This window comes from Choloepus didactylus, chromosome 1, assembly GCF_015220235.1.
Source record: "Choloepus didactylus isolate mChoDid1 chromosome 1, mChoDid1.pri, whole genome shotgun sequence".
Taxonomy (NCBI): Eukaryota; Metazoa; Chordata; class Mammalia; order Pilosa; family Megalonychidae; genus Choloepus; species Choloepus didactylus.
This window is the reverse complement of record NC_051307.1, coordinates 227234683-227378861: the sequence shown is the minus strand read 5'-3', so window position 1 is coordinate 227378861 and position 144179 is coordinate 227234683. Positions and strand designations below refer to the sequence as shown.

At 38.0% G+C, this 144179-nt stretch overlaps 1 protein-coding gene and 1 pseudogene across 1 annotated transcript; one reads left to right on the top strand and one right to left on the bottom strand.

The window, feature by feature from the left end:
• Nucleotides 1-58648: 58648 nt before the first annotated feature.
• PPP4R2 (protein phosphatase 4 regulatory subunit 2) lies at nt 58649-143053 on the bottom strand. Its single transcript, XM_037800385.1, has 9 exons — nt 142808-143053; nt 141742-141823; nt 77306-77476; nt 66978-67071; nt 65368-65405; nt 64192-64266; nt 63752-63895; nt 62757-63046; nt 58649-62501 (listed from the first exon to the last, which is right to left on the bottom strand). Exons 1-9 carry the CDS (start codon nt 142839-142841, stop codon nt 62182-62184), a joined length of 1248 nt encoding a protein of 415 aa, XP_037656313.1. The 5' UTR covers nt 142842-143053; the 3' UTR covers nt 58649-62181.
• LOC119510310 lies at nt 71500-72630 on the top strand (annotated as a pseudogene).
• Nucleotides 143054-144179: the final 1126 nt, after the last annotated feature.

Below are 144179 nucleotides of genomic sequence, written 5' to 3'. Positions count from 1 at the left end.
CATGTGCAAATTTTTTAGTTGGCCCATTAAAGTGGTTTCATTTTAATGGCATCAAGGTTTAAAAATCTGGATTTTTCAGCATCTCTGGAACTACTTGAAGAAATGGCCATATGAAGCCATAGTTCTCCTGCTTTGTCAGGAACCAAGCAGAGGCTGCTCCTTTAGGTGGGACAGTCATTGCCCTAGTTATCACATTAATCTAATACTGTCTCCATGGGGTCCCTCCACACATTTGAGAATGAGCCACGGCCATGTCAAAGACCCCACAAATCACTATGAGCCCCATTTTTACAGATGAGACCACTGAGGCTCCGAGACAAAGTAACTAGCCTGGAGCTACATAACACTGTATGGTTAAGTGGTAGAACTGTGACTTGAACTCAGTTCTGCCTCATTTCAGGTGCCTGGTCTTCACCACCATGCCACACTGCCTTTATGTTGTCTGAGAGGCTATGCCCTGTCCTCACTTCTGCCCTTAACAACAGTAAATGTTCAATAAATTCATGAATATGTACTGAGCCGGATTCCAGGACCTGGAGATATAGCAGAAAGCAAAGCCAAGTCCCTGCTTCTGTGCAGCTTCAGTTCTAGTGGGAGGTAGACAGGCAAGAAACAAATAGGTACATGATACACCATGTAACACAACTAGGCTCTATGAAGAAAAATGAAGCAGGATGAGGGGACAGAGACGATGGAGGGGTGTGGTTTGGACAGGAGAGTCATGGGAGACCTTTAACAAAAAGCAGGGGTGCCATGGGCCCTAGGAGAGGGGCAAACCCAATGCAAAGCAAACTGGAATGTGACACTCAGGATTCAGAAAAAGGAAATGTCCATGCAAGCTGCAGTGCTCAAGAAAACCCCATGGAAGAAGCTGGATTTGAGCTGAACCATGAATGTAAAATGTGCTAGAAATTTCAGTTATTGTCTGTCACACTCGCAGACTTTCCTAAGACTATCCCACTCATCCACTGGTGTGAGCAGCCATGCTTTAAACCATAGGGCCTGTCTGTCCTGCCCACCCTTCTTGGGGCCAACCTGATCAGGTAAGGAAGGAGTGCTACATCCAAGGAAAACTGATCAACCCAAGAGCTTTCCAGTGACCAGTGACATGGGCCTAGCCCATAAAATTGAGTACAGCAAATTAGATTCTCACTTGTACATATTGAGTTGGGAAAGTGAAACTGAGGCAGTGAGCAGTAAAAGCTGAAAGTGAGAATGGCAAGTCAAAGCCTTGTACAACTTGAGGTTACACAAGAGCAGAAACCACAAGCATGGGGAGCTGCTCCAAAAGGAGTATCTAGAGAATGTGCTGTACAGCCTGAGTTGGTGCTTGGTACCCATTTCACCCTCTTACTAGGATGCCTTCCTCCTGGAGAGCTAAAACTACACTTCCCGGAGTGCCCTGCAGCTAGAGTTGTATATATAAACGAGATGACTCTGCTCCTGCTATGTTGTTGGCAGGCATGGCTGTGGAATGAAGAGGGTGGAATTTTTCTGTGGCCTGAAGTTTTGTGAGCCCCTATTTTTTCTAGTGCCACATGGCATGGGAGCCAATACTTAACATCAGCACCATGCTCATGCTGTCTGACTCGTAGCCTCTCTGGTGGAATGTTTCCAGAGTCAACATTCGGCTGGCAGCCTCCCGATCCCCCACAACCCCGGCTGAGTGGAGCTAGCAGCTCCCTCGTGGGTCAACATTCCAGAATCTTAAGGGAGACACTCCCAGAATCCAAGCCTACAGCCTGCTCCCCCAGCCCTTCCAATGATTTTGTAAGCACCTAATTCCCTTTATTAAATCCCTGTCTGCTTCAGATGCCTAGAGAGATTCCTGTTTCCTGCCACTGAACCCTGACTGATACTGAGGAGGAATGGAGCAGAGATGCAGAGAGGAGCAAAGATGCTGTCAAAAGACAAATCAGAGTCAAGTTTGCAGTTTATGGCATTTTGTTTGGGACACCAACGTTTTGCTGCAGCAAGGAACCCGCTCACTTGCAAAAATGGAAGCAGCTTCAAGCTTCTAGGGATGGCAAGCCATCTTTATAGACATAAAAGGAAGTTAGCTTGACTCCTATTGATTGGACAGGGATTCATCTGTCTCATAAGGGATGTTTAGGCAGGTGGGCTTTTTTTGTACTGGGTCAAACATAAAATGAACTAGGGACTTGATCCTATCTGGTCAGCCACCTTGGTGGGGATTTCAAATTTCAAAAGCTATCAAGAGAAACCTTAAGAGGGAGTTCAAAGAGAAATTAAGACACAGGTTTTTTGTTATTTTGTTTGTTTATTCTGCTCTGAGGGGTCTCCAGGGCTTTCTCTATATAATTTTATCAATACCATGAGCAAAACTCTAGGACCTGCAGGCAAGATGGAGAGAAAAGCCATTTTAAAAAAGGGTCCCTTACAAGCTGTGTATCCTTGGACAAGTTACTCAACTTTTCTGGGCCTCCATTTCTTTATTTGTAAAATGGGGATGATAGCTGTTACAAAGATTGCATTATATAATCCATGCAAAGTGCTGGGCACCATGTCTGGTACACAGTAAACCCTAAATAAGAAGGAGGTATCTCAGTATTCCTAGTAGCTGCCTTGGTTTTCTAAAATCATCAGAGCTCTGGTTCCTATCTCTGCATATCTTGATAATAAATCCCCTTTCTGTGGTAAACTGAATTTTTTTGCTTATAATGTACAAGTTCCCAGTGAAACACATCAGGATGATTTCACTTCGTAAGTCATCCCTTGAACAGAATATAAGCTGAGAGGAAGACAAGACAGTCTCTGAGGCCTCTTCCTCCTCATTCCTCACCTTGTCAATGGGGCAGGGCCATCCACAGCTCTCTCCCAGCCTGCCCCGGACTGGTGCAGGGGTGGCTCCCAGAGCGGGCAGAAGCAGCAGGCAGGGGCAGTGACTTCAAGACCAACCCTCAGCTCAGCTCTGCCTTGACAATTTCATTAAACCTGGGAGGGGCGTCTTATTTTGAAAATGCAAATACCAGGTGCCTAGCTCCTCTATCAGTCAGCATTCTCTTGGTTACAAATGACAAAAACCCTGACCCAAAGGAGCTCAGGCCAAAGGAGGGATATACAGGCTCACACTCCCAAACCATGAGGCCAGTGGGGGTGAGCAGGGACCCAAGAATGGCTAAAGGCAGTCACGGTCATGCCTCCCCCACTCCCGTCTCTAGGTCTCTCTGCACATCTGTGTAGTCTCTCCTCCCACACACCTGCCAGTGTCACATCCCAGGGGACCCAGAGATATGACGCATGACAGTTTCCAGACTCACATCCCTACATCCGTGGCCAAAGAGAACAGGGGCGTCTCCTTCCCGGGAAAGGACTCTGGACCACCTTGGGTGGCATATCCATTCCCAGACCAATCATAGCAGGCAGAGAACAGAATATGGTAATTGGCATATCAGTGACTCTGGATAGAGTGAGCTAAAGCAGGGCCAGGAGAAGTGGACCAGCATAAACTGGCTGCTGTGATCTGGGTATGTATCTCTGTCCTGCAAAGTAATGTAGTATCTAAGAAATGTAGTAGGTAGGGATGAAAACAAGATGGTTAAGGAAATATGGAACTAATGTTTGTCTCACACTCACATTGTTTCAAAAAGTGTATGTGAGCTGGTTTGTATCTGTTATGTACCCCATAAAAAACCATGTTCTTTAATGCAATCTTGTATTGTGGATGGGACCTTTTGATTCGATTATTTCCATGGAGGTGTGACCCTGCCCATTCACGGTTGGTCTTGATTAGTTTTCTGCAGTCCTTTAGAAGCTAAGAGAGACAGAACACCTCAGAACAGACACAGATCCAGATGCTTGGAGATGCAGACAGAAAGACATTTGGAGATGCTAAGCTAAGAGATGAAGCCCAGAGTCTGCCCTGGGGAAGCTAACAAAGGACTCGCAGATGCTTAGAGAGAAACACCCTGGGAGAACAAGCAGGATGCACAGGAGCTGAGAGAAAGAAGCTAAGAGGGACAGAAGCTCAGAGACATTTTGGAGGAAGCCATTTTGAAACCAGAACCCGGGAGCAAAGGACCAGGAGATGCCAGCCACGTGCCTTCCCAGCTGGCAGAGGTGTTCTGGACACCATTGGCCTTTCTTCAGTGAAGTTATCCTCTTGTTAATGCCTTAGTTTGGATACTTTTATGGCCTTAGAACTGTAAATTTGTAAACTAATAAATCCTCTTTATAAAAGCCTGGTATTTTGCATAATGGCAGCTTTAGCAAACTGGAACAGTGTGCCATCCACTTTTTAATGTTTCTTGTGGTCTTCAGGGGCAGATATTTTTTTCCCTACTTTTCTTTTCCTTATCTCATTTTCCAAATATGGAAATGAAGTCCAAGATCAATGAGGTAATTTACCCAAGGTCCCCATCCATTCTGGATGATGCCAAAGTCCTTACTCCTTCCACCATTCCATGCTTTTTTTTTTCTGGGATGACAAAGATTTGGAAGCAGCAGGAGAGTCTAGCAAAGGTATTGCTAAGTCCCACCATAGAGCAGGTCTCTACAGACCTGGAATGGCAGGCAGATTTAATCTTGCCTGTCAGTTCTGACTCGAGTGAATTGGCCCAAGACAACATAGAGAGAAACTTGTGAAACTGCCTTGTGATTCAAGGGAAAAGGGTGCATGATCAACTGGCAATGTCCATCATGAGCAAAGGACAGGAAATTTACAATTAAAGTTGTATATGCTTGTTAGTTTTACCCTAAAATATGAGGCAAGAGAGTGTCAACCCTGATTCTTTTGATTTTCAGCCTGTTTTGTTTTTAGCTCTATCCCACCTTCCTTACAACATACTTTGGAATAACAATACTTTCCTACCATCCTTCCTGCTACTCCTCCAAGTTCCTGGCTTTTGCCTTGATCAAAACATCATTTATTAACATTGCCTGTTACCATACTTTCGTCTTCGGTGCCCACTGTTTCTCTTATCAAAGCAGGGGTCTTATATTATTCTTTGCACATCTAGCTCCTGCATAGCTCAAAGCATGAATCTTTCTTATTTATCAAGGCTTTCCAGGAAGAACTAGGACTTCACCATCTTCATCAGCCCAGGTTTCTTATAACCCATGCAATATATATGATTGTCAGTAAGTAATTCATATACAAAGAGATTCTGTGGCCATTGAAAACTCCCATAGCTATAAAAATCCTGCATGCAGGTCTGCACACATGCACACACACACAGATACAACTTATTTCCCTCTTCCTTAACCCTACAATGAAGTACTATAAATTCCAACTTTTTAGATCATGTGTGTGGAGAGAGAGGGAAAAAGAGAGAGAAGAGGAGAAAGAGAGCACATTTCCAAATTTATACAGTCTAGTTCACTCCATCAGTGAGGAATAGGTGAAAATAAATGGTAATACATTCATAAAGAAGAATACCAAACAGCCACAGACATTAAACAAAAAAGGCATTAGATCTATAAGTTCCAATACAGAAAAATCTTCATGACAGATTATTAAGCAAGCAAAACAAATTGGGATGTAGAAAATTGTCTAAATATAATAAGGGTGTTCATAGATACTGGGCAGCCATAGATATAAATACCCATCACCAGCGAGCAAAACAAAGATGATGAATGGTCTTATTTTCGTTAATGCAATACTATATGTTAGCTTGTACATTAAAAATACATTTGAAGAAGACACACCAAACCATAAAGTCAGTTACTCTGGGAAATTGAATCACAAGGGATGTTTACTTTTGAGGTCATGTTTCTACAATGATAGACATTTTGTTAAAAGGATTATATTAAGACTTTTTAAAATCCACTTCATAAAATTTTAACTGTCATTTAGATTTACGAATTCCACCTACATGCCCTCTAAGAAAAAGAAAGGACAAGAAACTAAAAGAAACTCAGCTCTCACCTTAATGCAAAATCTTATCCATGTTGAGCCCTAGAAGTCCAACGACCAGCATAAAGTGGAACTATTAAAGACTAACTTTTTAAAGTTGGAAATGAAACACAGAAACACGCCAAAACATCAACAGCCCTAACACCAGACGTGGCATCTCTCTCCCTAAATGCCTATGGGGATTTCATTCTTTGCACAGCCTTTCATTTCTAAACCATGAGGCTCATTAACTTCACCTCCACTATATTGCAATACATTTTTCAGCAACACCTCTCAGCCCCACAGCCCAGTCAAGCTCCAACCTCTCTAGTACATCAATTCCCTGGGGATGACAGAGAATCCTCTCACTGCAACCCAGACACTTCTAGCTGCTTGGTCTTGAATGTGGCAGGAAGGCTATTTGGCACAAACATTATCGCTCACATGGAAATGTGCTTCTTGACGTCTTTTTTTTCCTCCAAATTATTTCTTCTTTAATTGCTCCTTAAGCCATTGAATCCCACCAGCCCTTTGATGACAATTGGGCCTCACCTTGAGCTGCTACAGGAGACATTCAATTGCAATCTCTCGGTGGCCATTTGTCGCATTTTCAGACAGGGCATGAAGTTGTTATTTCATCGCATACTACTCATTCCCCTCCACAAATTAACTCCCCGCTCCTTTCATCCAGGTTCCTGCTGTGTTATTGCTGTGACATGCTCACATCCTTCCAGTTGAGGTGGTGTTCCACGGTTTTCTTAGAAATCTTGGTTTGCTACAATTTATGCCTTGATTAAAAATGTGCTGTCGAGTGAAACATGCCATTGAGGGGAGGGTTATTTGTTAATTAGTAAAACAAATCAGGTCAAATGTTTCTCATAAAGATTTTGCACATCTGCAATTCTGAAATGGCTTAAATTTGGTTTCTTAAGTGATTTTGTTTTATTAAAACTAAAGACATAGGGAATCTACATTTTTAATGTGAGTTCTAGAAGTAGTGGCAAGAGATTGCTTTTCTCTGTATTACCTTATTTATTTATTTATTTATTTTACAAAATCACACATAAAAAAATAATTATTTTTAAATGACAATTTCAATGCCACTTTCTTTTGTTTGAATTTAAAAGCAGAAGCTATGCATGTGAAAGCAACCACTTCACCCATTCCATTCTTTATGAAAACTTTTCTTCTGAGCCATCCATCCACTATGTCATGAAATTTAGATACTTGTCTGGAAAAGCAGCCTTCAAACACAGGTTTGACTCTATTTATATAATACCTCTTTACCTGCTCCCCAAATTGTATGGCCAAGTTGTTGATTTCTTGTTACCTGTCTGTGACAACATGGGCTTCCCTGTCTTTATTCACTGCTGCTCTCCCAGCACAGAGCCTGGAATGCAATAAATGCTCAATAAATCCATGTTGAATTAATGAACTTACCCATGTTATTTCAGGTATGTTCTACTTGTGTTTTTCCATCGCCCTTCAATCAGGCAATGTCTCCCACCAGCCTTGAACGATTTGAGGGTACACTCTCTCATGATCATTTTTAATTCCGAGAAACCAGCACGGAGACCCTTAATGCTTTTTAAAAATCTCCAACCTCCAAGTATAAGCCAGCCATTGTGGAAGATATAAAAAAATAAATAAGATATAATTGCTGGCTGTGATAATCTTGTTGTTTATTAGCAGTAACTAATAAAAAGACCTAAATTTGAGTGTTTAGTATGGAACCATGTTAATGCCTTACATGCATTACATCATTCCATTCTCCCAACAACTCTTTGGGGCAGGGTCCTTATTCCGTGTTACAAACAAGGAAACTGAGGAGCTGAGAAGGTAAGGAATTTGCCCTGGTTATAGCTTGTTCTTAGTTAGCAGGGGAAGAGCAAGGATGGTAACCCAGGTTGCTAGTGAGGACTATGGGGCAAGATGAGGCAGTGCATGGTTTCACATAAGCAGCCGTGGCACTAAACACTAAGGACCCTGGAGGGCAGAGGAGAGGGAAAGAACTGTAAACCCAAAGAGCAGAAACGGCTACCATTCCCACAAAACTCCTACGGTTGCAAGTGACAGAAATCAATTCAATGTGCCTTTTAAAAAAAGAGGAAAAGGAAATTCATTGGCTCTTTTAGATGAAAAGTCCAGGGGTCTGAACAGGGCTGGATCCCAGTAGCTCAAACCATGTCAGGAGAGTGCATTGCTGGGTCTCAGTTCTGCTTTCCTCTGGGTTGACTGCCAGGTAGACAGAAGCTACAGGTATCACCAGCTCTAGGCAGATCTCTATCAGCTTAGCATCCCCAGTCAAAAGAGAGGGCATCATTCTCAGGAACTCCAGCAAAGTCCTGAGCCTCACTCATCTCTAAACTAATTGCAGCAAGACTGACTGACATAGGTCATTTGTCTGCCCTTAGATAGTGAGAGTGAAGGGGTGGAGGACAGCATCTTAAAGCAAACTACATGGACCTCAAGTAAGAAATGAGTAATTCCCAGGGGACTGACTGCTGATAGGCAAACACGGCACAATTCAACTTGGCCACCATATCTGTTTATCTGTTCTCCCATCACAGTACAATAAAATAATAAAATTTAATATAAAAGATAAAATTAAAGAAGTAAAACATAATTAAGTTTAAAATTGTGTAAGTGATAGAAACCAATATATTATTTAAATTTGAAATAAGGAGAGAATACAGTATAAATTTAAAAGTTAAATAAATACACAAATAAAATATATTTTTAAAAACCATGAACAGTTCTCTGGTATGGTGCTCATGAAAGGTAAACTACAAAGGAAGAGAAATTCATTTGTAAAACCTTTCTTTGTCCATGTCAACAAGATGAGAAGCATGAAGCGAGCATTCACCAAGTGCAGTAGAAGCCCTCACATCTTACCTAAATGGCTGGTTGTTGGTGAGTTACTCAAAGTCTGTCCAAGAGAAAAATGATAAATAAACTTTTTATTTTTGAAGGATTTTAAATATACAGAAAAGTTTCAAAGACAGGACATAGTGGTCCCATAAACTCCTCACCTATTTTCCCCTTCACTAACATCTTATGTTACCATTTTAAACTCGTCAAAACTAAACTGATATTGGTACATTACTATTAAATAAACTCTAGGCTTTATTTGGATATCACCAGTTTTTTTAAATTAATGTCCTCTTTCTGTTCCAGCATCCAATCCCGGGTACCACAATGAACTTAATTATCAAATCTTCCCCTGATCTGTAGCAGTTTCTAGTCTTTCCATATTTTTCACAACTTGATATTTTGAGATGCACTGGCCAGCTACATTGTAAAAAGTCACCCAATCTGAATTCTGAAAGAGACTTCTGGGGAAGATAGAAGAGGAGGGAGCTCCAGGACTCAGTCCTTCCAGGAAAACAGCTTTGAACAGGCAGCAATTATCTAAGACAACTGTTCTGGGGTCCTGGAGGCCATAAGATTTCTGTACAGCATCCAGGGAAGAGCAGGAGGAAGAAACAGATAAACTATGATGGAGAACAGTGAGTTGCTTTGCTCTCTCCACCTGGTGGCTGCTGTGCCCATCCCCCACTCTTGCAGTGGGTCACCTTGGGGTCCAGTCCCAGGTTAGCTCACTGGAGTCAGAAAGTGACATAAAATTCCTCTTCCCAAAGAACAGGGGTGGGCATGGCAGATGGCTGAACACAGCTTTTGATTTGTGGAGTTGGATTGCTGACTCCCATCTCTGAGCTACTGTTCCAAGCCGCCTGAGAAAAGGGAGGCAACTACTGTTTCAACCCAACCTTAGACAGGGATGCAGTGTGGAGATTTAAAGGCACAGTGCCTCCCACAGGGCTGTAGAGAACAGTTAGATGAAGGGCTGCATTTGTTGGGCAGGCCAGGAAAGCACAGCTTTGGGAAGCCCATAAAGAGGCTTTTAGTGTTCTTCCTGATCCCCTCCCCAGGACACTTTGGAACACCCCCTGCATTGGACCCTGGTCCAGTTTGAGTTGGGAAATACTGATTTGGGAAAGCCCTTTCTGGGGTGACCCTCCTCTAAGAATTTCCCCTCCAGGCAAAAGCAGCTAGAGAGAATGAAAGGAGCATAAAAAAAAACTATAGAGGCAAAACAAAAACAAACAGAACAGATCAACATTCCTGGGGAAGGAACAGAGGAAAGGAAGCTTTCTCCTAGAGGTGAATCAATTGCACAAAAAGTGCAATCTTAAAAACGGTACCACATATCCAGGGCAAGAAGCAAATGAAGAAGAGCAGTGAGCAAAGCAACTCACTGTTCTCCATATGATCAGTTAAACATGGGCTATTTTAAAAGTCTAGAATAGGATGAACCAAGCATCAAAGAAGAGCCTTAACACAAAGCCAGTCAAAAATAAAACCCTGAGCAGGAGAGAGAAATTGACCTCAGAGTTAACTTATCAAGATAATCAGATGCTAAGATATCAGTAAAAAATGACAAGCCATACTAAGAAAGAGGAAGATATGGCCCATTCAAAGGAACAACTTAAAACTTCAGAAGAGACAAAGAATTTGGAACAACTAATCAAATATATTCAAACAAATCTCCTAATTCAATTCAAAGAGAAGAACGAAAATATGAAAAAAAAAACATAAAGGATATTATAAAGACAATCTGCAAGCATAAAGAAAAAATTCAAAGTATAAAAAGAAACAGCAGAAATTATGGGGATGGAAGTCAAATAGAGATTAAGAATACACTAGAGGCATAAAACAGCAGATTTGAACAGGCACAAGAATCAGTGAACTAGAAGAAAGAACAATCGAAATTTTACAGACAGAAAAACAGAAATAATAACAGAAAAAAAAATGGAGCAAGGTCTCAGAGGTTAGTATAACAGCATGAAGTGTATGAACATACATGTTATGGGTGTTCCAGAAGGGGAAGGGAAAAGGGGGCAGAAAGAATACTTGAGGAAATAATGGCTGAATATTTTCCTAACTTACATGAAAGACATAAATACACATGTACAAGAAGCTCAATGTACTCCAAACAGAATAAATCCTAATAGGCCAAGATACATACTAATCAGAATGTCAAATGCCAAAATGAAGAGAGAATTCCAAAAGCAGCAAGAAAAAAGTGATTCATCAAATATAAGGATTCCACAAAGAGACCAAATGGCAATTTGTCATCAGAAACCATGGAGGCAAGAAGTCAGTGGTATGACATATTTAAGCATCGAAAGAGAAAAGCTGTCCTTCAAAAATGAGGGAGAGTTTAAGCTATTCACAGATAAGCAGAAACTGAGAGAGTCCATTAACAAGAGACTTGCCCTGCAAAAAATTACTAAAGGGAGTTCTGCAGACTGAAAAGATAAGACAGGAAAGAGTAGTTTGGAATATTGTGAAGAATTGAGGATTAGCAGTAATGGTAACTAAGAGTAAAAAGAGAGAGGGGAAAAAAAAAGAAGATATGACATATAAAAACAAAAGGATAAAATGGCTGAAGTAAGTATTACATTTACAGTAATAACATTGGATGTTAATGGATTAAACTCCCTAATCAAAAGACACAGATTGGCAGGATGATTAAAAAAGCATGACCCGAGGAGGCGGGGCAAGATGGCAGAGTGGTGAGGAGCAGAATTTCGTCTCTCCCCTAGAGCAGCTGGCAATTACCCAAGAACTATATGAAACAGTGTTTTCGGGGTCTCCAGTAACCAGTCACACATTGGACACAAGTTTGGAATTGGAGAAAAAGCTGAGATTGCAGCTTTCCCCGGACCAGGGGTCTGGCGCCCCTCCCCACCCAGACCTCACAGACTGTCTTGCTGCCGGATCCCTGAAAGGGGCGGGGGGGGGGGGACCAAAAAACAGCAATCTGCTGAGGGCAGGAAGGGAGGCTCAACCCAGCCTCAACTGAAGAATTAATTAACAAATTAATTAACTAACTTTGGGAGCTGGGGTGCTAAAGAAGGGCTGGGCTCCAAGAAGTGGGGGCACATAAAAGCAGGCACCCATTCCCAGACTCGAAAAAAGCCATTTTTTTTCCCTTACATTTTGTCCCTTCTGGCTTCTCACTGATCCCTTATCTTTTTGCATTTCAATAGCCCCAGGCAGGGGTGGAACTGAAGCGGTTGGAGAGTAATTATCAGACAATAGCCCAAAGCATATCTTTAAATGCTCTATTCTGACACTGACAAAACTTCCAGGCTGGGGAAAGACTTTTAAAAGAGATTCTTTTTTTTTTTTTTTTCCTTTTTTCTTTTTCTTGATTTCTTTTCTACTTTTTTTTTTTTTTTTTAAATCTAAAAGTAATATATGTGGTTATTTTCTATCGGAAAGCCCAGGTTGAGGGACTAGGCTGGGCTTGAGGGGAGACAGAGTACCCACAGCGTCTTTGAATTCCGTATTCACTACTGAAGGCCTCCAGCCCCGTCTTTAATTGGCAACTCAGGCTGACCAAGGAATCTACCTGGAGAGGCCCCAAAAAGGAGAGAGGAGAAGGGAATAGTGCCCCTGAGAGACAACTGGAGTTCTGAGGATTGGGAGAGTGGAGGGAGGCCCAGCTCAACTGGCAGTCCTCCTCCTGGGAATTCAGACCCCAGGGGCTGGAATTCAGATTCCGGCTTCAGTCAGCTACGCCCCTGACAAGATCAGAGTCACCAGGAGAACTAAAGTCTCCATACCTCCTTACACTGGTGGGGGAGCTGTGGGATGGCCAGCGCCACCTGCTGGACAGGAGAGGAAAAGCACCAATTCTAAAGGCCTCATAGGACGGTCTCATTCTCAGGAAAACTCCATACCCTCCCAATGAGACCTGGGCCTCACTAGACTGGGAAAATCTGACTAGGATTGACAACATCTGAGGAGACCCACTCACAAAAAGGTTACATAGAGGCAGAGCAAGAAACAGAAAAAACAAGAGGGCAAAAATTCTGATCAACTAAATAAAACCTAAGTTAGAGGTCTAGAATAAGTTGAACTGAATAACAGAGGCCAGAGAACAAAGCCAACCAACAAGAAAACCACTAGGTAAAAGACAGAAAACAAGCTCCAAAATAAACTAATCAAGAGAATCAGATTCCTAGACAACTTAAGATAACGAGCCATACCAGGAAACACGAAAACATGGACCACCCAAAGGAACAAACTAATAGCTCAGCTGAGACACAGGAGTGGAGGCAACTAATGCTAAATAAATTTGATGAAATGAAGGAAGATATAGCAAAAGAGCTGAAGGATATTAAGAAGACACTGGCTGACCATAAAGAAGAATTCATAAACTTAAAAAAACAAATGGCAGAACTCATGGGAATGAAGGCCACAATGGAGGAGATGAAAAACACAATGGAGGGACACAACAGTAGATTTGAACAGGCAGAAGAAAGGATCAGTGAACTGGAAGACAGGTCATTCGAATTCATACACACAAAAGAACAGATGGTGAAAAAAATGGAAAAATATGAGCAGGGTCTTAGGGAGCTGAGTGACAACATGAAACGCACAAATATATGTGTTATGGGTATCCCAGAAGGAGAAGAGAGGGGAAAAGGGGCAGAAAGAGTAATAGAAGACATAGTCACTGAAAATTTCCCAACTCTTATAAAAGACAGAAAATTAGAGATTCAAGAAGTACAACGTACCCCAAATAGAATAGATCCCAATAGACCTACCCCAAGACACTTACTGGTCAGATTGTCCAATGTCAAAGACAAAGAGAGGATTCTGAAAGCAGCAAGAGAAAAGCGATCCATCACGTACAAGGGAAAGTGAATAAGACTATGTACAGATTTCTCTGCAGAAACCATGGAGGCAAGAAGACAGTGGCATGATATATTTAAGATACTGAAAGAGAAAAACTGCCAACCAAGAATTCTATATCCAGCAAAACTTTCCTTCAAAAATGAGGGAGAGATTAAAACATTTTCAGACAAACAGACACTGAGAGAGTTTGTGAATAAGAGACCGGCACTACAAGAAATACTAAAGCGAGTGCTACAGGCTGATAGGAAAAGACAGGAGAGAGAGAGTTGGAGAAGAGTGCAGAAATGAAGATTATCAGGAAAGGTAAAAGGAGAGGAAAAAATAAGATATGACATATAAATTCCAAAAAACAAAATGGTAGTAGAAAGTACGGCCCTTACAGTAATAACACTAAATGTAAATGGATTAAACTCCCCAATAAAAAGACACAGACTGGCAAAATGGATTAAAAAACAGGACCCATCTATATGCTGTCTACAAGAAATTCACTTTAGACACAAGGACAAACACGGACTGAAAGTGAAAGGTTGGAAAAAGATATTTCATGCAAACAACAACCAGAAAAAAGCGGGAGTAGCTACATTAATATCAGACAAGTTAGACTTCAAAAGCAAAACAATTAAAAGAGACAAAGAAGGACACTATATATTAATAAAAGGGTCAATTCATCAAGAAAACATAACAGCCATAAATATTTATGCACCAAACCAGAATGCCCCAAAATTCATGAGGCAAACACTGCGATCACTGAAAGGAGAAATAGATACCTCTACAATAATAGTTGGAGACTTCAATACACCACTCTCATCAATGGATAGAACATCTAGACAGAGGATCACTAAAGAAACAGAGATGTTGAATTGTATGATAAATGAACTAGACTTGACAGACATTTATACAACACTACATCCAACAACAGCAGGATACACTTTTTTCTCAAGTGCTCATGGAACATTCTCTAGGATAGACCACATGTTGGGTCACAAAGCAAGTCTCAACAAATTTAAAAATATTGATATTATACAAAACACTTTCTCAGACCACAATGGAATGAAGTTGGAAATAAATAAAAGGCAGAAGGTCATAAAATTCACAAACATATGGAGGCTAAACAACACCCTCTTAGAAAACCAGTGGGTAAAGGAAGAAATTACAAGAGAAATTAGTAAATACCTCGAGGCAAATGACAATGAAAACACAACTTATCAAAACTTATGGGATGCAGCAAAGGTGGTGCTGAGAGGGAAATTTATTGCCCTAAATGCCTATATTAAAAGAGAAGAGAGAGCAAAAATTGAAGAGTTAACTGCTCACCTGGAGGAATTAGAGAAAGAACAGCAAACTAACCCCAAAGCAAGCAGAAGGGAAGAAATAACAAAGATTAGAGCAGAAATAAATGCAATTGAGAACAGGAAAACAATAGAGAGAATCAACAAAACCAGAAGTTGGTTCTTTGAGAAAATCAATAAAATCGAAGGACCACTGGCTAGGCTAACAAAAAAAAAGAGAGAGCAGATGCAAATAAATGCCATCAGAAATGGGAAAGGAAATATAACTACCGACCCTGCAGAAATTAAGGAGATAATGAGAAGATACTATGAGCAACTATATGCTAATAAACTAGACAACTTAGATGAAATGGACAACTTTCTAGAAAAGCATAAACAACCAACATTAACTCAAGAAGAAATAGATGACCTCAACAAACCAATCACAAGTAAAGAGATTGAGTCAGTAATCAAAAAGCTCCCAAAAAGGAAAAGCCCAGGACCAGATGGTTTCACATGTGAATTCTACCAAGCATTCAAGAACGAATTAGTACCAATCCTGCTCAATCTCTTCAAAAACATTGAAGAAGAGGGAAAGCTACCTAACTCTTTCTATGAAGCCACCATCACCCTAATACCAAAACCAGGCAAAGATACTACAAAAAAAGAAAATTATAGACCAATTTCTTTAATGAATATAGACGCAAAAATCCTCAACAAAATACTCGCAAATCGAATCCAGCAGCACATTAAAAGAATTATACACCATGACCAGGTGGGATTTATTCTAGGTATGCAAGGCTGGTTCAACACAAGAAAATCAATTAATGTAATACACCACATCAATAAATCAAAGCAGAAGAACCACATGATCATCTCGATTGATGCAGAAAAGGCATTTGACAAAATTCAACAGCCTTTCCTGATGAAAACACTTCAAAGGATAGGAATAGAAGGGAACTTTTTCAATATGATAAAGGCAATATATGAAAAACCCACAGCTAACATCACACTCAATGGGGAGAGACTGAAAGCTTTTCCTCTAAGATCAGGAACAAGACAGGGATGCCCACCATCACCATTGCTATTCAACATTGTGCTGGAAGTTCTAGCTAGAGCAATTAGGCAAGAAAAAGAAATAAAAGGCATCCAAATTGGAGAGGAAGAAGTAAAACTTTCACTATTTGCAGATGACATGATTCTATATGTAGGAAATCCAGAAAAATCTACAGCAAAGCTACTAGAACTAGTCAATGAATACAGCAAAGTAGCAGGCTACAAGATCAACAAGCAAAAATCTGTAGTGTTCCTATACACAAGTAACATGCAACAAGAGGAGGAAATCAAGAAAAAAATCCCATTTACAATAGCAACCAAAAGAATCAAGTATTTAGGAATAAACTTAACCAAGGACACAAAAGACCTTTAGATAGAAAACTATAAGAAACTGCTAAAAGAAATTGAACAAGACCTGAAAAAATGGAAGAACATACCATGTTCATGGATTGGAAGACTAAATATAGTTAAGATGGCAATTTTACCTAAACTGATTTACAGATTCAATGCAATACCAATTCAAATCCCAACAACTTACTTTACAGAAATAGAAAAACCAATAACTAAATTTATTTGGAAGGGTAAGGTGCCCCAAATAGCCAAAAATGTCTTGAGAAAGAGGAGTGAAGTGGGAGGTCTCACACTACCTGACTTTGAAGCATATTACAAAGCTACAGCGCTCAAAACAGCATGGTACTGACATAAGGACAGATATACTGATCAATGGAATCGAATTGAGTGTTCAGAAGTAGACCCTCACATCTATGGACAACTGATCTTTGATAAGGAAGTGAAGCCGAAGCAACTGGGAAAGAGTAGCCTGTTCAATAAATGGTTTTTGGAGAACTGGATATTCATTTCCAAAAAAATGAAAGAGGATGTCCATCTCACACCTTATACCAAAATTAACTCAAAGTGGATCAAAGACCTAAACATTAGCACCAAGACCATAAAACTCTTCAAAGAAAATGTAGGGCAATATCTTAAAGACCTTGTGAAAGGAGGTGGTTTCTTAGACCTCACACCCAAGGCACGAGCAACCAAAGAACAAATAGACAAATGGGATCTCCTCAAAATTAAACACTTTTGTACATCAAAGGACTCTGTCAGAAAAGTCAAAAGGCAACCTACACAATGGGAGATGATATTTGGAAACCACATATCAGATAAGGGTTTAATATCCCGAATATATAAAGGAATCCTGCATCTCAATAACAGAAAGACAAACAATCCAATTAAAAAATGGGCAAAAGACATGAACAGACATTTTTCTGAAGAGGAGGTACAAATGGCTCAAAAGCATATGAAAAAATGCTCAACTTCACTGGCTATTAAGGAAATGCAAATCAAAACCACAATGAGATATCATCTGACACCTACCAGAATGGCCATTATCCAAAAAACAGAAAATGACAAGTGCTGGAGAGGATGTGGAGAAAGAGGCACACTTATTCATTGTTGGTGGGAATGTAGAATGGTGCAACTACTCTGGAAGACAGTATGGAGGTTCCTCAGGAAGCTAAATATAGATTTGCCATATGACCCAGCTATTCCATTGCTGGGCATATACTCAGAGGAACTGAAACTTAAGACACAAACAGACATTTGTAAACCAATGTTTATTGCAGCATTATTCACAATTGCCAAGAGATGGAAACAGCCCAAATGTCCATCAAAGGATGAGTGGATAAACAAACTGTGGTATATACACATGATGGAATATTATGCAGCTGTAAGACAGAACAAAGACATGGATCATGTAATAATGTGGATGAACCTTGAAGACATTATGTTGAGTGAAGTTAGCCAGAAACAAAAGGACAGATTCTGTATGGTCTCACTAATATGAACAGACATTAATGAACAAACTTTGGGAGTTAAAAGCTGACAACAAAGGCGACCAGGAGATAGAAAGAGGGCAGAGATCAGCCATTTGATGCTGAAGGACTACAGAATGTTTAGGATTGATTGCAAAGATCCAGAAATAGATAGCATAATACTGTGTGATGGTAGCATGGTATTGTAAGTACACTGAACAAAGATGTCTGTGAGTAAAGCTGAAAGAGGTGGGATAGGAGAATGTATGACACCAGAGGTAAAGATAGATGATAAAGACTGGGACTGTATAACGTGGCAAAAACTGGAGTGGCCAATAACTGTTACTAAATATACAAATATAAAAATGTTTTTGCATGTGGGAAAGCAAATGAATGTCAACCATGTAGAAATTTGAAAAAGGGATGGTATTCAGAAAAAAATATAATCAAAGCAAACTGGAGTCTATGGTCAACAGTAACATTGTAATATACCTCCATTAAATGTAACAAAGGCAATATGCCAATGCTAAATGTATATGAGAGGGGGATATAGGGGAGTAATATGGGATTCTTGGTAGTGGTGTTATTTGCTGTCCTTAGTAGTATATTGTATTGTATGACATGTTATTTTTCTTTTTATCATTTTTTCTTATTGCTAACAAAACAAAAAACAATTTTTCTTGTAGTAATCAGTATGTTCAAGTGCTGATTGTGGTGATAAATGTACAACTTTATGATGATACCATGAACAACTGATTGTACACTGTGGATAAATGTATGGTATGTGAACATAACTCTATAAAATTGTAGGAAAATATATATACAGGAGTAAAAGTGTTGGAGAAAAAATGGTGAGAGGGATGATGCCTCACCAATATGGACTAACTACAATGTGTAAACTCAGAATTGAATCTTAGAACATAGCCTAACGTGGACACAATAATTGTAATAGTCCCTAGACTGTAAGCTCTTACAGCAGTTAACTCTATCCCTGAATTATAAGGCCTATCTCTAAACTTTGAGATGCTGATCCCCTAGCGTATAACCTGATTGGTCTCTGGAACAATGCATATCTCTGAGATACCTGAAACTCAGAGCTAGAGCTCAGCAGATATGAATGCCAGTATTAGTGCATACAGCTACTGTTAAAAAAAAAAAAAAAAAAAAAGCTGAAAAAGAGCCCAGACTTCAATTAGTGATATGAATGAAGCAGGTCTGGTTAAGACCAGGGCAAGCCAGGCCAAAGGATAAAGGTTGAAACTGACTGTGTTTTAAAACTTCAACTTCCATGTAAGACCAAGGGAAGAGATGTTTATTTGGTACAGGATCTATATTTTCTAAACAATTTAACTTGTACAGTGTGTTTAAATACCATAATTACATAGAAATTTGACTAGGAAGTGAGACCTGGTAGGTTTGTATAGGTTAATGTGAAACAGTGACACATCCCAGAGTAATTTGGGCAGATAATAAAAAATATATTTATAGCCTCCCCCTCCCCAGCCCCGAGGATCTGGGGGAAGATGCAGATGTGTTGGACATCCTCACCTGGACTGGTGTTGATGTTGTCACAAACATTGGGACTGGTGGTTTGATGTGCTGAGCCCTCGAGCATGGGACTTGCCCTTATGAAGCTCATTACCACAAAGGAGAGTCTAAAGTTGTATGTAATGGTGCCTAAGAGTCTCCCCCTGAGTACCTCTTTGTTGCTCAGATGTGGCCCTCTCTCTCTCTAACTGAGCCATCTCGACAGGTGAACTTGCTGCCCTCCCCCCTACGTGGGACCCCACTCCCAGGGGTGTAAATCTCCCTGGCAACGCAGAGTATGACTCCCGGGGATGAATGTGGACCCGGCATCGTGGGACTGAGAGTATCTTCTTGACCAAAAGGAGGATGCAAAATCAGACGAAATAGTTTCAGTGGCTGAGAGATTCCAAATGGAGTCGAGAGGTCACTCTGGTGGACATTCTTATGCACTATATAGATAACACCTCTTAGGCTTTAATGTATTGGAATAGCTAGAAGTAAATACCTGAAACTACCAAACTCCAACCCAGCAGTCTGGACTCTTGAAGACAATTATAAAATAATGTAGATTACAAGGGGTGACAGTGTGATTGTGAAGACCTTGTGGATCACACCCCCTTTATCTAGTGTATGGATGAGTGGAGGAATGGGGATAAAAACTAAAGGACAAATGGGGTGGGATGGGGGGATGATTTGGGTGTTCTTTTTTCACTTTTATTTTTTATTCTTGTTCTGGTTCTTTCTGATGTAAGGAAAATGTTCAGAGATAGATTGTGGTGATGAACGCATAACTATGTTATCATACTGTGGACAGTGGATTGTATATCATGGATGATTGTATGGTGTGTGAATGTATTTCAATAAAACTGAATTTAATTAAAAAAAAAAAAAGCATGACCCAAATATATGCTTTTTAGAAGAGGATCACCTTAGATCCCATGACACAAATAGGTTGAAAGTGAAAGGTTGAAAAAAATATATACCAACCAAACAGTAACTTAGAGAGAGCTGGGGAAAAAAATTAAAACTAAAAAAAAGCTGGAATAGTTACACTAATTGTGCTGGTTTGAATCTAATGTTCTTTAATGCAATCTTGTGGGGGCAGACTTACTAGTCTTTTGATTAGGGGTGAACCATCTGATTAGGTTGTTTCCATGGAGATGTAGGTGAGACATTTTGATATTTCCAAGGAGGTATGGCCCTGCCCATTCAGCATAGGATCTTAATTAGATTTGGAGTCCTTTAAAGAGAGCTCACACAGAGTGCTGAGAGAGACATTTTGGAGAGAAGCTAAGAGCTGACACAGACTCAGACACTTGAAGACTCTAGGAGATGCAGACAGAAGGATGTTTGGAGATGCTAAGCTAAGAGATGAAGCCCAGAGTTTGCTCCAGAGAAGCTAAGAGGGCTCGCACATGCTTACAGAGAAATGTCCCAGAAGAACCAAGCAGAGAGCTGAGAGAAGCTAAGACAGACAGAAGCCCAGAGACATTTTGGAGAAGGCCATTTTGAAATGCAACCCAGGAGCAGAGGATCAGCAGATGCCAGCCAAGTGCCTTCCCAAATGACAGAGGTGTTCTGGACGCCATTGGCCTTCCTTCAGTGAAGGTATCCTCTTGTTGATACCTTAGTTTGGACACTTTTACGGCCTTAGAACTGTAAATTTTTAACCTAAAAAATCCCCTTTATAAATGCCAGTCTATTTCTGGTACATTGCATAATGGCAGCATTAGCACACCAGAACACTAATATTGGACAAAATAGACTTTAAATGCAAAACTTTTAAAAAGGCAAAAAAATGACACTATATGTTAATAACAGGGCAATCCACCAAGAGGAAATAATAATCATAAATATTTATGCAACCTAACCATGGTGCACCAAAATATATGAGGCAAAAAGGGGCAAAACTGAAGGGAAAAAAAATAGATTTCAGTACAATAATTGTTGGAGATTTCAATATACCATTCTCATCAATAGACAGAACATCTACACAGAGGATCATTAAGAAAACAGAGAACTTAAATAATATGATAAATGAACAAGGACTAACAGACATATACAGAACACTGTACCCCAAAACAGCAAGATACACATTCTTTTCAAGTGTGCATGGATCATTCTCCAGGATAGACACATGTTGGGTCACAAAACAAGTCTCAATAAATTTTAAATGATTGGAATTATACAAAGTACTTTCTCTGACCATAATGGAATGAGGCTGGAAATCAATAATAGTTGGAGAACTGGAAAATTCACAAAGATATGGAAGTTAAACAACACACTTTTAAACAATCAGTGGGTCAAAAAAGAAATTGCAAGGGAAATCAGTAAATATCTCAAGATGAATGAAAAGAAGACCACAACATATCAAAACTTTCATGTGATGCAGTGAATGCAGTACTGAGAGGGAAATTTACAGCCCTAGATGCTTACATTAAAAAAGAAGAAAGAGCTAAAATCCAAGACCTAACTGCACTCCTGGAGAAACTATAAAAAGAACAGCAAACCATTCCGAAAGCAAGCAGAAGGAAAGAAATAACAAAGATTAGAGCAGAAATAAAAGAAATTGAAAAGAAAAAATAGAGAATTAGCAAAACCAAAAGTTGGTTCTTTGAAAAGATCAATAAAATGGACAAACCCTTAGCTAGACTGACAAAGGAAAAAAAAAGAGAAGATGCAAATAAACAAAATCAGAAGTGAGAGGGGGGATATTACTGCAGATCCTACAGAAATAAAAAGGATCATAAGAGGATACTAAGAACAACTGCATGCCAATAAATTAGACAACCTAGATGAAATGCATAAATTCCTAGAAATACATGAACAATCTATACTGACTCTACAAGAAAATAGAAGACCTCAAAAGACCAATTACAAGGAAAGAGACTCAGTCATTCATCAAAAATCTCCCAACAAAGAAAATCCCAGAATCAGATGCATTCACAGGTGAATTCTACCAATCATTCCAAAAAGAATTAATACTAACCCTGCTAGAACTCTTCCAAAAAATTGAAGAGGGGGGAATACTATCTAACTCATTCTATGAGGCCAATATTGCCCTAATACCAAAGTCAATAAAAGAAAGTTATAGGGCAATTTCTCTTAGGAATACAGACACAAAATTCCTCAACAAAACACTGACAAATTGAAACAAACAACACATAAAAATAATTATACATCATGATCAAGTTTTATTCCAGGTATGCAAGGGTGGTTCAACACAAGAAAATCAATTAATGTAACACACCACATTAAAAAATCAAAGGGGGAAAGCCACATGATCATCTCGGTTGATGCAGAAAAGACATTTGACAAAATCCAGCATTCTTTCTTGATAAAACACTTCAAGCAATATGAATAGAAGGAAACTTCCTCGACATGATAAAGGGTATATATGAAAAACCCACAGCTAACATCATACTCAATGGGGAAAGAATAAAAGCTTTCCCTCTATGATGTGGAACAAGACAAGAATACCCACTGTCACCACTGTATTCAACATTGTACTGTAAGTTGTACCAGAACAATTAGGCAAGAAAAAGAAATAAAAGACATCCAAATTGGAAAGGAAGAAGTCAAACTTTCAGTATTTGCAGATGACATGATCCTATATGCAGGAAGGCCTGGAAAATCTACAACAAAGTTACTAAAGCTAATTAATGAATTCAGCAAAGTGGCAAGATACAAGATCAAAATGCAAAAATCAGTAGCGTTTCCATGCACTAGTAATGAGCAACATGAGGAGCCAATTAAGACAAAAATTTTATTAACAACCGCCACTAATAGAATCGAATAACTAAGAATAAATCTAACCAAGAAGTGAAGGACTTGTACACAGAAAACTACAAAACATTGCTAAAAGAAATCAAAGAAGACCTAAATAAATGGAAGGACATTCTGTGTTTATGGACTGGAAGACTAAATATCATTAAGATGTCAATTCTACCCAAATTGACTTACAGATTCAATGCAATCCCAATCAAAATTCCAGTAACCTACTTTGCAGAACTGGTATCACATTTATTTGGAAGGGTAAGGGGCCCCATATAACCAAAGCCATCTTGAAAAAGAAGAGCCAAGTTGAACGACTCAAAGTTCCTGATCTTAAAACTTATTACAAAGCCACAGTAATCAAAACAGCATGGTACTGGCACAAGGACAGACATAGAGACCAATGGAATTGAATTGAGAGCTCAGAAATAAAGCCTCACATTTATGTCCAACTTATCTGACAAAGGGGCAAAGACCATTCAAGTGGGAAAGAATAGTCTCTTCAACAAATGGTGCTGGAAAAATTGAATGTCCAAATGGAAAAGAATGATGGTGTACCCCCATTCCATGCCATATATGAAAATTAACTCAAAATGGATCAAAGACCTAAATATAAGAAATGAGAACTAGACTCCTAGAAGAAAACATCAGGAAGCATCTTCAGGACCTTGTGTTAGGCAACAGTTTGACTTTATACCCAAAGCACCAGCAACAAAAGAGAAAATAAACAAATAGGAGTTCATCAAAATTAAAACTTTTGTCCTCAAATGACTTCACTGTGAAAGTAAAACAACAACCTACACAAAATATTTGGAAACCACATTTCAGATAAGGTTTAAATATCTAGACCATAGAAAGAAATCCTACAACTTAACCACCAAAAGGCAACCCCATTAAAAAATAGGCAAAAGCCTCCCCACTACGTGGGACCCGACTCCCAGGGGTGTAAATCTTCCTGGCAACACAGGATATGACTCCCGGGGATGAATGTGAACCCGGCATCGTGGGACTGAGAATGTCTTCTTGACCAAAAGGGGGATGCAAAATTGAGACGAAATACTTTCAGTGGCTGAGAGATTTCAAGTGGAATCAAGAGGTCACTCTGGTGGACATTCTTATGCACTATATAGACAACAACTCTTAGGTTTTAATGTATTGGAATAGCTAGAAGTAAATACCTGAAACTACCAAACTCCAACCCAACAGTCTGAACTCCTGAAGATGATTATATAATAATGTAGATTACACGGGGTGACAGTGTGATTGTGAAAACCTTGTGGATCACACCCCCTTTATCTAGTGTATGGATGGATGTGTAGAAAAATGGGGATAAAAACTAAATGACAAATAGGGTGGGATGGGGGGATGGTTTGGGGGTTCTTTTTTCCCTTTTATTTTTTATTCGTATTCTGATTCTTTCTGATGTAAGGAAAATGTTCAGAAATAGATTGTGGTGATGAATGCATAACTATATGATCGTACTGTAAACAGTTGATTGCATACAATGGATGACTGTATGGTATGTGAATATATTTCAATAAAACTGAATTTAAAAAAAAAATGGGCAAAAGACTTAATAGACATCTCTCCAAAGAAGATATGTCATGACAGAAAGCACTTTAAAAGATTTTCAATGTATTAGCCATTAGGGAAATGCAAATCTAAATCACAATTACATATCATTTCATACCCATTAGAATGGCTACAATTTTTTAAAAATGGAAAATTATATGTGTTGCAGAGGAATATGGAGAAATAGGAACACTCATTCATTGTTGGTGGGAATATAAAATGGTGCAGCCACTGTAGAAGATTGTTTAGCAGTTCATCAGAAAGTTTGGTATCAAATTAGTATATTACCTGCCAATCCCAATTCTAGGAATTTATAAAAGAATTGAAAACAGGGACTTGAACACATATGCACGCTGATGTTCATGGTGGTATTACTCACAATAGCCAAAAGGTGGAAGAAGCTCCAGTATCTATCAACAGATGAATGGATTAAAAAAATATGGTATATACGTACAATGAAATATTATTCAATTGTACGAAGAAATGAAGTTCTGACACCTGCAACAACGCAGATGAACCTTGAACACATCATGTTGAGAGAAATAAGCCAGACATGAAAGAACAGATATTGTATGATTTCCCTGATATCAAATAGCAAAATCATATGTCAGAAACTAGATTACAAGTTACCAGGGGCCAGAGTGGAAGCAGGGAATGGGGAGTTAATGCTTGATTGGTACAGGGTTTCTATTTGGGGTAATGAAAAAATTTGGGTAATGGATCATGATGATGGTAGTGCAACACTGTAAACATAATTAACAACACTGAATTGTGTATTTGAATGTGGCTGAAAGGGGAAATTTGAAGTTGTGTATATATTACTAGAATGAAATTATTTGAAAACAAAAACAGTAAACCCTAATGTAAGCTATGGACAGTGGTTAATGGTATAATTATAGTGATGTTCTCTCAGTTGTAACAGGAGAGCCACACTGGTGCAAAGTATTGGTGATAGGGAGGACTGTGTGTGCAAGGGGGGTTATTATTTCTGTATGATTTTTCTATAAACCTGCAGCTTTAAATAAATAGATAGATAAATAAATAAATGGCTTCTACTGAATGAAGTACCACACTAGGTAAGAAATACAGAAAAAAGTAAGATTTAGGCCCTTAGACATCTATCTGATGAGGGAGCTAGAGCAAATATACATCGGCGTGATTAAGGAAGATGCGAGAGAAGTGCTGAGTGCTGGATCTAAATGGAACTGTCCAGGTAAAAGAGTATAGCCAACGCCACCAGCACTCAGCCCACATGCTCTCTGTCAAACCATCTCAGTAAACACAGGTCTGACTTCCCAGGCCCAGCACCTGCATCTCTTTGCCTAAGGGCGTCCTTTGGTTACCACAGCTTGCTCTGGCCCTGGGTGCCAGAGAATTCATGCCCCCCACCCTGCTGGATCAATTTTTCACTGATGACTGGCAGGGGCACGTATATAAACACCCCAACACCCTTGCACCTTGAGAGGGATGACTCTCGAGTATATGTTCGACACTGTTTCCCAAAGCTCCCCAGCAGGATAAAACTCCAGGTGCCCACAGCGGTAGCTACCCTGGTCACACAATCTAGATCAGCTCTTTTCCTTCCCTGTCTCACTTCCTAAATGTATGTTTCCTGGGATCACATCCTAAATAAACAACTTGCATTCAAACCTTTGTCACGGGATCTACTTCTGAGGAATATGAAATTAGTACAAAGAATATTAACAATAATGATAGCTTCCATTTATTGAGGCCTTTGTATGTGCCTGGGCAGCTTATGTATGTTATCTCACTCCTCTTTATAACAATTCCACAAGGTGTAGGAACTATTATGATGATAATCAGATGAAGAAACTGAGGCTCAGATAGGTTAAGTAACTTGTTCAAGAACACACAGCTAGAAAATGGCAGAGCTGGGAGTTAACTGGCAACACTGGAACATGATCACTGGACCAACAGCAACACCTAAGAACTTCGTAGAAATTCAAATTCTCAGTCTCACCCCAGATCAGATGAATCAGAAACTCTGGAAGTGGGGCCCAGCAATGTGTTTTTTTTTTTTTTTAAATCTTCATTTTATTGAGATATATTCACATACCACGCAGTCATACAAAACAAATCGTACATTAGATTGTTCACAGTACCATTACATAGTTGTACATACATCACCTAAATCAATCCCTGACACCTTCATTAGCACACACACGAAAATAATAAGAATAATAATTAAAGTGAAAAAGAGCAATTGAAATAAAAAAGAACACTGGGTACCTTTGTCTGTTTGTTTGTTTCCTTCCCCTATTTTTCTACTCATCCATCCATAAACTAGACAAAGGGGAGTGTGGTCCTTATGGCTTTCCCAATCCCATTGTCACCCCTCATAAGCTACATTTTTATACAATTGTCTTCGAGATTCATGGGTTCTGGGTTGTAGTTTGATAGTTTCAGGTATCCACCACCAGCTACCCCAATTCTTTAGAACCTAAAAAGGGTTGTCTAAAGTGTGCGTAAGAGTACCCACCAGAGTGACCTCTCAGCTCGTTTTGGAATCTCTCTGCCACTGAAGCTTATTTCATTTCCTTTCACATCCCCCTTTTGGTCAAGAAGATGTTCTCCGTCCCACGATGCCAGGTCTACATTCCTCCCTGGGAGTCATATTCCACATTGCCAGGGAGATTCACTCCCCTGGGTGTCTGATCCCACGTAGCGGGGAGGGCAGTGATTTCACCTTTCAAGTTGGCTTAGCTAGAGAGAGAGGGACACATCTGAGCAACAAAGAGGCCCAGCAATGTGTTTTAGCAACGCTTCAGGTGATTCAGATCTGGTGATGTTTGAAGACCACTGCCTTACACACTGCTGTGCCCAGAAACTGAAACAAGTCTGACTCCCAGTAATACTCAGCCAATCTCAATGCAAACATTTTGCATGAAAATAAAATATTTTTGAAGTCACTGAAATTAGGAATGAAAGGGCTTGTGTGTATTTACATAATCACCCACACCTGGTGATCACCAGCCTGGTTGGGGTCAGGGTGCTGTTCTTTCAAGGGGGTGTGCAGAAGCTCCCCAGAGAGCAAACCAGAGAGCCAGGCATCACTGTCCTGGCAGGAGAGGCAGCTTGGCAAGCCCAGGGCCTTCCATCTTCATCTGATGGGCAGGAGGCTTGGGGTGGGGTGGGGCACACGTTCACCAGACCAGCTGAAACCAAACCAGCAAATGTTTCCCCAAGACAAAACAGGAGGAAAATTCGAGGGCTGTGCCAGAAATAAATCTTTTAACATCCCCAGTCTCCTATAAGTTCCAAATCTGTCCCTTTTTCAGTACCAGGAAAGCAAACCTGGTAAATCGACTAACAAAAGCAATTATGCATAGAATCAAAACTATGTTCATCTATATACTGGGTTTTAGGGTTTTAGCTCAATGCCAGGGATAAAATTCTTGAAAGATGTAGTTAATTCTAAAATTGAGTTCCTAACGAAATAGCCAAAAAATTCTAACACAACACCTAGGGTTCCCTTCTCAGTATTCCATGGAACATGAGTTACTGAAGATGTTAATAGGAATGTCTGAAAAAGGGATGTTGTGATCAAGTGAACTTGAGAAACGGTATGCCCTCTATCTACCTCATGTTAGCATATTCCAGGCTTTAAGAAATCCTGCAGCACAAAACCCTGCTTAAATAGGTGCTGCTGAGACTGTCACAAGCCCCAAATTTATTCCAGAAGTGGCAGAGCACAGCTATTAGATGCAAGCTCTGAAGCTCATGTATGATTCATACCCTGACTCTACCACTTATTAGCTGTGTGACTTCAGGGAAGTTAGTCACACTCTCTGTGCTTCAGTTTCTTCACTGACAGATGAAGATGAAAATGGGCATAGCTGAGTTAATGCAAGTAAAGCAAATGCAACAGTGCCTTCCAGTGCTTAGCACATGTGGTAGATTGAATTGTATGCTCCAGTTTGAACGTGTTCTGTGGGTAAGAACCCATTGTAACTAAGATCTCTTCCAGATGTTGCCCAGTTAAGGTGTGGCCCCACTGAACCATGTTGGGCTTTAATCTGAATTCCTGCAGTCCTTTATAAGTAAAATGAAAGTCAGATGGAGAGAGAAACCATGGGAGCAGCCAGAAGCTGGAAGTCACCTAACCCTGAAAGAGAAGATGCCACCATGTGCGTTGCCATGTGACACAAAAGCCAAGGAACCCCAGACATTGCCAGCCAGCAAGAAGACAACAACCTCAGGAAGAAACAAGCTTTCTAGCCTATGACACCCAGAGCCAAAACATTTCTGTTGTTAAGCCAACCCATTTTTGGTATTTTTTTAACAGCTAGGAAACTAAAACAGTACTTATTCAATAAATGTTAGGTGTTCTTTAATTATTTAATTGTTTTTTGCCTATTAACCTTCAGAACCCTAGTTCTTCTGGGCACAATTTAGAAATTTGGGGAGATACAACCTTGCCTTTATCCAAAAAGCAAAGGAAACGACAATGGGCTTTTCCTGTGCAACACACAAAAGCTTTGAACCAATTGTCACTTTAAAAACAAATTGGGTGCTAAATGTATATGAGAGGGGGATATAGGGGAGTAATATGGGATTCTTGGTAGTGGTGTTATTTGCTGTCCTTAGTAGTATATTGTATTGTATGACATGTTATTTTTCTTTTTATCATTTTTTCTTATTGCTAAAAAAAAAAAAAAAAACAGTTTTTCTTGTAGTAATCAGTATGTTCAAGTGCTGATTGTGGTGATAAATGTACAACTTTATGATGATACCATGAACAACTGATTGTACACTGTGGATAAATTATGGTATGTGAACATAACTCTATAAAATTGTAGGAAAATATATATACAGGAGTAAAAGTGTTGGAGAAAAAATGGTGAGAGGGATGATGCCTCACCAATATGGACTAACTACAATGTGTAAACTCAGAATTGAATCTTAGAACATAGCCTAACGTGGACACAATAATTGTAATAGTCCCTAGATTGTAAGCTCTTACAGCAGTTAACTCTATCCCTGAATTGTAAGGCCTATCTCTAAACTTTGAGATGCTGATCCCCTAGCGTATAACCTGATTGGTCTCTGGAACAATGCATATCTCTGAGACACCTGAAACTCAGAGCTAGAGCTCAGCAGATATGAATGTCAGTATTAGTGCATACAGCCACTGTCAAAAAAAAAAAAAAAAAAAAAAAAAAAAAAGCTGAAAAAGAGCCCAGACTTCAATCAGTGATATGAATGAAGCAGGTCTGGTTAAGACCAGGGCAAGCCAGGTCAAAGGGTAAAGGTTGAAACTGATTGTGTTTTAAAACTTCAACTTTCATATGAGACCAAGGGAACAGATATCTATTTGGTACAGGATCTAAATGTTCTAAACGGTACAACTCTACAGTCGATTTGTTCAAACACCACAATTGCATGGAACTTTGAATAGGAAGTGAGATACGATAGGTTAGTATAGGCTGGAGTGAAATAGTGACACATCCTAGAGTAATCTGGGCAGATAATAAAAAATATATTTACAGCCTCCCCCTCCCCAGCCCCAAGGATCTGGGGGAAGGTGCGGATGTGTTGGACTTCCTCACCTGGACTGGTGTTGATGTTGTCACAAACATTGGGACTGGCGGTTTGATGTGCTGAGCCCTCGAGCAAGGGACTTGCCCTTATGAAGCTCATTACCACAAAGGAGAGTCTAAACTTGTATGCAATGGTGCCTAAGAGTCTCCCCCTGAGTACCTCTTTGTTGCTCAGATGTGGCCCTCTCTCTCTCTAACTGAGCCATCTCGACAGGTGAACTCGCTGCCCTCCCCCTACATGGGACCCGACTCCCAGGGGTGTAAATCTCCCTGGCAACGCAGGATATGACTCCCGGGGATGAATGTGGACCCGGCATCGTGGGACTGAGAGTATCTTCTTGACCAAAAGGGGGATGCAAAATGAGACGAAATAGTTTCAGTGGCTGAGAGATTCCAAATGGAGTTGAGAGGTCACTCTGGTGGACATTCTTATGCACTATATAGATAACACCTCTTAGGCTTTAATGTATTGGAATAGCTAGAAGTAAATACCTGAAACTACCAAACTCCAACCCAGCAGTCTGGACTCTTGAAGACAATTATATAATAATGTAGATTACAAGGGGTGACAGTGTGATTGTGAAGACCTTGTGGATCACACCCCCTTTATCTAGTGTATGGATGAGTGGAGGAATGGGGATAAAAACTAAAGGACAAATGGGGTGGGATGGGGGGATGATTTGGGTGTTCTTTTTTCACTTTTATTTTTTATTCTTGTTCTGGTTCTTTCTGATGTAAGGAAAATGTTCAGAGATAGATTGTGGTGATGAACGCATAACTGTTATACTGTGGACAGTGGATTCTATACCATGGATGATTGTATGGTGTGTGAATGTATTTCAATAAAACTGTACTTAATAAAAAAAAACAAACAAAAAACAAAACAAACAAACAAAAAAAAACAAATCGGGTACCAACCGCGAGTATGAAGTTGTAATTCTGGTTGGAGCCCTGTTCCTGTGTACCTGTTCCTCCTGTTTTCCATAGAAGGTTTCTCTGGATAGACACAGATGTCCTTAGGAATGGTCCCCAAATGTGTAAAGAAAGGCAAAAGCAAGGAAATAAAGGAGGAATAATTTCAACAAAGATTTTCAATCTTACTTATTGGTTCAAAGAGAATGAGTTTGCCGATGGTCAATGAGATTGGAGAAACTCCAGAGATCTGGTACTGACACAGCGGTCAGATGTGGTTTATTGGCCTTCAGCAGCAAAAGACCAGGGGCAGAAGATGAGCCAAGTCCAAGCTCCGGTGAAATGAGGCTCCCATCTCAAAGGTCCTGCTACTCAGCAGTCAAGCGGACCCCAGCATTTCAGGTAACTGATCTGGTGCAACTCAGATTCTCTTATTACTGGGGAGTCCCTGCTCATCAAACCTGAAGCCCAAAATCTGTTTCTTATTTTCACAAGATTTTACCTCTCAAGACTGCTGCTTCTAAAATAAGCAGGGAAAAAGAAACAGTAGTGCTTTTTTTCCCAATTGTGCAGCATAGGAAAATTGATCATGCTGATAAGCATCTTATGAGGCTCACCTACTTCTTCAAATTTATTCAAGAAATGTTTATTGAGCCTTTCTAATGTGCTAGGTATCCTCCCAGGACTGAGATTATGGCAGTAAGCAGAACAGATGACACCCCTGCTTTCATGGAGCTGTCAAATGATGAGCTTTGGGCTTTGTGTTATGATGGCTATTGGGCCAGAGAGAGATGGGTGAGCGGTTGGGTGACAAGGGGACTGTTCGTTACTGAATGCTCACCTGCGCTGGCCCTGTGCTAAGCACTATACATGCATTGCCTTATTTGGTCTTCACAGCAACCTATGCAGGCATTTCTCCTCTCTCCATTAAATAGATGTGCACTGAGACTAAGAAAGGTAAAACAACATGCCCAAAGGCACCTAGCTGGCCGAGAATGGTGCTAGGCAAGGATGGACCCCAGAGCCTACATTCAATCCCACCAGAGTTCAGGAAAGAAAAAGACATGGAAATTTTTTGTCCTCACTGCTTTCTTTACTTCCCCCAAAGGAGAACAGCTTTGGTGTTCTGATCCCAAAACTAATGCAACTGGGGTAATTTAACTTTCTCTGAATTATTTTACATTCTTGCAATGATCATGTATTGTCAGAACAAAATATTCTATTATTTATCTTTTTTCTCAGAGGGATAAGAACTGGTCTTAAAAACGCAGACAGTTTAGAAAGGTATTTGTGCCATTCATTCAACAGAGCTCTGAGAGGCTGCTACATGTTACGCACAGCAGATCCAGTGGAACGAACCTGACACCATCCCTACCTTCTTGGAACTTATACTCTGGCACAGGGGGTGACTGGGCATTTCAGCTCAGCTGGGGTGGGGACTCCAGCAGAGAAGTTCAGGGAGCTGTCATTTGTGTAGCCAGGGAACCTGGCCTGAGGGAGTCCTGCTGGGAAGTGATGCTACAGCTGATTAAGGATGGAAGGACAGGAAAGGCAGGGCAAGTGGGGCGGGCTGTAAGGAAAGAGATTCCAGCAGAGACAGAGGCTGTGCAGAGGCCCTGACACCAGAAGGAACAAGGCTGGTTTGAGGGAAGGAGAGTAGGATATGGGGCTTTAGGAGAGAGAGCACTTCAAAATCCAGTTGGCAAGGTGGGGATGGGGTCGGACAGGGGATGGCCCTTATAAGCCCTTATGAGCATGTTCTGTGAGATCTGGGAGACTTCATAATTAAAACAGTAGGCACCCCTCAAGGTTTTTTTTCTGTTTTTTTTTTTAAGGTTTTTTTGTATTATTGAGGTGAAATTCACATATGTAAAATTAACCATTTTACAGTTAAAGTGGACAATTCGGGAGCATTTAGTATATTCACAATGTTGTGTAACTACAGCCTCTATCTAGCTCCAAAACATTTCCATCACCCCAAAACAAAAGTCCATATCCATTATGCAGTGAACTCCCATTCTCCCCTCCCTCCAGGCCCTGGCAACCATGAATCTGCTTTCTGTCTCTATGGGTTTGCCTACTCTGGACACTTCATATAAATGAAATCACTCAATACATGAACTTTTGTTTCTGGCTTATTTCACTCAGCATGTTTTCAAAATTCATCCATGTTGAAGTGTGTTCAGAACTTCCTTCCTTTCATGGCTGAATAATATTCCTCTGTGTATTTTTTTTAATCAAATTTGTTTTTTAAGGCACCCACTGATGGACATTTGCTTGTTTTCACACTACTGAAGGGTTTTAAGCAAGAGAACAAAAGTATAAAATTGCCAGAATCCCACCACCCAGAGATGACCACTGTTTATATTTTGCCATGGCTCCTTTCAAAACTTTTTTCTCAGGCCACACATTCACAAGCATAGAGCCATAAACCTTTTCAAATGCAGAATCATACTAAACATTTCATGTCAATGAATATGGATCTAAGTCATTAATTTAATGGCTACTTGGTATTCCACTATACTAAGGGGATCAAAATTTAGTTAACCGGCTTCTGATGATGGACGTCGAGGTTGTTCCCAATTTTTTCTCTATTTGTGGACAATATCACAATGAACATCCTTGCATGTGCACTGCCCTTGAGTTTTCCTTTAGACTCAACATGGCCCATGTCTCTCTTCCTCAGCTCTTTCATCATCCCAAAGGCCTGGCCTGCCCTTGATCTGAATGAAGGTTTGGTGTCTGGGTGCCAGTCAGGTTAAAAAAGATGTTGGGCTTCATTTGGCAACAATGAAGATGGCAGTTTCTACCCTGATCCAAAGCAGATGGAGGAACCCAGAGAGAGATTAGAATAAAGAACAAATTGGCAGCTGGGTCTTCCTTTGGGAATCAGAGAGGCCAGCAAGGATGAATTAAATGTTTAAAAAAAATAGGAAAAGGGTGAAATGAGCTGGAATTCCGCCATGGGCTCATCTTGCATCTGACAGCAGCACATATGTCTGGGGAAGCTGAAAGCTAACATTTAGCCTTTCCAGGTAAGCAGGACGGCATAGTGGCAAAGAACCAAAGGTCTGGAAGGCCCAGCCCATGTTGCCCCCGACATCGCCTACCACTCTTGCCTTGGCTCCATGTGCTCCAGCCACAGTGACCTCCTGCTTCCTCTGCCTGCCAAGCTCATGCCCATTGCAGACCTTTATGTGCTACACCCTCTTCCTAGAATGCCCTCTCCCTTATCTTTCCATGATGAAACCTCCTCATTCCTCAGGTCCCATTCAAATGCCCCCTTTCTAGTAAGAACATCCTGTCTAAAGCAACACTTCTTCCCAGCCTACCATCACTGTCCATTAAATCCCTCTTTTTATTTTCTTTAGCATACCCAACAAAAGTATCTTGATTTTGGTTTTGTTACTTGTTACTCTTAACAAGCTGTCTTCCTTTACTACAGTTTAAGCTCTCTGAGGGCAGAGATCTGCCTTATTTCTTTTTGTATCTCCATCACCTCACACACTGCCTGGAAAAAGGGCACACCATATATGAATGAATGAATGAGTGAATTAATAAATGAATGGAGTCATACAGACCTGGGTTCAACTTCCATCCCTGCCACTTAGATAAATATAACCTTGAATAAATGTTTATCTCTTCTAAGCCAGTTTCTTATTTTTAAATGGGGATGATAAAAGCTCCCACCTCACAATATGGTCAAGAAAGGGAGTGAAATGATACCTGTAAAGGAAACCCAGTGATCTCAGGCACCAGGGCCACCTTCAGTTCTTCTCTGGGCTTCCAAAGCCATCATTTTACCAAAACAGGTGCAACACAGGTCTCTTTACGGCTGCCGTAGACAGTGAAGATAATTATCAAACAAGTTCTGGGGACCCAAGTGTTATTAACTGTCACTTGTTTACAACCCTGCACAAAGCTCGGTTTTTAACAGTTAACAGGGCCTCGGAGGCAGGCTCTGACTTAACTCACTAAGGCAGGAAGCAAGCCTCTATCCACTCCACTATCCTTGTATAGCTTTAAATTCAAGTGATTATAGCCAACAGGGTCCACAACCATTAGCTGACCAGTGGTATCAATTATTTACAGAACTTAAAGCTTACATTATTGGACATGTCTATCCCTGAATTCTCAAAATCCCAGCAGAAACCTCTCGCTTTATCTCATTAGCTGCTCCGCATGGGGAAGGGAAATAACTTCTATATCATACAGGTGTTCCCAGCAAACAAGCCTCCCTTTTCCAGAACACCACGGAGGAAGCAGCCAGTTTTCAAAGCAGGGTGCTCTCTCTGGTGGCCACTACTCAAACTGCAAGACCAACAGACGACCCCCTCCCCCACTGCCGGCTCCCGTGGGGCAGTGGAAATTGGCTTTGAAGACACACCAACGAATTTTTACTACAGCAGAATAAAGGATCGGCCCATCTCACACAAGATTTTCATTAAGTTATACAGGGAGTGAGGAGCGTAATGCAAACAGGCTTTTAAGATAATGGGAATAAAGGTTTTGCCAAAACCAGGCCACACCTCAAAATCCTTGCTGTGGATTTCAAAACCAGCTTGAACCTTGAGGGGAAGGGGGCTCGGGGGAGGAGGGGATGTTCAGATTTGTTTATGCTGAGCAAGAAAGGGCTTCCTGTTGCTAAAAAGACCGGATTTGAAGCGCTTAGAACCTCCTCGGGCTGCCAACATTTCTTAAACAAACCACTTTGATGACTGTGGTACAAACTAATCAAAACAGTGTGGAGATGATTTCCCTGGAAATCTACCAGGGCTGACAATGAAGGAAAAGCAAGGTCTGGAGCAGAAAGATGGGGCTGGGGTCTTGCCAAGCCTGAAACAAATGGTGGCAGTAGGGGTGTTTGCCTGGGCCCCGAAAGTCCAAGTGGGTCCAAGATCACTAGCCAAGTGAATCCTTGAATATGATCGGGGTGCAGGCGGATTGATGGAAAAACTCCATCAAGTTCACTCCTCTCAACCATTTTTTTTTAATTGCGGGTGTTTCCTAGTCTAGGCTGAAGTCCTTCAGTAGGGGGAATCATTTAACAGATGGATGGTATTCTTTATTAGAAAGAATGAGTGGAAGCTACATCCGCTGACCTGGAGGGATGGCCACATATATTGTTGAATGAAAAAAACAAAAACACTGTAGAGTTTTATGTGCAGGAAACCCTTTAAGTGGGCTTCTATGTTTGCTAATATAGTTGCAAGAAAAAGAGGATCCATTCCAAATAGTTAACCCTGGCTACTTCAAGGGGTCAGGATGGGAAGGGAAGGCCACACTGATTTTGTATTTCTCTACCTGGATATCAGTCCGACTAAGAGAAGGATCTAGACCTTTTTCAATCACCTACCATGAGTCAGTTTCACACTAACTGTCCCTCGGTGGAGCCTTTCCCTGCCATCAGAACAATTACCTACCAGGCCCTTCCGGAACTCTCTGGAATTCTCTAGAATTATCTGATGACTCTTCTGGTAAAATCCTTTCCAGTGCCCCTCTCCAATGGAGCTGCACACCCCCCAGAAAGGTTTTAGAGTAAAAGGGCCCTTCAACAACCTACTTCCATTTACTTTGCCTCCATACTTCCAAAAGAACTGTTGGTGTCCCTGAGACACCGGGAGGAGAGAGAGAAAAACAACAATAATCATAATAGCATCAGTAACAGCTTCTTTAGCAAGTTCCTGCTGTCAGGAATAGAACCAAACAATCAGGCTTAGGTGTGTTCTCATTGAATGACTATGAGGAAGTAGTTTTTCAAATGAGAAAACTGAGAAAGGTTTAAATTACGGCAGAGGCAAAAGGCAGTTCGGGGCTCTCAAAATCTTCATTAGCATCCCACTGCACCGCCACTCTTTAATAATGGCATTTTCTCAGTCTTCTGCGAAGTGCAATGCAAACAGCAAACACCCAGCCTCCCCTTTCCCCGAGAGCACACTGCTACCTCTAAGACTTTCAAGTCACTGCTAAATAAAACCAGAAATGACACTGTGTATTGGACCCCTCCGGCTGCTGGGCACTGTGTGACGCACACACTGTTTCTCACTTAATACTCATAATAAATCAACAGGGGAGGAAACTGAAGTTAAAGAACTTAGGCAACTTACCTGAGGTCACAGTGAGTGGGGTTTGGGTTTGGGGAGTTTTTTTTTTCCCCTTGGCAAAGTTCCTGGCTGCGTTTTTTGTTTATTTGTTTTCCAAAACAAAGGGAAGGATGTCTGGCCCCAGTGAATAGTTCCAGATCTGGAGTCCTGCCCTCTCCACGACGCCGCAGGTGAACCCCGGAGCTGTCCCCACACCCTGGACTCAAAGCGTGGTCCTGGCGTACGGGGGGCTCCGGTGGGAGCAGCAACGAGCTCAGGAAGCTCCGGAGGAGGCCCCAGGGCTCTGGGCAGGAGGCTGAGCCCCGCGGCGCCCGATCCTGACTCCCGAGAAGAGGGCGGCGTCCCTCTGCTGCCCAGGCGCCGTGCACGGGGCAAGGCTGACTAAGGGGAAGCAGGAGGGAAAGGCCCCTGCAGAAACAGCCCACTCTCCGCAGATTTCTCCCACCTGTGGCGTGTCCTGCTAGGGCGGCCAGATTTTTTTAAATGCATACACGTGCGCACACGTACACACACACACACACACACACACACACACACACACACACACACGGGGGGGGCGAGAATAACCGGTTAAATTTAAATTTCAGGTAAGCAACAATTTATTTTTTAGCATAAGTATCTCCCAAATATTTCACAGACCATACTTATAATAAAAAGTTATTCGTTGTTTACCTGATATCCAAATTTCGCTGGGCATCCTGTATTTTTTCTGGCCTCCCTATCTAGTTGCCTCCCAGGCCTTAAAGGGCAGATGACTGAGCTCTTGGGAGACTGACTGGGGGCTCCCTCCAAATACCCTCCCCCTCCAACCCCTTCCCAGGCATCCCTTCAGCTTGTAAGCAGATTTGCTCTGGGCTCAGCCAAAAACTGTGCTAAACACTTAAGTTTTCATTATGATTTCTTCTTTGATCCCTGAGTTGTCTAGAAGTAGTTTTACATTTCCAAACACATGAGGGCATTTAGGTTTTGTAATTACTACTTTCTAACTCGATTGCATGGTGGCAAGAGAATTTGATCGGTTCCTCCTCTCTGCAGTGTTTGCTCGGCTCCGGCCACACCTGCCTCCTGGATCTTTCCCACCTAACACACGCTCCACCTCATGGCCTTTGCACTTGCTGGGCCCTCCACCTGAGATATCTTCCAGGCTCGCTCCCTCACTTCCTTCAGGCTTTCCCGGACCCTCTTATATACGATTACAGTCCCAGGTCTGCACTGCCTATCTTCTTTACCCTACTTTATTTTCTATATGCATATTATGCACTCCTGATGCATTAGCTATTTACCTATTTTTTGCTTATTGTCTTTCTCTTCTCTAGAATGAAGAAAATATTGATCTGCTGCTGAATTTGCTTGCCTTGAATGGTGCCTGGACCATAACGAGTATTCAAAAACTGTTTGTTGAATGACTGAGTGAACTATGAGATCAGTAATGTAGATTTGTTGAGATCTGCTCTATGACTTTGTAGTGGTCAATTTTCCTGTTTCCTGAGTATTGATAAGTGTCTTCTCTAGTTGTTGAGTGCCATATTTCAAAGATGCCCCTTAAAACAAACTTGTTCATGATATTGTTGAAATCTTTCACATCCTCATTATGTTTTTTTCTGCTTGGCTGTGCCCAAATCTCCCACTATGATGTTAGATGTGACACTTCAGCACCTTACATATATTATCTTATTTTATTCTTATAACAACCGTTCTAGTTACTATTGCCATGTAGTAAACCACCACCACCACCACCACCCAAAATTTATGACAAAAACCAAACATTTTATTATGCTTACAGATTCTGTGGGTTGGGAATTCCTGTCAGGCAGAATAGAGTTGGCTTGTCTCTGTTTTATAATATCTGGGGCAACCAGGAAGTCTTGAAGCCCAAGAGAAGTATAAGGCTAGAGACTGAGCTCAGCTGGAGTTTTGATGGTTGCTGCCGGCTGTCAGCTGGGGCCTCAGCTGGGTCATTGACTAGAATATTTCCAGGTGTCAGCTCTGTGTAGTCTCTCTGCATATGCTGGTTTGAACTTCCTCAGAACATGGCAGCTGGCTTCCTAGAGTGAGTGTTCCAAGAGAGCAAGACAGACACGTGTGGCATTTTTATGATCTGGCCTTAGAAGTCACGCAGCATCACTTCTGACATAACACAATCTATCCAGATTCAAAGAGAGGTGATGTGGACTCCATTCCTGGATGGGAAGACTATCAGTCACTGTCAAGATTTATAAGAAGAGCTCATGAGATGGGACTTTGCTGTGGCCCACTTTGGAAAATACAATCTGCCACAGCAACCCTCTGAAGGAGATTTTATTTTTCTCAGTTCTTAAATTATGAGAAGTTAGACACAGGAAACCCAAGTAACTTGCCCAAAGTCACTCAGTTAATGGCAAAATGAAGGCTAAGTTCTGGGTCTGTCTGACCCTACAATACATGCTTAACATATATATGTGTGTGTGTGAATATGTATTCATTTATTCATTTATGCTGAAGCTTATTTTAAAAAAATAATTTGCAGTGACAAAATTATAATGTTTCATGTTCAGAAAATAATTGCCATAACTCATTCATCCACGGCTAGTATTTTGGGATGTTTAATGAGGGAAACCTGTTGAGCCCCATTTCCCAGGTGGAAGACTGGTTTTTATCTTTGCTTAAGAAAGTCATTAGAAGGAAAGTAAACCAACAATTAAATAAGAATTAATCAAGTTTCCAGGGCTCTCTTTGGTTCCTCCCATATTGTCATGAATAGTCTTAGGGTGGGCAAGGAGCCAAGCTCTCCCTTCTGCTGCCCTCCCCAGCTGTAGGGGGTGGGTAGTTTGCCTCCCACCCAGGTTTTCCATGCAGAGACTGCCCCAGAGATGATGGGAGTCGGATCCTAGAGAGGTCACGGGATCCCACTTTTCTCCTCCCCATCCCCACCTTGCAGGATTGCACCAAGCACATGGGAGCCAAGTCACAAAAGTCCTTTTGGAGTCTTTGTGCAATACATTTCCCAAGACTTCCCTGTTACAGATAGAGGGGACCCTAGAGACAGCCTGAACCACTGGTTCTCGGGCTGTCGTGGGCAGCAGAATCCTCTGGGGCCCCTTACTTAAAACTCAGATTCCCAGGACCCCAGCCAGCTTCAGAATTCCAGGCTGGTACTGGCACAGGTATTAAGGCTCCCCAAGTGAGTGTGATACCCACCCATAGTTTAAGCTGCTCTAGCCTAACCTCCTCATCATTCAGCTGGTAAACTGAGCCACAAAGTGTGCAAGTTATCCTCACGAAGTGACCCAACAGGTTAGTGGCCAGGTTGGGACTGGAATTCAATGGTGGGACCCCCTTGCCAATGGCCTCCCTAAGATTTCCTTAAAATACCTCTTCTCTGCTTCAACACTGCGTCCTGTGAGATTGAGATTGTCAGTTCATCAGACTAATCTAAGTAAAATATGCGCCTTTTGAAACAAATGAACAGCAATGACAAACTGCCAAGATGGGCTCATGAATGCCACCAGACTTTGCACAGGCCAGGCTGCCTCAAATATATATGCTGACTCCTTTAATCCTCCCAACAAAGGCAAGAGGCAAAATCACAATCATGCCCATTACACAGATTGGGAAACAAAGGCTGTGAGTGGACCCCCAATTTGGCTGGACTCAAAGTCTGGTTACCCCATCGCTGCTGCCTCTGATTCCCTAACAGGTAAGCCCACCTGCCAGACAATGGTCTGGGCCCTTCACATTTAGGAACACATGCATTTAAGCATTATATCAACCCTGAACACTAGGTACTATTATTTTTCCTATTTGATGATTCAGTGACAATAACATTTGTTGTCAGGAGATGCTTTGCCAGGTGCTAGTACATGCGTCTTAGCATTTAATCCTTTCAATAGTAGGCCCTGTTATTCTAGCTATTTTAGAGATCAGGAACTGACAGCTGCTAAGTGGCCTTGCAGACATATGAATAGGGCTATGCTTTTATGCTTACTGCTGTGACATTGTCCATCTCCGGAATGTAAGCTCCCTGAGAGCAGGTTCTGGCTTTGCACACCATTCTTCCTGAGTACCTAGCACAATAGCTGGCACATGATAGGATTCCCATTAACCCAGTTCACTGCAATTAAATCCAACCCAATTCAACAAAGAATGAAATTTTAAAGCCTCTCCTTGGAGTCAAATCAAACTAGTCAACCACATCTCATCCCTCCAGGGCCTGGCTCCCAGTCGATGCTCAGAAGACAGCCAGTGAATGGTGAATACTTCCAAGGGAAGGTGATTTTTCCTCCTGCTTTTCCTTGGATAGGATCTACAGAAAGGCATCTTTGTTAGAAGCTAAGCAGCAAGCCCAAGCAGGTGGGTGGCCCTTTGGGGAAAGCAGAGCAGAAACCAGCACATTATTCTGAAATGGCAGAGGAGGGACTTGCCCAGCTCCTGGGTCACCTTCTACAGAGCCAGCTACCCCGGGGCTTCCAGCAGCCCCCTCCTGCCAAGCAGGACAGGAAGCTTGCCCCTGGGTTACAGGTTCTTCACAATCAGAGTTCCATCCCCTGAAGGGACCCCACCTACAAATGTGGGTGGTTTCCATGGAGCTTTTCAATCAGCTATTGTATGTCCTGCCACCTTCTCTGGAGACCAAGGCCTTCTCAAGTCTCACGTTTCACCGTTTGACTGTAAGGATTTAAGTTTTGAATGGTTTGTTTCCTTCACTAGGGGAAATCCAACATCAAGTCTCCAGGGAGTATAGTAGTATCTCCAAGCAAGTCTGAGAGCTGCAGGTTCGAGCCTCTGCTCCTCCACTTAGAGGTGGGTGAGCGTGGCAAGGCTGGATTCCTTTCTAGTTGTAGTTTTCCTTGTTGGTAAAATGAAGAGAGTGACAGCACTGGCCTTGGGGGATAAACACTGAAGGACAAAGTAGGTAGAACAGCATGGGCATGCAGGAAGGCCCAGCCAGGGGTCGCCATCATCACCATCAGCCCTAGGTGACAACTGTGGTTGACTGTGACCATGTGGACATCAATGGCCTTGATCCCAGGAGGTGACAAGTGTCTGTTGGTGTCTACTAGATTGGGTGTCCTCAGAACCCAGAGGCTGACACTTTTTCACTCATTTGAAATGACATTTTGCCAAGGGCCCTACTATGTGCCAATAAGGAGCAAAATATACTCCTGGCCTTCTAGAATTGCTCAGACTAGTATGGAGAGCAAAATGTTGTAATAAATACTAAAGACAATTTATATATTAATTTATTTATACCCCCTCTTGGTTAAAAGAAAGAACAGAAAAGAAAAAAAAAAAAGATGGAATTCATTGGTTAAAATTTTTTTTTTAAATGTGAGGCACAGGGAAAATGAGGCTCAGAAAAGAAGATGGAGCCAGAAATGAGCTTGGTACCCCCCAGGGCACACCTGGAAATCCTCATGCCAGGAACGGCAGATACCAGCCTGCATGAAGCAGACATCACTGTTCAGTCACAGTGCTCTCTTCTGCAGAGCCTGTACACAACCTCTGAATCCTTCGCAACACACCGTTCCAGTGTTCAGTCCAAGACATTAGCCATCCCTGCTCCCTACAGTTATTAGTTGAGTTTCCCAGATTTAACTCTTATTTTCTAGCATCCTGCTCAAAAAAAAAAAAAGTCTGTTGGTGGCTGGAAGCACAAGACATGCCAGGCTGTGGACATCAGGGAGAGAACGGGGGTTCCTGGGCAGGTCTTTTAGGGAGGGGAGGAGGTGACCAAGAGGAGAACCAGGAGAACATTCCAGGCAGCAGGAGCATTACAGAGGGGAATGTGGTTTCTCTTGGAAGTAGAAAATGCCTGGGTCCTTGTTAGTTGAAATACCTCGATTCCTGAACAGAGAGAAACCAAAGGGCGCCTAAATGACTCGCTGTGTGAGGCTGTGGTCCCGTCTGACAGTACAATAACAGGTGTGATAGCAATCCGCACTCCCACTTGATTTTCCAACTTCCCCTTAGAAAGTCCATTCATCATAAATCCAAATGTATAAACCTTTGCTATAGTTTCTCTCTCATCCAAGCTTGATGTCAAAAAATATAGGAGCAAAAATAGTATTGAAAATTCATCATGGAATTAATAAATAACTAGAATACAGAACCCTTTCAGACCAGCAAATTATATTTTCTTGACCAAAAAGATAAAGAAAAGGCTAAGAAAATTTTGATTAAGCCACATTAAATACTTTTTGAATTCCAGGAATTCTTATACAATTATAAGACTGTAGGCATAAGAGCATTTATTTATTTTAATTTTTTTTTTTTTACAATTTTTAAGACTGTTCCTTTAATATTTTAAAGAATAGAATTGGAAAATCAACCCTAATAGCAAGGAAAACTTATACCAGAGTTAACTCATTTTCCTGCTTTTGTTTTCCTCATGAACAGTTCCATGGGCACTGAAAACCTCAATCATATAAGCTATTTTTGTTTTATGATGACATTCCTAATGGGTCCAATTCATTCAGAGATTGATTCACCAAGATAGCTGTTTATGTAATCATGTTTTGCCTGTTCTCTGGAGAAAGAGTGGCTAAAAAATGTTCCTGATATAAACCTTGGGAAAGTAACTTTCAGGAACTCACAAACCTTTGTGTTACAATCCTTGTGTCCTAGGCTTGTCTTCTCCAAAAGCAGATGGGAAGACTGCCACACTTGAATCACAAATGGACAAAAGAACCGAAATCTTAAATATTCTCCTTATTCTCACCCCCCACTGCCCTCCAGAGCCCTAGCCCAGGACCTCAGCACATGCTCCATGAAGGGAGGGAGGGAGGAGGAAGGTAGATGGGAAGAAGGGAAGATGGGACAGAGAAAGTAGGACAGAAAATTGTCTAGGTTATTTAAAAAGCAATTAGCACACACTCTTTGAACCATCAATCCTACTTCTAGAAATTTTTCTTACAGGTATACTTGTTCATTTGTGAAATGATGTGTATACAAGATTACTAATTGAAGGACTCTTTGTATTAGCAAAACAAAAAGGCAAGAACCTAAAAGTCCATCAAAAGGAGTGAATTCAATATATTATGGATTATGAGTTAAGCCCATACAGTTGTAAAAAAAGAAGCTCTTTATGAATTGCTGTGGAATACTCTGCAAGACACACTGCTATGTGTCAAAAAATCACAGCCCAGAACTATTCTATTGATTACTTCCATTTGTATACAGAGGACTGAAATAAAAAGATATGTATACTTATTTGATTGTAGTTGCATAAAATATATCTAAAAGTATATAGAAGATGCTGGTTAACACAGATTACCCTCAGAGAGCTTCAGGGACAGGATCATTTTTGTCCTTAAAATTTTGAATTATATGATTATATTAGCCTTTCAATATAAAGATTAAGTTAAATATTTAAAACTGTAAAGGCAAATGAAATCCAGGATCCCTGGATTTCAGAGATCCCTGCATCATCATGAAACACTATTCTTCTGTTATTGAATTTTCAACACAAAAACCGTTCTTAAAAATGCGGACAAAAACTAAATGAAAAATAGGGTGGGATGGGGGAATGATTTGGGTGTTCTTTTTTACTTTTATTTTTTATTCTTATTCTGATTCTGGTGTAAGGAAAATGTTCAAAAACGGATTGTGGTGATGAATACACAACTCTACGGTGGTACTGTGAACAGTTGACTGTACACCATGATGATTGTATGGTATGTGAATATATCTCAATAAAACCGAATTTTAAAAAAAAACCATTCTTAGTGTACGGATCCTACAGAATTGGGCAGCGGACTGGATTTGCCTGGTGAGCTGTATGATTTGCTGCACCTGCTCTACAGAGTACTTTAGATTCCTAGGGCTGCCGTAAGGAAGTGCCACAAATCAGGTGGCTTAAAAGAACAGAATGCATTCACTCACCGTTCCGCGGCTAAACGCCCACAGTCAAGCTGTCGCCAGGACCACGCTGCCTCCAAAGTCTCCAGGTGAGCGTCCTCCCCGGCCGCTGCGGCTTCTGCGGCTGCAGCCGCTGCCTCTGGAGCTATAGGGTGTTCTGTGTTTCTCTAGGCCTTTCTGTCCAAATTTTCCTCTTCGAAGGGCGCCCGTCATTGGGTCAGGGCCTACCGTAATTGATTACATCAGCAAAGACCCTGTTACCAAATAATGCCACATTCACAGGTCCTATGGGTTAGGACTTCAACGTATCTTTTTTGGGGGACAGAAGTCGTCTCACAACAGGGAGGAAAACTGGTGCTGGTCTCTTCATTCGTGATCTAACTATACCTGGTGTATTAGTCAGGGTGTTCTAGGGGAAAAGACTCAACAGGGCATATCTGTAGATATTATAAGAGTTTTATACGAATTGTCTCATGCGACTGTGGGGATGCTAACTCTGATAGAGGTTTTTGACAAATTCCCCAGAAAAAGCTGGCTGGCTGTAGTAGAGATGGACATTCTCTCTTCTGACTGCTGAATTCATCATTTCTCCTTTTAAAGCCTTCAGCTGATTGTATGAGACGCCTCTCATGGTTGAAGGCACTCTCCTCAGTTGATTGTCAATGTAATCAGCCATAGATGCAATCGGCTTACTGATGATTAAGTCCTTGAAACGTCTTAATTGTAACAATCAGGCCAGTGCTTGCTTGACCAAACAACTGGGCACCATTACCTGGCCAAGTTGATGCTTGAACCTAACCATCACATCTGGGGGTTGTGTCCAGTTTGGGGCACCCCATCTTAGCAGGAATATTAACCGGCTCACTGGAGTGTGCCAGAGGAAACTCATTAGTATAGGATAGGAGGAGCATTGAAAAAATTGGGGCAATTCATCTTGAGAAAAGAAAATTTAGCGGGGGTTGAACGCTGCCTTCAAATAAGTGATATTTGGTGGAAGAGGGATCCAGGTCTCAGAGGGAGAATTAGAGGTTATGGGAAGGTAGATTTGGAGCATCACCCAAAGGAGAAATGAACCATTACACAGTTGCTGAGGACTGATATGAACTTCCAGAAGGAAGCATTAGTGTCTCAGATGCCCTCGGTGCCCCCAGGCCTGCCCTTACCCTGCAGGCACCCACACAGCCTCCAGGCTCTGCACCTGCATTTCTTTACCTGTAGGCTCTCTCCACCTGCCCTGTCCCCCGTGGCCAGAACGCAGGCCAGGGCCCAGGGAATTAACCTCCCTCAGGGCAGCTGCCCCCTTGTGGGGGCTACATCATCTCCCAGAGCTCCCAGCAGGACCCCAATTTCGGTCAGGCAAAAGAGGCACTCACTCTCAGGACCGCACAAGCGTTTAAAGCTTAAAGATTTTACAGGGACACAATCAGGCTTGTCAAATTTAACTTAAAAAAAAAAAACCAAAAAACACAAAAAACACTTCTTGAATGGAAATTCATATCCTGACTCTGAGTACTCCTCCCACCTGAGAGAAGGCAACTGTGTCAAGTAAAGCTCTTCTTGATTTCAGGGTATTGCTCTGTCTCTTTGGATTAAAGACCCAGTCCTTCCAATGGTTCCCCCTTTGCCCCTTCTCCTCCCTGGGGTTAGCGGATGCCACGGGTGCCTCTGCTCAGGGGCCCCGCAGCCCAGGGTGTACCCACTTCTGTGCTGTTTCAAATCTCCCCTTCGAAGCCCTGAAACTTAGAGCTTTGTAATTTTGCTCTCTGTTCTATCTTGTCGCCAGGGGCTCCCAAAGCAAGGAGCGCACATCGGGAGCAGGTAGCAGGTAAGAGAAGCCGGAAAGCACCTCAATGGACCCCTCCTAGAGCCAGCTGACTACTCAACATCTGCTTGGTTGTCCAGCAGGCACTGCAGACATAACGTTTCCAAGACATGCCTGCTAAAGCTGGTGGAAAAACCTGGAGTCATCTCGGTGCATTGTTCTCTAACAGTCCACATCCAATCTGTCAACAAACTTCAAAATGCATCCAAATTTAACCACTGCTTTCATTGAGACCTCCCTTCTCCTCCCTCCCTCCCCCCCATGTCTCTGACTCTCTGTCTCTATCTGTATCTCATCATGCTCTTTCATTTTCTCCATAGCATTCATCATTTCTAAAATTATCTTGTTTATTCATTTGCTCATTGGTTTATTTTCTGTCTCCCTCCTCTAAAATGCAAGCTCTGAGAGGACAGTGACACTGTTTTGTTCAAGCCCGGCACAGAGAAAGTGCTCACTAAATATCTGCTAGATGAATAAATGACTGGCTTACAGAACTTGCACTTAAAAAAAAAAAAAGGGCAGCAAACACAGCTTCCAGCACCAAAAACATTGGAAATAAAAATTCCGTTCTGCGTTTTCTTTAGTGCTCGGCCTCCACAGCAGGTTTTCTTTGCAGGCTCTGCCCTAATTCTTTCACACCTGAGTGTGACTTACCTCACTTCCCTTTCGGATTTTACTGTTTGTCCTTCAGAATGCTTTTTGGCACTTTTCACTGCATGGCTCTGTGGATAGCACTCCAAAATGCTGCATACATGTCTTCTGTTGTGGTTGCTTTGAAGTTTGTAGAATTATATTGTTTTGACAGGACTGTCACATCTGAAAACTTGTTGCTGACTAAAAACATATGCAGGACTTTTCAAAAAAAAAAAAAGAAAAGAAAAGAAAAACACCACCATCATCTTGCAACTAAACAGATGGTCACAAGAGGGCACCATGAGGCCGTGCTTCTGCCCCATGCAAAGCGGTGGAAACTTAAGACCTGGCGGGGACTCTGCAAACTGCTGCGATGTGTATACTTCATCTCTTTCTTCATTCCAGGATCTGAATCTCTAAGTGATAAAACATCCTTCTGGATGCAGGCTGGAAAAACCAAATGCTGGTGCAACATTAATAATAATGACAATAGGCTGCAGAACTTCTTCCAGATAGTAGCAAGTTTACAAAAGTACATTTACTTTTTTTTTTTTTTTAAGATATTTTATCAGGGTTGGGTGAAAATGTATAGATCAACAGCCACAAACATTAATTGAAGAAATCTGAGACTCCTGTAAATTGCAGCCTTCAGAAAACTTTCCCCTATAATAAACCTCCAAAACAGGCTGATAGAGTAGTTGAGAGGGATGTGAAGAGGACCTGAGAGCTCTCACAATGAGGGCCACTCACCAACCTCTTAGTGACACCGTCACAATAATACTGTGAATGGGATGGTCTGATGGATTTGGAAGAAGTGGTGACAGGGATGGAATAAGAAAAAGTTTTAAATATGCAAGTAAATGTTATAAATTGCCCTTACCTAGAGTTGAGGCAAAAGGTGAAACTGAGACTTTGAAGTCTGAGAATCCATTCAACCACTAACTAGCTATATGTCTGAAAGATTAATTGACTTCTCTGAACTGGAATCTTTTTTACCTGTATGGTGGGGAAAATAACAGGATCTACTTCAGGTTTGTGAGGATTAGCAGTTGTGAGATTTAGTTATCTAAATTTCTGGTGCATAACAGATGCCAAAATACCTTTGAAAATGACCAGCTAATGCACACACCAGGTTGTATGACTGGAGAAATGCCACTTACTGCTGTCAATTTAAAAAGAAATGTTTCTATGTTGCTACGGATTATGAAGTGGGTCCTCTCTGACATTCCTCAAGTGATGCCAGGAAAGATTTCAATAAAGTCATATAAATTCATGAAAATGATTATACACTTTGATAATTGTTATTTGGTTCAGATGTTCCTACCACAGGGAATGAGGATATATTTAAGCACCTATGCTTAGACTTTGTTGCTATCAAAGTCAGGCCAATGGCTGAAATAGGGCATCTTCAAAATACTTTATAACTCATCTCAGTAACATGGGTTTGACAGAACATCCAAAGCCTGTTTAGTGCAATGTTTATCCAAAAAAAAAAAAAAAAAGGAAAGAAAGGAGAAGGGACTCAAAAAGCCCACCTCCTATTTCAAAGGAATCTCTCTTCACAAAAAAAGCAAAAGTTTAAAACAACAGCAACAAACAAATACCTCAAGAATTCACTGGAAGATCATGACAGCAAATTTTAATTTCAAGTTTCTATTAACCACAAGATTTTGTGGCCAAGATACATAAAATGTCACATGGAAAATCTATCACATGATACACCAAGGGTTGGTTTGCACTATATCACATGACTGTTCCCAGCAGGCTGGAGTGGCCAATATTTCCTCTTTTCAGCCATTATAATCAAGTAGGCAAGGGGAAAGAGAATTACAGTGGCTTTAGTGAGCCATTCAAAAGTGTGCCAAGGAGCCCAGCCAACGGTTTCAAATGTTTTTTTTTTTTTTTACCTACTAAATTTTCTTTTTATTTTCTTTTACATTTCCTTTAAACTACATACAACACCACCTACTCTCACCTACTACCCCATCAATTCACAAAAGAAAGGGCATTTGTAACATTCCAAAAGGAAGAAAGACAATCTCAAAGTAATGGTCTGCTGTACATATTGAATCAGTTTAGTGATAGGAAAAATTACCCACATCATTCTTAGTTTCTGCATTCTTCAAAACCCAGTGAAAACTTCCACCCAGACTGACACCAGTTCTGGAAATGGTGATGCAGAACCACTGCACTGAAGGAGGATGTTGGCAGTGTAAACCACAACACAAGAGTCGATGGCTTTTGGAGACATGAAAAAAACATTTTTTCTGATTTGTTCATATAAATGATCATGGAATACATTTTAGTGGAATTAAGTCCTATTATGAACCTTCAAGAGCTGTCATAGAGATGTAAGTCATTTGGCCAAACGCACCGGTTTTTGTTCCAGACCATGATTAATCCTATAAATAGAAACCTGGTTGGGACCCGAGATTCCCAACTCCTGAATGACAACCAGGAGATAAAGTGGGAGGGGTAGAGACCTGTCCTCAAGAAGCTGTTGGTCCTCCAAAGGCCTTCGCAGAGAGATAGCACGCGTGCAAAATCTTGGCAGAAAGGCGAGGCGCAGAGTCCACCTTTCAGGCTGGTCTGAGCTCGGACGGCCATCCCTCTACCAGGTCACAACTGACGATGAAACCTGGTGGCATGGTGGCTCCAAGGGGATGTGTTGTCCTTTCAATTCTGTGAGTAGATCTCATGGCGAGGGAGTTTGAATCTTTCCCTTCTTTCCCCAAAGAAGATTCTACATCTCTCACAAATGATACCCCATTCAAAGGAAGAAATCCAATTTCACCTGAAAGAGAAAACAATTTGAATCTTTTGACAATAATATTATAGACTATTTCTCTGCTGGATACATTCTAGGTATTTCTTTGATTGGTAGCTCCCCTTTCTTGTTGTTGTTCAGCTAATTTTCCCTCAACCTTGGTTATAGGCTTAGAATACTCGTGTCAAAAGCAGGACCAAGCCAGTTATGAGTAACTACAAGCTTGGAGGACTAAACCATGCATTGAAACAACTAGTTAGAAAAAGGGTTGGCAAACTGTTTCTGTAAAAAGCTGGATAATAAATATTTTAGATTTTGTGAGCCATACAGTCTGTTCCAACTACTCTGTTGTAGCATGAAAGTCATCATAGACAATAGAGAAAGGAATGAGCTGGCTGTGTTCCAAAAAACTTTATTTATGAACACTGAAATTTCAATTTCATATCATTTTTTCATGTCACAAAATATTCTTTGCACACTTCCTTTCCCCTTCCTCCCATCACTGCTAACCTTTAATCTACTTTCTGTCTCTGTGGATTTGCTAATTCTAAACATCAAAGTGACATCATACAATATTTATTCTTACATGCCTTGCTTATTTCACTAAGCATAAAATCTTCAAGCTTTTTCCATATTGTAGCGTGTCTCAGGACTTCATTCTTTCTTATGGACAAATAGTATTCCATGGCATGCATGTTCCATATTTTGTGTATCCATTCATCTGTTGATGGATACTTGGGTGGTTTCACTTATGGGCTATTTTGAATAATGCTGTTATGAACGTTGGTATGCAAGCATCTGTTTGAGACCCTATTTTCAATTACTTTGCGGATATACCTATAAGTGGAATTGCCAGGTCATATGGTAATTCTACATTTATCTTTGTGAGGCCCCGCCATATTGTTTTCCACAGGAAGTGTATCATTTTACATTCCCACCAACAATATACAAGGGTTCCAATTTCTCCACATCCTCTCCAACTCTTGTTATTTTCTGTTTTTTATTTTGTGGGTTTTTTTTTTTTTAATAATAGTTATACTTGTGGGTGTGAAGTGGTATCTCATTGGGGTTTTTGTGTTTCCCTAATGGCGAATGTTGTTGAGCATCTTTTCACCTGCTTGTTGGCCATTTGTGTATCTTCTTTGGAGAAATGTCTGCTCAAGTCCTTAGCCTATTCTTTAATTGGGTTCTTTGTCTTTTTGTTATTGCATTGTAAAAGTTCTTTATATATTCTGGATATGAAGCTCTTATCCTATATATGGTTTGCAACTATTTTCTCCCATTCTGTAAGTGGTCTTCTCACTTTCTTGATAATGTCCTGAGGTTCAAAAGCTTTTAATTTTAATGAAGTCAAATTTATCCATTTTTCCTTTTGTGTTTTGGTGTCACATCTAAGAATCTATAATCAAATCGCAAGTCATGAAGATTTGCCCCTATGTCATCTTTAAAGAGTTATATAGTCTTAGCTCTTGTATTTAGGTCCTTGATCCATTTTGAGTTAATTTTTGTATATAGTGTAAGGTAGGATCTAACTTCATTCTTTTGGATATCCATATGTGGATATCCAGTTTTCCCAACGTCATTTGTTAAAGAGACTATTCTTTCCCCATTGCATGTAACTTAGCACTCTTGTTAAAAATCGATTGGTCTTCAATTGTGTGGGTCTATTTCTGGACTGGAATTTCAATTCTATTCCATTGGTCTATATGTGTATCCACACTGTTTGATTATTGTAGCTTTGTATTACAATTTGATATTGAGAAGTAAAGTCCTCCAGTTTTTGTTTTTTTTTTTTAATTGTCAAAATTGTTTTGGCTATTTGGGGACCTTTGCAGTCCCAAATGAATTTGAGGACTGGCTTTTCCAATTCAGCCTAAATAAATAAATAAATAAATAAATAAATAAGGCTTCTGGAATTTTGATAGGAATAGCATAGAATTTGTAAATGGCCTTGGGTAATATTAACATCTTAACAATATTGTTTTCCAATCCATGAACATGGGATATCTTGCCATTTATTTAGGTTTTCTTTTATTTATTTCAGCAGTGTTTTTCAGTTTTCGGTGTACAAGTTTTTCACCTCCTTGGTTAAAGTTATTCCTAGATTTTTTTTTTTAGATGCTATTATAAATGGAATTGTTTTCTTTCGTTCCTCTTCAGATTGTTCTTTGCCAGGGTATAGAAACACAATTGATTGTGTTGATCTTGTACCCTGTCACTTTGCTGAAATCATGTTAGCTTTAGTATTTTTCTTTTGGATTCCTTTGGATGTTCTGTATATAATGAAATAGAGATAGTTTACTTCTTTGTTTTGAATTTGAATACCTTTTATTTCTTTCTCTGCCTAATTGCTCTGGCTAGAAATTCTAGTACAATATTGGATAACAGTGGTGCAAATAGGCATCTTTGTTTTGTTCTTGATCTTAAAGGAAAGGTTTTAAGTCTTTTACTATTGTGTATGACACTACAGGTGGATTTTTCATAAATAGCCTTTCTCATGTTGAGAAAACGTCCCTTCTATTCCTAGTTTAGTAAGTGTTTTTATCAGGAAAGAGTGCTGGATTTTGTAAATTCTTTGTCTATGTTTATTCAGATAATCATGTTTTTTTTTTTTTTCCTTCATTCTATTTATGTGATGTATTACATTGATTGATTTTCTTATGTTGAACTGTCCTTCCACTCCTGGGATAAATCCTGCTTGGTCATAGTGAATAATCATTTTAATATGCTGTTGGATTTTGTTTGTTAGTATTTTGTTAAGGATTTTTTGCATCTATATTCATAAAGGAAACTGGTCTGTAATTTTCTTTTCTTGTCTTTATCAGGCTTTGGTATCAGGGTAATGCTGGCCTCACAAAATATTATTTGTCCTTGGATTTTTTTCAACCATTAAAAATGTAAAAAACCATTTTTACCTCCTGGGCCAGGCCATATAAACACAAAAGGCAGACCCATGGACTATAATTTGTTGACTCTTGGGTTATGAGAATAAAATAAATAAAGCACCCAGGAACAAGCTTAATAAGAAATATGGAAAACCTACTGTGCTGGTTTGGATGTATTATGTACCCCAAAGAGCCATATTATTTAATGCAATCTTGTGGGGCAGATTTATCGGTCTGTTGATTCGGATGTGACTTCTTGATTAAATGTTTCCATGGAGATTTGAACCCACCCGTTTAGGGCAGATCTTGATTAGTTTACTGGAGTCCTTTAAAAGGAGCTCACACAGAGAATAGAGAGACAAAAACGTCCCGAGATATGCTAAGCCAAGACCAATATGCTTAGCTAAGAAATGCTGGCCAGAGTTTGCTTCAGAGAAGCTAAGAGAGGACAAAACATCCCAAGAGGAGCTGAGAGAAACATTTTGGACACAGCTGTTGGAAGCAGATGCTTGGAGACGTTTGGAGATGCTAAGCTAAGGACACACAGGAGCTGAGAGAGGAACTGAAACACAACCTGGTACCAGCAGACACCAGCCACATGCCTTCCCAGTTAACAGAGGTTTTCCAGACGCCATTGGCCATCTTTCAGTAAAGTTACCCTATTATTGATGCCTTAGTTTGGACACTTCTATGGCCTTAGGACTGTTACTTTGTAACCAAATAAACCCTTTATAAAAGCCAATCCATTTCTGGTTTGCATAATGGCAGCATTAGCAAACCAGAACACCTACATAAGGGAATTTGAAAGTCACAATAGCAAATTTGAACAGAAAGATTTACAATGTTCTTACTTAGAAATATTCATCATTGGATGTCAGTTCTTCCATAGTTAATTTACAAACCTATTGCAATTCAAGTTAAAGTACCAACAGATCATTTTTCTGGAATCACACAAGCTGATTCTAAAGTTTACATGAAAACATAAACAAGCAAGATTAGGTCTGGAAAACTCAGAAAAAAGAGGAGCAACAGGGAGGAACAAGCTGCACCTCTCAGTAAAACACACTATAAACATCAACAATTAAATCAATGTGATATTAGCACATGAATGGAGACAGAACCATGGAGCAAAGTAGAAAGTCTGGAAATACACCCAGGAATTTACTATGTGATAAAGGCAGCATATCAAATCAGTGAGAAAACAATGTGCTTTCTAATAAATGGCGTTGGGCCACAAAAATATATTTAGATCCAAACCTTACAGTATACACCAGGAAAAATGCCAAGTGGACCAAATATTAAATGTAAGAAATTAAACCATATAACTTAAAACTGTGGAAACCTTCCTAAAAATAATTTAAAATCTGGAACCCAAAAAAGAAAAACCTCATAAATTCAACTACATATTTTTTTCTTATGATGTTTTCTGTCATGCAAAGTCCAAAAGAAAAAGACAAACTAGAAAAAATATATATTTGTAACTCATAACAGAGTAAGGGTTAAATTCCATAATATATTAAGAGTTGCTAGAAATTCTAAAGAGAAAGACCAACAACGCCACAGGAAAACAGGCAAAAACACATGAACTGAGAGTTCACAGAAAAGGAAATACCAATGGCTCTTTAACCCATGAAAACATCCACATGGTTAGGGAGGCTGTGGGAAACAGGCACTCAGTTACAGAACCCCTCATGGGGCACAACTGCCACCCCCAAGGTGAAACATCATTTAAGACACACTATTTAGAATAGGATGACCCTTTCTGCACTCCCTGCTTTATTTAGCTCCATAGCACTTCCAACCATCTAACATGGACTTTTACTTATCTTGTTTGGCTGTCTTAATTGTTGTATCCCCAGGGCCAGGCTTATAAGTAGTCCCTTAATAGATATTTATGAGCAAATGAGATTACGTATTGGATTGATTGATGTCTCTTTCTGCAATATTTGATTCTGAAACAGTTTTTTTCCTCCACATTTTAATCTCTCTAAAATCTGGATATGTCTCATAACTGATGGTGTCCAGTGGCAGTCATGGAAGTTGCCATTGTGAGAGCATATGTAAAGCTGGTCATTGCTGCTCATACTGCTGTCACTCCAATTTAGTTATGTGCAATGATGTGTTGATTATAATTACCGAAATGTCTTTTAAAGGGTTGTACCATAATTCCACATTAAATAAAAAAATTATCATGTCCCTCCAAAAACAAAAAAAGCTATCATATACCAAAAGTCACAGAAACAGAGTACCAAGGAGTAAATTTGACATTAGTTAAGCAAATCTCTGTCATTGTGGGATGATTGAAATACCTTATTTTCTCTGAGAGTTTTTGCTAAGAAAGGAAAATATCCACAAAGAGTTGAAGCTGTCTTTTGTTTTATTGCAGAATTATCTATCGCAAACCAAAGCAATGCTAATAATGGAGAAATTGCCAAATTCCTCAGAATAGACGAAAATATCAAAGTGAGTTTTGACATTCATGCATTGTGCAGGAATAACACTAAGGCATTGTATCCTATTTCAATTGGCTGCTTATTTTCTTATTTCCCATAAAATAATGGTGTATCTTACCATCTTAGATGACTGGAAATATAGTATGTGGTTTCCCTGCCAGATAGAGCCCCATCCACCCTCCCCCTTATCCCCAGGGACAAGGGTACCTATTTCACACATTCCTTATAATTCTTTAAAGAATACGGAAAGTTTAATGGCTTCTTTTTTGGAGGGACCAGGAAAGGGCTGATTCTAAATGTCCCAACATCACACTGTTTCAACTGAGCCAACAATAGCCATGAGTCAAAATATTATGAGGTCACTTAAATTTATCAAAGGGGAGTGGTTAAATAAATTATGGTTCAACTATACAGTGAAATACACAGCTGTCCCCCTATGTGGGACCTAGCTGGGACCTAGCGAATGCAGGATATGCCTCCCCGTGGGTGAGTCTGGTCCCAGCATTGGCATCATGGAATGAGAACATCTTCTTGACCAAAAGGGGGATGTGAAATGAAATGAAATGAAGTTTCCATGGCTGAGAGATTTCAAATGGAGTCAAGAGGTCACGCTGGTGGGCACTCTTATGCACCTATATATGGAACCCTTTTTAGGCTTTAATGCATTGGAATAGCTAGAAGTAAATACCCAAAACCATCAAACTGCAACCCAGTAGCCTTGACTCTTGAAGATGATTGTATAACAATGCAGCTTACAAGGAATGACCGTGTGATTGTGAAAACCTTATGGATCATATTCCCTTTATCCAGTGTATGGATGGTTGAGTAGAAAAATGGGAAAAAAAACAAATTAAAAATAGGGTGGGATGGGAGGCATGATTTCAATGTTCTTTTTTACTTTTATTTTTTATTCTTATTTTTATTCCTTCTGGTGTAAGGAAAATGCTCAAAAATAGATTGGGGTGATGAAAGTGTAACTATATGATGGTAGTATGAACAGTTGATTGTACATCATGGATGACTGTATGATATGTGAATATATCTCAAAACTGAATTTAATTAAAAAATAAATAAGATAGAAAAAAAATTTTTAAAAAAAGAGTAGACAAAGCACTTCAACATAATGGATAAAACCACTGGGCTCTGGAGCAGAGGCATCTCACTGGGTCAATGGGAAGAGTTGGTAACCATAAACGCATCACATGGAATTCAAACTGAACAAACACCTAGAATTCTTTCTGTGCTCTTATTTTTTTAAAGAGAACTGATGAGTTATATTGGAAATTTACCCCCATCTCCTAAACTTGGAATACACTCTCAATATTCATTAACAAAAATAAAAGGTCACAATGACCAGACACTGCAAATTCAACTGCATTCTGAATCACCAAATACTAGAATATACTTAGTAGTTCATGCTAAATCCATAACCCCTGAGTTTAAAATAACTAATATGCTGGTGAACTGCTGGATCTTCCCAGACACATCTCTACCTGTGAAGGAGTCCACACTTGCATTGTTTGGAAAATGGCCCCCATTTTCCAGTAGAAATATTATAAATGCTATACTTAACTACTATGATATACTCGCATTAAGGACTAAACAGCTTCTTGTCTAATGGTCTGAAAGTCTAGTCACATTTCAAGTGATTTATATGGAAAACTGTGTTCTCAATTCTGACCGAGTAACTTAATTTTAGGGACCTGGCCAGGTTCAAAGGGGGAGATTGTGTGCATTCCTAAATGCATATGAGAATTCTGTCAGTCACCACCAAGATTACCTTTCCATTCCGTAACATCACAAACAATGCAAAGATTAATGATATTATCCAAAATGAATTCAGAATACTAGCCACATATTTATCCCTGAAATTCTCAGCACAAATAAGCAGCATTAAGTTACTCAGCCTCCTCAACTATGGAAATTTCTCAACTCAAGCATTTGACTCGGTATCATGTCCTATTATACCCTGTCTAAAGCAGGGTGGTTCAATGACACAACCTCCCCACTTGTAGAAACACCTATCCCCTAACTACTAGGTGGTTACTGTGCCTTTCTACAGGTCAGGGCAGCTCATCTAACTAGTCACACCAGTCTACTGTTGTAGGGATACATATCTCTTGGTAGTGTGGCGAAAATGCCCACTGATCTCATGTTAGAAATGTCCAACAATGTGTATTGCCCCCAATGCCAAAAACCTAGCAACAAAACAAAGGTCCCACTGGTGAAGTAAGCATCCTTGAAGTGGGTGGAAAGTAGACACAGGAAAACTTAGAAACTTGAAGCAGATTGTATTGTATAGCCAGAACCAACACAGCCCACTTGACTTCAGCTTTGTTACCCACTTGCCAAGCACAGGGCTAGCTTTTGAGGCTATAAAGATATGAGTAACACAGAGTCTGCAGACTTCACATACAATATATTCATTTCAGATAGGCCAGTAGTTAAGAGATCACACAACTTATTCCTAGCCAGTGGAAGAATCAGTCTTCTGCTGTATCACTTCTTAAATAATAAAATTAAAGTGGGGATAAGTTACAGAGATCAAATGTGAGAAGTGAAAACCCAAAAATATTTAGTTTAGAAATATGCTGACTAGTATTCTTATCAAGCACTAATTTCAAGTAAATGTTCAAGCCACAACATTGCTATCTACTGTCACCTACTGCACAATAATATGCATAAAGAAATGAATATTGGAGTTGAAAACATATTTATCCTTTCCATTTACGGCAATTCTCCACATCTTACCTTGTGGTTGTCTGAAATGGGAGATTTAACTCAAATATTGTATATCTGTCCATGCAAACTAGTGCCAATGCCAACAAAGAAATGTAAAATGGTAAATCCAGATTTTGTCAGAAACCAGGTTTGGGTTGCCTAGCACAGAGCCACAGCTGTCCATTTAACTCAGATGCATGCTCTCTGTTGAATCATCCTGTTATCACCTAAGGAACAGAGATGTGATAGTCAAGCATTAAGATTTCCTCCCCATAGATATGGAACGTTGCCTATGGTTCCTGAACTATCTGAGGTGAAGGGTAGGGGCTGAATTATTATGGCAAAAAAGAAAATAATTCCACACTTGAAGAGATTATTCTAATTTATATTTTATTGCATTATGAAAATAATACATTTGGCAAAGTAATCTAGGCTCCAGGTTGAAATAAAGTCTAAAGAAAGTGTACTGATTATTTTTTTTTAATGTGAACTATTAGATGTATTCTAACCAATACAAAGTAGCATTCTTTTTAGGCCAATAATCCAGTAAACCTAACTTTAATAATTCCATATGAAATCACAAGGTGTTTTTGCATTCATCCATTTTATGATTAGCACAAATCTCGAGAATTAAGCTTCATTTTATCAATACCAGTGTATTTAAGAAACTCCTGTTCAGAAGACAATTTGAAACACTATCCCAAATTTTTTCAATTCCTTTGGTTCTACAAGTTGCAAAATTCATGTTACATTTTTCATAACATTTTAGCAGCTTTAGATTCTGCCCAAATACCTTTATAAGTAAACTAGTATATTACATTTACATTATTTGAAAAATTGGTGTCTGATTTTACAAATGCAAAACTGCATAAATACATGCCTATCTACACCGGCAAAACAAAACACTGAACCTCAATGCTTTATCAGGCTAAACTTTCTAGCCCAGAACTTCTGGGTTGCCTTTCTAAAAAGGGCTATGGTTCCTGGACTGGCAATCCAACTGCTCAGTACACACTTTTGAAAGGTACAGTTAAGATAAATGCTAAGTGAATTAATTAAATTAATCTAATAATCAATATTTAAAATGACATTTTCACCACTTATTCTGTTCTGCTATGTTTTCAGAACTGAAAAAGATGTATTTTCAAAAATGTACTAGGATATTTTTCCACATTAAAGGAATAAGTACCAAAAACAAATATGTACTCTCACTTCCCTCATCAGCATCTTCAAATTATTTTTACATTTTGGGTTCAGAGTCTAGAGGCTAACAGGTAAACAATCTGCTCCAGGCCAAAAAGGAAAATTATTTTTAATCACTGAGTTCTTGATTCTTCATTCAGCTCTTTTAATATGACTTTGCTTGATGTGTATTAAGAAAATGTGCCTAAAATTAACCTTTACACAAACGAATCAGTTACCATTAGAACAGACAATTTCATTAAGCAAAGTCTATGTAAGTGCACCTATGCATACTTGAGGAATTTTACTTCCAAATAGCCATCAATGCCTTAAACCAGCTGAACAAGGTTCCCCAATTTAACCTTAGAAATATTCCACCTACCCTAAAGAATATATTTCATGAGCATTCTACAATTATCTGTATAAACAGCAACAAATTTGATCTATGATCAATATTTGAATATCTAATAAATAGTAAACTATAGATTAAAATGCAGATCTCTCATAGAGTTAAGTGATAGCATTTTGGTACATTCACCATCATTATACTTTATTTAATAAAGAAATACATTTGTCCTTGCAAAAATAGCAATTGCAAGTTTACAAATAAAACCACAGACCTCAAAGTCATGATACTAAATCTTCAACTTATAACCAATGAAAGTAAAGTGATTTGTTTACAAATGGTCCATGGCACTACAATTAAAAATATCAGCTCTTTAATAGCAGGATCTTAAAGAATAGGTTTATTGACAATTTCATAAACATTCTAAAGAAAATTCAAAATTTCTAAACTCAAAATGTTTAAAATCTATTCTCACTGGCAAAATATTCCTGAACAAAATAAAGTAATAGGTCTCTACAAATAAATGTCATTTAAAATTTGCTTCATCTTAACAGTTTTGCAAAATTAAAAAAAAATTACAATGTTTTTCTCCCCTCTTGGGTACAGTAAATCAATATTCAATTTTTGTTTCAACTATTAGACATATTCATAAATATATCATCTAGCTGCTGTGAACCTGACAGTCAAGTCAGTCAGTAGTATATTACCCTACATATAAATGGAGCCAAATCTTTTTGGTAATTTTAGTCATAGGAATTTAAGTAGTCAAAACGCAAAACTTGTGTTTAACCCCCAAATCACCCCAAAGTATATGATACAGTGTCAGAAAAGTCTGCATCAGTTTTATAAGTTCATATGTGTACTTCAGGTACTGAAAACTAAAAAAGGGATTCTTTTATATTTTGATAAAAATGTACTCGAATATTTCATAACATTAATATTTATTGCTTTATATGAATACTGTATTGAAAGCCCAAGCATTCAGTTTACACACAGAAATTATACAATTATATACCGCTTCACAAAGGCAGTGAACACATTACATTCTACAAAATCTACTTTACAGAAATTTAAAAATTCTAAATATCAAAAGGTACAGCTGGAGAAACAGGTATAAATTTGGCAGCCAGTAATTTTGACAGGGAAGTTGCAGCTTGCATGACTTTAAATATGTGAATTTGAAAATATTGAGTTTAGAGTAATCATTGTGCTTTGTGTTGATCTGAAAAATATAACACTGGCTGTCGAAGAAGCATGTTCAAAAATATTTAATTCACTTCAAAATGTCATACAAATTATGTTGGTTTCTATGTATCCCTAAAGCTTCAGTCATTTAGCTCAGGTACATTACTAAAGTAATATATTAATTCTTCCAGTACAGTGGTGTTTCATACCATTGACATTTGCATACTCTAGAATAATTTAGAAAGAAATGTGTAATATTCACAATGTTTAGAAAAGCAAGCAAAAGGTCAAGGAACCTGCCCGGTTCTTCTGAGATGGTCTTATGTCAGCTTCATAAGCATTCATTCTACAAAATAGTAAGCTAACGTTTGAACACAATTTCCAAGATAAAGCACATTTTCTCATAAATAATGAAGTCTTTTTCTCAGGCACCTCAGAAGTATACAAAAGAATTTTAATTTGTACAGATCACTTGGAATGTGTTTAACCTGGTATTTCAATAGACTTAAGATTTCCAGGGTTTCACAAGGGCCAAATTTTATTTAAATTACTCAGAAGAGGAAGTAACTCTTCTGAAAGAGGTGAACTTAATCATTACCAATAAAAAAGTATCCACCTTATTTATCTCTTATAGAAACAGAAAAATATAACATTTCCCCCCTTAGAATAATATATATATATGTATATATGACTTAAAGTTCCATTGTACATAGTCAAACAATAAAATCTGGAAACCAGCATGAAACCCTATAATTCCCATGTTAAAATGCTGAAACTATGACCAAAATATGAAAACTGCTAGTTGTCAGAAAGAGACAAGACAAAAAGCTCTCTTGCATATGTATAAACTAAATGTGATAATTTCCAAAAGGTTTTCAAAATTATAATTATTACCTTCCAGTTTAAAAACTTTAATTCTAAATTAAAAAAAAAAAAAAAAAAAAAAAAAATCTATACACAAACCACTGATTTGACCAGACCAAAAAAAGTCAGCGGTAAGCAGGACCCAGAGGAGCTGATAGTCACAGTTCTCACATGTACAACTCTTTCAGGATTTATCCCATAAAGTACTTTATTTTACAACCTGCTTCTCTTGCAAAACTTTATAAAGGTCCACTTTATTACATAAAAGTTTTATACAGTGTAAAACCAGAACTGTAGGTAAAATACTGCATCTAAATGTTTCTAAATAGTTAGTCTTGTTCCATCGGTTCATCTGTAACTTCTGTGGACTCGTCGTCATTTTCCATGAATGATTCTGAGAGAATCTCTCCCTTTTTACTGGAACTGGATCCTACTAATTCTTCTGTTTCGTGACAGTCAGAACCACTACTTACAGAGCCTGTATTTTCACTACCTTCAGAATGTAAATCTTTCTCAGCTTGAGACAGACCAGATTCCTCCATTTGATTATTTTCCTCAGAAGTGTCTTCATTCACAGTTAAGGCATCACCAGATTCTTTTTCTTGATTTTTTCTTTCTGGGACCATTTCTCTTGATGTCATAAAAGACTCTAAAAATAAGCAAACGTTGTTGTAGTTAAATTTTATTTTCAAAATACTTCCACAGTTAAGTTTCATGAACTCTGATATTCTACAGTTCAAAGCATATCCCCTGAAACTCAGCAGCAACTATATACAGGTAGGAGAAAAGCCCAACATCAGCATTAAAAGGAGTTCCATTACGTTACATTCTTTCACGCAAAAAATGAAGTACAAGAATTTGAGGATCTCCTTACTCCACCCTTTTACAGATGGTCTCTAAATACCTTCTTCTTCCTCTTCATCCTCTTCTTCATCCTCTTCTGTACAGTGCTGCCTGGAACAACTACTTTCTTTGTCTTTATCCTGAGATGAAGCTGATGCTTCTGTTTCTTCTACCGTAACTGAAGAAATTTCACTGGAAGTTGTTTGACTGGCGGTCTCTCTGACTTCACCTTCTTTGTCAAATCGGAGTCTTTTTACCTCATGCCCTTCAGCTTCCACAGCATCTTCATCTGGATGTTTGTTTTTTATAGGGCTCACTGAGGAACTTTCTGATCCAGATGTCAGGGAGTCACTGTAAATGTTTTTTAAAAGCGTCATTAATAAGATTATTTTCCTCATCTTTTACATTCTCATTTTTTTTTAAGCTCAAATTTTCACTCAATGTCAATGTTAAATTATAAAATCTGGGAAATGAAAAACACAAGAGAGTAATTTCAAGGGAACCAATGCATTGCATAAATATTTCTCCATTAGGAACTAGTCAACAATTTAGAAGATCTTTCTGTTCAATTCTCCAGTAAGTTAACTGTCCTCCTATAATAAAACTACAAGTCTTCGTATGGACATACTTTCTAAATCCCCTTGGTTCACTGGGTCTTCTTTCCTTTAATGTGATATAGAAAATTTGGGACCAGATATAGATAAAAGGATTTCTTTTATGATCTACCATGAGATCACTATTCACAAATTTTCAATTCATTAACAGAGATCCTTTATCTCTTTTCAATTAATTTTCAAAAACACTAAGAAATAAAATGTATCATGACTACTCTAAATTCTTAAGACCCTACATACTACACAGGATCTCCCAATTAGCAGTTGTAAGTCGTCTATGCTCAAACTCAAGCATGTGCTGAAGCTGCAAAGGGAAAACCTTGTTCTGTCCCCCAGAGAAATAGTAAACTGTAAACAGTAAATAACGAGTGCTGAAAACCATTAAAAATTTTAACTTTTAAAGAAAACTTATGTTGCTTTTAAATATAAAACACATACAAACCTGTGATTTTTGTCCTCATTTTGCTGTAAGTTTGACTCTTTGCTATCTGTGCTCTCCGGTAAGCCATTTGTTGTCATTGGAGCTGACAAAGAAACCTTTGGTCGATTAAGTGGCCTGGGTGTCCCAGGCCCATTAATATTAGACCTATGATAAGAAAAACGAACATCTGTTTTAGTAAAAAGTCCACCCCACCAAGGTATGCTTACATGAACCTGCCACAGAAATATATGCCATAATTTTGATTTTTTCAGTTTTATGGGCACCAAATTAACTAATTCTGTTCAGCAGATCCTATATAAAACACATTCTAATTCCCCATACCCCCCCCACCACCATTGGGAGGACAGGGGGCTAGGAGATATATTTATATAGAGAGAGAACTTGCTAACCAAAATTAAGAAAATATGAACTCTTTAGATATTAAAAATCAATAATCTTACCTCTCAGTATAACTTGGTGAATTTCCAGGAAACATAACACCATTCATTCGATTCAAACTGCTAGAATTGTTTTTCCTGTTTCAAAAAAAGGGCACATATATGTTTTGAATTCTCTAACATTGTTAAGAATCATGGGTCTAAAAGTATCTTTTTTAAGATCACATTTTCACAGAACAATTGGATTTCTGTGAGAAATAACTCAGACATACACTATGAGCATTAAAAAAAAAATCTGTTACAAGTCAGTATAATTTGTTTTGCACTTCATAAATTTTTTCCACAATACGTCATGTTCTTTACCAAAATAAAAAACATTTCACTAAAGGTAAATGGAAGATGACTCTTGATAACTTTCATAAACAAAAACATTTCCTTTTTGTCATATACACATTTTTAATAGTTTCTCTGCTAAAAAAACACATCATATTATGGGATTATCTCACTTCACTCTCTTATTTAACAATACATGTGTATTTTGGGAAGAGTACTAAAATCAAACTTAACTGTTGTTACTCTTTTACTCTGTGAAATCTGAAGTCTAACCTTAAACCAGTAGTTCTCAATAGGGGCAACCTCCCCACCTGCCCTCAGGGAAATCTGGCAATACCAGAAGACATTTTTCGTTGTCACAAATTGGGGGTGGGGATGGGAGGTGTGCTGACTTCTAGAGGCCAGGGATGCTGCTAAACATCCTACAATGCACAGGTCAGTTCCCTCAATAAAGAATTATCGGGTTCATAATGTTAATAAGAGCCAAGGTTGAGGAACCCTACCCTAAACTGAATTCTTAATTTGTTACATTAATGTTGACTAATGGAAGTGCTTTTCCATCAAGAAGAGGAACGCCATCAAGAAGCTATTCCAAAGCTAGGAGTCATGTGCCCAAGAGATGCCCTGGAAAGGTATCCAGGATGGGATTCCAGGGCTCTGAGTGCCATGACAGTAAGTACATAAACCCAACAACATGAGAATTACAGTAAATTGCCAATCTCTTTAATCCAAATTTCTTTATTAGAGAAACTTACAGGTAATGTTACTGGTAATAGTGTACTTTGAAGAATGGGTGTTAGAATCATTAGTACTTATAAATGTTATTATGCTTAATTACATATAAAATAAATGTAATCTATGTTTTAAATAATTTATTAGAAACAGAAAAATCTCTGTAATACTTACTCTGAAGAAGGATAAACACAGCTAACAACCATCACATTCTGGAATTTAAAAAATTGGGGATTTAATATGAGGAAAAACACTTTAACATAAAGTGTTAAATTGTTTTTAATTTCTCAAAATCACTCTGCTAAGTTTCCATTTATTTGAATTTTACTAATTAAAGAAAACAAACAGTTAAAAATGGAAATTTCTTGACCAAACAACAAAATAACTAAAACAATTAACAAAAGACCAAAATATAGTATCTTATGAAACCACTTTTTTTGTCACTATTCTTTTTTTTTAAGCCTAATCTAGTTACTCTGGAGCCCAGGCATTAGGTACTACATATAATATAGTGGAACCATCCTCTCTTATTTTATATAGAATCATCTAAAGATGGTTAGAGATTGAAGTACTTATGCCAAGAAAACCTAATTACAATGATTTTCCTTATAAAGCAGTACCCAATCCAGAACTTGAAGTGTAGCATCAGAAACCTGAAGGAAAGCAATGCAAACCTTTATGTAGCAAAACACTGGCAAAAAATGACTTTAATAATAGTCAAATAATGTTGAAATTTTACTATGAGCCAGAGTAAGTGGTTTACACATTTAATCCTCCCCTCAGCCCTATAATTATCTACTTTTTACAGATGAGGAAACTGAGACTTAGGTTAAATAACCTACCCAATGTCACACAACTATGAAGCCCTGTAGTGTTGGTTTCAATGCAGAGCCTGGGTATGAGTACAATGACACACTTGTTTTCCCATTCAAAGATTGTCAAAATGTGGGAATCATTACTAAAAATTTCCTGACCTTTGGGAACCTATTCAACTGAGAGCATGATGTTCAACAAAACATATTAATCCAATGAAAATATATTAATCCAATGAAGACCTTAAGATATATACTGCATATTCCTAAGTAACAGTTTTGGATCCCTACTCCAAGGATAAAAAACACTGAATGTGAAGCAGAACCTTAAAATGAACACTGGACTATGTTTTAGAATCAATCATCAGCGGAGGGAATTAACAACCTACTGGCCCGATCTTGGTTCCCACAGGGCTCCTTCATTCGTTCTTCATTCCTGACAAGTCAACTGTTTACTTTTCATTCCCTCAAACACTTCAATGACTTTGTCAGGTTGTTTCTTTTGTCCAAAAGCCCTTCTCTTATTACTGACATATTCTCCCCTTTAGCTACTCACCTTTGACCACAAAAAACCTACTGTTACCCGTCTTAAATATGATCTAAATCCGCCCACTTAATACCTAATTTAAATACTTTGTACCAGTGATTTTCCAAAGTTACATATATCTGAGCTTCAGAACTAAGAAAATGAATTTCATAGGCAAATAACTACGAAGTCTATGTAGAACTTCTTTAACATGTTGATGGTGTACTGTGAATTTCCAAGAGACAATAATATGTTGCTTTCCTCAAATTTAATTGATGCAAGTCCTCCTCTGCCCCTTCTATTAAGTCTCTCTGAAGGATAGAACACAACTTGGAAAACTTCAGGTAGGCTTGGGAAACCTATCTGAAGAAAAGAACTCCGAAACACATCTTACACAAACTCTATTAGACGCTAATGTAATATAATTCCAATAATAAAATAAATACCTTTTCGACTCCTCTGAGAAATTTGTCTGTTCCTGTATAGTTTCTCCTTGGATCTGTTAGCAATTCACACAGTCGCTGAATAGTAAAAGGGATACTGCAAAAGAGTTTAATTTTACAGTTTGAGGTCATAAATAATCAAGAGAATTAGAAATATTATTCTTGCTATTTAAAGCTTTATCTAGTCACAGTGTATTGATCCACAGAAGAAAATGCTACAACAGGAAAACGGATGACATAGAAAAAGCAAAGGTGAGACAGTGAAGCACACCTGGCTTCTTTAAAAGTATGTAGGAGAGACAATGCAAAAATTATCAAGTTAGAGTTTATTTAAATATAGAAACTCTTCCTCAAGTGTTCTGGCTATAAAGGTTTCTTTAGTGTTTTGAATAAAACTACAAATGATATGATGATTTTGTTATTGGATAGAATAAGACAAATGATTCCATGAAAAGTATTTCAAATAAAGTTCTGTTTTATAATTACTATTCTATATACAACCTAAATGTTTCATCAAACTTTAAATACATATAAGGACACTCAGTATTTAGTAAGTACCTTATTTTTGTTATCAAACACTTCCACCACAACCAAATTTTCACTTGATCATAGCAAATACAAAACTGCATAAATATTCATATGAAAACAAATGCTTTATTATTTCAGAGGCCAAGCATCTATCTTTTCTCAATTAGCATCTGAACCTTCAACTGAGAAAATACTGTACTGTCAAAAGATTAGCATGAACTATATAAGATAAAATGTTTGACATCACAAATATTCTGAAGAAGCTAGAAATACAGAACCTCTCTGATGTTCATTCATCAACTGTTACAGGAAATTCCTTCAAGTTTCTGAGAAAAAACACTTTTCCTTGTTTTTGAAAATCTAGTCAGAGTGAAGTATACTGTTCAAAACCAAGAACTTTAAAATGGAAAAGAGAAAAACAAAGCACATCACCACCAACATTAACTAATAATGAAAACACTAAGTTTAAGTTTATACAACTGTGTGATTCACTGTTATAAAAACAACATATAATTGAAAATCTATGGCTAATACCCAAAACTATAGCTGCATTTAAAAATGTTTTAGAAGCATTTCCTCAAGCTTCATATACAATAAACAACATCAGTTTCTTAAAACTGTCTTTTCTTATAACTGACTGAAACCTTCATAAGGGCCCAGGTATCATGCATCTGAAATGTAATGCCATCATGAATTTTAGAATATCTGTGGTGTGCCTACACCTCGGCCTCTCTTCTAGTTCACTCTTCTCCAAACTTGAAACAAACACCAACCTATGATATTCCTTCATTAGGTATCTATAATTAAAACACAGAACTTATACATTATTCAAACATAAATGAAATAGCACCAAGTGTTCAGGTATTTAATCAGTACAAACATTTAAACAGATATTGTCTAGTTAGGCGTTTTCCTCCAACTGAAATTCTTTCAATATTTTTTCTTAAATTAAAATTAGCTTTAACAGATCAGTATGGTTGAACACCCCATTTTATGATGTTTATACTAAATGTTTTGCCTAATTTTCTTTACAAAGGTTAGTAAGTAAATGCTGGCCAATTATTACTGTCTATGTTGGTGAATATTAAGACCGCTTTAAGGGGGTAAAAGCATCTGTTTATACAGCAATACCAACAATAATAGCCTGTGATAAAATGAGTCTGCATTCTTAGAGACTTTTAAAGTTATTTTACCAGGTGTCCAACAGATGGCACTACAATGTCATATAATACTTCCCCTTTCCTCACATAGACAAGATAAAATAAAATCAAACATTACTTGCAAATACAAGTATCCACTGAAAACATTAATATGATCATTTTCTTGACAACCCCATCAAAGGATCTTTTTACAAAGTTTGTAGTTTTTAATCTTTTCCCTAAATGAGAGCTAACTGTAAGCTAGAAATACCCATACTTGCTCAAGAACAGATAGATATGTAATTACAATTATAATAAAAGCTTGTAATATTATGTGCATGGTTCATGGAGACAGAATAAAGTGTTCTGGGGGAAACAAACATAAATCTGAGACACAACATGAGCTGGCTCTTTAAAAGGATACATAATAATAAACCAGATAAATCGATTCCAAATGACTGCAAGTAAAAGAAAAGCTTGCTTTCTGTTACTATGCCACTAAACATCACACACAAAATAGTTCATTCTACCTCCTAAAGTAATAATTCCTATAAATAATCCCAACAAAAAACACTAGATAAATTAAGAGAGACATAATGAGGAGGAAGGTACCTAGAAGAATGAAGAGCAAATATGAATGTATGGTGGGGTGGGAGAGGACTTAAACATATCACACAGATAATCTGAGGGTGTGAAGAAAAGATGTTAATTAGCAAAGATGTATAGTAAACTTAAATCATTTTGTAGAATATTATGCATTCAGTTTTCTCTGCAATATGAGGTATTACCTTACTTGCCCATATCAAAAAGAAAAATTTAGATTATAATAAAAGGAAACAAAAAAATTTAAAAGGACATGACTATCTAGCATTTTAAATTTATATACTGCCTACAAATTCAATAAAAAACTAAAAAACAAAACACATACATTAAGTAAAAGACCCAAAAGAAATGCTACCAAAAGCTGTCAACTGTTCTACTTCTAATGTACAAGTCATGAAGTAATGTGGCTTAAAAAAAAAATCCCTGGAAAACAGAAAGTGCATTCCTCATGGTTACCATGAGGACTAAATGTGACATAATGTATATAAATCACTGATCAGTATCTATGGTATTTTAAAAAGTGTTTGATAACTCTTAACTCCTATCATTACCATCCTGATCCCACCAACTGTTTAAATGGACATAGTGGAAAGGAGCAAACACTCCAAAGACCAACTAGAGAAGAGTAACACCGTTAAGTTTATCTGTCTTCAAAAATATTTCTTTTAATTCCAAGGAAAGTAACAGACCCTAATTAAATAGGAACACACGTTCGCTTTAGTTATATATCTGAATTTGACTGCAATCTGCCTCTATTTACTGATTTTTTTTAAAAAAGCTCAGGTCTTGGATACCTCAAAAAGCTAAAAGGAATTCAACTACAACTTGTTTTATTGTGCTTTGCAGATAAATGCATTTATTTTTAACAAATTGAAGGTTTGTGGCAAGTCTGCATCAAGCAAGTCTATTGGCATCATTTTTCCAACAAGTGCTCACTTCATGTCTGTCACATTCTGTTAATTCTCACAATATTTCAACCTTTTTCATTATTAATATTATATCTGTTATGGTGACCTGTGATTTTATTTTACTTGTGATTTTATTTCTTTTTATATTTTGTTTTAATTATTGTGTACAAAATGTATTAATACGGTAATACTTTTTTAAATTTGCTTTTTAAATTCAGTTTTACTGAGATGTATTCACATATCACACAATCATCCGTGGTATACAATCAACTGTTAACAGTACCATTATATAGTTGTGCATTTCATTACCCCAATCTATTTTTTGAACATTTTCCTTATACCAGAAAAAGTAAAAATAAGAATAAAAAAAAAAAGTAAAAAAGAACACCCAAATCATCTCTCCCCTCCCATCCTATTTTTCATTTAGTTTTTGTTCCCATTTTTCTACTTATCCATCCATGCACAATCGGTAGTCCTTGATAGTAGTACTGTAATTGTTTTGGGGCACTGAGAACTGCACCCACATAAGATGGCAAACTTAATTCATAAATGTTGCATGGATTCTGACTGCTCCACCAACCTGCCATTCCCCCATCTCTCTCCCATCCTCTCCTAGGGCCTCCCTATTCCCTGAGACACAATAATACTGAAATTAGGCCTATTATTAACCCTACAATGGCCTCTAATTGTTCAAGTGAAAGGAAGAGTCCCATGTCTCTCACTTTAAATCAAAAGCTAGAAATGATTAAGCTTAGAAAGCAAGGCACATTGAAAGCGGAGACAGGCCGAGAGCTAGGCCTCTTGCTCCAAACAGTTAACCAAGCTGTGAATGCAAAGGAAAAGTTCTTAAAGGAATTAAAAGTGCTTCCAGTGAACACACAAATGGTAAAAAAGTGAAACAGCCTTACTGCTGATAAGGACAAAGTTTGAGCAGACTGGACAGAAGACCAAACCAGCAACAACACTGCCTTTAGCCAAAGCCTAATTCAGAGTAAGGCCCTAACTCTCTCCATTCTAGGACGGTATTATCTTAAAGAAAGACAATTAGGTGAGGAAGTACAGAAGAAAAGTTTGAAGGCAGTAAAGGCTGGCTCATGAGGTTTAAGGAAAGAATGCATTTCTATAACTTAAAAGTGCAAGGTGAAGCAGCAAATGCTGATGTAGAAGCTACAGCAGGTTGTCCAGAAGATAACTGATGAAGGTGGCTACACTAAACAGATTTTCAATGTAAACAAAACAGCCTACACTAGAATGAGAAGTGGAGCCTGAAGATGTGAATGTATTGCTGTGATCTCATGATAAAACTTAAGCAGATGAGGTATTACTTCAAAAAAATGACTTCTTGAGATGGAGTTTTCTCCTAGTGAAGATGTTATAAACATTGTTGAGATGACAACAAAGAATTTAGAATACTACTACATAAATTTAGCTGGTAACACAGTGGCAGGTTTTGAGAGGATAGATTCCAATTTTGAAAGATGTTCTACTGTGGGTAAAATGCTATCAAACAGCATCTCATGCTAGAGAGATACTTTCATTAAAGCAAGAGTCAACTGTTGCAGCAAACTTAATTGTCTTTCTTTAACATATTGCCATAACCACTCCAACCTTACAACCACCACCCTGATCAGTCAGCAGTCATCAACATCCAGGCAGTCATCAACATCTAACAGCAGAAAGATAATGACTCACTCAGATGATGGTTACCATTTTTTTTTTAGCAATAAAGTAAATTAAGGTATTGTATTTTAGACATAATATTATTGCACACATTACAGACTACAGTATAATGTAAACATAACTGTTACATATACTGGGAAACCAAAAAATTTGTGTGACTTGCTCTATTGCAGTGGTCTGGAAGCAAGCCTCCTATAACTCCAAGGTATGCCTGTATCAAGAAATTTGCTGAGACTTGGAGGGTGAAGAAATCGACACTGTGACAGTGGAGAAGAGACAGTCTCTGGGTGTCCTAAGTAGTCACCCACAGGGTGCAAGCAGACCCTTTGGACCTACAGCAAAACTATGTTGCCTACTTCCCTCCAGAAAGCTGCTCCCCAGAAGGGGCTCCAGAGGGAAGTCCCCAAGAAGCAGCTCTGGTGAGATATGCTCCAAGGAAAAGGAAGATGAGGAGGAAGCAGAGCTTGTGAGACCATGCCTATAGAAAGCAAGGTGTCCCAGTCCTGCCACCACAAACCTATCAGTTCAGATACTGAGGACATGACCAACAGGAAGAATTAGAACTTCTTAGAAGGCAAAAGGCAGAATGACCTCTGTTCTCCGTTCTTGTCCATGAAGGAGCAGGTACCCACACTGGTCAGCTGCTCCAAGGCCCCCAAATTAGTGATCCTAAGCAAGACCCTGAAATACTTGGAAGCCCTGGTGGGTACAGAGAAGAGGATGGCTACGGAGAAAAGGCAGCTCTAAGGCTGGCAACAGCAACTGCAGAAAAGAACTGCGTACCTCAGTGGCTACTAACTGACCAAAAAGTCTGGCTGCTCTGTCTTAGAAAAACACAATATCCCTCCCCATTACCCTTAGTAATTTGCACAATTTGGTTACAGTGGAACAGTCTGGATATTAGATCTCAGAATGCACGCAGCTGGTGCACATGCAAGGGCTTACATTCTTGAAAACTTTGAAACCTGCTCTCCCTCTTCCCTGACCCAGTGGACTTCTCAGGCAGGCAGCTGACTGAGGGGCCTTGGGGTCTGCCTAGTCCACTAGCTCAGAAGAAAAGCTTGACAGGTGCTAGGCAACAGGTGGCAGATGGTGGGGGAAGCAGGGGAGTTGGGAGGAAGAAGGGAGCCTCCAGTTTGCAAGAAAATCCAACTCTTAAAGAGAAAATTAATTAGCTTTTTACTAGTTACTATCATTTACTTTTAAAAGTTTTATTGGTGTATCACATCAAACCATTGGGCAAGGCAAGACAGGTGATAAAGTAAGGAGGGAGGGCTACTAAATAATGCAAATTCTCCAGTACTTATGCTAAAACAAATAAGGGGAGCAACAATAAATGAAATACATTTTAACTAACAGATTGAATATGCTCAGCAAATACTGACATAAATGATTAACAGAAGCCAACTGAGGAGCAGAAAGTCCAGAAAGCAATAAAATGAGTCACGGGAATAAGAGAAGAAGTAGCAAAAGGCTAAAGAACCATTCCTTTGTCCCTACATAATCTAGAGCTAACTGTAAATCAAATAATACAAAATTTTAAAAAGAGGTATGTGTTCTGTGTCTATAATTCAGATTTTCAGAGTATAAAAATCTCATACATAACCTTAAAGAATAAAAAAAGTATAAAACAGCATCCACTAAGGTGCAGAAATTTTAAATAAACGTGTGTGTGTATGCACACACACATAAAACATTTATCTAAAAATTTCCAGAACCAAGCAAAATCTGGTTTATTGTACACTAAAAAAACTAGAGGAGAAATTGGACAGTCAGAAAGACTATCACAGCAAAAGATGATAAGCAGTCCTCAGCGGTGACTGACTGGAAAAGACCTAATGATGAAAGATTTTTAGGTATCATCTAGTTATGCACTTTTCACAGACCTCCTCATAAATACAATACAATGCCTATTTTAGTCTACTATCCACAATGAGTAAAACTTCCTGCTTATACAAGAAAGGGCTTGGATCTGACAGCATTGTCAAAATAGTGGCAACACTTAAGTGATTAATCTGATTTTACACTCGTCACTCTTTCATTCTGAGTAATTTAGAGGACATAAAAAGAAATCTCTTTAAAACTAGGAATGCAAGTTACATTCTCTCCACTCCTCAAAACTCCTTTTTGTGTATCATTACAAGAACAAATATTAGCTACTAGCAGTTTTTAAATTATGTTCGTGCTGTCCATTATAGGAAGACAATCTCCATAAATGGCTCTACCTTGAGTAGGCCCAAGTACTCTTGTTGATTTTTAATCCCAAGCAGAGGGCATAAAATGGTAACAAATATCTTTTAATCAAACATTCCATTAAAGTTTTTAGTTTTTGTTTTATTCTCATTTCTGATGTTACTACTCCCTTCAAAATGGTAACTTCAACTCTGAAGAGTATCTATAATCCACCCTTCAATATAAAATTTTAAAGTTCAAAATAATTTTAAAAGAATGAGGAAATATGACTAAAAAAAATAACATTCAACTTCTATAATTCTTCCTTGTCCTGTTAATCAGAATACAGATAGAGAAGTGTACTTTTATTCTTCTCATTAATTCATCCATTTGTTCATTCATTCAATAATCATCTGTTTGAGAACCTACTATGTGCAGGCACTCACTGTTCTAGAGACCGTTATCCCTGCCCTCCAGAAACTTACAATTCTGGAAATCAAGCAACAGTGAACAACAATTTCAGCTTAGAAAAAGGGAAATTTATATTCTAACAACATGCTAACTTAACATTAGAAATGGGACAATCTTTTTCACGGCAAAATACTATGAAACATTTCATATGCAGCCTTTAGAAATTAAAAGCAATAAAACAAAAAAACCCAACAAAATAAATTTACCAATAACATCAGCAAAGGGTAAGAAAATAAAAAATGACCATGAAAAGGCAAGGCACTGAACACAACAGATGTTCAACCTTACCTGCAATCAAAGAAATACAAATTCATATACACACAAAGACATTAAAGAATTACACAACTAATATGTAAAAATACTGCACTTATGTATACATAGGGTAATTTGGCGCTACCAATAAAAAGTTTATACTTTTTACCTACTTTCTGACCTAGCAATCATCTCTACAAATGAGAAAAACAAAAACTAATCTACACATACATTTAATACATGAAATTCATCAAGGCAAGAAGATATACAGACGTTCATTATAAATGTTTTTTGCAAAAGCCAAAAAATACCACAAACCAAAAAACTGAGGCAATACATTATAACCTGTTCATATAATAGAAAACAATGCAACCATTTCAAATAAATAGACAACAGAAGTAGCTTTAAATGTACTAATATAGAGAAGATATTCAAAGTTCTTCTAAAAAGAAAATACAACTAGCATATAACATGATCCCACTTTCATTCTTTATGTATTTCTATGATATCTGGGGATCTTCTGAAATATACTGACATACATCACTTTTGTACTTTAAAAGATCCCTATAAATGGGGGGAAGGGGTGAAGGGGTGTACTAAAAAGGACAAGCCCTTAAATTGGTTATAAAAAGAACAAAATCTTACTTCTACTTACCACTCTAAGTAAATATTAAAAGAAAAAAAGCAACAATTAACCTATATTCAAAACATGAAAATAAAATTGTAAGATTACAAATGTATTTCGGCATACCAATATACTACAGACACAAAGGGGTAAATTTTAAAACTGAAAAATCTCAACATATCACTGATAAAGACTGGAATTGTCTGATTAGGAAAAATGATTCATAAACTGCCATTCCAGAAAATCAGATTTAAAAAATATGCCTATATATGTTTTATTGTAAAATAGCAATAAAATTGTGTTCTTCAAAATAATGTTTTAAAGTAAAGAGAACATTTAAATTTCACATAAGCATATATATAAGAAGTTCAAAATACTTGTGTTAAAAGTTGAAAAATGTTTTCAGGCAATTACATTTAAGTAGGCTTAGGCATTTAATGAATGGTTAAATCATTTTCTGAAGCAGGCCAAATGCCTATTTTACAGAATAAGAAATTACAAATGTTTAGATTTCTTTAATAACACGGATCTGTGTCTAGTCGAACTTAACTTGAAAGAACCAAAAATGGTAATAATTAATACTAATTCATAATCACAAGTAAATTAGCATAATATTCACAAAGCAGTGGTAGAATTTGACTTGTTTCACCTTAACTCTATTTTAAAATGGTAGCCATAATTCATCAAAATAAAAGATGAATCACTATAAAAGTCTATAGACTATCTAACATAATAGCACTATTTATGAATATCTCCAAAAGAAGCATTCTTATTTTGAACATTCAATTAAATAGTCATGCAACATACTTCTAATATATAGAATGTGGCTTCTTCTTAGTATGTACTTCTTAAAAATACTAACTAGTACTGAAAAGAAAATATATGCATATGATTAAATAATTTTTGATAGTACAACAGGGTATACAGTAAAATGAAAGACTCCTTCCCATTCCATGCCCAAAAGGCAACTATAATCGATGGACCACAAACATACAGCTATGATTTTTCTCCCAAGTAAAAGATCTGAAGCCAAAGCTTAAGGATTGGTATTTTAAAGCAAGACCCTCACTTATAAACAAAGGAACAATTAACACAAGGTTAGCTGGATTATACTATCCTGTTGTAAATCTCATGTGACGAAATACCTGAAGAAAAAGTTTAGGACATTTATGCCACGTAAAAATGCTCACATCTGCAACCCTTTCAAATAAAACCTACTCCTTAATATGAATTAATTGTCAGCATACCCACACTTCACTAAATCTGGTATTGTCACCCCACACTCAAAACATTAATGTCAAACTAAATACTAAACAATTCAATTTCACAAATACTGTTTCCCTTCAACAAAGGTAACCCTAAAAACAAAGACCTAAAAGAAAAGTATTTTAAATGACAAAGAATCTGAGAAACACCAACATTTTTTAAAAGATCAACTTTATTTTCATTCAGAATGTCCCCCGAGGGCAATGTTTTAACAAAGAGCTAAAAACGATTACGGCTTGGGGAAGAAGAGGGACTCCAAATTAAAAAAACAAAACAAACAAAACAAACAAAAAAACTTAAGTAGAATACTTCCATAAATTGGTGCTTTTCATTGTCAACATAATACAAACTTATCTTATTGACACATAGGTTCTATAGAAAATACCAAATATAAAAAAGAAAAAATATTAAAATATTCTCTGATTAATAAATATTTCCACTGTCACAAACCAATTTTTAAAATCTGAATACAACTGACACCTATAAAGTGGTTCAAAGAAATAGCTATAAATATTTAAAATATTTCTCTTAAATATTTTAAGAGAAAACATAAGTATTACATGTCACTAGAAACACAGAACCCAGTCTGGAATTCTAATGGACAATCAATTATGAAAACAATCAGAAACAAACGATTTGTAGTATTTTGCTAAAACTTAAACCTTAAAAACAGTAGTAAGTGCATACCCATTAAATCCAGTGACAATTTTCAGTATTCTTTCCTTCATTTCATCAAAGGGAATGTATTCGACATTAGGGTTGGGAGGACCTCTTGGTTCAGGAGCTGAAGTTCTGAAATCATCCATGACTTTCTCCAGTTTGAAAATAAAATAACCTTTAAATTGGGACCACTGAATCCTATAAGCAAAAAATTAAGAAAATAAAATTCCATGTAGCTTTACAATTCTTGAACATAAAGCACAAATGTAGAAAATGTGATTTCATTTTCCATGACACTAATTCCATGACACTAATAAGATCCAAATACACAGAAGAATATCTTTGATTCAGTAACATGGACCACAGTCACTCTGACTCACAAGCTAAAGACTGTTCCCATCCATACCCCCTCCCCCCAAACATACAAAAGTCAAATCCCCAATTATAACCTTTAAAATGAACTATCTCTGGCTGAAAGCCCATTGTTTGCTAGGCACCATTATTTCGTTTTGACTCTCTCCCTCACAACAACTTAACCCCATTTAAAACAGGTTATTAAGAAAATAGTCCCAGGTCACATTTATAATCTTAAATGAGTAAGTCAGAATGAATCCAAAGCCTAAGCACTTAAACATCTGAGTTACATGCTTACATGCAGTAGTAAAAGTTTGTCTTTTTCCTGTTAAGTAAGTCACAAAATAAGCTTCAATTTCTCCTTTAAGCTAATTATTTTCAGGATCTCATGTAATTTAAAAGTATATATCATAGGTTCTACCCAACAAGTATCTGCAACATAAGAATACATTGTTTTCTTAGGTACTTTTCATAGCTATTCACTTATTAAATAAACATACACATACACACCTCTGTATCCCTTCCCCCTCACCTTTTACCACTAAAGGAAGAGGGATTTTGTGGTGATACCGGCCTAAATAGTCTACATTCCAGGAGACCCAAGAGTCAGGAATGCCAACCATTTCCCGGACAGAAAGCACACCCTTTAGTGGCAGGAGACAGATCTCTCACACCAGTGACTGCTTAAACAAAATTACAGAATACTCTGGATGAGGAACTTGCTAATCTGCCATCACTTTTTCCTCTAAATTATGGAAACAATCCCCAAAGTGTGGTCCAAGATGTCAAAGCTATTTTCCTAACAAGACTTACTTGCTTTATTCACTGTACTGACATTTACACTGATAATGCAAAAGCAATGATGGGTAAACCGCTGGGACCTAGGCACAAACCAAGTCAGTAGTACTAACACTAGCAGTCAGTCACCACTTCCCTCACAAGCACAAACTCAAAGTAAAAAACAAAAAACAAAAAAACAAAAAACAAAAAACAGAAGGGTGTCTTTTTCACTTAAGAAAATTTAATAAAACAATAAAAATGATAAACTGTATTGTATCTCAACCCTTGAGTACCTGTCTTTTTAATATTCTATTTGACAAAATGAGAAGTATGCATAAGACCACTTCTGTTGCATATCAAAGTACTATGAAGTCTCAAGGAACAACATGAGTACGGCTGCCAGCTAAACTATCCACTATTTTCATAGATTATCATTTTTACTTGAAAGAATGACTATTAAACAAATTGTGGTTACTCAGACACTGAGAACTTGGTAGACATTTTCTCACAAATGAATACGGTGACCCTGTCACTTCAAGAGAAACAAATGAAGTTATCTATTGCCAAAGATAAAATTTGAGCTTTTAAGATAAAACTGAAAAAAAATTTATTCTCTAATACGAGCTTGTCAGGTTTCTGAAAATTTCCCAAAACTTTTATAATATGATCAGTGGTGCTATAAAAGATACTGTGATTTTTTAATATGATATAATGAGATATAACAACATTTGAAGATCCTGTGTAACTCAATGCACCAATATTTTCCAATGATAAATGCATAATGTTACAAAATCATGCAAGGGGTAAACGATACATGCAAAGTGCAAGATAGACCAATGAAAATTTTTTATGTAAAAGCATATGAAAAATTCACTAACATGGTTTCACATTCCAAATTATACTTAACCTTTAAGAAACTACTTCTTACAAGTTTTACTGCAGTATGAAAACAGAATATCTATAATTACTCATGGCTGTTTTCTTCATGTACTTCAACTAAAACACAATAAAAGATTAAATGGAGAAGCAATCATGAGAATACAGCTACTTCTATTAAGCCAGACATTGTACTATTATTTTTAATGTTACAAGAAAAGCCACTAGGGACTTCCGGAAGATGGCGGTTAGGAGAGACAGGACAAAAAAAATCTCCATGAAAAATACTAGATAAAAGACAGAAAGTGACTCAGAACACCAGTTCCAGCGATGCACCAGCTGGACAAGGTCTGCTAAATCCACAGAGACTGTGCACTCGGTGAAACTAGGAGTCTGTGTACTGAACGAGTGAGTGAGCCTGCTGGATACCCGGCAGCCATGCTGCAGTATGGGGAACCCGGGATTGGCGTTTGGAGTCGCACTAATTTTAAAAACCCAAAAGCGGCTGTGGATAAGGCAGCCAGAACCACACAGTGAAGCATGGCAGGAAATGCGTCCCCACAACCTGTGGGCACGCCTCAATATCTGGTGTGGACAAATGCCTTTCGTGCACCCGCTAATTGTCTCAGAGCTAGGAAGGAGGAGGTAAGCAAAAAAGGGGAAAATAACCAGGCCCCCTACAGCCATCTTCCCACAGGGCTGGGAATGCTCTGCCCGGCACCATCGCTACAGCCTAGAGTTGCAGCAAACAACCCAGTGTGATGAGAAGTGTTTCCAGCAACACACGCACACACCACAATCTCTGGCATGGACAATAGCCTTTCACACACTTGCAGCTAATTGCCCCAGAGCTAGGAAGGTGGAGGTGCTCAAAAAAATGGGGGAAATTAACACGCCCCATACAGCCATCCCTTCAGCAATCTGGGAACGCCCCTACTCAGCCCTGTAACCCAGAACATTCCTTGGGGGACGACGCTCACTTGTGACGTAGCAGTCTTCCCTCAGCAGAGGCCCTAAGAGGCCATGGATTGGCAGAGGGACCCACTCAGAAGTCCCATGGACCATTCACCAATACCAGGGTCTTGTGGGTCAGCAGCAGAGACAAACTGTGGAGAGACTGAACTGAAGGTTTACACTCTTGAAACAGCTATCTCCAGAAATACCTGGGAGGTTTAATTATTAAAGCCGCCCTCCCTCACTAACCACTTAAGACACACACCGCACATTTAGGGTGGGCAGCACCAACTACACACACCAAGTTTGTGTGCACCAATTGGACCCCCACAAGAGTCAGACCCCCACTCAAAGTTGGGAAGAACTGGCTTGAGGGGAATAGGTGGCTCGTGGACGACACATGCTAGTTAGTTAGAGAAAGTGTATGCCACCAAACTGTAGATCTGACAAATCAGAGATAAGTGTTTGAATAAGCATACATATCCTCAAAAAAAAAAAAACCTACCAAGTTAAGCAAATGCCAAGAGGGCCAAAACAGAAAATCATAAAGCATATGAAGAAACCAGATGATTATCGATAACTCAAACCCAAACACCCAAATCAAAAGATCAGAGGAGACACAGTACTTGGAGCAACTGATCAAAGAAATAAAGACAAACAACAAGAGCATGGAACAGGATATAAAGGACATGAAGAAGACCCTAGAAGAGCATAAAGAATAAACTGCAAGGGTAAATAAAAAAACAGATTATCCTACGGAAATAAAAGAAACTGTCGACCAACTTAAAAAGATTCTGGATACTCACAGTACCAGAGTAGAGGAAGCTGAACAGTGAATCAGCAACCTCAAAGAAGACAGAACAGTGAAAGAACAAAAGAAAGAACGGGGAAAAAAATCGAAACAGACCTCAGGGATATGATAGATAATATAAAGCGTCTTAATATAAGACTCATTGGTGTTCCAGAAGGGGGAGAGAAGGGTAAAGGTCTAGGAAGAGTATTCAAAGAAATTGTAGTGGAAAACTTCCCAAACCTTCTAAAACAACATAAATACACAAATCATAATGCCCAGAGAACTTCGAATAGAATAAATCCAAATAAACCCACTCCAAGAGATATTCTGATCAGACTCTCAAATACTGAAGAGAAGGAGCAAGTTCTGAAAGCAGCAAGAGAAAAGCAATTCACCACTTACAAAGCATAAGACTAAGCAGTGACTACTCAGTGGCCACCATGGAGGCGAGAAGGTAGTGGCATGACATAGTTAAAATTCTGAGAGAGAAAAACTTCCAACCAAGAATTCTTTATCCAGCAAAGCTCTCCTTCAAATTTGAGGGAGAGCTTAAATTTTTCACAGACAAGCAAATGCTGAGAGAATTTGCTAACCAGAGACCTGCCCTACTTGAGATACTAAAGGGAGCCCTACCGACAGAGAAACAAAGAAAGGAGAGAGAGAGAGATGGAGAAAGGCTCACTACTAAAGAGATTCAGTATGGGTAAGTTAAAGGACGTTAAGAGAGAGAGGGGGAAAAAACGTATCTGACAAACATAAACTAAAGGATAGAATACCTGATTCAAGAAATGCCTTCACAGCAACTCCACTATTTACTTCCTACAGGAGCTAAAATACATAAACTGTAATGATAAATCAGTGGTTTTGGACTCAATGTAAAATATGTAATTTTTGACAAGAACTACATAAAGGTGGGGGCATGGAGGAGTAAAGGAACATAGTTTATGTGTCCTATTGAAGTTTAGTTGGTATCAAAGAAAAACAAGATTGTTATAGGTTTAAGAGGTTAAATTTAAGCCCCACAGTAAAACACAAAGAAAGTATCAGAGAATACGACCATAGAGATGAATAGTAGAGTAGGGGTTAAGAGAAGTGGGGGAAGGGGCAATGGGGAGTTAAGAAAGGAGTGCAGGGTTTCTGATTGGGGTGAAGGGAAATTTCTAGTAATGGATGGTGGGAAGGTGATAGCATTGCAACATTCTAAATATGATTAATCCCACTAATGGAATGCTAGGGAAGGGCTGGAATGAGAAGATTTAGGCTGTATATGTTTCCAGAAGTGAAAAAAAAAAAAAAAAGAAAAGAAAAAAAAGACAGTCTAAATAGATAATGACAATTAAATGCCAAGGATGATCCTGGATGGGATCTGAGGATGGAGGAGAGGAGGCTCAAAGGGACACAGTTGGGACACAAGAAGAAAAAAAAAAGGGAAATATAGAATGTAAACTTTGTATCAATGTTGAATTTCTTGAACTTCTTAGCTGTGCTTAATGGGAATACATAAAAGAATGTTCTTGTTCATGGGAAATGTATATGTGAATTATACTGTTTGTTCAAGGATGTGTGGAGCCTGCTATCATATGTTCAGAAGACAGAGCAATAGATGATGGATGATAGGGAGGGAGGGAAAGAAAGAAATGGTGGTGTGACAGGATGTTAAAGTTGGTGGATCGGGGTATCGGGGTAGGGGGGTAGGGCTATGCTGGAGTTCTGTGTATGGGGTTTGTATCATTTTTGCAACTGTTCCTGTAAGTATGAATTTATTTCAAAATAAAATTAAAAGAAGAAACCACAATTTAAGGCCAAAAAAAAGAAAGCAGGAGTAGCAATATTATCTCAGATAAAATACACTTTAAATGCAAGGATGTTATGAGAGCAAAGAAGGCCACTACATACTAATAAAAGGGGCAATTCAACAAGAAGAAATAATAGTCAAAAATGTTTATGAACCCAATCAAGGTTTCCTAAAATACATGAGACAAACACTGGCAAAACTAAAGGAAGCAACTGGTGTTTCCACAATAATTGTGGGAGACTTCAACACATCACTCTCTCCTATAGATAGATCAACCAGACAGAAGACCAGTAAGGAAACTGAAAACTTAAACAATCTGATAAATGAATTTGAATTAACAGAACATTACATCCCAAATCACCAGGATACACATTCTTCTGTAGTGCTCATGGAACTTTCTCCAGAATAGATCATATATGCTGGAACATAAAACAAACCTCAATAAGTTTAAAAAATTGAAATTATTCAAAGCACATTGTCTGACCACAATGGAATACAATAAGAAGTCAATAACGATAAGAGACTTAGAATATTCACAAATACCTGGTGGTTAAACAACACACTCCTAAACAATCAGTAGGCTAAAGAAGAAATAGCAAGAGAAATTGCTAAATATATATAGATGAATGAAAATGAGAACACAAGATATCAAAACCTATGGGATGCAGCAAAAGCAGTACTGAGCAGGAAATTTATAGTGCTAAATGCAAACATCGAAAAGGAAGAAAGAGCTAAAATCAAAGAACTAATAGAGCAACTGAAGAAGCTTAGAAAATGAACAGCAAACCAATCCTAAACCAAGTAGGAGAAAAGAAATAACAAGGATTAAAGCAGAAATAAATGACATAGAGAACAAAAAAAATAGAGGATAAATAACACCAAAAGTTGGTTCTTTGAGAAGATCAACAAGATTGACAAGCCCCTAGCTAAACTGACAAAATCAAAATGAGAGACGACTCAAATAAACAAAATAATGAATGAGAAAGGTGACATTACTGCAGATCCTGAAATCTGAAAAAATTAAAAGACGATATTATGAACAACTGGTATGCCAACAAGCTGGATAATGTAGAGGAAATGGACAACTTCCTGGAAACATACAAACAACCTAGACTGACCAGAGAAGAAACAGAAGACCTCAACCAACCAATCACAAGCCAATCACAAGCAAAGAGATCCAATCAGTCATCAAAAAACTTCCCACAAATAAATGCCCAGGGCCAGATGGCTTCACAGGGGAATTCCACCAAACTTTCCAAAAAGAAGTGACACCAAACTTACTTAAAATTGTTCAAAACACTGAAGAAAATGGAACACTACTTAACACATTTTATGATGCTAACATCAATCTAATACCAAAACCAGGCAAAGATGTTACAAAAAAGGAAAAGTATAGGCCAATCTCCCTAACAAATACAGATGCAAAAATTCTCAACAAAATACTTGCAAATCGAATCCAAAGACACATTTAAAAAATCATACACCATGACCAAGTGGGTTCATTCCAGGCATGCAAGGATGGTTCAACATAAGAAAATCAATGTATTACAACACATTAACAAATCAGAAGAGAAAAATCAAGTGATCATCTCAATAAATGCTGAAAAAGCATTCTACAAAATCCAACATCCCTTTTTGATAAAAACACTTCAAAAGATAGGAATTGAGGGAAACTTCCTCAATATGATAAAGAGCATATATGAAAAAAACAGAGCCAGCATAGTACTCAAATGGCGAGTGACTGAAAGCCTTCCTTCTAAGATCAGGAACGAGACAAGGATGCCCACTGTCACCACTGTTATTTAACACTGTGCTAGAAGTGCTAGCCAGGGCAATCCGGCAAGACACAGAAATAAAAGGCATCCAAATTGGAAAGGAAGAAGTAAAACTCTCATTATTTGCAGATGATATCATCTTATATCTGGAAAACTCTGAGAAATCGACGATACAGCTATTAGAGCTAATAAACAAATTTAGCAATGCAGCGGGATACAAGATTAATGCACATAAGTCAGTAATGTTTCTATACACACAGTAATGAACGAAGTGAAGAGACACTCAAGAAAAAGATACCATTTTCAACAGTAACTAAAAAAAATCAAGTACCTAGGAATAATATTAACCCAAGATGTAAAATACCTATACAAAGCAAACTACATAACTCTACTAGAAGAAACAGAAAGGGACCTTAAAAGATAGGAAAATATTCCATGTTCATGGATAGGAAGGCTAAATGTCATTAAGATGTCAATTCTACCCAAACTCATCTACAGATTCAATGCAATCCCAATCAAAATTCCAACAACCTACTTTGCAGACTTGAAAAAGCTAGTTATCAAATTTATTTGGAAAGAGAAGATCCCTCAAATTGCTAAAGACACTCTAAAAAAGAAAAACAAAGTGGGAGGACTTACACTCCTTGACTTTGGAGCTTATTATAAAGCCACAGAGGTTAAAACAGCATGATACTGGCACAAAGACAGACATATTAATCAATGGAATCAAACTGAGAATTTGGAGACAGACCCCCAGATCTACGGCTGACTGATCTTTGATAAGGACCCCAAAGCCACTGAACTGGGACATAATACTCTTTTGAACAAATGGGGCTGGGAGAGTTGGATATCCATATCCAAAAGAATGAAAGAGGACCCCTACCTCACACCCTACAAAAAATTAACTCAAAATGGATGAAAGATCTCAATATAAAAGAAAGTACCATAAAACTCCTAGAAGATAATGTAGGAAAACATCTTCAAGACCTTGTATTAGGCGGCCACTTCCTAGACTTTACACCCAAAGCACAAGCAACAAAAGAGAAAATAGATAAATGGGAACTCCTCAAGCTTAGAAGTTTCTGCACCTCAAAGGAATTTCTCAAAAAGGTAAAGAGGCAGCCAACTCAATGGGAAAAAATTTTTGGAAACCATGTATCTAACAAAAGACTGGTATCTTCCATATATAAAGAAATCCTACAACTCAATGACAGTAGTACAGACAGCCCAATTATAAAACGGGCAAAAGATATGAAAAGACAGTTCTCAGAAGAGGAAATACAAATGGCCAAAAAAACACATGAAAAAATGTTCAGCTTCACTAGCTATTAGAGAGATGCAAATTAAGACCACAATGAGATATCATCTCAAACCAATCAGAACGGCTGCCACTAAACAAACAGGAAACTACAAATGCTGGAGAGGATATGGAGAAACTGGAACTCTTATTCATTGTTGGTGGAACTATATAATGGTTCAACCACTCTGGAAGACAGTCTGGCGGTTCCTGAGAAAGCTAGATATAGAGTTACCCTTCAATCCAGCAATTGCACTTCTCGGTACATACTCGGAAGATCTGAAAGCAGTGACATGAACAGATATCTGCACGCCAATGTTCATAGCAGCATTATTCACAATTGCCAAGGGATGGAAACAACCCAAATGTCCTTCAACAGATGAGTGGATAAATAAAATGTGCTATACACACAAGATGGAATACTACACGGCAGTAAGAAGGAACAAAGTTGTGAAACATATGACAACATGGATGAACGCTGAAGACATAAAGCTGAGTGAAATAAGCCAGACACAAAAAGAGAAATATTATATGCTACCACTAATGTGAACATTGAAAAATATAAAATAAATGGTTTATAATGTAGAATGTAGGGGACCTAGAGATAGAGAGCAATTAGTGAAGGGGGAACGATAACTTAGTAAGAACAGGTAAGTTATCATGGGTAAATTTAACATTCTGGGAATGCCTGGGAATGGCTATGGTTTGTTAATTTCTGGTGGGGATGGTAGGAACAAGTTCACAGAAATGTTGCTATCTTAGGTTATCTGTCTTTCTTATCCCTTTGCTGGGTTATAGTCTATGTATTTTCTTGAGGTAGAGTAGGAACATGTTGGAAGTAAAATAGTTATTTTAGGTTAGTTGTCTTTTTCTTATTCCCTTGTTTTGATTTGTTTGAAATGTTTTTTGATTGTTTTTGTTTTTTTTTATTTTTTTGATATACTTAATAGGTAATTAAAAAAAAACACACACATCGAAAAAAAAATATGCAGAGCCACCCTGAAGAGCTAGGGCAGAATGCAGGGGTGTTAGGATTCCCCACCACAATGGTTGCTGATGTGCTTGTAGACATTGGGAATTGGCGGTCTGAAGTGCCGAGCCCTCTATCAGGGGACTTGCCCTTGGGAAGACTATTACTGCAAAGGAGAGGCTAGGCCTGCTTGTAATCGTGCCTGAGTCGCCTCCTGGATGCCTCTCTGTTGCTCAGATGTGGCCCTCTCTCTCTAGCTAAGCCAACTTGGCAGGTGAACTCACTGCCCTCCCCTCTACGTGAGATCTGCCACCCAGGGGTGTAAATCTCTGGCAACGTGGAATATGACCCCAGGGAGGAATCTAGACCCGGCATCGTGGGATGGAGAACATCTTTTTGACCAAAAGGGGGGTGTCAAATGAAATGAAATAAGTTTCAGTGGCTGAGAGATTCCAAAAGGAGTCGAGAGGTCACTGTGGTGGGCACTCTTATGCACAATATAGATACACCTTTTTAGGTTTTAGTGAATTGGAATGGCTAAGGGTAAATACCTGAAACTGTCAAACTACAACCCAGAACCCTTGAATCTTGAAGACAATTGTATGACAGTGTAGCTTATGAGGGGTGATGCTGTGGCTGGGAAAGCCATGTGGATCACACTGCCCTTTCTCCAGTGTATGGATGGATGAGTAGAAAAACAGGGGCAAAACAAACAAACAAACAAATAAAACTAAAGGAAGAATGGGAGGGGGACAATTTGGGTGTTGTTTTTACTCTTGCTTTCACTTTTTCTGGTACAGGGAAAATGTTAAAAAATATGGATCGAGGTGATGAATGAACAACTATATGAAAGTAATGTGAGCAATGGATTGTATACTTTGGATGATTTTATGTTATGTGAATAAATCTTAAAAAAAAAGAAATGCCACTAATTTCACTAAATTTTTTTTAAGAAACTGTGGCATTTAAAAAGTGTTATTTGGGGTAACATGTAAAGGATTTACCATTGTTATTCTTAATTTAATAAATATACTTTTAAATTGCTCAGTTTTACTTAAAAACATCATAACGAAAAGCTGTCATCCTAATTTTTTAATGCAGAAATATATTTTATGTATTCCAATATATTCAAAATACTTTAATATGTACCCAACAAAAAAACTGAGATATTTTACCTTTTTTTTTTTTACTAAGTCTTTGAAATCATGTATTTGTAATTATATTTCCATCACATCTCAAATCAGATTCAGCATATGTCAAATGCTTAACACCCACATGTGGCCAGTACTAATTTTTATGAATGTCAAGGGAACCTATGTCCAAAATCTTTGAGAACCACCAGTTAAGGAGATAGGTATATATAGTAGGACAACTGCACTGGAACAAAGAAGGGATGCTAGAGTCCCTTCCCTTATGAAGATGATTCATATATCAACAAGGAAATCGTGAGTAAAGATTAAGTTCAGGGTGATAACATGGTAGCACACATACTAGAAAGTACTCCCTTCACAACAACTCCAAATGTGAAACAATTCTGTTAAGCACCACGAAAGAAGGATTTAGTTGTTATATAATGTTAACAGCAACCAATAGAGAGCTAGGGCAGCACTACTATTATCAGATGATGTTAGTATATATAATCCCTTTGTTACAAGGGACAAAGAAGATCACTATACACTGATAAAGTATAACCAATAAAACATAGGTATAAATATATATGCTCCAAACGTCAGAGTCCCAGAATATATGAAGCAAATATCGACCAATCTGCAGCAGAAACAGACAGCTTGACGTTAACAGAAGACTTCAATATACCACTTTCAATAACGACTAGAACATCTAGACAGATCAATAAGGAAACCAAGGACTTGATAACAGCAGAATGCACATTCTTCTCTAGTGTACACGGATCATTCTTCAGAAGAGACCTTTCTGTCAAGTCACATAACAAGTCTTAATAACTTAAGATAAAATTGAAATCATACAATGTATCCTTCACATTCATTCACAGTGGAATGAAGCTAGAAATCAAAAGCAGAGAGAAAACTGGGATGTCCCCAAATATGTGGAACTCAAACACATTCTTTAATAACAAATGGGTCAAAAAGGAAATCAAAAGAGAAATGAGAAAATAACTTGGGGCAAATAAAAACAAAAACACAAAAACCAAAACGTATGGGATGCAACTAAGGTAGTATTGAGAGGGAAATTTATAGCTCTTATAATGCTTATATTGAAAAAGAAGAAAGATCTCAAATTGGAGACCTATGTGCAGACCTATGTGCAGAACTGGAGGATCTCAAAGAAAAGCAAACTAAACCCAAAGCAGGCAGAAGGAATGAAACAAAGATTAAAGTGGAGATAAATGACATACATGAGAATTAAAAAACAAGAAGAAATCAATGAAACCAAACGTTGGTTCTTAGAAAAGATCAAAACTGACAAAGCTTTAGCTAAACTAACAAGAAGAGAGAGAGGATACAAATAAATAGGATCGGAAATGAAGGGAGGATGCGTTACAATTGACCCCACAGGGGGAAAAAAAAAGGATACTAAGAATGACTGTATGTCAACAAATTAGATAACCTAGATAAAATGGACAAATACCTAGAAACACACAAACTACCTACACTGACTCAAGAATAAACAGAAGATCTCAAGAGACCTGTAACAAGTAGAGATTGAATCAGTAATCAAAAACCTTCAACAAAGAAAAGCCCAGGACCAGAGAGGACTACACTGGTGAATTTCACCAAGAAGAATTACCACCAGTCCTGCTAAAACTCCTCCAAAAAAGTGAAGAGGAGGGAACACTTTCTAACTCATTCTATGAGGCCAACTTCAACCTAATACCTAAGCCAGATAAAGATACCCCAGAAAAGAAACTTACAGACCAATATCTCTTATGAATATAAATGTAAAAATCCTCAACAAAATACCAGCAAACTGAATCCAATAGCTTATTAAAAGAATTATACACCATGACCAAGTGGATTTTTCCCAGGTATGCAAGGGTGGTTCGACATAAAATCATTTAAAATTTTACACTACATTAATAGAATGAAGGAAAAAAAACACATGATCATCTCAACTGATACAGAAAAGGCATCTGATAAAATCCAACACCCCTTCTTTATAAAAACATTCAGAAAACTAAGGAACTCTGTGCAAGAAGCAAGGTTTACTTACACGATTTTTTCTGTAAACCCACAACTTCTCTAATTAAAAAGAAAATGAAAAAAAAAAAGGAAAAGTTTAAACACCAAAGGAAAAACACAACTTTCCATTGGGAAAACCTGGAAAACAATCCTTTACATAGTGATCAGGATTTAATATTATCATTAATGAGACACGCTGGCATAATGTACCTCCTGATATGATGCACTGAAAAGGTTACAACATCAATTCCCTGGCATCCTTGGCAAAAATGCATAACCTGGATTTAATAACAGGAAAATATTAGACAAACCCAAACTGAAGAACATAATACTTGACCAGTAATCAGCAAAAGTGTCACCATCATGAAAAAAAAACTGAGAAACTGTCATCAGTTAGAAGAAACTAAGTACACATGATAACTAAAGGCAATGTGAGATCCTGAACTGAATCCTGGACCAGAAATAAAGGACATCAGCTGGATAATTGGAAAAATTTGAATAATATCTGTAGCTTAGTAACACTGATTTGTTTTCATCGTTGCGTCATGGTTATATAAAATGTTAACATTTGAGGAAACTAGGTGAAGAATATAATGTGATTCTTTGTACTATTTTTGTAACTTTTTCTAAATCTGAAATTATTTCTAAACAAATAAATTAAAAATTAACAACATGAATAAAGAAAAAAAACTGAGGGAAAGATTAAGACATTTCCAGACAAACAATAGCTGAGGGAGTTCATCACCAGTAGATCAGCCCTACAAGAGAGATCTGCAGGTTGAAAGGAAAGGTCAACACAGACAATAGAGCAAAGCCTCATATAAAAATAAAGACCTCCAGTAGCAGAAATGATGTGGGTAAATATAAATGCCAGTACTATTGTATTTTTGGCTTGTAACTCAACTTTTTACTTCCTACCAGACATAAGAGGTAAAAGCATACAACGTAACAAAAAAAATCGCTGGTTGTGGACTCACAATGTATAAATATGAAACCTGAGCAAGAACTATATAAAGATGGGGGAACAGAAAAGAGGTGCATAGTCTGTGTATACTATTGAAGTTAAGCTGGTACCAAAGCAAACAAGACTTTAGGATATTAAATTTAAGCCCCATGGTAACTACAAAGAAAATTCCAGAGAACATGCAAACTCATAGATGCAGAAGTAGAGGTGCTAGTAGCAAGGGCAATGGGAAGCAAATACAAAATGAGTGTAAGGTTTTTGTTTGGGTGAAGAGAAAGTGACAATAATGGATAATGGTGAGGGAGGTACCAACACAATGTGAATGTGATTAATCCCACTTAGTATTATGCTCGGGAGTAGTTAAGATGTATGTTTCCAAAGATTAAAAAAAAAAAAAGGAAAAAGAGCAACTGAGACAACAACAATTAAATGCAATACACTGAATACATTACACTGGACAGAATCTAATAAAGGAGAAAAGGCTCAAAAGGACCTTATTGGGATATACAAAAAAAAAAAAAAAAAAAGGCATATGGACTGTTAGCTCTAAACAAATGTTAAATTTCTTGAACCTGATAACTGCACCTAAAGTGGTTAAAGAGTTTTCTTAGGAAATGCACACGGCAGTATTGTAAGTGTTCAAAGAGTATTATGTATACAACCTACATTTAAATGTTCAGAAAACGGATTATTAAATAGACAAACAAATAACTGGACTGACAGAATGATAAGACAAATGTGGCAAAAATGTTAAAACTGGTGGATGCAGAGATCTGGGGCTATGCTGGAGTTCTTTTTATGGGGTTTGTATTATTTCCGTAAGTGTCCTGTAAGTTTGAAAGTATTTCAAAATAAAAAGTTTAAAAAAATTATGCTAAAGAAACCAGTTATGAAACTCCACATTATAAGATTCCATTAACATGAAATACCCAGAATAGTCAAATCTATATAGAGACAAAGTATATTAGTATTACCTAGGGCTGACAGGGGATAAAGAGGTAATGGCTAAAGAATACAGGGTTTCTTTTATGGGTGATGAAAACATTCTACAATTGTGTTGAGGGTTGCATAACTCTGTGAATACACTAAAACCACTGACTTGTACACTTTAAATGGGTGAACTGTATGGTATGTAAAGTTTATCTCAAAAAAGCTGTTACACCCCCCACCCCCAAATTGGTGAGTATGATTAGTAAAAGCTACTTGCATGATTTTTTCTTCCCTTTATTCCTTATTCGATTTTGAGAAGAGAAACTTGAGGTCTAGTAAGCAGAGGCAGCACATTTTAGTTTGGACACTTAATATTACTTTTTCATTAATAGACAATTGCCAATGGTTCCTAAAATTTACTGTTACATTTCACCAGACACCCCACTTGCAATTAACTAACACTTAAACATACCAGGTAAAGTTTTGACAATCACCATTGAAACAGGACTCCTAGAGTTGTTGTTTCCTAAATTAAGAATTCTTTTTGTAGCTTGAATAACCACTCACTAATTCAATGAATTTATGAATTAGAATTTCCATATACACCAAGGTTTTTAATCCATTTTTGCATTAACCACTTGCCAATCCATCTGTGCTATCCAAAACAAAGCCCATTAAAGGAATAGCCAGAATAAACAAGCGAGTGCCACCAGGTAATTTAAGTAAGCCACGAGAAGCTTCAAAGAATCCACAACGCTAACTCAAGCAGCAGGACATTTATCTAAAATGAATTATATACGCACTGTTTGTGAAGTATCAAAAGGATCGCACAGAGTTACCCTAAATTAGATCTGAGCGATCCAACTCAACAGATAACTACTAAGCCAGATGCGGATGGAAAAAAAAAAAAATTTAAAAATGTGCAAGATAAAGCTTTTTGCTGAAACACAACTAAACATGTTTCCCTGAAAACTAGGCAATTCGGAAACAAAAACAGGCCAAGGGCAAATGGACTAAAAATTTGGCAAAAAATATATAGTTTTTTTAGGAATGCACTAACTAGTTGAGTGTAAGTCAGAAAAGAATCACCTTTTTAAAATCTTATTTTTCAATATGAAAATGAAAGTATTCTGAACAAATGTTCATGAGACATTAACACAGTTTCAACTTAGGAATCAATTCCTCCACATACAATCTTCCTCTAAAATACAATACATATCCAGAATTTGCTCTGTTGAAATTAGCTCAAGGATTTACTGAAATTCATTACCCTTTTTCTTTAAAGTAACCTTGCTCCCCTTCGCTTCCATTTCTTCTTGTTCCCTTCCACTTTCCCCTTTTTGCAGTTTTCCCCAAAGAAGGCAAAAACTATTCATATGTTTAATAACTATATCCTACCAAACTCCACATTAACTTGTTCTTTTTCTTCGTTAAGTACTCACGAGTCTACACTAAAACAAAACATATTTCCTTTACAATCCTCTGAAGAATTTAAGATGTTTCTCAGCATCTCAAGGACAGAAAACCCACCTCATCTTCCCAGCTGGTTCTAGGGCATTTTAGTGGCCACTGGCCACCACCTTAACTTGATGCCTCCTACTATTCCAAATTCCATTAAGATCATGGAAGTCCTTCAGTGTCTTTTCTTCTGTTCTCTTCAAATCTAATCTTCTACTCTCTACTCAACCCAACTGGATTCCACACAAAATCTGTGTGAGAAGTTGATACTAGAGATGGCTTCACAGGTGAGTTTTACCAAGTACTGCAAGAATTAATACCATTCCTCCTCAAACTCTTCTAAAAATTGAAGAGGGAACACTACTTAACTCATTCTATGAAACCAACATTACCCTAATACCAAAGCCAGATAAAGATACTACAAGAAAACTTCAGACCAATGTCTCTAATGAATATAGATGCAAAAATCCTCAACAAAATACTTAGCAAACAGAATTCAACAGCATATTAAAAGAATTGTACATCATGACCGAATGGGTTTTATTCCAGGTTTGCAAGTGTGGTTCAAGACAAAAATATCAATTAATGTAACACACCACGTTAATAAATTAAAAGGGGAAAACCGCATGATCATCTCGATTGATGCAGAAAAAGCATCTGACAAAATTCAGCATCCTTTCATGATAAAAACACTTCAAAAGGTAAGAACTGAAGGAAACTTCCTCAACATGTTAAGGGGCATATATGAAAAAACCACAGCTAACATACTGAAGGGTGAAAGACTGAAAACTTTCCCTTTAAGATTGGGAACAAGACAAGGATGCCCACTGTCACCACTGCGTCTGAAGTTCTAGCTAGAGCAATTAGTCAAGAAAAAGAAATAAACGGCATCCAAATTGGAATGGAAGAAATAAAACTTTCAGTTTGCAGATGACATGATCCTATAATTGAAAATCTAGAAAAAAATGACAGCAAAGCTTCTTGAGCTAATACAATTCAGCAAAGTGGTGGGGTACAGAATCAACATCCAAAAAAATCAGTAGTGGTTTCCATACACTCTAACTCACACCCTGTTCAAAAATTAACTCAAAGTGGATCAAAGGCCTAAATGTAAGAACCAGTACCATAAAACTCCTAGAAGAAAATGTAGGGAAACATCTTCAACATCTAATGGTAGAAGGTAATTTCTTAGACTTTACACCCAAAGCACAAGCAACAAAAGAAAAACAGATTAAATGGGAACTCCTCCAAATCAAATACTTCAGTGCTTCAAAGGGCTTTATCAAAGGGTGAAAAGACAACCGATCCAATGGGAGAAAATATTTGGAGACCAAATATCTGATAAGGGTCTGATATCCAGTATATTATAAAGAAATCCTACAATTCACAATAAAAACACAACCCAATTTTTTTTAGTGGGCAAGGAACATAAATATCTATTTATCTAAGAGATATATGAAAAGATGTTCAGCTTCACTAGCTATTGGGGACATGCAAATCAAAACCACAAAGAGATATCATCTCACACCTTCTAGAACGGCTGCTATTAAACAGTCAACTACAAGCACTGGAGAGGATGAGGATAAACTGGAACACTTGATCACTGCTGGTGGGAATGTAAAATGGTATAGCTACTGTGGAGGATGGTTTGGCAGTTCCTCAGTAAACTAACCATAGAGCTGTTTTACGCCCTGGCAATACCGCTACTCAGGATGTACCCAGAAGATCTGAAAAAAGAAACATGAACATACATTTGTACTCCAGTGTTCATAGCGGCATTATTCACAATTGCCAAAAGATGGAAACAACCCAAGTATCCATCAACAGACGAATGGATAAAATGTGTGGTATATACATATGATGGGTTATTATTCAGCATAAGAAAGAATGAAATCCTGAAGCATGTGACAACACAGATGAACCTTGAGGACATTATTTTAAGTGAAATAAGTTAGACACAAAAGGACAAATATTGTATTACCTCACTGACATGAACTAATTATAAAATGTAAACTCATAGACATAAAATACAGAATATAGGTCACCACGATATAGAATGAGGCTAAAGAATGGGAAGCAGTTGCTTATGTGCAGAATGTTTAACTCGGGTGAATATAAATGTCTGGAAATGTACAGAGGTGACAGTAGCAACATCGTGACAATACTTAGTGCTGAATGGTGTGTGAGTGTGGTGGCAAGCGGAAGTTTAGAGTCACGTATGTCACCAGAAGGAAAGCTGGAGGTTAAAACATGAGACTATATAAATGCAGCGAATCTAGTGGTGGACAATGTTAGTGATTAACTGTACAAATATAAAAAAAAACTTTCATTAACTATAGCAGATGTATTACAAGGAGTCAATAGAGGGGTATTTGGGGGGGAAATGTACCTACTGAAAACTATAGACCTATAGACTACAGTTAACAGTAATATTTTAATACTCTTTCATCAACAGCAACAAATGTACCATAACAATACTATGGGTCAATAATACAGGGAGATAAGAACTATAGGAGGATTAGGGTTTTCTTTTTTATTTTTAATTCTTTTCTGGAGTAACGAAAATGTTCTAAATTTGATCATGGGGCTGTATGCACAACCATGTGATGACACTGTGAATCACAATACTCTGTGATTCTATACTTTGGATGGTTTCTATGCTGTGTGAATGTATCTCAATAACACTGCATTTTAAAAAGATGGGGAAAAAGCCCGTACTCTTCAAAAAACTATTTAACTCAGTTAGTGTGTTACAGAACTCAGTCTTAATTATAAGACTGAGGCAAATAAAAGTAAGTAAATTTAATCTAGATATTGAATGGAAGATTGGCAAAAATAACCCAAGACGTTGTAAACTGCTTTACACAAAATCACAACAGTATTTTAAGAACTAATTTAAAATTTGTATTACTACCTAAGAGAACCTACAGGGGAAATCCCAAACCAGCTAACAGTCTTTTCACATGTGGCCATGCCATGCCACACTATTATTGTGTTATTTTTATAAGATCAACTATTGCACAAACATTAAAAAAGATCAACAGAACAGACCAGAAGGCACAGGAAGTAGATCATACATATATGGAAACTTGGTATATGGGAAAGGACAAACTATTAAGTAAATAATCTGAGTATTATCATGACTACCCCAAAATTTTGCTACTGTTTAAAAATAAAAGATTTTTTTTTCTTTTCTGATTATATCAATAGTACATGACCAATGCAAAACAAATTGGAAAAAACAAAAAGATAAAAACAAAATGAAAACTACTCATTACTGTATCTGTGTGACACCCGAGACTTGGAGCTAGAGCTTGGCAGCTACGAATGTCAGTATTACCCCCATACGGCAACTGTTGAAAGAGCTGAAAAAAAATTCAGACTTTGATTAAAGATATGAACGAAGTCGATCTGGTTAGGACTAAGGAAAATCAGGCCCAAGGATAAAGGATGATACTGACTGGGTTTTAAAACTACAACTTTTGTATGAGAACAAAAGAGGAAAATATTTATTTGGTGCAGGATCTACATTTTCTGTAGCACACTAGATAATTTAATTTGTACGATCAGTTTCTTCGAAAACTATAGGTGCATGGAGCTGTGAATGGGAAGTAGGATTTGGTGAGTTTCTACAGGCTAGGGTGAAATCCTGATACATACCAGAGTCATATGGGCAGAGTAAAATCGTATTTGCAGGGCCTCCTGAGGAACTGGAGAGAAATGTGAAATGCTGGACTTCCCTACCTGGGTTTTTGCTGACTTTCCCGCAAACACTGAGGACTGCCAATTTAGTGGGCTAAGCCTTCGATCTGGGGGCTTTCCCTTGTAAGTCTAGTTGCTGCAAGGGAGAGGCTAAGCCTACTTATAATTGTGCCCAGGAATCACCCCCAGAGAGCCTCTTTGTTGCTCAGATACGGCCCACCCCCCTAAAACCACTCAGCAGGTGAACTCACTACCCTCTTCCCTACGTGGGATACGACACCAAGGGGTGTAAATCTCCCTGGCAACGCAGGAAATGACTCCTGTAGATGAGCCTGGACCCAGCACTGTGTGACTGAGAGGATCTTCTTGACCAAAGCGGGGAAGAGAAATGAAGTAAAATAAGATTCCAGTGGTTGAGAGATTTCAACTGGAGTTGAAAGGTCACTCTGGAGGGTATTCTTAGGCATTATATAGATATCATTTTTTAGTTTGTAGTGTGTTGGAAAGGGAAATACTTGAAGTTGTAGAACTGCAACCAAGTGACCTTAATTGCTGAAGACGACTGTATAACTATGGAGCTTGCGCAGTGTAACTGTGAAAACCTTATGGCTTGCACTCCCTTTATCCAGTGTATGGACAGATGAGTGGAAAAATGAGGACAAAAATTAGTTGAAGAAGAGGGTGGGATGGAGGGAACGAAAGGATTAAGGTGTTCTTTTTTGCTTTTATTTTTATTTTGGAGTAATGAAAAGGTTCAAAAATTGATTCTGGTGAACGCACAAATATATGATGGTGCTGTGAATAACTGTACACTGTGGATGACTGTAGGGTGTGTGAATACATCTCAATTAAACTGTATTAAAAAAGTAAATGAACAATGAGGGGGTGGAGTGGAATGGGATATTTTGCATGTTTTTTTATTTCAATCTTTTTTTGGAGTAAAGAAAATGTTCAAAGTTTGTGGTGATGAATGTACAACTGTATGATGATACTGTGAATAACTGATTGTACACTTCAAATGACTGTATGTTATGTGATTATATCTCAATAAAATTGCATAAAAAAACTACCCATTAACTACCCAGTGATAATAGCTAAAGTACATTTTAGTGTATTTCTTGCCAATCTTTATTCTATAGTGTTCTATATATTTAATTAGTAAAACTTGACATCATAATTCAATATCCCCATCTTGCCACCTGATTAACTGTGGGTATTTTTATAGGACAAATAGTCATGAAAATAAGATTTTTAATCACATAAGGTTGTACCACAATTTATTTAATAATTACTTTTTTGGGACGACCATTGTTTACTCTTGGCTCATTACAATTAAAAAGAATTCTGTGATTAACATACTAATTGTATGCATCTCTTCATCAACTTAGGATTCATTCCTACAACTGGAATTACTAAGTTAGAAGGTATGAAGTATATATATATCAAGACTTTTGATACTTTCACATGTCCTCCAAAAACACTGTTTCACTTGCTTTACAGACTCACCAGCAGTATATAGAAACATCATTTTGGTCAAGTACAATAATGTTTCAAAAAGTGCCAATTTGGTAAAAGAAAAACACTTCAATTTGGATTCTTTTCATTCCTAGTGAAATTGAGTATTTTTCCCTATGCTTAGTATCCACAAGACATTTTTTTGTGTGCTGGTAAATAGGTCCTGTACAATCCCTCACCCCAGGATTTCTCAACCGTGACACTATAGACACTTTAAGCCAGAAAATCTTCTGTGGTTAGAGGGCTGTCCTATGTATTGTAGAATGTTGAGCAACATTTAATGGTCTCTACCCACTGGAAACCAGCAGTATCCAACTCAGCTGTGACAACCAAAAATGTCTCCTAACATTGCCAAATGTTCCCCAGGGTACAAAATCATCCCCAGTTAAGGACCACTGCCCTAGCCCCTTACCTTTTAAAATTCTGTCTTTATTATTCTCATAATATTTTTGAAAAATCAAATTACAATGTTTCTCAAGCATGAGCCTAACTTTTGAATTCTTTTTTGGTGCTGGCTGCTTCAAAAATCAAATTTGTTATTTTTATAACACAAATATTGAAATGACACAAAAAATAACATTAGTTTAAATGATCTTATTTTGAAACTTCCTTTGAAATACTACATATTATGTTATTCATAAAATCGTATCTAGCTATCTAAAGATGGCATGATACTGCTCCTAAGCAGTGAAGTTGACACAAATTCTAAAGGGAAAATATGTGCTACTGAAATTGAATTTTTGAAATTAAAGTGCTAAATAGCTCATGATGGTTGTACACATACAGGAGTCAATCAGAAGGAAAAGTAACACTAACTTTCAGATGACAGCTTATGGTAAACTTGGGTTTCTTTTTTGGCAACTTGTATGTTCATGATAAGGAGAATTCTAACAAGCCTGAAGAGTCAAGTTACTATCTTCCACTCACCTACCTCTCCTTACCAAGTTGAAAAAAAAAAAAAAAATTCAGAATTTTTTAGTGTGGGTTCAGGTTAACTTTCTTTATGTTTAACTCTTGGTTAGCCTTTGAGCCCTTGTTGAAAATCTTTGTCAAATCTATTAATATGCTAACACAGTTCCTTCTGTTCCATAAAACAGATAAACTAAACGAAGACAAATCTCTAATAGCATGACCCAGGCTGAAGAAAGCTAAGAAGATACTGGATTTTTCAAATAGCATAGTTAACTGATTGAAATTAATCTACTTTCCTCTCTGCTACTAGAAGTCACTCCAGAGATCGGTACATTCCTCCTGTCCGGCATTTGCCAAAGCCCATGTAAGACCTGGGCTCTTTCTTAGTTCTACCAATTCATCCCATAACATCAAATCTTTCACAGAAGTCTAGAAGAAATATAAATCATTGATCACTGACTAACAAAATTAGTCTGTAAAACAAGATATAAAGACATTAAACAGGTAGAAAGCAAAACAAAATAACAGTTACAGAGATTTTAGTTACGGTACAACAGAATCTAGAGAAAATGAAAAGATCAGTGTGCGCTTAGGGCCATGAAGGAAAGAAACACTTCAGGACAAAGTTGGGACTTTAAGTGGGAATTTAAAAGGCTGAATATGAAAAAAAGAAGTGGAAAGGTATAGGAATTAAGTAAATATAGGAGAAGGAGATTAAGACTGAAAACAGACAAGAGTTTCTTAAACTTGGCACTACTTTTTGGGTCAGAAAATTCTATGTTATGGCTGACTGTCCTGTGCATTGTAGGATGCACACCAAAGGCTTCTCCACACTTGGTGCCAGCAGTATCATCCACCTCTCCTTCCCCAGTTATGACACCCCAAAATGTCTCCAAAAACTGCAAAATGAACCCTGAATGGGAAAATGGCCCTGGTTGAAAACCACTGCAATACACAACACCTTTTGCTGAGAATCACACTGGTTCCTGAAAAATAATTAGGCTGGAAAAATCAGAGTTGCAAGATCAAAGTATCACAAAATTGGAGGGACAAAATAGCATGAACATAAATCTTTTTTTAAAAACCAGAAAAATTCTAAAACATAGATGATTCTTTAAAAAGTAGAATCAAAACCTGCCTCATGAATCATTTCCAGTTGCTGAGAAGATGCTATGAAGAACTGACTACAATTTTTTTCTTGCATGTCATCTTCTCTGCATTAAGAAAGCTGGTAAGAAAAACAAAACAAAACAAAACCCATTACACATAAATCCAGAGACTAACACAAGTGGTGAACAGCAAAGGTAGCAATACTTGTTCAGTTTTCATTCTAGAAGGAGATGCACAATTTCTTTTACTGAAATATAAAAATGGGAACAAAAAGTAAGTGAATAATAGGGAGGGATTGGGGGCATGTGATGCTCTGGGTGTTCTTTCTCACTTTGATTTTCCTTTTTTTTGCAGTAATGAAAATGTTCAAAAATTGTGTTGATGAATGCACAACTATATAATGATACTGTGAACTGATTGTACATTCTAGATGACTGTATGGTATATGAATATATCTCAGTAAAATTGAATTAAAAAAAAAAAAAAAAAGAGTAAGGGAACCTAAAAACGGTAGGAGGGCAACATGGTCCTTTTACTTGCTCTGGCCCCACCATCTCCTGGGTTGGCTTAGGACTCTGTGGAATGGTGACCAATTCCCAGTTCAGATCACTGGTATCTGGTTACAGAGGAAACAGAATATACCTAACGCCCAAATTTAGGGTTTATGTAGGTCTAATTCAGTTTGTCTGGTGGCTAACTAAAAGATTAACTCAAGAACTTATTTCCTTCACTTAATCTGAAATTCACTGGAAGTGGTGCAGAGAAGCGGAATGGAACTGAGTATACCACAACCACCAGGGCTGAAAGATTAAAACTGAGGCATACAATAGGGTGCTGGGTCTACGAGGAAAAGTTAGGGAGTTTTCTGGGGAACTTAGGACATTTCAGGAATATTCACAGATACTGGGGAATTTATGACAGCCATATGCATGCCCTGGGTAAGATGCATCACAAAAAAAGAACTGAAAAGACTCTAAGCATTCACCTCAAGCTGATCTATAGGATCAAAAGATGCTGGGCTAAGCATTGAAGAAGAGCCTTAACATAAAGCCATTCTGCAAACTGCAGAAGATATTTTTTTGTTTGTTGGTTGGTTCACTGATGGGTTTTTTTTTTTTTTTTGGGGGGGGGGGTTGGGGCTTTTTTTGTTCTCTCAGCTCCTGGTATTCAAGGAAATCACTGTCAAAACATTAACCTGAATACAAGCTAAAGGAAGAGAGACTTCAGTTGTCACACACACACACAAAAAAAAAACACTTGGCAAAAATAGCTTGGAAAAGTCACTAAACAAATAGACTGTTTTAGTCTTTAATGATTTAAAAATCCATGAATAAAGGAAAAATCCAAATGACAGAGTTAACACAACATTTAAAAATCCAGATTTCAACAAAGAAATCACAAGACATAAAACGAAACAGTAAAAGATGGCATAGTCAAAGGAACAAATAAATGGCAGAACTCATCACTGAGGCAGTAAAGACACTGGAATTGCTAATCAAAGACCTTAAGTCAACTCTAGCTCACTGGACTTATTTAGGAAAAAGAAATCCAGGAATATGATACATGAACAAAAAGAATTTTAAAAAAGAGAAATATTTAAAAGGTTCCAAACAGAAAGACTGGAGGTGAAAAAGTAGAATAACTGAAATAAAAAAAAATTCACTAACAGAGGTTCAACACCATACTTGAACAGTCAAAAAGAACCAGTGAACCTGAAGATGGGACAACTGAAATTATCTAGTCTGACGGAAGGAAAGAAAAAACAGAATGAAAAAAGGTAAATACTGCCTATGGGATCTGTGGTATCATCAAGCATACCAACATACACATTAGGAAAAGAAAGCAAAGGGGCAATAAGAATATTTGAAGAAATAATGGCCAGAAACTTCCCAAATTTATTCAAAGACAGGAATATACACATCCAAGAAGCTCACTGAACTCCAAACAAAATTAAATGAATGCTGTCTAAACCAAGACTTTACGACAAAGCTGATACAAGAAAGAAAGAAATTACATATTGATAAAAGGACAAATTCATCAAGATAACAACAATTATGCACCTATTAATTCATCAAGAAGATAACAATTACAATTATGCACCTAACCACACAGCTCCAAAATGTATGAAGCAAACATGACAGAACTGAAGTGAGAAACAGTCTCCAATAGTAACTGGAGACTTTAATACACCATTTTCAATAATAGAGAGAACATCTAGAAAGAAGATCAATAGAGAAACAGGTCTTGAATAACACTATGCATCAACCACACCTAACTGATACATACAGAACACTCTAACCAACAACAGCAAAATGCACATTCTTCTGAAGTCATTCCCCAGGACTGGCCACGAGTTAGGTCACAAAACAATCCTCCATAAATTTAAAAAGACTGAAAACATACAAAGCATCCCCTCTGACCACAATGGTATGAAGCTAGAAATCAAAAACAGAGGGAGAACTGGAAAATGCACAACTATGTGGAAATAAAAAACATACACTCCTACACAAAGAATGGGTCAAAGAAAAAATCACAAGGGAAATTAGGAAATTCTTAAGAGACTACCGAAAAAAGAACACAACATACCAAAACTTATGGGAATACATAAAGGCAATGCTCAGGAGAAACCTTACAGCTATAAATGCCTACGTTAAGAGGAAAGATTTCAGTCTCACTAATATAAACTAGACATAAGGAGCAAACGCTGAAAATTGAATTTGAGAGCAAACGTTATCAGGAGATACAATGTGGGCAGAGTGGGTAATCGATTCAGGAATACAGAAAGTTCAGTAAGGCTCATTGTAAAGGTTCCTAGATTGTAAGCTCTTACAGCAGTCACATTTATTCCTGAGTTTTAACCATTATTTCTAAATCCTGAGATGCCGAGCTCTTTGGGTATAGCCTGGTAGTTCCCTGGAATTTGGGGTATTTGAGTGACACCTGAGAACCTGTTCTGCAACTGCTAAAGCTGAAAATGAGAATAACTGCAATTAGAAATATGAATGAAACAGACTTGGTTAAGACTAAGGTAAATCAGAATACAGGGTCAAGGATGATGTTGTCTGTATTTTAAATCTTCAACTTCTGTGTGAGACTAAAGGAAGAGATGCTATTTGGTACAAAACTTAAATTCTCTGTAGCACACTATCTAATCTAACCTGTCTGGTCAGTTTATCTAAACAACATAATTACATGGAACCTAGAATAGGGAATGAGATCCTGTTATTCAATACATGTTAATGTAATACCCCGATATATTCCAGAGTCTTTGGAGCAGAAAATTAAAACGAAAAAAAAAGTATTTGAAAAGTTTCCCTGAGGGACTGGGGAAAAATGTGGAAGTATTAACCTTTCCCATATAGGGAACTCTGGATATTTTCTCAAGCATTAGGGACTCCCAATTTCGTAAGCCAAGCCCTTGATCTTGGGGCTTGCCCTTCTGAAACTTATCCCTGCAAAGGAAAAACTAAGCCTACTGTTTTAGTTTGCTAATGCCGCGGAATGCAAAACACCAGAGATGGATTGGCTTTTATAAAAAGGGGGTTTATTTGGCTATACAGTTACAGTCTTAAGGCCATAAAGTGTCCAAGGTAACACATCAGTAATCAGGTACCTTCACTGGAGGATGGCAAATGGCGTCAGGAAAACCTCTGTTAGCTGGGAAGGCACGTGGCTGGCGTCTGCTCCAAAGTTCTGGTTTCAAAATGGCTTTCTCCCAGGACGTTCCTCTCTAGCAAGCTTGCTCTTCTTCAAAACGTCACTCACAGCTGCACTCCGCTCAGTCTCTTTGAGTCAGCATGTTTTATATGGCTCCACTGATCAAGGCCCACCCTGAATGGGTGGGGTCACACCTCCATGGGAGTATCCCACCAAAGTCACCACCCACAGCTGGGTGGGGCACATTCCAAGCAAATCTAACCAGCACCAAAACGTTTGTCCCACAAGACCACAAAGATAATGCCATTTGGGGGACACAATACATTCAAACCGGCACACCTACCTATGAGTATGCCTAAGAGTCACCCCCAGAAAACCTCTTTTGTTGCTCAGATGTGGCCTCTCTCTCTAAGCCAACCCTGCAAATAAACTCACTACCCTCCCTGCTACGTGGGACATAACTCCCAGGGGTATAAGTCTCTATGGCAATGTGGGATTGAGAATGCCTTGTTGACCAAAAGTGGGAAAAGAAATGAAACAAAATAAAGTCTCAGTGGCTGAGAGATTTCAAATAGAGTCAAGAAGACATTCTGGAGGTTATTCTTACACATTATATAGATATTCCTTTTTAGTTTCTAGTGTATTAGAAGAGCTGGAAGGAAATACCTGAATCTGCTGAACTGTAATCCAGTAGGCTTGATTACTGATAATTGTATAACTATATAGCTTTTATCGTGCGCCCGTATGATTGTGAAAACCTTGTTACTGACACTCTCCCTTTACCCAGTGTATGGGCAACAATAATAAAGTAATGACATAAAGGGGAGAGGGGTAAGGGATATGGGATGATTTGGGTATTCTTTTTTATTTTGGAATACTGAAAATGTTCAAAAACTGACTGTGGCAATGAATGCACAACTATATGATGATACTGTCGGCTACTGATTTGTATACTTTGGATAGGTTACATGGTGCATGACTGTATCTCAATAAAATTGCTTTAAAAAGAGGTTATTGGTTTGAAACCTTTTCTAACTTCAAACCTCAACAGTCCTACAATAAACAGACTGAAGCAGTAATAAAAAAAACCTCCCAACAAGGAAATGCTACAAGACGGCTTCAACTGGTGAATTTTACCAAACATTCAAAAATTCCTAATTCATATGACGAGGCCAGCGTTACCCTAATACCAAAGCCAGAAAAGACATCACAAAAAAAGAAAATTATAAACCAATTTTCCTTAGAAATATACATGCAAAAATCTTAACCTACTACCAAATCAAATCCAACAACATATTAAAAGAAATACAACACGAACGGTAGTATTTATCCTAGGAATGCAACGATGCTCCAATATGTGAAAATCAATCAATTTAATAAACCACATTAAGAAGACAAAGGAAAAAATCTGCACAATCATCTCAACTGATGTAAAAAAGTATTTTACAAAATTCAACACCCTTTCGTGACAAAAGACACTCAGAAAACTAGGAATAAAAAGGAACTTCCTCAATATTTTAGAAAGGACACATGATGAAAAACACACAAATAATGGTGAAAGACTGAAAACCTTTCCCCTGAGGTCAGGATCAACAAAGGAATATCCACTTTTGCCGCTGCTATTCAATATTGTTCTGGAAGCCACTGCCAGAGGAATCAGGCAAGAAAAAGAAATAAAAGGTATCCAAACTGGGTAAGAAGAAGTAAAATTATTTCTATTCAAAGATGAAATAATCCTACATATAGAAAATCGAAAAGACTCCACAAGAAAACTTTGGAACTAACAAACAGATTAAGCAAAGTAGCAGGGTACAAAATTAACAAAAAAAAAAAAAATCATTTATGTTTCTATCCATCAGCAATGAACAATCCAAAATGGAAATTAAAACACAATTCTACTGTCAATAGCATTCCAAAGAATAAAATACCTACAAGTAAATTAAATGAAGTGAAAGACTTGTACACTGAAAATTACAAAACACAGTTGAAATAAAGGAAAGAAAAGCCTAAATATCCCATGATACTAGACTGGAAGACTTAACATTAAGATATCTATACTACCCAAAGTGAACTACATATTCAACAGTCCCGATCACAATTCCACCAGACTTTTTTGTAGAAATGGAGAAGTTGATCACCAAATTCATATGTAATTCTATGGGGGCCTAAATAGCCAAAGTAATCTTAAAAAAGAAGAACAAAGTTGGAAGACTCACACTTTCTGACTTGAAAGCTACAGTAATTGAAACTGTGTGGTTGTTATAAGGATAGACAAATGGACCAACAGAATTGAAAGTCCAGATCCACACAATCGGGGCCATGTGATTTGCAGCAAGGTTCCCAAGTACCTTAAATGATGCTGGGAAACCTGGCTGTCCACATGAAAAAAAAAAAACAAAAAAAAAAAAAACCCTGAAGATTAACTCCTACCTCTCACCATATTAAAAAAAAAAAATTAACTGAAAATGGATCAATGACCTAGAATGAGAGCTAAAACCATAAAACTCCTAGAAGAAATCATTGGTGACGATCTTCAGGACCTTGGATTTGGCAATTATTTCCTAGATGACACCAAAAAAGCATAAGCAACAGTATTAAAAATACATAAACTGAACTTCATCAAAATAAAAAGCTTTTATAAAGCAAAATATATTAACCTTATCTAGCTTTGGTATTAGGGTGACGTAGACATCATTGAATGAATTTCGGTAGTATTCCCTCCTCTTCAATTTTTTTAAAGAGTTTGAATGGAACTGGTATTAATTCTTTTAAAGGAATGATTTCGTAGAATTCACCTCTGAAGCTGTCTGGTCTGGGCTTTACTTTGTTGAAAAGTTTTTGATGACTGATTCAATCTCTATAATTGTCATTGGTCTGCTGATGTCTTCTACTTCTTATAGAGTCAGTGTAAGTTGCTCATGTGTTTCTAGAAATTTGTCCATTTCATCTAGGTTGTCTAATTTGTTGGTGTACAGTTGTTCATGGTATCCTTTTATGATCATTTTTATATCTGTGGGGCCAGCAGTATTGTCTCCCCTTTCATATCTGATTTTGTGTTTTCTCTCTTGTTCTGTCAGTATACCTAAGGGTTTGGCGATCGTATTCATCTTCTCAAAGACCCAACTTCTAGTTTTGTTAATTCTCTATTGCTTTTCAATTCTCAATTTCATTTATTTCTGCTGTAATCAATTTCCATCTGCTTGCTTTGGGGTTAGTTTGCTGTTCTTCTAGTTCCTCCAAGTGTGCTGTTAAGTCTTTAATTTTAGCTCTTTCTTCTTTTTTAATCTCAATGTTTAGGGCTATAAATTTCCCTCTCAGCATTGCCTTCACTGCATCCCATTAAATTTTGTTGTTGTTGTTGTTGTTTTAAACTTTTTATTTTTAAATACTTTCACACTTACAGGAGAGTTAGAAAAATATACAAACCTCATACAAAGAACTCCAGCATACCCTTTCTCCCCCGCCCCCAATACCCAGATTCACCAATTTTCACATTTTGCCACATTTGCTGTATCATTCTATCCATCAACATCTATTTATTAATCCATCAGTTTAATGTAGATTGTATAAATCATGCTCTTTAGTTCTTAACACTGCCATATACATTTCCTAAGAACAAGGACATTCACTTATGTAACCAACTTAAATACAATTATCAAGTTCAGGAAATTTAACATTGATATTAAGCTTACAGCCTATTTTCCAAATTTTCACAGGACACCAATAATGTCCCTTTGAGTTTTTTCTCCTCCCTTGGTAGAGCCCATCCAGGACCCTGTATTATATTGTCATTGTCTCTTTAGTTGATCTTTCTTTTGTTAATTGTGGCTACATATACACAACATAAATTTTCCTATCTCAACCACCTCTCTAGTACACCATCAATGAGATTATTCATATTCACAACACTGACATCCCATAAATTTGATATGCTGTGTTCCCGCTTTCATTCATCTCAAGAAATACTCTAGTTCCCTTGCAATTTCTTCTTTGACCCACTGATTAAAAGTGTTATTTAACTTCCAGGTGTTTGTGAATTTTCCATTTCTCTGTTATTGATTTACAGCTTCATTCCACTATGGTCAGAGAAGAGGCTTTGTATGATTTGAATCTTTCCACATTTATTGAGAGTTGTTTTGTGACCCAACACGTGGTCTCTAGCCTGGAGAATGATCCATGGGCACTTGAGGTGAATGTACAGCCTGCTGTTTCGAGGTGCAATGTTGTGTATATGTTTGTCTTCCTTCAGTTTTGTTGTATGCCTCATGTACTCTGGGGCACCATGGTTAGGGGCATAAATATTTATGACTGTTACTTCTTCTTGGTAGACCGTCCCTTTTATTAATATAGTGTCCTTCTTCATCTCTTAAAACAGCCTTTGACTTAAATCTATTTTGTCCTATATTACTATAGCTATGCAAGCTCCTTTTTGGTTACTATTTGCATGGAATATCTTATTCTATCCTTTCAATTTCAACCTATATGTATCTTTAGGTCTAAGACAAGTCTCTTGCAAGCAGTATATAGATGAATCATACTTTTAAATCTATTCTGCCACCCTGTGCCTTCTGATTGGGGAGTTTAATCCACTAACATTCAGTTTTACTATTCTAAGGGCAGTACCTACATCAGCCATTTTGTCCTGCGTTTTGGGGTCTCTCTCTTCTTTCATTGCAACCTCCTTTTCAGTATAGTGGCTCTTTGGTGATGGATCTGACCCTTTCTCATTTCTGTTTCTGTATATTTCTAAAATACTTTCTTTGTGGTTACCCTTGGATTTTTTAAACAATCTACATCTACAATCCACTACTTTGAAAAGATTCCAACCTAACTTCAATAGCATACGCATTGTCTGCTCCCATATGCCTCTGTATCCCCTTGATGTTATTTTTGTCCCACTTTATCACTTTATATTTTGCACATCTGTAATCAGGAAATATGCTTTTCTCTTGTATTCTGCTTCTTATACAGAGTTGTATATGGAGGATACAGTACTATTGGGTTTTGCATTTATTTATCGTTTTGGTTACCTTTACTGGGGATCTTCATTCCTTCAACCTACTCCAGGCACTCTATTCTGTCTTCTTTTCTCAACCTGCAGAACTCCCTTTAGTAATTCTTGTAGGGAAGGTAAATTTTACCAAACATTCCAAGAAAAATTATGAAGCCTGCTCAAACTCTTCCAAAAAAGAGAAGAGAAGGAAATAGTGTTTAAATCACTCTGAGACCAACATCACCCTAATATCAAAGCCAAATAAAGATACTATGAAAAAAAGAGAATTACAGGCCAATGCCTCTCATGAATATAGATGCAAAAATCCTCAACAAAATACTAGCAAACCAAATCCAACATATATTAAATGAATCATACACCATGACCAAGAATACAAGGGTGGTTCAACATAAGAAAATCAATATTATACACCACATCAACAAAAGGAAGGTGAAAAAACCCATGATCTTCTGCATTGATACAGAAAAGGCAATTAACAAAATTCAGCATCCTTTCTTGATGAAAGCACTTAGAAAAACAGGAATAGAAGGAAACTTCCCCAACACGACAAAGGACATGTATGAAAACCCAACAGCTACCATCATACTCAATGGTAAGAGGCTGAAAACTTTCCCTCTAAGATATGGAACAAGACAAAGATGCCCACTGTCATCATTGTTCTTCAACATTGTACTGGAAGTTCTAGCCAGAGCAATTAGGCAAGAAAAAAGAAATAACAGGCATCCAAATCGTAAAGGAAGAAGTAAAACTTTCCCTATTTTCAGATGACACGATCCTACACATAAACCAGCAAAAAATCTACAACAAAACTATAAGAACCAATAAACGAATTCAGAAAAGGGGCAGGGTGCAGATCAACACACAAAAATCAGTAGTGTTTCTGTACACTAATAATGAGCAAGGTGAAGATGAAATCAAGAAAAAATTTCCCATTTACAATAGCAACTAAAAAAAATCAAATATCTAGGAACAAATTTAACCAAGGATGTAAATGACCTGTACGAAGAAAACTACAACACTGCTACACAGCAAGAAAAGATGGTGGCATAGAGAGGAGTGGAAGGAAGTTAGTCTCCCTGGAACAACTTAATAAAGAGCCAGGAACAAACAGAAAATAATCTGGAATAACTGCGGGGGGACAAATGTAACCGTCCACTCATCATACACCAACCTGAATTGAGAGGAATGCCCGAGATTGCAGCATCAGATCTGTAAGTAAAAACTGTGGACCCGAGCCAGGAGCCCCCTCCCCCTAGGGCCCGAACTGCAAAGCCTTTCGGTGCTAGAGAGCAGCACTCTCCCAGCAAGTGAATACAGCTCAGCTGAGCTCCAACTGGGGTTTTAATTAGCACACATGGTCTGCTCAATACAAGTTATGAATCCCCAACAAGCAAACAGAGGCTTTTGGTGACGACTGACCTTGGAGAGCTGGAGGATCTCTCTGGAAGGGAGGGGGAGCCCAGAGGACCAGGTGCTGTCTCTGGCCAATGGGTGAAACTGAGGGGGGCTGCAGACTGACCTTGAAGGGTTTTTTGGCTCAGTGGAGAAAGCCTCAGCCATTTTCAATTCCCAGCACTCAGACCCAGTCAAGGGTGGAGACAGCAGAGTCAGAGACTATTCACATGCAAATGACCTCTCCCCAGGAGGTATATCTTCCCTTAGAGAAAAGAGGTGATGCCAAGCTCTACTACCTGCCTTCCATTCAGAACTAGGCCCCAGAGCCTCGGGGAAAAAAGCCACAGGCCACACCTCCTTACACCACCCTGGAGCTACAGGCTGACAGGGGCTACTTGCTGGGCAGTATAGTGACTTCAGGCCTCACAGGGTACATCAATCTTCTAAGACACTCTCAGAGAGATATGAAACTATTGCCTCCTTCCAAGACCTGAGCCTGTTCTGGTCTAGGAAAACCTGAATGGGGTAACCAAGGAGGCCAAATGCCTGCACAACAGAAAACTACAACCCACCCTGGGAGGGGCGAAGTTATGGCTCAAAGAACAAACTTACACTTCAACTGAGATGCAGGAATTTAAACAACTAGTGCTGGATCAAGTCAGACAGATTAGGGAAGATACAGCAAAAGAGATGAAGTGTATAACGAAAACACTGGGCACACATAAGGTAGAAATTCAAAGTTCGAAAAAACTGACAGAATCTATGGAAATAAAAGGCCCAACAAACAAGATGAAGGAAACAATGGAGACATACAACAGCAGAGCTCAACAGGCAGAGGAAAACACTCAGGAACTGAAGAACAAGACACCTGAAAGCTTACAAACAAAAGAACAGATAGAGAAAAGAATAGAAAAATATGAGCAACATCTCCAGGAACTTAAGGACAAAACAAAATGCAGGAATGTACGTGCCATGGTTGTCCCAGAAGGAGAAGAGAGGGGAAAAGGAGCAGAAGCAATATTAGAGGAAATAATCAATGAAAATTTCCCATCTCTTATGAAAGACATAAAATTACATACCCCAAACAGAATAGATCCAAATAGGCTTATGCCAAGACACTTAGTAATCAGATTATCAAACGTTAAAGATAAAAAGAGAATCCTGACAGCAGCAAGAGAAAAGCGATCCATCACATAAAAAGGAAGCTTGATAAGACTATGTGTGGATTTCTCAACAGAAACCATGGAGGCAGGAAGGAAGTGGGGTGATATATTGAAGATACTGAAAGAGAAAAACCACCAACCAAGAATCCTATACCCAGCAAAACTGTCCTTCAAATATGAGGGAGAGCTTAAGTTATTCTCTGACAAACAGACAATGACAGAGACTGTGAACAAGATACCTGCTCTACAGGAAACACTGAAGGAAGCACTCCAGACAGAAAAGAAAAGACAGGAGTAAGAAGTTTGGAACACAGTTTTGGGAGACAGTAGCACAGGAATGGATGTACACTGAACAAAGATGACTGAGTAAGGTTGAAAGAGGAAGGTTAGCAGCATGTGGGACACCAGAAGGAAACAGGAAAGATAAAGACTGGGACTGTAAAACTCAGTGAAACCTAGGGTGCTCGAGGATTGTGATAAAAGGTATAAATACGTTTTTACACAAGGTAGAACAAATGAATGTCAACATTACGAGGTGTTAAAACTGGAGTGGGATTGGGGGGAAAATACAATCAATGCAAACTAGAGACTACAGTTAACAGAAACATTGTATTAGGCTTCCTTTAATATAACATAGGCAATATACCAAAACTAAATGCATATGGGGGGAACATACAGGAAGGGTATGGGACTCTTGGCTTTAGTGATGTTGTCTATTATACTTTAGTTTAATGCTATCTTTCCTTTTGTTGCTTCCTAACTGTCATGCTTTGTTTCTTTTTTCTTTTTCTCTTTCTTTTTTTCTTTTTCTCCTGTCTCTCTACCTTCTTTGACTCTTCCTCCTCCTGCGTGGAAGAAATGGAGATGCCCTTATACAGAAAGTGGCAATGGTGGTAAATACATAAATACGTGTCTAGACAGGGAACCATAGATTGTTTACTTAAGATGGAATGTATGGTGTCTGAACAACACCATTTTTTAAAAAGTCGGTTGATGAAGAAACACTGAAGGCACTATATTGACTGAAATAAGACAGACACATAAAAATGAATATTGTAGGGTCTCACTGATATGAACTAACTATAATATGTAAACTCATAGACATGAAATAAGTTACCAGGATATAGAACGAGAAAAAAGGGAGTGGATGCTTAATATGAGCAGAATGTTCAACTAGGGTGAACTTAAAACGCTTGGAAATGGACAGAGGTGATGGTAGCACATTGTGAGAATAACTAACAGTGCTGAATGGTGTGTGAAGGTGGTGGAAAGGGAAAGCTCAGAGACACGTATGTCACCAGAAGGAAAGTTGGAGGTTAAAAGATGGGAATGTATAAAACAGTGAATCTTGTGGTGGACAATGTCCGTGATTAACTGTACAAATACTAGAAATCTCTCTCATGAACTAGAACAAATATATGACACTATAACTAGAAGTTAATAATAGAGGGGCATATAGAAAAAATACATATATACTTACCACAAACTATATACTACAGTTAGTAGTATTTTAACATTCTTTCATCAAGAGTAACAAACGTACTACACCAATACTATGAATCAATAATGGAGGAACATAGTGGTATGGGAGGATTTGAGTTTCCTTTTCTTGTGTGTTATTTCTTTTCTGGAGCAATGAAAACGTTCTAAAAAATTGAAAAACCAATTAACTGTGGTGATGGATGCACAGCTGTATGATGCCACGGGCAAATGATTGTACACTTTGGATCTTTGGATAATTGTATGGTATGTGAACAATCTCAATTTTTAAAAATGGGGAAAAAAAGAAAAAAAAAACTGCTACAAGAAATTTTAAAGTACCTAAATAAATGGAAGGTTACTGCATGTTCATGGAATTGAAGACTGAATATTGTTAAGATGTCACTTTTACCCAAATAATTTACAGATTCAGAGCAATCCCAATAAAAATTCCAACAGCCTACTGTGCAGAAATGGAAAAGCCAATAATCAAATTTATTTGGAAGGGTAAGGGGCCCTTAACAGACAAAAACATCTTGAAAAAGAACCAAGTAGGAGGACTCACACTTCCTGCCTTTCAAGCATATTACAAAGCTACAGTGGTCAAAACAGCATGGTACTAGCACAACGATAGATATATCTACCAAAGGAATAAAAGTTAAGAGTTCAGAAATAGACCCTCACATGTATGGCCACTTGATTTTTGACAAGGATAGGCTGCCAACTGGGAAAGAATTGGTGCTGGGAGAACTGGATAACCATATGCAAGAATGAAAGAGGACCCCTATCTCAAGCTTGATACAAAAATTAACTCAAAATGGATCAAAGACCTAAATATAAGAGCCAGTACTATGAAACTCCTAGAAGAAAATGTACAGAAACATCTTCAAGATCTTGTGTTAGGCAGTAGTTTCTTAGACTTTATACTCAAAGCATAAGCAAGCAAAAGAAAAAATATATGGGACTGCCTCAAAATTAAAAACTTTTGCACACCAAAGAAAAAAGACAATCTACTCAATGGGAGAAAATATTTGGAAACCACACAGTCAACAACGATTTAATATCCAGAATACATAAAGAAACCCTACAACTCAACAATAAAAGACAAACAACCGAACTAAAAAATTAGCACAAGACTTGAATAGGTATTTTTCCAAAGAGGATATTAAAAACACTAAAAAGCACCTTAAAAAATGGTCAACATCACTAATTAATAGGGAAATACAATTCAAACCACAAGGAGGTATCATTTCATACCCACTAGAATGACTACTATTAAAAACAAACAAAATTACAGGTGTTAGAATATGGAGAAAGAGGAACACTCATTCACGGCTCGTAGGAATGTAAAATGGTGCAGCAGCTATGTAAGATAGTTTGGCAGTTCCTCAGGAAATAAAGACATACCATAAGACCCAGCAATGCCACTATAAGGTATATACCCAAAGTACTGAAAGCAGGGACTCGAACAGATATTTGCATACCGATGTCGACAGTGGCATTATTCACAATTGTCAAAAGATGGAGGCATAACTATATTATCATACTGTGGACAGTGGATTATATACCATGGATGATTGTATTGTATGCAAATGTATTTCAATAAAACTGAATTTAATTAAAAAAAAAAAAGATGGAGGCAACCCAAGTGCCCTTCAACCAATGAATGGATAAACAAAATGTAGTATACATACGATGGAATGTTACTCAGCTCTAAGAAGAAATGAAGCCCTGATGCATGCAATAACACAGGTGAACCTTAAGGACATCACGCTTAGTAAAATAAACCAGACACAAAAGGACAAATATTGTATGACCTTACTGATTTGAACTAATTATAATAAGCTAACTCATATGAGTTAGACTCTAGAATATAGGTTACCAAGGGATGTAATGGAGAGGTGAAGGTAGAGAATGGGAGCTGATGCTTAACTTGTACAGAATTTCTATTTAGGTTGATTGTGAAGGTTTGGAAATGGAAGGTGGTGATGACAGCACATTACTGTGAGTGTAAATGAACAGCAACGAATTATGTATGTGAATGTGGCTGAAAGGGAAGTTTTGGGTCATGTACATTACTTTAGAAGATAAAACATGGAACTGTATAACACAATGAACCCTGTTGTGGACGATGGACTGGGGTTAACAGCCCAAGTATATGAATGCTCTTTCGTGAATTACAACAAATGCATAATACTAATACAAGGTTTCAATAATAGAGTGGTATATGGGAGAAAAATACACCTACTGTAAACTACTGACTATACTTAATAGTACCATTTTAATATTCTTTCATAAATCGTAACACACGTACCACATTAATGCAAAGTGTCAACAATAGGGGGTATATGAGAACGTTGTGTTTTTACGTGACTTCTGTAAACTTAAAACTTCTCTAATTAAAAAATAATTTTTTAAAAAACATGTTAATTTGGTGTGCCGAGCCCTCAATCTTGGGGTTTGCCCTTATGAACCTTGTTGCTGCAAAGGAGAGACTAAGCTTACTTATAATTGTGCTTAAGTGTCTCCCCCAGAGAATCTCTTTGTTGCTCTGATGTGGCCCCCTCTCTCTAGCTAAGCCAATCTGATAGGGGAACTGACCCCCCCCCCTCCGCCCCTATGGGACCTGACTCCCAGGGGTGTAAATCTCCCTGGCAACGCAGGATATGACTCCTGGGGATGAGCCTGGACCCAGCATCATGGGACTGAGAACATATCTTCTTGACCAAAAGGGGGAAGAAAAATGAAACAAAATAAAGTTTCAGTGTCTGAGAGATTTCAAATGGAGTCAAGAGCTCACTCAGGACAGCATTCTTATGCACTATACAGATATCCTTTTTTAGGTTCTAGTGTATTGGAATAGCTAGAAATAAATATCTGGAACTATCAAATTGCAACCCAGTAGCCATGATTCTTGAAGACGATTGTATAACTATGTAGTTTACATGGGGTGACAGTGTGACTGTGAAAACCTTGTGGCTCACACTCCCTTTATCTAATGTATGGATGGATGAGTAGAAAAATGGGGACAAACTGAATGAAAAATAGGGTGGGATGGGGGGATGATTTGGGTGTTCTTTTTTACTTTTATTTTTTATTCTTATTCAGATTCTTCCTGATATAAGAAAAATGTTCAAAAATAGATTGGGGTGATGAATGCATGACTATATGATGGTACTTTGAACAGCTGATTGTACACCATGGATGACTGTGTGGTATGTGAATATATTTCAATAAAACTGAATTTAATTTAAGAAAAAAAATTAAATAAAAAATAGGGTGGGATGGAGGGGATGGAATGATTTGGATGTTTTTACTTTCATTTTTTATTCTTATTCTTTCTGGTGTAAAGAAAATGTTCAAATACTGATTGGGATGATGAATGCACAACTATGTGACTGTACTGTAAACAGTTGATTGCACACCATAGATGACTGTACAGTATGTGAATGTATCTCAATAAAACTGAATTTTAAAAAGATACAAACATTACTCTAAGTGAAAGAACCCAGACACAAAGTACTACAAATTATACAATTCCATTTGTAAAAGTGTAAATATAAACAGATCCACAGAGACAGATACAGATTAGTGATTGTGTAGGGGTGTGGAAGGATAGAGGGATTGAGATGACTGCTAAGGAGTACGGAGTTTTTCTTTTTGTAGTAATGAAAATATTCTAAAATTGGCTGTGGTGATGAATACACAACTATAAATATACTAAAAGCCACTGATTGTACATTTTGGATGGTTTGTATGGTATGTGAATGTATTTCACTTAAACTGCTTTTAAAAGAAGTATTACAGAATTAAACACAAACTTAAGAGCAAAATCTTACATCTCAAAAATCTCAAGCATCTTTAATTTTTGAGATGAAGGATTCTTCAAAATTCAATTACTTTTACTTCCAATTTCTTGCACAGTCCTTATTAGCTTAAGTAGACAGTTCAAATTAAATATTTTACATACATTTAAATAAAAATATATTATTTATTCAAAATCAATTTTAAGATATTAGCAAGCAATCTTAAAATTAAATCCCAATCTTTGTGAGTAGTATTTTCATTACTTCAGCTCGAGAGGAGGTCTTTATGACATTCTGAGATCTCCAAGTAGTCCCAATTATTCAGTCATCCTAAAAGCCAAATATAGACCCACCCACCCACACACACACATTCTAACTGGCCTGCTTTGGCCTACTTACAAATAAACAGGGCAGGGCCATATTAAAAAGTAAAATTTACAAGGACAAAATTTCAAATAGTCATGAAAACAAACAAAATTAAATGTTACTCATATTTTGTATTTGAAGGCGATATTACTAATAAATACAACTATGTGTCTTTTAGAATGTGATTGAAAAGATGGATATATGCCAGAAATAACATTTCATAGTACTAAGTACTGTGAAGACTTTCCTTTGTTATGTAGTTGTGACTATCCTGTTTAAACAACTTGCTGCCAGAGACCATCAAACACAGATTATTCCTAACATAGCAGAAGGGTAATGTATTTAGAAGTAACATTACTTAATTTATACAGAATATCTATTTATTCAGGCTATTTTATTCTTTTAATCAATAAAAAACTAACAAGAAACCTGAAAAAGGAATAAATTATAGCTTAATAAATGAGGAAAAGAGAAAATTACAAATGGCAATAAATAAAAAGTCTCAAAATTAAATAAAGCATATTAAGAAAAGATATCATATTTTGCTACTGAGATTTTCAGATTTAAAAGCCTAATATTGGTTGATGCTAACATGGATATAGAGATAACTCCCATATACTACTGTTAGAACCATATGTTAAAAAGTATTTTGGAAGATCAGTTGGCAATATCTCTTTAAAAAATAGTAATGTACACAATCATCAACTCATAAATCTTATTCTTGCAGCTGAGTTAAATATGTACTTAAATATTGTTTTGTAATTGTTCATAACTAATCAGCCTAAAGGACCACCAATAGGACAGGTTAAATTTTAGTATCCCCAATAGAATGGAATAGTACGCAAACTACAAAAGCATTGAGATACATTTTTGTGTATTAAGGAAAGATATACAATATAGCAAGGATAAAAAAGGCCAACTGCAGAAGTTTAATAACGTCTGTTTTTGAAATAAGATTGACCATATATAAACTTATACACAAAGCAAGTAATAGTACAGTTTGTTTTTTGTTCCTGAGAGCATTTTTATCATAAAAAATTTCAGTAATCACTGAGAGATTCATTACCCTCAAAATGTATTTTCACCAATGTCCTCCTTAACCAAATGGAGATGTAAAAATGGAAATGTATATGATATTCTCCATATTTAAGATTTTTAATACTATGAAAGACTCACTAAAATTAAAAACAAATTTTTAAAATGTACCATCTGTTCATCTACCCACCTAACATTAACATGCCCATATCCTGGCTGAAGCACTGATTTCTGCCATACTCTAGAGAAATTAAGGTATCAAAACAAAAGGCCACAAACAATATTTACATGAAAACTAGGTAACAAGACATCACCCCCACAAACTCTAATATGAAGAGTAAGGACAAGACGAGCAAGGCATCAATATCTGTGCAGGAGGAAGAAGACAACTTTGCAACTAGACCCTGTGAAAACAGGAAAACCCAAAATTCACCAACAGTACTCAATGGGGAAAAAGAAAACTAAATCATACTCTACTGACATTCAACATTGCTCGCAGAAACACTATAGTGTGCAAAGGCCCTGGGAAAAAACTGGACTAGTCTCCAGTTGCTCACAGAACCACACTGAGACTATTTTCTGACCACAAGTCACCCTGGAAATGACAGGACAATATTCTTAAAATAAAGCCAGAAAACAAAACAATCTCCAAAAACATTCAATTCACTTTAGGATACACAAGCAATTATGACTAGAAATACTTTATGTATTTGTTAAGCAACAGCCAGAAAGCTACTCCACTTTTCCTTCCCAGAGATACACAACAGTGCAAAAATTACAAATGTTCTTATATAGAGACCTCTTAGATCCCTCAAACTCCAAAATTACTACAACATATATTTCCCCCAGCTTCATCATCTGTTAATTGGGAATATTACCACCCACTTCCCAATGTTGTGAGGATAAGATTTTTGGTCAACTGAAACTAACAAATACAAAACGCATATATTAAGGCGGAAAGCTAGGCTTCCCAACTTCCAAGCTAAAATGCACACACCATACTGGAATAGCAAGAAGGAAATACCTGTCAAATTGCAGCCCAGTAACCTTGATTCTTGAAGATGATTGTATAACTATGTAAGCTTACATGGTGTGAAAGTGTGATTGTGAAAACCCTGTGGCTCACACTCCCTTTATCCAATGTATGGACAAATGAGTAGAAAAACGGGGACAAAAATTAAACGGAAAATAGGGTGGGATGGGGGGATGTGGAATGCGGGGATGTGGAATGCTTTAGGTGTGCTTTCTTACTTTTATTCTTTTTTTTTTTTTGGAGTAAGGAAAATGTTCAAAAATTGGTGTGATGAATGCACAACTATATGATGGTACTATAAACAACTGATTGTACACTGGATGATTGCATGGTATGTGAATTTATCTCAATAAAACTGAATTTAGAAAAATAAAAATAATAAAATGCACACACCAGTCTCATCACTTGTATGAGTCAAATTTATGCTCTGCAAAATTACAATTACTAAAAGTTTTTAGCCATGAGGTCACTGTAAAACGTCAAAATTACAAATGTTAAAGGTACATCGTCATCTATGTATGACAAATAGTTTCTCTTAAATCACAAATCACCACAAGCAACCCTCCCTGTACTTGCCACACCTCCTCTCCCAACTATTTCTGGTGACACAGCTTAGGCCATATCATGGTATGCCACAAAAAAAGGGCTGCTCGAGCAAGGGACTTGCCCTTATGAAGCTCATTACCACATCGGAGAGTCTAAAGTTGTAGGTAATGGTGCCTAAGTTCTCCCCCTGAGTACCTCTTTGTTGTTCAGATATGGCCCTCTCTCTCTCTAACTGAGCCATCTCGACAGGCGAACTCGCTGCCCTCCCCCCTACGTGGGACCCGACTCCCAGGGGTGTAAATCTCCCTGGCAACTCAGAGTATGACTCCCAGGGACGAATGTGGACCCGGCATCGTGGGACTGAGAGTATCTTCTTGACCAAAAGGGGGACGCAAAATGAGACGAAATAGTTTCAGTGGCTGAGAGATTTCAAATGGAGTCGAGAGGTCACTCTGGTGGACATTCTTATGCACTATATAGATAACACCTCTTAGGCTTTAATGTATTGGAATAGCTAGAAGTAAATACCTGAAACTACCAAACTCCAACCCAGCAGTCTGGACTCCTGAAGACAATTATAGAATAATGTAGATTACAAGGGGTGACAGTGTGATTGTGAAGACCTTGTGGATCACACCCCCTTTATCTAGTGTATGGATGAGTGGAGGAATGGGGATAAAAACTAAAGGATAAATGGGGTGGGATGGGGGGATGATTTGGGTGTTCTTTTTTCACTGTTATTTTTTATTCTTGTTCTGGTTCTTTCTGATGCAAGGAAAATGTTCAGAGACAGATTGTGGTGATGAACGCATAACTATGTTATCCTACTGTGGACAGCGGATTGTATATCATGGATGATTGTATGGTGTGTGAATGTATTTCAATAATACTGAATTTAATAAAAAAAAAAAAAAAGGGCTGGACAGGTACATGAGGTCAAGCTCAGGTGAGCAGCATGAAGGCCTCAGAAACAAGTGACAATAGTTGGCATCACACCAGAATTCCCAGTTTCAAATTCTAATGATAGTTTTGAAAGGATCCTGAGAATGCTACAGTGAAGACGGAAAATGTAAGAAGACAGGTGAAGAAGGGGGAGGTGGTATAAGGCACAGGTTTTGAGAGTATCTGAAGTCAAAACGCCCAACTCCATCACTATTCATCAGCTGCAGAAACTTGGGCAAGTTATTTAAGTTCTGTAAGCCTCAGTACCCACATTTTTAAAAAGGAGAGCAGCTTTAACAATGAAATTAGGCTATGCATTTGATAGTATCTGGCACAAAATAAATGTTCATTAAATGTTTGCCGTTTAGGAAAGAAAAGAAACAACAGCAACCCAATGTTAGGCCATTAAAGACAAATCACAATTTCATGTTCACTATTAAAATATCAATAAAAGGCTCTAGCAGGGTAGGAATACTGAGAAGCACCACATAAAATCAGAAATAACATTAGGAGAATAAAATAACAAAAATGTTAAGACCTAAAAGGTCACAGACCCTGCAAAGGAAACTAGACAAATAAGAGGGGGTTTGGAAGAGAAAGTGCTATGTATTGCATGTCTAAGACAGCCTAAGTCAGATCTGGTTATAGGAAAAAGAAAACACACACACCCAGCAGAAGCAAAGTTTTGGCAAAACAAAATGAATGGCTACTTCAATCATGAGTATATCAAGAACTTAATGAGCCTTAAGGAAGTAATGAGCCTAGACAAAGTCAACCAGTCAATATGTTTCCACTTTTAAGATTCCATTTCAATAAACTATAATAAAACTTTTAGGTACCAAAATTAGTATTATATAAATGTTATTTTTACTACTAATAATTTTTATTACACGAAATAAGGAACCTAAGATTTGTCAAATAAAACCTGCTATTTCACAAAAACCCTGTAAAACTGGTGTTGTGATCTGCCTTTTCAGTTGGGGAGCTGAAGAAAAGAGCAGTTAGATAACTTGCTCTACTGTGGTCACTCAAATAAATTAAGATGAAACTGGAATTTTAATCAGGACTGTCTTCTAAATTAGGGTCAGAGTATAAAGCCACAGACACACCCTGACCCATACAGCTCCAAATGTCTCTTCACTTAACAGTGCCTCTGAAAAAGCTTTTTATACCAGTGGTAACAAAAATGCCCAACTTGTACTACCACATACATGGCACATTTTTATAAACTACTGAGGGCACTATTACTACTATTTTATATCATTACTAACTGGACACTTAAATTAGCTATTATTCACTTTATAGTTAATGGTTTGAGTTCTCAGTAATATTTAATATACAGGTAATACATTTCTCCAGTATATGGTAAGACTGGAATGTGAAGGCTTGCTACGGAAGCTCCTATATATAAGGCAGATTCCATACATGTACATTACAAACAGCACCACACCCTGATATATAGCCAGGACTGCTGAGAGTGGAACCATAAAGAGCAAGGACAAGCAACTATGAACACATGAAGGCCTAGCAAAAAAAAAAAAAAAAAGATCTAAAATGCATTTCTCAGATTCACTAGGTATTTTTAAACCGTAGCACTTTCACAGCACATGTATTAAATGAAATAACCAACACTCCCATCTTCAACTGTCTACACGCCATGTTTTAGCCATTGATTAGATTTAAATGGTTTGCTACTGATACTGAAACTCGATTTGGACAGATTGACACACACGTACACACTCTCAACCCAACATAAACTCCCTTATCTCACAAAACAGGGAAAACACAGCAATTTTTGGACCATAAATTTTTTATCTCCTCACTGACGAGATATTCTGAAGCAGCATTAAGTTTCTAACAGGCTTCTAGTAATGGTTCAAATATGAACTCATATATTAACCGGCAGGCATAAAGAGGATCTCTGGCTATAGATAAACACAACATATACAGGTAACAGTAAGATAGGCTTTCTAGGAACCTCTGTGTGTCTTAAAGTTTAGTGGTAATACTAACTGGTCTTTTTAATCCAGGTATAGATAATGATTACCGAAAATCTATACGCTTCCTCTGTATTTCGCAAACATGAGAGGATTTTAGGTGGCATGCAAGTAATTCATATTACATATTTTAGTATGTACAGATTTTAAAGTGACTTTGAAAAACATAACTAATGCAATAAACAAATGGTTTTAGGTCTTAGAATTTACAAGACAAAGGAAAAATCAAAACAGTGATTATACTTCTGAGGAGGGATAAAATAAGGGCTCAAACTCTATCTCAATATTGTTCCATCAAAAAAAGTGAAAAGAGAGTAAGTTGATTTAATGATTCTCAAGCTATTAAGCTATGAAACATAATCCTAACAGTAACTTCTTTCACCACCACCAGATACATTAACAACAATCATATCCCATTTCCCACCCCTAATGACTGATGCTACACCACCACCCCCAGAGTGCTACAACATAGAGACTTGTATAAATTTTTCAAACTGGAAGGAACCTTGGAAATTATTACAAGTCCCTTGTTTAACACCTGCAGAAACCATAGCCCATAGTAATTTAAGTGACTGAAATCACTGAAAGTAAAATAAATTCCATTTGGGGGGCACTCGTTATGCACCAGTCACTGGTTCAGCACTTAATATGTATACTCATTTAATTACCACGACATCCCTTGAAGATTTAGCTTATTATCCATATTTTATGGATCAGGAAATTAAAGCCCAGAAAAGTCAGCCTTATTCAAACAGCAACTAAATGGTGAAGTTGGGAATTCAAACTCAAGTCTGTCTTGTGCTCTGCTGACTCTCAAAGCAGAACTCTTTCTACAAAATGAAGTACCTCAGACTTGTTTCATGAGCCAAATCTATACCTATGCCCAGAAATAGATCATTCTAATTTGTAAATTACCCCCCAAATTTTATTATCTATAGTTATTTACTTTTATTTATTCAAATTCTCAGAAGAGCTAAGGCAACTAAAAGGAATAAACCTCATTTTTCAAATGAGGAAACAAGTTCACATAATTTGACCAAAGTCACATATGAAAGAAGCCAAGTTAATTTCAGAACTCAGGCCATGCTTCTTCCAAGTAGTAGAACACATCCTCACCACATACTACCTTACATGAAATTAGGGGCCCAGCAAACTACTGGTTAAAAATCTGCACTGAACATGGAAATTGCTCAATTATTCTTGTGAGCTCACTTGGGCCCAAGGAGAATGAAGATTAGAAAAGTTAATGGCAGTCAGAAAAGTTGGCATGACTTAGCTTCTAAGGCATCCACTCAGATTTTGTGCAGGTTTACAGCATGATGTGATGACAAAAATGAAAACTACAACTTGCTCCATGTTCATACATAAACATTGCAGTTAGTGGAATACTGCATTTAAAAGCAGAAAGGTATCCACTCAACTTATATTTACTGAAAATCTATATGCTTTCTCTGTATTTCCCAAACTGATGATGATACATGAGAGGATTTTAGGTGGCATGCAAGTAATTCATATTACATATTTTAGTAGGTACAGATTTTAAAGTGACTTTGAAAAACATAACTAATGCAATAAATGAATGGTTTTAGGTCTTAGAACCTACAACAATACCAAGAGGGGAAATCAACACAGTGATTATACTTCTGGGGAGGGATAAAATAAGGGCTCGAACTCTAGCTCAATATTGTTCCATCAAAAAAAGGGAAAAGAGTATAAGCTGATTTAACGAAAAGTATTAAGTAAATAATTATATACATGTTACAAGGATGTGGCAAAAATCATGAAGGTGATATGTAACTAATATTTTAGAAATAATGTTCAAGGATTCACAAAACACTATGTTGGACAAAACAAAATTCTCTCCCTTAAGAAACTCACAATCTAACAGCTTTCATGGGCTTAAGGAGATTTTGTTTATTAAATAATACAAGTCTTAGCTGTTGATAATAACCACTTCTAAGTAATGTAACTTGCATTTTCTTACTGATTTGTCAAAATATCTGAACACAGGGAACTTGAAACTGTAAGAAGAAAAAAAAAAAAAGGAGATCAAAAAAAGCACTATCAACAACGTAACTTTAGCTAGTACTTAATGAGCACTTACTATGTGTACCAAGCACTGTGTTTCGTTTTCTATGTATTTCCTCCACATGCTTTAAGGTATTATCATCCCCATTTCACAGATGAGGAAACTGAAATAAGAATTTTAAAAACTGAAATTCTGAGAAGATGGCAGTAGTGCTACAGTTTCATGTCTCCCAAAATGTCAGAACAACCAGACAGCAAAATCAAAACACAATGGATTTAAATGTAACAAGGGCAATATACCAATCCTAAGTGTGTATGAGAGGGTGATATAGGGGAGGGATATGGGATTCTTGGTAGTGGTGTTGTTTTCTGTCCTAACTATTATATTGTATTGCATGATATGACACGTTCTTTTTATCATCTTTTTTATTTGCTTAAAAAAAAAAATTTTTTTTTGTGGTAATCAATATGTTCAAGTGCTGACTGTGGTGACAAATGTACAACTTCATGATGATACCATGAACGACTGACTATACACTGTGGATAAATGTACGGTATGTGAATATAATTCTAGTAGGAAAAAATATATATAGGAGTAAAAGTGTTGGAGAAAACATGAAGAGAGGGATGTACCTACCTACCGTTGATGAGCAGGCAGAATGGTGTACCCTTTCTGAAGGTCAGTGTGGTGGTTCCACAAAAAGCTAAGTATATGGGGGCCAAAAGGTCCTGCAACCTAATTATGGGGTATGTCATTGGAAAATCTGAGAGCAGAGACATGAATGGACATTTGAACACTGGTGTTCATGGAGGCAGTATTCATGATTTGCAGTGGGTGGAGGTGGTCTAAGGGTACACCGACTGAGGAACAGAATGGTGAACTGTGGTGTATGCATACAATGGAATATTAAGCAACTATAAGAAGGAGTGAAGCTATGAGACACGCAACCAGGTGAATGGATCCTGTACACAGCATCTGAGTGAAGTACGCCAGAAATAAAGGCAAACACTATAAATGCCTCACCAATATGGATTAACTACAATGTGTAAACTCAGAATTGAATCTTAGAACCAGTCTAAGAGGGGAACAATTACTGTAATGGTCCCTAGATTGTAAGCTCTTACAACAGTCAAATCTATTTCTGAATTGTAATGGCTATCTCCAAACTCTGAGATGCTGATCCCTGAGTATATAACCTGATTGGTGTCTGGAACAATGGGTATCTTAGTGACACCTGAAACTCAGAGCTAGGGCTCGGCAGATACAAATGTCAGTATTAGTGCATACAGCCAACTGTTTAAAAAAAAAAAAAAGGCTGAAAAAGAGCCCAGACTTCAATTAGTGAAGAAGCAAATCTGGTTAAGACTAGGGCAAACCGGGCCAAAGGGTAAAGGATGAAACTATGTTTAAAAATTTCAACTTCCATGTGAGACCAAAGGAAAAGAAGTCTATCTGGCACAGGATCTATATTTTCTAAACAATATAACTCTGCAGTCGGTTTGTTCAAACACCACAATTACACGGAACTGTGAATAGGAAGTGAGATATGGTACATTAGTATAGGTTAGAGTGAAATAGTGACACATCCCAAAGTAATTTGGACAGAGAATAAAAATATGTTCACAGGGCCTCCGAGGAGCTGGGGGAAGGTGTGGAAGTGGTGGACATCCTCACCTGGACTGATGCCGATGTTGTCACAAACATTAGGACTGGCGGTTTGATGTGCCGAGCCCTTTATCATGGGACTTGCCCTTATGAAGCTCGTTGCTGCAGAGGAGAGGCTAAACCTGCATATAATTGTGACTAAGAGTCTCCCCCTGAGTGCCTCTTTGTTGCTCAGATGTGGCCTTCTCTCTCTCTAACTGAGCCACCTCGGCAGGTGAACTCACTGCCCTCTCCCCCTACATGGGACCTGACTTCCAACGGTGTAAATCTCCTTGGTGACACAGGATGTAACTCCCGGGGATGAATCTGGATCCGGCATCCTGGGAATGAGAATATCTTCTTGACAAAAAGGGGGATGCAAAATGAGATGAAATAGTTTCAGTGGTGAGAGATTTCAAATGGAGTCAAGAGGTCACTCTGGTGGACATTCTTAGGCACTATATAGATAACACCTTTTAGGTTTTTTATGTATTGGAATAGCTAGAAGTAAATACCTGAAACTATCAAACTCCAACCCAGCAGTCTGGACTCCTGAAGACGATTGTATAACAACGTAGTTTACAAGGGTTGACAGTGTGATTGTGAAAACCTTGTGGATCACACTCCTTTTATCTAGTGTATGGATGGCTGAGTAGAAAAATGTAGACAAAAACTAAATGAAAAATAGGGTGGGATGCGGGGGATGATTTGGGTGTTCTTTTTTACTTTTATTTTTTATTCTTATTTTGATTCTTTCTGATGTAAGGAAAATGTTCAGAAATAGCTTGTGGTGATGAATGCATAACTACAGGATCATACTGTGAACAGCTGACTGTATACCATCGATGACTGTATGGTATGTGAATATATTTCAATAAAACTGAATTTAAAAAAAAAAAAACACAATGGATAAGGATGACATCAACATGGCAACGTAAAAAGCTACTGAAAACTCTCCTCCAGAGATTCAATGAAAAAAGGACAATTCTGAATTGTTTGAAGTTCTAGAGGAAGATACAGATTGGAGAAGGACCCTGCAGATGCCAAACTGAAGAAATAAGAAATATCAGTAGTCATTGTTTTCTTTTCCTTTTTTCACCTCTTCCTCTTTCTTTGTGGAAGAAACGGAAATGTCCTCAAATAGACAGTGGTGGTGAATGCATAACTATGTGATTATACAGGGAATCACTGACTGCTTACTTAGGATGGAAGGTATGGTGTGTGAATAAAACAGTCTAAAAAACAAACAGAGGGAAACAAGTGCTGGAGAGAATGTGCAGAAAGGGATGCACCTAATCACCGCTGGTGGGGAAGTAGAATGGTGCGCCCATCTGTAAGGCAGTGTGTTGGTTCCACAGGAAGCTAAGCATGGGGTTGCCATATGGTCCTGCAACCCTGTTATTGGGTATATACCTGGAAGAAATGAAAAGAGGGACACAAATGGACATTTGCACACTGGGGTTTACAGCAGCAGTATTTGCGATTCACAGTGGATAGTGGTGGCCTAAAAGTACAGGACTGATGAACGGAATGGCAAACTGTGGGGTGTACATACAATGGAATACTGAACTGCTATAAGAAGGAATGAAGTTGTGAAGTGAATGGACATTTAGGACAGTATGCTGAATGAAATAAACCAGAAATGAAAAGACAAACATTATAATGCCTCACTAAGATGGACTGACTATAATGTGCAAACTCTTGAGTTGAATCTCAGAGCATAGGCTATCAGGGGAAGGCTTATGGTAAAGGTTCCTAGATTGTAAGCTCTTACAGCAGTTAAATCTATTCCTGTGTTGTACTAGCTCTTTCTAAATTCTGAGATGCCGAGCTCTTTGTTTATAACCTGGTCAATCCCTGGAACTTTGGGTATCTGTGTGACACCTGAGATGCAATGCCAGAGTCCAGCAGTTGTGAATGTCACCATTATCCCATACCTGAAAGAGGACATCAAACTTCAATCAGAGATATGAACAAAATGGACTTGGTTCAGACTTAAGGTAAATCAGACTAAAGGGTAAAGGACGATATTGGGGGTGTTTAAAACTTCAGTTTCTGTGTGAGACCAAAGGAAGAGATGTTCATTAGGTGCAAAACCTATATTTTTAGTAACACACTGTATAATTTAACTTCAATGGTTAGTTTATTCAAACACCATAATTACATGGAATTTTGAATACGGAGCGAAATCTGGTTGGTCTGTACTGGTTAGTGTAAAGCCCCAATACATCCCAGAGTAATCTGGACAGAGAAAAAAAATGCATTTGCAAAGCCCCCTTGAGGGACTAGGGGAAAATGTGTAAATGTTAAACTTCCCACCTGGGGAATTAATGATATTCTCACAAGCACTGGGGGCTACCAATTCAGAAGACTGAGCCCTCAATCTTGGGGCTTGCACTTATGAAGTTTGTTACTGCAAAGAAGAGACTAAGCCTACTTAAAATTGTGCCTTAAGAGTCATCCCCAGAGAACCTCCTTTGTTGGGCATATGTGGCCTCTCTTTCTAAGTCAACTCTGTAAAGGTTCCTAGATTGTAATCTCTTACAGCAGTTACGTCTATTCCTGTGTTGTATTGCCCGCCCCTGCCCAGCCCCCCTACGTGGGACATAACTCGTGTGGATGAGCTTGGCCCTGGCATCATGGGATTGAGAAAGCCCTCTTGGACCAAAAGAGGAAAGAGAAATGAAACAAAATAAACTTTCAGTGGCTGAGAGACTTCAAATGGAGTTGCGAGGTCATTCTGGAAGTTATTCTTATGCATTACAAAGATACCCCTTTGTAGTTTTCGGTGTATTGGAATAGCTAGAAAGAAATACCAAAACTGTTGAATGGCAAACCAGTAGCCTTGATTCTTGAAGATGACTGTATAACTATATAGCTCACACTGTGTAACCATGTGAAAACCTTGTGGCTCCCCCTCCCTTTATCCAGTGTATGAGTAGAAAAAAGAGGACAAAAAGTAAATGAATAATAGGGAGGGATGGGGGGTATGGGATGTTTTGGGTGTTCTTTTTAATTTTTATTCTTATTCTTTTTTTGTGTAACAAAAATGATCAAAAATTGATTGTGGTGATGAATGCACAAAGATACACTGGTACTCTGAACAACTGACTGTACACTGTGGATGACTATCGTTTGTGAATGTATCTCAATAAATTTGAATTTTTCAAAAAAGGGGGTGGGAACAACACACAATGGATAACACTGACAGTGAAACTAGTTGACAAGGGAGTCCCACAAACCCCCAAAATAGGTGGATGAGAAAAATCCACGAACAGCCACATAACCTGTGTACTATCAGGATATGTGCAAGAGAAAGCCGACGCATGGTGGATGTGTAGGGCCTAAGACTAAGAAAACCACAAAACAGTTAATAGGTATTCACCGGATATTGTGGTAGGCCAATCTGAGAACAGCAGCTAAAACTGAGATGGGTTTTGCCCAATCCAGTAGTGAGTGAACAGAAGGGACCTGCAGTGAGATCTGAAAGTGGAAGAAGCAATCTTGCTCCCATAAGCTCTTTAAAAATGATTCAACAGAGCTCCCATTCAGAAGAATGCCACAATGAGGAGAAACCACTAGAACTGCAATAGAAATTGAACATGATAGGGTCAACAGAGATAAAGAAAAGACAATGTCCAGATAAAAGGAGTGGAGAACAGCCTGGAAATTTCAGAAAGCAACATGCCATGTTTTTAAACACTTCACAAAAAGAGTACATTCTATAAATTAGAAAAGGTACTCTGAACCATACTTCCTCCTAAATGCTCAGGAAAGCTTATTTCACATAAGAATGAGCAACAGCAAAATATTAAGGCCAAATCCAGTATAAATTTATTACTTAAAAAAAAGAGGATAAGGAGTAGAATACCATTCCTACAGACAACATAAGCCAGAAACAACTTGTTCAAAAACAGATCAAAACTGTATGACAGTATTTCAAAAGGAGCTAAAAGACATTGAGACAATGATACAAGGAAAAAAAAAAATACAAGAAAAATATTCCATATTCATGCATAGGAAGACTAAACATTGTTAAGATGTTAATTCTACCCAAACCGATCTACAGATTCAATGTAATATCAATCAAAATTCCAACAATCTACTTTGCAGACTTGGAAAAGCTAGTTATCAAATTTATCTGGAAGGGAAAGGGGCCTCAAATTGCCAAAAACATCCTAAAAAAGAAGAACAAAGTAGGAGAACTTACATATCCGGACTCTGAAGCCTACTATAAAACTACAGTGGTCAAAACAGCATGGTACTGGCATAAAGATAGACATATTGATCAATGGAATCGAATTGAGAGTTCAGAAATAGACCCCCAGATATACAGTTGACTGATTTTTGATAAAGCCCCCAAATCCACTGAACTGGGACAGAACAGTCTTGTCAACAAATGGTGCTGGGAGAACTGGACAGCCATAACAAAAAGAATGAAAGAGGACCCCCCTTACCTCACACCCTCAACAAAAATTAACTCAAAGTGGATTAAAGACCTCAATGTAAGAGATAGTGCCACAAAACTCCTAGAAGATAATATAGGGAAACATATTCAAGACCTAGTATTAGGAAGTTGCTTCTTAGACCTTATACCCAAAGCACAAGCAATGAAAGAAAAAATAGATAAACAGGAACTCCTCAAACTTAAAAGCTTCTGTACCTCAAAGGAATTTGTCAAAAAGGTGACAAGACAGCCAACTCAATGGGAGAAAGTATCAGAATCCATATATCTGATAAGAGACTGATATATAAAGAAATCCTACAACTCAACGACAATAGTACAAATAGCCCAATTATAAAATGGGCAAAAGATATGAAAAGTCATTACTCCGAAGAGGAAATACAAATGGCTAAAAAACACATGAAAAAATGTTCATCTTCACTAGCTATTAGGAAAGGCAAATCTATCAACTCACATCAATAGGAACGGCTGCCATCAAACAAACAGGAAAGTACAAACACTGGAGAGGATGTGGAAAAATTGGAACTCATTCATTGCTGGTGGGACTGTATAATGGTACAGCCACTCTGGAAGACAGTTTGGCAGTTTCTCAGAAAACTAGATACTGAATTACCCTATGATCCAGCAATTCCACTTCTCAGTATATACCCAGAACATTTGAAGGCAGTGAAATGAACAGACATTTGTACACTGATGTTCACAGGAGCAATGTTCACAACTGCCAAGAGATGGAAACAATCCAAGTGTCCTTCAACAGACAAGTGGATAAACACACATACATATATATATATATACACGATGGAATACTATGCAGCAGTAAGCAGCAACAAGGTCCTGAAACATATGGCAACACGGATGAACCTTGAAGAAATAATTCTGAGTGAAATAACTCAGACACAAAAGGAGAGATATTGTATGTTACCACTTCCATGAACTATCTGAACAATGTAAAATCAGTGTCATAAGAAAATTGGGAACCTAGTGATAGGACAGTAGGTAGCGAGGGGGAATGTTAATCTAATACGTTCAGATATGTTAATGATGGTGAATCCAAAGGTGTGGTAATGGATAGGGGTGAAAATTGTTTGATAAGTATCAAAGCTGTATTGAAGGCAAACAGGAATGAAAGGGGTTGTTTAAAGGCATGTTTCCCACAAATCAGCACCACACATACAGATAAGGAGCTTGCACGATATACTTCTAAGGTATGACAGTAGCACAGAGAGTCGACAACAGAAGGGTATATGGGAAAAATCAACATACTGCATACTAGAGATTATAATTAATAGGAATACTGTGCCAGTTTGAATGTATTGTGCTCCACCAAACGCCATGATCTTTTGATGCAGACTTATGTGGGCAGACGTATTAGTATTGATTAGATTGTAATTCTTTGTTGATGTGACCCACCCAACCGTAGGTCATAACTCGGATTGGTAATTTCCATGGAGGTGTGGCCCCGCCCATTCAGCATGGGCCCTGATTAGTTTACTAGAGCACTTATATAAGCTCAGACAGAAGGAGTGAGCTTGCTACAGCCAAGAGGGACACTTTGAAGAACACACAGGAGCTGAGAGAGTAGCTGTAGCTGAGACAGACATTCTGACAACAGCCGTTGAAAGCTGATGCAGACATTTTGGAGAATGCCATTTTGAAAGGCAACCTGGGAGCAAGCAGACAACAGCCACATGCCTTCTCAGCTAACAGATGTTTTCCGGACGCCATTGGTCATCCTCCAGTGAAGGTACCCAATTGTTTATGTGTTACCTTGGACACTTTATGGCCTTAAAACTGTAACTGTGTAACCAAATAAACGCCCTTTTAAAAAAGCCAATCCATTTCTGGTACTTTGCAAAACGGCAGCATTAGCAAACCGAATACCATACTAGTATTACACAAATACTAGGGACAAATAATTAAGGGCTGACAAGAGCTACGAGATGTTTTGGGTCACGAGAATTGCTTAAAATGAAGAGTGATGAGGAAGGTACAACTAAGTAATAATAATGTGAGATATGGATGGATTATTGTGGCTATAACACATGTTACACGAACTTAGGAACCCCCTACTTTGTAAGTCAAGCCCTTGATATTGAGGCTTGCCTGGGTGAAACTAATGGCTATAGAGAGGAGGTTAAGTTCACCTGTAATTACGCCTAGGAGTCACCTCCAGAGAACCTCTTTTGTTGCCCAAATGTGGACTTAGTCTCTAAGTTTAACCCTGCAAATAAATTCATCACCTTCCCCCTGATGTGGGACAGGACCCCCAAGATAAAGGAGCCTTCCTGAATGAAATAAGCTTCAGTGGCAGAGAGATTCCAAAAGGAGCCGAGAGGTCACTCTGGTGGGCACTCTTACGCACACTTTAGACAACCCTTTTTAGGTTCCAAAGAATTGGGGTAGCTGGTGGTGGATACCTGAAACTATCAAACTACAACCCAGAACCCATGAATCTCGAAGACAGTTGTATAAAAATGTAGCTTATGAGGGGTGACAATGGGATTGGGAAAGCCATAAGGACCACACTCCACTTTGTCTAGTTTACGGATGGATGAGTAGAAAAATAGGGGAAGGAAACAAACAGACAAAGGTACCCAGTGTTCTTTTTTACTTCAATTGCTTTTTCACTCTAAATATTATTCTTGTTATTTTTGTGTGTGTGCTAATGAAGGTGTCAGGGATTGATTTGGGTGATGAATGTACCACTATGTAATGGTACTGTAAACAATTGGAAGTACGATTTGTTTTGTATGACTGCATGGTATGTGAATATATCTCAATAAAATGAAGATTAAAAAAAAAAAAAAGGAGCCTTCCTGGAAACATGGGACACGGATTCCGGGAACAAGCCTGACCCTGGTACTGACGGATTGAGAATGCTTTTTGACAGAAAAGGGGAAAAGAAAGGCAACAAAATAACGTTTTGGTGGATAAGAGAACTCAAATAGTCAGGAGGTTGTCCTGGAGGTTACTCCCATGCAAGCCTCACATAGATAAGCCAAATGACCACAATATGATAGGCCCAAGTCAACAGAAGTCCCCAAAACCTTACAGAGTACCTAGATCCCTATCTGAGACTCTGTAAAGGTTTCACTCACTAAGTTTATTCATCAGAAACTTAAATCCTTCAGAGTGCTCCTATGCCAGCTAAGTCCCAAAGCCCAGAGGCAATAGTCTCTTCAAGAACATCAACTAGATGTGTCCCTTTGTTCATAAATTGACACCCCTTTTCAACATGAACAAGTTAGTGTGGTCACTGCCTAGACATTCCTGAAGATCGGGGAAATGAATGAACTGGAGGAAGGGGAAGCAAGAGACAAGATGGAATTTAACAAAGGGTTATGAATACTGAATATTTATATAATTTGCTTTTTCTTAGTTGCTGGAGTATTAGAATTGTTAGAAGGAAAGAATTGAAATGGTGGAAGTGTAACCCATAGCATCCTTTGAAATTTGTTCTATAGCTACTTGTTAAATGGTAATTTGAAAGCTATACCTTCGTGTATATATACTGTTTTTCACAATAAGGAAATAACTGAAACTATGGTACTATAACTCATAATAACTTTGGATATTTCCTATATATCTACTTGTTAAATGATACTTTGAAAGACATTACCTTTTTGTATATGTTATATTTCATAATAAGGAAATAACTGAAACTGTGGAATTGTAACCTGTAATATTCTTTGAAATTTGCTCTCTTAACACTAAATACACTTGGAAAGCTGTCACTTTCATGTTCATGTGTTATATTCTACAATTTTAAAAATGGAAAAAAAAGGTACCCTAGTATTTCAAAAGGAGCTTAAAGAGACTGAAAAAATGATAGAAGAAAACTTAAGTCAGAATTAGAGAAATTCAGAAAAAAAATGTGACAGATTCCAGGAAAGAATTAGAAATAAATAAAAGAAAAAGTTATTTCAGAAATAAAGACTGAACTAGATGCCTTAAGAAAAATGGAAGGAACCTGGAAAGGAATTAAACTAAAAATTTCTCTCCAAAAGCCTGTTAAGAGAATGAAAAAACAGGATCAGTCACAGAATGGAAGGAAGTATGTGCAAACTATAGCAGACAAAGAACTTGTATCCAGAATATATTAAAAACTCTCAAAATGCTATAATAAGATGAAAAACCCAATTTCTAAAGAGGACAAAACATTTTATAAAGATATACGATGGCAAATAAACCCATGAAAAGATGCTCAACAGCATTAAATAATTAGGGAAATGCAAATTAAAACCCCTACACAATATACTTCTATTAGAATGGCTAAAATGAAATAGACCATACTAAATGTTAGATATGACGTGGAGAAACTAAACTCAATTGCCACTCTGCTGGTGGGAATGCAAAATGGTACTACCACTTTGGAAAACTTTTGGCACTTTCTTAAAAAGTTAAACATACATCCACCATATGATCCAGCTATTCCACTCCTAGGTATTTAACAAAGGGAAAAGGATCCATAGGGCTATAGGAAGACTTGAACACAAGTGTTCACAGCAGCTTTACTTATAATGAGAAAAAAACTAGCAATAACCAATATCTATCAACAGACAAATGTAAAAAAAAAAGTTATACATGCATAAAATGAATACTACTCAGAAATAAAAAGGAATGAAATGCTGATATTTACAACATGAATTAATGTCAAAATAGTTATGATGTGTAAAAGCCACATAAAGAGTACATACTGTATGATTCCAGTTAAATAAAATTCTAGAGCATGAAAACTAATCTACAGTGACAAAAACCAGATCATTAGTTGCCTAGGGAGGGAGATTTACAAAGGGGCACAAGGAAATTTCTGGGAGTGATGTCCACACAGTCTTAATTGCACTAATGGTTTCATGAGTGTAGATGTCTTATCAAATTGCACATTTTCAACAAGTGAAGTTTATTATGTCAATTATACCTCAATAAAGCTGTTTTTAAAAACAAGGAATGAAGAAAGAAAAATAATGAAGATATGCAAAGAAGATTCAAATAGGAATAAATTTTTTAAAAAAGATTTGAAAATACACATTTAAAACACACAAAACATATAAGCACACTGACCTAGAATGCCCAATATCAAGATATTCTAGAAACACTACTTGACTTTAAAGAAAAAGCAAAAATTCCTTTAAGCATCCAGGCAAAAACAGTGGGTGACTGACAAAGTCAAGAAAACTACATTATCATCAGATTTGGACAGTTACACTTTTAAGTAGGGGGTTGGGGGGTGTTAGAAAGGAGTTAAACATATTTAAGACACACAAGGATAGAAAATGTATGTACGTGATCTAAGTATTTTGTTTCCAGGGAAACTGACCTTCAAGAATAAAGGGCACAAACTGTTATCAAGATACTATAATTCAGGAAACACTGTTCCCATGAGCCCTGCCTGAAGGATCCACTAGAGAACAAACTTCAGACTACCAAACTGATTAAACATTGACATAAGGCCTGGTGGTAGAGCAAACTGTACACCATGGATAAATGTATGGTTATGAATATAACTCTATAAAATTGTAGGAAAAAATATAAATAGGAGCAAAAGTGCTAGAGAAAACATGGAGAGAAGGATGTACCTATCTACTGTTGATGAGCAGGCAGAATGGTGTAGGCTTCCTGGAGGTCAGTGTGGTGGTTCCACAAAAAGCTAAAAATCTGGGGGTCGTAAGGTCTTGCAGCCTCATTATGTAACTTGAAGATCTGAGAGCAGACATGAATGGACATTTGCACACTGGTATTCATGGAGGGAGTATTCATGATTTGCAATGGGTGGAGGTGGCCTAAGGGTACACAGACTGAGGAACAGAATGGTGAACTGTTGTGTATGCATACAATGGAATATTAAGCAACTACGAGGAGTGAAGCTGTGAGACACACAATGAAGTGAATGGATCCTGTACACAGCATTTTGAGTGAAGTACGCCAGAAATAAAGGCAAACCCTATAATGACTCACCAATATGGACTAACAGTTCTGTGCAAACTCAGAACTTAATCTTAGAACACAGCCTGACAGGGGAATGATTACTGTAGTGGTCCCTAGATTGTAAGCTCTTACAGCAGTCAAATCTATTCCTGAATTGTAATGGCTATCTCCAAACTCTGAGATGCTGATCCCTCAATGTATAACCTGATTGGTCTCTGTAACATTGGGTATCTGTGTGACACCTAAAACTCAGCGCTTGAGCTTGGCAGATATTAATGTCAGTATTAGTGCATACAGCCAACTGTTAAAAAAAAAAAAAAAAGCTGTAAAACAGCCCAGACTTCAATTAGTGATATGAATGAAGCAGATTTGGTTAAGACTAGGGCAAACCGGGCCAAAGAGTAAAGGTTGAAACTGACTACATTTTAAAACTTCAACTTCCATGTGAGACCAACAGAAGAGATGTGTATTTGGTGCAGGATCTATATTTTCTAAACAGTATAACTCTACAGTCAGTTTGTTAAACACCCCAATTACATGGAACTTTGAATAGGAAGTGAGATATGTTAGGTTTGTATAGGTTAGAATGAAATAGTGACACATCCCAAAGTAACTTGGGCAGAGAATAAAAATACGTTTGCAGGGACCCTGTGAGGAGCTGGGAGAAAACGCAGAAGTGTTGGACTTCCTCACCTGGACTGATGCTGATGTTGTCCCAAACATTGAGGACTGGCAGTTTGATGTGTTGAGCCCTCTATCATGGGACTTGCCCTTATGAAGCTCCTTACTGCAAAGGAGAGGCTAAACTTGCATATAATTTTGCCTAAGAGTCTCCCCGAGTGCCTCTTTGCTGTTCAGATGTGGCCCTCTCTCTCTAACTAAGCCACTTTGGCAGATGAACTCAATGCGCTCCCCCACTACATGGGACCTGACTCCCAGGGGTGTAAATCTCCCTGGCAACGCAGGATATGACTCCCGGGGATGAATCTGGACCCGGCACTGTGGGATTGAGACTATCTTCCTGACCAAAAGGGGGATGCATAATGAAACAAAATAAAGTTTCAGTGGCTGAGAGATTTCAAACGGAGTCGAGAGGTCACTCTGGTGGGCATTCTTATGCACTATATAGATAACACCTTTCAGGTTTTAATGTATTGGAATAGCTAGAAGTAAATACCTGAAACTATCAAACTCCAACCCATAGTCTGAACTCTAAAAGACGACTGTATAACAACATAGCTTACAAGGGGTGACTTGTAATCACAAGGGTGATTGTGAAAACCTTGTGGACCACACTCCCTTTATCTAGTTATGGATGGATGAGTAGAAAAATGGGGACAAAAACTGAATGAAAAATAGGGTGGGATGGGGGGACGATTTGGGTGTTCTTTTTTACTTTTATTTTTTATTCTTATTCTGATTATTTCCGACATAAGGAAAATGTTCAAAAATAGATGGGGGTGATGAAGGCATACCTATATGATGGTATTGTGAACAGCTGATTGTACCCCATGGATGACTGTATGGTATGTGAATATATTTCAATAAAACTGAATTTAATTTAAAAAAAAAAAAAAGGAAAGCAGTTTAATAGTGATAGGCTTTAGAGACTGTAGATACAGATACAACTTTCTTTTAATAGGGGATAGAAACTGGGAAGGCATATGTAAAAAAAAGTTTAACACTCTCAAAATAATTACGTTGGTGGTAGTGGTAGCAGTAGTAGTATTTCTAGACTTTTGGGTATGTATTGTTAGATTCAGTCAGTAAGTATGGGATAGTCTACTTCTATTACGCCCTGTGTCCTTGTAAACCAGAATTTCTGGTGTGGAAGAAGTAAAAAAAACTCTGCAGTCGTGATTTTTAACTGGAAGTTTCAGTATAAACTCATGGAGTAATTTATCTTACTATCCACTAAAGAGGCTAGAAATAACAAGCATCTGTAGTACCCAGATTGTAGTCTTTAACCATTTCCCACTAAAAGCAGGATTTCTAGGTCTTTGAGAAATGGCTGATTCTAGGTCTGGGGCAGGACATGGGCTTGGAACATCTCAAATCAGAAAGCAAGGGAGGTATCAAAGATTACTAGGATCGTGTCAAAAGGACTGAGAAACCGAGTGGAAGAAGCTCCCATTGGCTACAAATGGGACTATTTGACCATCTAACAGGATAATGGCAACTAAAACCCAACAAATACATTTGAACCCATAACTGAAATCCATCAAATATGCTTCTGTTTATCTAGCACATACTACATACTTAGCATTGTGTTAGGAACTAGGTTACCTTCAAAAAAGTGCTACTTAAGGAAATGTCCCATTTTCAGAAGAAAGTAACCTTTTCAATATAAAAACTTTTTTGAAGTAGCCAGAAACAATTAATTTGAGGGTTGTTTTAGTTATATTACATAAATAGTGTCTTTGTAACAGTGTAGTACCCCATGTCTTGACATGTTTCCTAACTTCCTACATTAGAGGAGTACTGGTAATTTTTTGCAGACTAGAAAGGAAAACTGTTCCAATTCTTTTTTTATTTCCCCAGTTTCCTCCTCAGAAAGAACCTACACTTACACAATTCTAAAACTTCTCTCTAAAGATAAAAACACAATGGTCAAATCAATTGCCTTTTCTTAATGTAAAAATAAATAGCCTAGACTGCCACTAATTTTCATCTATAAACAAAGTTTCTCATATTTCTTCTGTCAATGTTTTCCTGCTATAATGTATCAGTGAAAATACAGATGGTCAGAACAATGGAATCCTTATCTTAAGCAACCCACTCATCCTAAAAGTGTCACTGAGATCTGAATTGCTATTTTTCAGATTTTTGTTCTGTTACAATCTTGTAAAAGTATACAGCTCAATTTAGCCATAAATGGATAATACATTCTCTGCAAATTCCTCTATTAAAAGGCTTGTCCACACTGATAAAAAGAAATCAAAAGCTAAAGCTAAACATACAAACACTAGCTTGAATGGTAAAATAAAAAAATAGTTTCCAAGCTCTACTGAATGTTGGAAGAATGAATTTAAGAACACCAATCATTTTAACACAAAATGTTCTTAGCAAAGATACCAACACCTAATTTGGTCAATAGAAATAAATAAACTGTCCAGAAAATTAGGTCAAATTTCCCTTGCCACTTGGTGAGCCAGTAAGACAAGATATTCAAAAGTTACCTCTTAAAAGGGAGGGCAGTTTGTACAGACCTAATAAACACTAAAAACTTCTTCTCTTATTCAGTTCATCTCCAAACAGTTTGATATAATATTGTGTATCAAAAATCTTCTGAAAATATAATGCTCTTCTTGATACTGTAAAGAGGGATAAGTTTGGGCCAACCAGTAATTCAAGAAGTATAGTGGAGATCCAAGCATCTATGTTTTAGCAACTGTTATTTTTCAAATCTGACATCTAGCTGTATTTAGGCTTATCTATGTAATTAAATACAAATTAGCTATTACGCATAATTTTTAAAAATCAAGGCATTCTATAAGAGACTATACTTCGAATATAAAATAGATATTTAATCTTTTTTCCTGAAAGGTTCCATTTTTAAAATATAATAAGTAGAAATATATGTTTGAACACATCATGGTCAGATCTTAAGCTGACTGCTGTATTTTAATAGAGCACTTAGGAGGTTCAGTTTATCTACATGACCATTAAATCAAGCGTTAGGATATCAGAGTCTTTTCTCCTTTCTAAAATTAGACTAGTTATTAGAAAGCTAGACTACAACCATACGCAAATCTTCTGAGAAATAAATGCTTGGAAAAAAACCAGAGAACTTATACATCATTTGCTGAAGTTACACTCTTAGGCCTCAAAAAGAACTTGTATGGGAGCCAAAAGAGAGCTCATTTATTAATACTGGACCCAAAGAAAAACCTTTCCCCCTTCCAGCTCCCCTCACCCATACCCAAAGAAAAGACTATAAAAAAGTCATCAAGGCTGCACTGCCCTCTAAAAATTAACTTAGCCAAAATGTAAAAACAACTCCTGGTACACACAAATCACACAAACAACAGTCAACTGGAATGCTCCTTTTGAAAACAGTCCTAAACTTTACAGTACACATTTTAGATTAAGAACATTTGGAAACAAGCCTAATAAAATGGTGAGCATATGTAACAAGTTAGCTATCCTAGAAAGTTTATAGGACAGTCAAAACTGTAGCATCTGGAATTTGTCAGATAATCACCCTGAGTCCCCAAGAGAATAAATAGAAATGACACTTCAAACACCCACATATATAAATATGACAACAAAAGGTTGGATTTGAGACAATACCACCAACAAAAGAATATGAAACAGAATCAATGCCACAAAATTCTGGGAATATGCCTGTTTGTTATAGCCAAAATGGGTCATAATGGAATAGGCATTTTTCCTTTCTCTGGCTCTTTCAGACTAATTGTAAATGGGTTTAAAGGTAAATATAAAGAAACAGACAAATATTAAAAGTTCATTGAAGAGCATGCACATACTAAAGCGCATGCAGTTTTTTAAACTGGGAACTGGTGAATTATCTAATTCTTACAAAATACACTTTTTTCCCTTTCTTATGCAATAGTGAATAATACATAAGTCTATTATCAATGAATGCATGTTTTTAACTTACATTGTTTCTCCAGTCTTGGCTACATGACAAAGAAACTGATCCAGGACAGGACAGACTTCCTTTTTCCCTCTTTTCTCAAAATCTAGAATAGAAAAGAAAAATTGTCATTATTTCCCTATGTCTATCAACCATTCCATCTAAAAACAAACTTTCCTCCCAGATCTTCCCTGTACTAGGCAATAATAAAATCAGCTTCTCAACCAAATACTGACCTCAACCCTCCAAGTCCCACTTCAATATATCACTCTCTGGTAACAAGGTTATCTCCTAAAGGGGGCAGCACTCGACCTCTCCTCCAACCAGCCTTAATGCAGTGTTTCTCAAAGTGTGGTCCAGGGGAACGCCACAATCTGGCTCACTTGGAAATCCAATTAGAATACTAACTCCTAGACTCTAGCTCCCACAAGCTCTTTACCGAGGTGAAGTCCTTAAATCTGCGTTTTCGCAAGCACCAGCTACCCCACCCAGCTGTCCCCAAATGATTCTGTACGTCAAAACCCAATTCTCAAAACGGTGAAATCACGATATTCTAAGTCTGAGAACCTACTGTTCTCAAGCCTGTTGCTTGGAAGGCGAGCAATCAAGAGCAGGGAAGTCGACCCCTTAAAATAAGGGCGCGTGGAAGAATGACTTCAGAAGCCCAGAAAGGCTTCCTGACACAACTTAAAAGTTGCTTTGCCACCACCCCCACCCCACTCCCAACCTTTTACTTTTTCTCTGACCCCGAAGCCTGGCGCAAGGGGATCTGACGGAATAGAGCCTGCCTAGGAGGGGGCTGCGGGTCCACAACCCGTACCCAGAGGAGTTGGTAGAGGGGCTAGGGCCCCTCCAAGAGCTTCCCCGGATCCCCTCCCCCAGCCCAGACGCCGGCGGTCGACACAAAGCCCAGAGCCGGGCGGGAGGGAGCTGCCCACAAGGCTCCCCGCCCCTGGGGAGGTGGGAGGGGGATGGGAGCTGAGGAAGCGACCCCTCCCCCAGGCCCCGGTCCTCGGAACTATCATCCCTGAAAAGAGAAAAGAGGGCCGCGGAAGGTGAGTAGAAAGGGAGAGGAGGCAGCCACCCCCACCTTTCAGCGCCTCCTGCAGCCTCTCGACGTCCATGGCTTCCCGGAGTCCCTCGCAGCCTCCGCCTCCCTCCGCGGGTCTCCCGGGGACCGGAACGCCTCCCCCCACCCCCCCGACGCCCTCCCCCTCCCTCGCACACACTCCGGCACGCAGGCGACCGGGGGGGGCACCGAAGGGAGCCGGGGGAAGCGAGCGAGAGAGCGAGACTGAGACAGCGAGCACCTCCCCGAGCCGCTACCACCAGCCCTCCAACATGGCGCCCGGCACGTCACGGCGCGCACGCTCTCCGCCGCCGTCCTCGCGCCCGCCGCGCGCCGCGACTCGGGAGCCGAGGGCGCGTGCGCGGCGAAGGCGTGCCGCCAGGGCCGTCCCGGCGACTCTGGCTGGCGGCGGCTGCCCTAGCCTCTCCTCGCATTGTTTTCCTCCGACGTGCCTACGCGGTGCTGGAGACCGAAAGGTTAAGGGAGGAGTTTGGAGGCAGATTCCCTGGCTTTGGATCCATGCCATTTGCTAGCTACGTGACCTTGAACAATTTACTTCGCTTCTCAAAGCCCCATTAATTCCCTCTGTGTATAATGAGAGCACTAGTATCCAGCACCCTATGTAGGTGCTGTGAGAATTAAGCATAGCGTTCAGAGTACACATAAAAAACATGCGGTATTACTAAATACTGAACTCAGCGTTCATCCACCCATGAACGAAAGCAATGCACATAGCAAAATGATTAAGAACTCAAGGTTTGGAATCACCTGGATTCAAATTCCAACTCCAGTACTACCCGTGTGACCCGAGGAGTAGCTACTCAAACTCACGGAAATTGTTTCCTCATCTATAAAATAGGATTGAGTAAAATGGTGATATGAAGCATTTTTAACACAGTGCCTGGCACTTGATAAACACTCAGTTAAAGTGGCTGTTGTTTTTACTATCATTACAATTACGACCACATTACATAAGCGCCCAGGAAGTTAGAAAGGGAGGAGACCTCAGAAGTCTGCTCCAGCTCTGACATTTTACATATAGGAAAGCTGAGGCATAGAGTCATGTCTGGCAAGACAACAATAGAACCCAGAACATCTGGCTCCCAGCCAGTATGTGGACATTTTAATACTCTTCTCTTGTTTTTGAACTTTTAAAGGAAAAGGGCTGAACTACTACTGCACCTTCCCTTCTCAAAAGCCTATCAAAATGCCCTGAAAGGAAGGAGGGGTGGGGGTGGAGGGAGGTTGGAAGAAAAGCTCTTTCTTGACTTGTCTTAGAAGATGCAAATTTAGGCACAGCCATTACAACTATTGACCCTCTTAAAAGATAGTGGATCTGACCCGAACCCTAATACCTCTCTCAAAATCTGCCTTCAGAAAACCAGGCCCCTGT

Bases quoted from the DNA above. Each gene is read 5' to 3' on its own strand.
- PPP4R2 (XM_037800385.1), bottom strand. From the start codon at position 142,841: ATGGACGTCGAGAGGCTGCAGGAGGCGCTGAAAG. The intron at 77,477-141,741 runs GTAAGTTAAAAA...TTTTGCTTATAG, and splicing joins GCCAAGACTGGAGAAACAAT to GATTCAGTGGTCCCAATTTA. The intron at 67,072-77,305 runs GTATGCACTTAC...ACTCTTTTGCAG, and splicing joins ATTGTCACTGGATTTAATGG to TATCCCTTTTACTATTCAGC.